Genomic DNA, 139,226 nt, shown 5'->3' with positions numbered 1-139,226 from the left:
TCTATAGTTTGCTGAAAGAGAGAACTCTGTTAAAGAAGTATTTCCCTCTCTCAGCTGTCTTTCAAACCGTGGTTCTCAGTGGAGTAAACAACATCAGGCTTGTCCATTCCTTAAGAGTGATGCTTAAAATCATGAATGTTATGATTCACGTTTCAGAATTGGGGGGTGGGGACACGATGAACATCTGTGCCGTTGAAACGTAGAATGCATTACCTGTAAGGGTCGTGGAAGCAGCATTAATCACGTCTTTCAAAAGGGCGTTGCACCGAGTAACCCACCCCACCGCCACCATCTACACAACAGCCACTCGTCTCCCCAACCCCTCAGCACCCTTCATAATCCCTGTACTACCACTTCACGTTTACACTCCACACCTCCGAACTACACTGACAGTCACTTTTACTGTGTTTTCATCTGCACAGCTGCTAGCTAGAAGACAAGAGTCACTTAGTCACTTCATCATTTTCAAAACAGACAATGCTGACTAAGTTACTTAGTTCAAGGAAGCTGACATACCAGAAAGATAATATCATTTAGCATAACAATAACTGATCTATTAATATTGGAAGGTTTATGTACTCGAAGTTAGCTTTACAGCATTAATTGTGGTTAGCTGGGAACTGTGTCTTCAAAAAGCTTTCAGATTGTGTAAAGAGAGTATCTGAGGAAACATCATGTGCATGCAAAGTCACCCAAGTGACAGAAAAATGGTTTAAATGTTGACAACAATTCAGGCTTATTAGGAATGGGATAAGGAACATTGCGAAGGATGAGAATAAACAGGGAAGTTAACTAGTCTCTGAAGATTGGGTAGTTACAGTATAATGTCCCTTTAGTAAGAGCACTCATGCTTTTTATATCTGACAGGACTTAAAGTCTTTCTTTGAGTTTAGTGCTTAGCGGTCAGCAAACCCAATATCATCACACAGCTTGAAGATTTTTTGTATCTTCATTTAAATTTCCTGATCCACCAGAGGAAGATGAGATTTACTCCTAATAAATAAAAAGGGCATACTTGATGTCTTAGAAGGCTTATAGATAAATCAATTGTCAGGGCCTGGTGGGATCTATTCCAGTGCTCAGTGGGAGGCAGGGGAAGAGATTGCTGGGGCTCGAGGTTAGATTTTTAAAGCCTCGTTGGACACAAGTGAGGCCGATATGAACTACAGTTAACATGAATTGCAGTCCAACCCATAAATCTCAGAATTCCGATAACATCTCCGAGAGCAACAGGACCAGCGGCCCTGCCAAAGACCACAACTTGAACCAGCAGTGACCTAATCCGGCAGTGACTCAAACCAGCAGCCCCTCTACAGGAAGTGACATGAACCAGCGGCCTCTCCAAGGGAAAAGACATGAACCAGCAGCTTCTCCACCTTTTGAAGAAGGGCAGCAGAGAAAAGCCTGGTAATTTGAAACCTGTGAGCGTTATATCAACAATAAGGAAGTTATTGGAGAAAATGCTGTGGGACAGGATTATTTATTATGTAGGATGACAGGGTCAATATGCCTTTGTCAAGGGCAGATCCTGTCTGACCAATCTGATCGAATTTTTGAACTGTATAGATGAGGGAAGAAACAGTGGATGTGTTTTACATGGTGCTAAATAAGGTCTTTCACAAGGGCCACATGGAAGTGCGGTCCAAATGTAATGGTCCCTGTGATTCTGGGCAATTTGAGAAGCCAATTCCACAATGGCTTCAGCAGTAGGACATAGAGTGTGATGGCAGAGCATTGTTTTGGTGATTGGATGCCTGTTACTAGTAGCATCCCAAAGGGATCAGTGCTGGGACCCCTGCTGCTACTAATATATTGTATGTGAATGATTTGGATGTGGACAAGGGAAGTATGATCACAGATGACACAAAGATTACATAGTCATGGATAGGTAGTCTTAGGCTACAGAGAGAAATTGATGTGTCAGTGAAATGGCAGGTAGCATTCGATCCAGAGGGATGGGAGGTGAAATATTCCAGGGGGACTATGACATGGGCCTTAGGGAGCATTGACGAACAGAGGGACCTTGGAAGGATATGATAATATTAGAGAGTATGAAGAAGAGATTTGCCAAGATCTCTTCTTCTTGGACCAGAGGAGGTAAAAAAAAATGAACATGCTTGTGGTATATAAAATTATGAGGGGTATTAATGGAGTAGTCTGCAGTAAGTCTTCTGTATCGGAGGACAACAAATAAAAGATCTAAGGTAAGGGGATATGAGGAGAACCTTTTTAACCCAGAGAGTGGAGAGTGCCTGGAATGCACTGCCCAAGAGTGTAGCAGAAATGGGGTTGCTGACAGCATTTAAATCTGTAGATAAGAACTTGATGACTTAAGGTATTGAGGGGTATGGACCAAGTTCTGGGCGATAGGATTAATGCAGATGAATGCCCATCGGTCATTCCGTCATGCCCAATGCTCATCGGTGATGAGCTGACTGACTTGTTTCCAGGTTGTACATCTCCCAAGCCAAATCAGGAAGTTGACAAAAGAGGAGATTAATCACAGAAATGTGATGGTTTACCACTCGAATCAAACTGAGACTGTGTAATTCCCTACAGGACCATATTGAATTGGATACAGCTTCCAACAATTTTCTGCCATCTATCAGAGAGGGGCATCAAACCTTAAAGTTAATTTCAGCAGATACAAGCTGGTTACTTTCCATTGCTCACCTCAACCACGCATAGAATGGGCTGTCACAAAGGAGAGTGGTTGCAAGGGGCAGGACAAATGCCCCAGGATCTTGTGAAAGACTCGGGTTCTTATCAGTGAGATAAACAGCAGAAGGGAGGTGGCCTGAAGACCACCTGGGTCTGCTGTAGGAGGAATGCAGGGGATGACTCAAGTTGTCTCCTTCAAATGTGGAAATCTCCACTCATTTGAGCAATGGAAAACAAATTATATCTTTACATGATATGTCAGGACAAACTAAGAATGGGCCAGGCAAGCCACTTGTCTAAATGGGTCACTGATACAGTATATTTATGGTCAATGCAGATGCAGTGCAAAGAATAATATGTTATCAGGACTTCCTGTTTAGTTACTGACAATCTGTGCTGGAGTTAAGGTAGTGAAGCTAACATGGAACTTGAGACACCACATGAAAATGCATCTCTCTATCAGTGAATCACTTAGTGTCTGTGCAGACAATGATTTTTGCCTTTGCTTTTCCCAGAGATACTGACAGTATTATACGTGGGCTTACTTCTCTCTCTCTCTCTCTCTCTCTCTCTCTCTCTCTCTCTCTCTCTCTCTCTCTCTCTCTCTCTCTCTCTCTGTTGGTCTTCACCTTGTGTCTCATTTCTAGGCTTTCATGCTGCTCTTCTAGTGGCACCTGCTGTTACTTTTAAATCTCATGTTTGTGTAGAAGGCAGTTTACAATTATGCTCTTCAGAGCTGCTGGGTGCATGCTTTGGGGTGCCCTGGACTGATACAGGCACCAGGATCTTGTTTTCAGAGAGTGTAACTTTTCCTATAACGATTATGATGATTACATGGCTTTTGTTGTGGCCAGACTGGGCAGTTATGCTTGTTCTGAAATAGCGATCTGAAGGAAGGGAAGTAAAACGTTCCCCAGGATCCATTCCTCCAGATAGTGCTGTCATGATAACTGTCTGTCTCCCTGGGGGTGAACATAACACGTGTATTTCCTAGAAATATCACATTTCTTATCAGGAATCTTCCAATGATCCACATTATGTTCTGCAGTCCGGCCCACTGGAACGTGCTGAGCAGGCCAGGGGTAAAAAACAGGAGTGGAAGAATAGCAAGCACAAGTGGTCAGTACTGATACAAACAGAAAGAAAGAGTGAGTTATCTGAATTCAGAGTATTACTTATTGAGTTCTGTAGGCTACCGCATGCACAGACGAGACATGAGATATTCCTTGAGCTTGTGGTGGTCCACATTGTCATAAAGCAGATAGAAAGATCAGAGTGAGAGTCAGATGATAAATGAACAAAACAGGCAACTGGAAGCTCAGGGTCTCCCCAGGGCTGGTAGGTGAGGAAATATTATGCACAACCGGTGACTTCATTAGGTGTATTAACATTGACGTTGGTGGGTGCATGACTGATGATGGTAAATATCAGATGAGCTTATGTGAATTGTACACTAGGATGCTATCCAGTCTGACATGTCTAGAATGACTCCCAACAGAGCAGTCCTATCAGCCCTCATTTTCCCTTCTGCAACCTATTTCTTCTCAGATGTCCAATAACTCTCCTTTAGTTCTGTTACAAGGATCTACCCCTTAATAATAATGATCAGAGACACTCAGAGAAGGACCTGTAATTACCAACAAGCACCTTTATTGTCTCAATGGAAGAGCACATGAATTTACACACCCGAATACCTGTGTGCACACCTGCTAAGTTTTTCTGACCCTCCATTAACTGTAAAGGAAAAGGAAAGGTAATACTGGGAAAGGGAGACAATGCTGGACAGGTGTTCCTCGTGGTCCCGATCTAATCTTCATGTGTCCACGGGGTCCTCCACATGTACGATGGTGTGTCTCTGGGGGTTGGAGAATTATCACTATTTTTGGAACCAGAGCCTCTGCTTTTATATTCATTCCTTACCAGTTCAAACGTTGCATTTCAGTGTTATTGTCTGTGGGCCATCTGACGGACCTATAACACCTTATTGGCCAACATCCATTTATTGCCTTTCTTTCACTAGCAACAATTGGTAACTGATGTGTATTTGTTCTAAATCAGTTCCCAAACCAGTAACCAGCTCAAATCACTCAGGGCAGACACAGACCACACCATTCACAAATCTGCATGTTATATCACACCAAAGAACACCTCACAAATAACTTCTCATTTGGAAATGGTCTGGAGTCCATCAGATTTCCTGGACATCATTGCCCCTACTCCTAAACACTGGTTCAGCCAAGCAAAACCAGTTCACAGGATGCACTGCAGTTTCACAAAATGGCAGCCTCCATTCCTGTCCTCATTCACAAGAACAAAGGAACTTGGTTTGTCTAGTTCCACTGTCCTTCATTCATTTGAATTCACTGATTTGTGGACTGTAGCTCTCTCTGGCCAACAATTCTTTTTGCCACTTATAATTTGTGTTACTTTGCTTTACTTTATTGTCACCAAACAATTGATACTAGAACGTACCATCATCACAGCAATATTTGATTCTTTATAATTTATAGTAATCAAGGAACCTAACAACAAGTCTTAAGAAAGGAAACATGGAGAATCTGATAGAAATCCACAGGGTCACAGGAAGAATGCGAAGGCTCCACATCGACAGCATGCAAAATCAGAATCAATCTGGATTTCTGGAAATGTGAGGAAGTAGTGCTATTTGATACGTTAGAATGCTACCCATGTGTCATATGCATTCAGATCTGAAGATGAATCTCTGAATATGGTCCAGAACACCAATTCAACACAATCGTGTAAAACATTATACTGTGAGAATCCCAACAGCATCCAGTGACCATGTGATTCCTGGTCTTGGAGGCTGACACCGGAACATCTTTCAAGAGCATGACCCCTCACAAGGTGGCAGGCCGCAGTGATGTACCTGGCCAGGTACTGAAAACCTGTGTCAACCGATTGACTGGAGTGTTCAATGACATTTCTAACCTCTCACTGCTGTGGTTTGAGGTTCCCACCTGCTGCAAAAGGACAGCAGCAGTCATACCAGTGCCCAAGAAGAACAGGGAGAGCTGCCTCAACCACTATCAACTGGTAGCACTCACATCTACCATAATGAAGTGCTCCTTGAGATTGATCATGACTAGAATTAATTTCTACCTCTGCAATTTGCTACATGTTGCAACAGTGAATGCAATGTAACCATGTCAATGTAACACAATGAACCCACTGCTCCAATCGGCTTATTAAATTTGCTGACGACACGACACTGATTGGGCTAATCTCAAATAATAACAAGGCAGCCTACAGAGAAGTCATCACCCTGACACAGTGGTGTCAAGAAAACAACCTCTCCTCGATTTCGCAAAAACAAAGGAGCTGGTTGTGGACTAAGGGAGGAATGGAGACAGGCTAGCCCCTATTGACATCAATGGATCTGGGGTTGAGTGGGTGAACAGCTGTAAGTTCCTTGGCATAAACATCACTGAGGATCTCACGTGGTCTGTACGTACCAGCTGTATGGTGAAAAAGGCACAACAACTCCCCTTTCACTCAGACGGCTGAAGAAGTTTGGTATGGGCCCCCAGATCCTAAGAACTTTCTATAGAGGCACAATTGAGAGCATCCTGACTGGCTGCATCACTGCCTGGTATGGGAACTGTACTTCCTTCAATTGAAGAACTCTGAAGAGAGTGGTGCAGACAGCCCAGCGCATCTGTAGATGTGAACTTCCCACTATTCAGGACATTTACAAAGATAGGTGCGTAAAAAGGGCCCGAAGGATCAGTGGGGAGCCAAGTCACCCCAACCACAAACTCTTCCAGCTGCTACCATCCGGGAAATGATACCGCAGTATAAAAGCCAAGACCAACAGGCTCCAGGACAACTTCTACCAGGCCATCAGACTGCTAAATTCATGCTGACACAACTGTATTTCTATATTATATTGACTATCCTGTTGTACATACTATTTATCTACAATAAATTGCACATTGCACATTTAGATGGAGACGTAACATGAAGATTTTTACTCCTCATCTATATGAAGGATTTAAGTAATAAAGCCAATTTAATTCAATTCACACAACACACACAAAATGCTGGTGGAACACAGCAGGCCAGCCAGCATCTATAGGGAGAAGCGCTGTCGACGTTTCGGGCTGAGACCCTTCGTCAGGACTAAGGGTCTCGGCCCGAAACGTCGACAGAGCTTCTCCCTATAGATGCTGCCTGGCCTGCTGTGTTCCACCAGCATTTTGTGTGTGTTGTTTGAATTTCCAGCATCTGCAGATTTCCTCGCGTTAATTCAATTCACTCTGCTTTGGAGCACCAAGACCACAGTGAAACATACTGTTTATTGATTACGGCTTGTACCATCCTCCCCTAAGTATTAATCCCTTTGCTTTTAAACCTGGTACTCTATATCACGCTCTGCAACTAGATCCTCATCAGGAGATCACAGTCACTCTGGATTGATGATCACATCTCCGCCTCACAGACAGTCAACACAGGCACACCTCAAGCAGTGCGCTTAGCCCACTGCTCTACTCTCTACACTCATGACTGCATGGCCAAGCACAGCTCAATTTTCAAATGATAGCATTATTTTTGGTAAAACCTCAGAAAGTGATGAGGAGGCATCTTGGAGTGAGATAGATTGGCAGGGTAAGCGGTGGCACAACAATAATCTTGCACTCAGTCAGCAAGACCAAGGAATTGACAGGAAGGAGAAGTTAGAAGAACCCCACCAGTCGTCATTGAGGGGTCAGTAGTGAAAAGGATGAGCAACTTTAAGTCCCTGGACATCAACATCTCAGAGGATTTGTGCTGATCTCACACATTGATGCAGTCATGAAGAGGGCAGGGCAGCAGCTCTATTTCATTAGGAGTTTGAGGAGATTTGAGATGTCACCAAAGACACCTGGAAATTTTTACAGATATACAGTGGAGAGCATCCTTATTGGTTACGTCAGTCTTTGGTATGGAAGCTCCAAATGCACAGGATCACAAGAGACTGGAGAGGATTGTAGAGTCAGCCAGCTCCATCACAGGCACAGCTCTCCCCACCACTGAGGACATTTTCATGAGGACCCTCACCATCCAGGACATGCTCTTTTCTCATTACTACTGTCAAAGAGGAGGTAGAGGACCTGAAGACTCACACTCAATGATTCAGGAACAGTGTCTTCCCCTCCATCTTCTGCACAGTGCATGAAATCATGAACGTCACTTCATTACTCTTTCCTTAAGTACAATTTATTTATGTTGTAATTTAAACTAACTTTATGTCTTTACACTCTATTGCTGCTGCGGTTACAGAATTTCACGTAACATAAGACACTGATAATAAACCTGATCCTGATTCTGAGTGTGAAAGTGTCCAAGCCAATTTCATTTATATCTGATCAGGAGTGTGATCTAACCTGGGTCAAATCATTTTTGTGCACAACTTGGCTGTAAAAATTTGGCACACTTTGGATAATGGATACAGTTTCCAGGATTACATTGTGTGGTAGTGGTAGGGGGTCAGAAGCATAACCACAGCATGTATCCATAATGGATAAAATACTTGCTTTAGAATTTTATTAAGTTTTTTAGTTATTTACATTTCTGTTTTTGAAGTGGGAAATGCAATGTAATAAAAATATGGCGATTCTATAACATACAGGTTATAAGTTATTGCACACTATTCCAGAGGTAATTCTGCCAATATCTCTAGAGCTTAGACAAAATTTGTCAATACAACGAATGAAAAAGCAGATATTAGTCTTTTTAAAGGCCTAAAGTTTGTGTGAGACTTTGTGGTAAGGACTGATGTGGAGGTTGGCAGGCTGACATTTGTGAAGGAATATAATGCAGTAATAACTGACAGACTTTCTTTTCCCTCAGATAACGGAAACAATTGAACCATATGTTCTGCCTTTTGTTCAACCCCTGCCTACAGCTTCTGTTTTCTGGATGGATATGGGAGTTTTCTGAACGTTGGTAAACCATGAACTGATATGAAGATGAGGATACAGTTTTAGAAAGTATGAGCAAATTACTCTGATTTTCTTTTTTGGAATTTGTTTATTGAAAGCAACTTTTCTTTTTGGTGGAGACTAAAGCGAAAGTTTTGATAAACCAAGCCACTGTTAGGTTGGATAGAGCACTTTCTTAGAACCAAAGCATGAGGGCAGGAAGAGCAGTATTCAATAAGATTTTGGTTGATCCTCCAGGTCTCTATGCCAATCTTTACTTTTATTTTCCTTTAAAAGAGCCACCATCAGCAGCAAATTTCTTAAATGCACAGGTAACAAAGTTAGTCAAAGAAACTTGAAGCCAGGTTTCCCTTGCACATTGTGGAATACTCTGACTTTAGTAAACATACAGTGAAAGAGCATCAAACTGCTTTGGTAGTGGCAGATTGAAGATCCTGGCATTGTGGTAATGTTCTCACATTGCCATGAGGGAATAGAGCTTCCACCAGCCTTCAAAACAGTTGATTTAAAGAAATCAGGCAAAAGGCAGGAAACAGCCAGGTGAGAAGACTCAGAACTTGTCATAGGATCCAACTTCATGTGTCTTTGAAGGTGTACGTCTTCCCATATGACTCTTTCCGGCATCTAAATGATGTTGTAACTTGATTTTCAAAAGTGAGAGAGAAGAGTAAAATGAAGACATTGCAAACAGTTTTTTGCCAAAATAGGTAACCATTAAGATTGGATGAGACTAGAACTAGAGGTCATAGGTTAAGGTGAAAAGTGATATGTTTAAGGAGTGCTGTGTATTTAATATTTCAGTCATATTGTAAATACATCGATTCAACATTCTTTGTGTTTACATAATGCATTGTGGGTTATATGTAAAAGTACATGAATGGCATACATTATCACGCCACCTCGCTATATGTAGGTGTCTCGTTGAAGTAAAAAACTAAACTAAGACAGGCATCTCCCAGCTCCATTGATTTTCTTTCAATTAGTTTTATGTTCTGAAGTTACAAAACATAACATTAGGGGGAACTTCTTCACTCAGAGGGTGTTGCAAGTGTGAAATGAATTGCCAATGGAAGTGGCAGATGCAGGTTTGATTGCAAAATTCAAGAGAAGCTTGGATAAATAGATGAATGAGAGGAGTATGGAGGGCTATGATCCAGATGGGACTCGGCAGAATAACAGTTCGGCATGCACTAGATGGGCCAAAGGGCCTATTATGTGCTGTGTTACTTTATGACTGAGTAATCCCTTGCCCGTCCCTAATGTTCTTTGATCCTTGTTTCTGATATGTTCAAGGATTACTACACATGCACAGCTGGTGGAAGCTCTATTCCCTCAGGGCAATGTTGAGAACAATACCACAGGTTTACAATCTGCTAATACCAAGGGAGTTTGATGCTCTTCCATGGTATATTTCCTAAAGTTGATGAACTTCCAAGCCATGAGGCTCTATTCAGTGAACTGAGTCTGAAAGAATTCCATTCGGAAACTCTATGAGCAGTTTTGGAAACAGATCTTGTTTCCCTATTGGCTCAGAACATAGAGAACTGTAGAATGTGTCAGCATTGTATCTGTCTGTCTTCTTAACAAGGGAGAATTTAGAATCGTGGAAGAGAAAGGAAAGTATTTGGGTTTCTACTAGTCTAAGGGTTGTTAATCAGCTGTCATGTTCTGTTAGTTGTCTAATGTTTAATTAACAAAATAATCAATTGCATAAGTGAAATTTGCTTGTATTTCACATGTTTTCATTTCAATTTGTATATCCATTTGAGATTTCAAGGTCAGACTGAATAAAGCCATATCTGATAACTGACCAGACTAAACAAAACTGGTCTGATGGATAAATCATTGGGAGATTATAGCAATGACAAAAAGATTTCTTCAATTTCTACTGCACAAGCCATCAGCATGAATTTTAAAGCTGGCATATCTGTAGTACATAATGGAGATCTAAAGTATATAAATTCAAGAGAATTTATCTGAACTAATGTTATGCATCAGGCTGTGACCTACACAGAGAGGCCCCCTTTATATCATGGTGCTGCAGAACAAACAATGTTGTTAAAACCTGGTTGGGATCTGTGTGCCTAACAACAGGCATGCTTGAGAACAACGTGACCTAATTTTTCCTGGCAGCAATCTAAACAAGGGTTGTGTGGGGAATAACATCATTATCTGGGTGACTGATGCAGAAGCTGACTGAGCCACACAAAGGTGATGCATGACAGTGAGTGCCTGGTCCAGCATCCAAAGTGGCTGACTGATATGGCTACCATTCTAATTGCATTCTGCTCTGGGAATTATCAATTACTTTGCTTGTTATTTATATCATTATAATTCCATTAATTAATCATTTAATGCCATTCTTTGATGGTCTAGGAATGCATTTGGGTCTGAAGATGGCTGATGAAGCTGATCTGATACTACCAGACTTCATCACCTTGTCATATATTTGCTGATGGGTGGGTAGGTTTATTAATCTAAACTGTCATACACTGTTTCACCACTTTTCAGATGACTGTAAAGTGTTATCTCAGTTCAGATTGATCTCCAGCCAAGCTACGTTGTCCCACCAACACTTTTCTCAATCTTCCTTGATGTACAATTTCTCCTCATTCCAACAATCTGCAGCATAAATTAGAAACTTCTCAACCTTCACAATTTCCCAACTCTAATCATTGGGCTGCAGTACACAGAGATTGTTTCTGGATGTATACTCCAGGCTATGGTGTTCATTGACTCATATGGGAGAGTCATCTGTACAACCCAAGTTCATGACTCAAGTCCAGTCCACCACTCCCAACTACACACTACCACCTAACAACAGTAAAGGTCCACAACAGGATCCTCAAAAATATGGACCACTTTCATACATGGATGATGAAATTGACCACTGCCAACACAGCCTCTGGCAGTCCAAGAGGAAAAAAAAGTGTTTAAAAATCAAGACTTTAAGCTTTGGTTAACTGGGCAGCAGTTCTTCTGACCACCCATTTGCTTCAGAGAGATGGATTACCTTGCCACAGGTATCTCAAAGCACTGGAGATGGTCACCAGTGCTCTGTCTTCACATTTTGAAAGGATAAACAGATAAATTCCCATATAAAAGGATAAAATTCCCATACATTGAGGCCCTAACTGCTTTCAGTCTACTCTATTGGTCATAGCATGTTGTAGATGTTTCAACTATTTGCAAAAAATGGTCTTCTGGAATAAGTACAAACCCGATTTCAGCTTTAAAGTTACAAAATTCCACTTTGGACAGATTATGTAGCAAGTTGAATTTCAGATGTAAAGGAGAGTGTACTTGCTCTTGACAGGAGTGTGGTCTCAAAGTACACTGGTAAAAGTGAGGGCAATGGCCATCAAAGGAAAACACTCTAGGAGTCATACCTTATACATATAAAGATGAAAGATGGTTATAGTTGTCAGAGTTAACCATCCCAATATTTGCATATCACTGCAGGCATTCCTCAGGGCAGTGTCCAAGGCCTAAACATCTTCAACTACTTCATCAATTACTTTCCTTCCACCTTTAGGTCAATAATCAATTCTATTTGTAACTATCAGCTATTGAAGCATCCTACCAAGCATGTACAAAGTCCCAGAATATTTCAAACACGTGCTGATGAATGGCAAGTAACATTTGTGTCACAAAATTGTCAGGTGATGATGATCTCTGATGTGAGTCCAGCCATTTATCCTTGGCACTTAATGGTATTACCATCAATGAGACCCCACAGTTTCTTAAACCTCACTGTTGATCAGAACCTCAATTGAACAAGCCACAAAAGCAGGTTAGATGTTGGTTATCATACAGTGAGCAACTCAACAACTGAAATTCCGAAGCCTTTCTAACAACTATAAAGTATAAGTCATCAGTTTGATTGAGTATTATGTATTTGCTTGGATGAGTGCAGAACCAACCATTCTGAAGAAGTTCAACGCCATCAAGGTCAACAGTGCTCATTTGACTGGCACTCCCTTCAATAAGAGTAGCTGCAGTGTGTACAAAACCCAGGCCACTCCTACAATACCTCCCCAACCTCTAACCTCTACTGTTAAGAAGATTAAGGACAACAGGTACATGGAAACTCCACCACCTGCAGGTTCCCTACAAGTTTACTATTTTTTATTTATTTAGAGATACAGCACTAAATAAATGCCCTTCCAGCCCAACGAGTGCTTGCCACCCAATTACACCCATGTGACCAATTAACCTATTAACCCTTACATTTTTGGGCTGTGGGAGGAAACCGGGCCACCCAGAGGAAGCCTTCGCTGTCACCACTCCTTACAGGCAGTGGTGGGCTGGTGCTGCATTAGTGTTATACTGACTGTTACTCTACTATACCATCCTCTTCCTTTATCAATTTGGGTTTAAATCCTGGAACTCCCTGCTAACTGAAAGAACATCTCCTCTGGCAGAACTGTTGTAGTTTAAAATGGAGCGCATCACCTCCTTCATAAGGGCAGTTGGTGCTAAATGGTTGATAAGTGCTGGTCATACCAGCCACACATCAATTACAAAAAAATATTTTCAGAAATCGAAAAGGGCTTGGGTACTGTCAACCACTGTTTCCAAAATCTCAGTAGAGCAAAAGATAAAGGGAAAGTATGAAAATTGATGATGTGGTATACTGCAATTGTAAGGTCACTAGTTTTGTAGATGGGAAATTAGTTTAAGGGTCAAGAACAGAGAGAGTTTGTACATGAGTGTTTTATCAAATGGCGAATGGTGGGTTGTAGTGTACCCCAGAGGTTAATTCTGGAACTATTCTTCTGTTGATGTACACTAATTACTTATTTGTTTGTGTGGTATATAATCATTCAAGAATGCAAGTAGCACAGATTTTGGAATCATGGAGAAGAATGATGGATTGCATGGGAGCATGGACTGCTGGATAGACAGAAAATCAGTAGATGAGATTTAGTGTAGTGAGGTGTGTACCTTGGCAGAAAGAGTCAGAAGGGACTCTTTCTGAATGGTACAGTTCTAAAAGTTGTACAGGAGTAGAGAGATGGACCTTGGTGAAATTGTGTGTTAATCCTTGAAAATGAAAGGGTATGATGAAAGGGTGGTTACTAAAGTTTACAGGATCAGATAGTTTCAGAAATAGAAGAGTGGAGTAAAGAAACAGCGAGGCAGTGTTGAATCTATGTGTTGGACCACTGTTGCATCAGTTTCTGGTTGCTACTCTTTAGGAAAGGTGCAAAATTCTTATAGATGGAGTGGAAAAAGATTTACTAGAATGGTTTGTGATGAGGATTTCCACAAAAAGATTCAAATGGAGAAGCTTAGATTTGAGTAAAATAGGTTGAATGGAGACTTCAGATCAATATAGAAGATAATGAAAATCAAAAAAAAACTAGATAACATGAAAATTGTTAGTGTTGTTGAAGAAATATTTCTTTATTTACACTGTTTTTCTTCTTTTGCATGTCAATTGTCGGTCTTTGTTTATGCAAAGTTTTAAAATAAAATTCTATTGTATTTTTTGTTCCTGTAAATGTCTGCAGGGGAATGAAGCTCAAGTTAGTATAGAGACACATATCCTTGCCTATCACCGCCCCCCCCCCCCCCCCACCGTGGCCCTCCTTTCTCCCATGGTTCAATCTCCTCTCCTATCAGATTCCTTCTTCTCCAGGTCTTCACCTATCACCTTCTAGTTAGTCCTCCTTGTCCTCCTTCCCCTCCTCCCACCTCTTTTTTCTGGCATCTTCCCCTTTCTTTCCCAGTCCTGAAGATGGGTCTCGACCCAAAACATCGATTGTTTATCCATTTCCATAGATGCTGCCAGACTTGCTGTGTTCCTTCAGCATTTTGTGTGTGTTGCTCTGCATTTCCAGCAGCTGCAGAATCTCTCGCGTTTATATACATACTTTGATAATACATTTACTTGTTTTTGGTAAAAGGAGGAGGCGTGGGTCAGGTACAGGTAGATAGGATCAAGTGAATCCCTGGAGGAGTGCAGGGTATGTAGGAGTGTATTTAAAGAGGCAATCAGAAGGGCAATATGGAGACAAGAGATAGATTTGGCATGGAAGATCAAGAAAACACCAAAAAGATTCTATAAATATATTAAGGAAAAGGGAGAGAAAAGGGACCCTCAACAAAGTGGATATCTTTGAGTGGAACAGCAGGAGATCGATAAGATCCTCAATGAATATTTCTTCTCCATTTATACTCTGGAGAAAGACATGAAGACTTCAGAACTTGAGATGGTTAATGGGGATGTCTTGGAGATCATCTGCATTACAACTGAGGAGGTTCTGGAGGCCTTAAATGTATTAAGGTAGCTAACTCTCCAGCTATATCCAAGAAAACTGTAGGAGGCTTGAGAAGAAGTTGCTGGAGCACTGGCTGATGTATATGTATAATCATTAATGACAGGTAAATTGCTGGAAGACTGGAAGGTGGCTAATGTTGTACCTTTACTTAAGAAGAGTTGCAAAAGAAAAATCTGGGAACAATAGGCTAGTAAGCCTAATATATGTGCTAGGTAAGTTACTAGAGAGGATTCTGAGAGGTAAGATCTACAAGCATTTGGAAAGGCTGGAATTTATTAGGGATGCCCCACACAGCTTTGAGTATGGAAGATCATGTCTTATGAATTTGATGCAACACATACAAAATGCTGGAGAAACTCAGCAGGTCAGGCAGCAACTTTGGAAATGAATAAACAGTTGACATTTTGGGCCAAGCTCCTTCTTCAGGACTGGGAAGGAAGCGGAAAGATGCCTGAATAAAAAGGTTGGGGGAGAGGAAGGTAGAAGGTGATTGGTGAGTCCAGGTGGGTGGGAAAAGTAAAGGGCTGGAGAAGAAGGAATCTGAAAGGAGAGGAAGGTGGACCATGGGAGAAAGGGAAGGGTAGAGGCTCCAGAGGGAGGTGATAGGCAGGTGAGGAGAAGAAGTAAGAGTCCAGAGTGAGGAATAGAAGAGGAAAGGGGGAAGGAAAAAGTACTGAGAGGAGAAATTGACGTTCATGTTATCAGGTTGGAGGCTACCTAGACAGAATAAGAGGTGTTGCTCCTCCACTCTGAGAGTGATTTCATTGTGGCAAAAGAGGAGTCCATGGATTGACATGTTGGAAAGGGAATGGGGATGGGAATTAAAATAGTTTGTCAATGGGAAGTTCTGCTTTTGGTGGATGGAGTGGAGGTGCTCATCAAAGCGGTTTCCCAATTAATATCAGGTGTCACCACATATAGGAAGCCGTATCTTGGGCACCGGATAGAATGGACGACCCCAAGAGGTTCTCAAGTGAAGTGATCCTGGGGGGTCATTAAAAGAGGTGATGGAGGAGGTGAATGGACAGCTGTAGAGTTTCTGTTGATCACAAGGATATGTGGCAGAAGGGGAATTAGTGGGGATGGATGAATGGACAAGGGAATCATGGAGGGACCAATTCCTATGGAAAGCAGAGAGTTGGGAGGGTTGGATAAAGTATTTGGTGGTAGGATCCCATTGAAGGTGGAGGAAGTTGTGGAAAATGATGTGTTATATGTGTTGTATTTGGTGGTAGCTGATGACAAGAGGAACTCTATCCCTGTTATGGTGGGAAGATGGGGTGAGCATGGATGGCTGGGAAATTGAGGAGACACAGGCGAGGCCAGTTCTAGGAAGAGATGTGGCTGAGATGAAGAAAATGATAAAAGGGACTATGTAGAACAATAGTTGATGAAATTGATGAGTTCAGCATAGGTGCATGAAGCAGTAGCAATATAATTGTCAATGTAGTGCAGGAATAGTCAGGGAGCATTACCAGGGAAAACTCAGAGTGTGGACTGTTGTACATAATAAATGAAAAGGCAGGCATAGCTGGGGCCCATGCGGTTGGCCATGGGCATTCCTCCAGAATTTTGTAGCATTGGTCTGAATTTCCAGCATCTGCTGAATCTCTTGTTCTTATGTACTTGATTGAGTTTTTGAAGAAGTAACCAAGATGAGGGCAGGGTGGTAGCATAGACTGTATGGACTTCATTAAGGCCTCTGATGAGGTTATGCATATTAGGCTGCTGTGGCAAGTCAGCTCACATGGGATCCAGGGAAAGCTAGCAGATTGGATACACAATTGGCTTGATGGTAGGAAGTAGAGCGTTCTGATGTGTTTTTTCAACAGGAGTCTAATGACCAGTGGTGTTTCCCAGGGCTAGGCACAGTGCTCTTTGTCATCAAAATCAATGACAGGGATGACAATGTACAAGGCATGTTTAGTAAATTTGCAGGTGGTGTCGTTGACAGTGAAGATTAGTTGGAATCTTATATATATTGCAAGGGTGTTGAAACCTGAATCCATCAGTGGCTACTAAAGCAAATTGCATTGGCATTTCAGAGTGAGTAAATGTCTAGTTTTGGGGACAGTAAGGGGGAATGGGACTGCTCTTTTATGAGTCAGCATAGACACAAAGGGCCAGGTAGCCTCCTTCATTGCTGTATCACTTCTTTAATGCTATTGTCAGCAGCCTGTTCTTCCACAGTCAGGAATTAGGCACGGCAGTAGATACAGGTCCTCTGTAAAGCTGTGAATTCCCCCTGTCTTGCCATTCCTTCAACCAATAGAAGTAGACCTAATCTAATCAGATTCCCATCAAGTGAGATGGTAAGTTACCCCACAGAGCACACAGATAATATATGCATAGTAAGAATGTGGGGGGTTGGGGGGAGAGAGAGTGGGGAGAGAGAGAGAATAAAAGCAGGAAACAAAGACAATGACAGAAAGGAGAACATAAAATTGAATCAGAGAATGGTAACAAGATAGTTTCAGAGAGACTTGGATAAGCATCAACATTTTGACTTGGCTTAAAGAGCTTCATACAAAATAAATGACTTTGAAGTATAATGTTATTTTGGCAAATGCCATATTACAATAGCAATATATTGATTAAGGAAGGGAGGTTTATTAGAACAAAGAGAGTATTCACTGCTCCATGTTGAGTATCCCCACAGGATCTTAAGCATCCCCTTAAATAACTGAAACAGACAACATAGCCTCAATTTAATGTTTCCTATGAAGGGCAATGCGTCATTCCTACAGTGTTGTACCATGTTGTCACACGAGATAAAGCACTCAAGGAAGAGAGGCATCATTATTTTCCAGCTATAAGCAAAGCCACAAGAGATTCACTATCATTATTTAAAAATAAATTTCTTTCCATTACCAGTATCAGAAATATCATTCAGCAATCAATTGATTGCATAAAATAGGATAATATTTGAAAACATATTTATATAAAAATATATTTTATGTTATAAAAATAATGTATTAAGTGTTGTTACTCAATGCTTACAGCAATGTAGAAGTTTTATCATTAATTTTATGGAATAAACAGACATCTACAACGTGCTACAGGGCTTCTTAGGGGATTTGAGTGAGCCATTACTGCAATAGGTGTGAACATCGGTGTACAGTATATTCATTTAGGAATTCATCTCAGTTTTTCCTTCGCCATGTCTTAAAGGTATGCTCTCTGAATTTGAAGCAAGAATGCATAATGTTCTGTTATTGGTGTTACAAATGAACAGCATCAGTACTGTATCTGTGAAACGATACCTGGTCGCTTCTCAAACATCATCTAACAGTCAGGCTTTTACTGAAGTGTCATTCTTCTTTACAACTAGCAAAAGTTGTGGAGGGGGAATGACCTCCACCGCTAGGGAGTTATACTAAGATTGGAGAGATACATAATCTGAAATGGAATAGAAATGACACAGATTTACTATATTGGCTGATCACACAGTAAATTGTTTTTATAAGTTTTGGCAGCACACTAGTTATTTTCATAGCTGGTTCAATCTCTGAAGTACAATATTTCCTGATTTGTTCTCCATATACTCCCAGATAAAGGAACAAAAATAGGGAGGGAGAATTATCATGAAGGTTTGTTTAGTATGTTTTTGATAATATAAAGGGCAGGAAATTCATTAACATCTTTATGTTCATGTTTTCATATTTTCATCAATGTTCTGTACTTAGCAGTGGATACAGAAAACAATAACAGATATATTTTACTGAAGGAAAAGGGGAAAATATAATGTTACATAGTTCTCACAAGAAAATAGAAGCAGGAATGGGATCTGTCAATCGGGTTCACTAAGTGGCAAAGCCAAGATATGCAGGAATTCTGCAGCATTTCACTGAAGAATTTGTTTCTGTGTTCCTTCATCAACCATACATGGTATAAGATAGGAATCCCATTTATATTCCTGACCTGGAATTTACCTTTTATTATTATCTTATTTCTATGTGTTCTGATCTGTTAAAAATGTTTAAAACTTTTTTTTTAGTTTTTAAACTATTTTAATAGTTGGTCTCCCAGCTTTGACAGGAGGCAAGGCACCTCTCTGTGCTCCACTCAAGCCTTTCTTATCAGAACCCATCAGGAGCAGGGCGTCATTGCTCTGTCAACATTAAGACCTGTTTGGAAACAGAATTCAGGATCAGATTTATGATCACTGACATATGATGTGAAATTTATTGCCTTGCTGCAGCAGTACAGTGGAAAGACATAAAAATCTATCAATTACAGAAACGTATAACAGTGCAAAGAAAAGGAATAACGAGATAGTGCTCGTGTACAGAGACCATTCATAAATGTAATGGGAGAAGGGAAGAAGCTATTCCTGAATCATTAAATTTGGTTCTTCAGGCTCCTGTACCTCCTTCCTAATAAGAAGAGGGCATATCCTGGGTGTTGAGGGTCCGTATTGATGAATGCTGTCTTCTTGAGGCACTGGCTCTTGATGGTGGGGTGGGTTGTGCACATGATGGAGCTGGCTGACTTGATAACCCTCTGTACCCTCTTGTGATCCTGTGCATTGGAAACTCCATACCAGTCTGTGATGCAACCAGTCACAATGCTCTCCATTATAGATCTATAGAAATTTGAGCATCTTTCAGGTGGTATAACAAACCTCCTCAAACTAATAAAGCTGAACTGTTGGTCTGCCTTCTTCATGATTGGATCAGTGTGTTGGGCCCTGACTCGGGGTGCATTGTTATCTTGTTTAGTCCTCTGCATCTGGTCCAAGTAATGCAAGGTGTAGGGGCCATGACTATCATGTCAGGATGGTGAGATAGATAATCCTCAGGCTTTGTTTTGTGTGTCAGATTCTGTTCATCTCAATCAGGAAAGTTGATACACAACTGCCTTTACTAAAGAGTCAAAATGACAATCCAAATCACTACTGAGGATTACTGACACTACAGCAAAAGCCTGGAATTTACTGAGAGGTCATTCAATTTATGTTAACTTTGCACTCTTTGTAAAGTTCAATGCTTGACAGGCAGCTCCCCTCTCCTTCCAATAGTTACTCTGGGAAATTTGGGTGCTTTATTTGCTCCAGGTTAGAACTGATAAAACTTTTAAGTGACTCAATTTAAGTGGAAAATAGAAGATGAAACAGGAAAAGCAAAGTTTCAGGTAATTTAGTTTCCCAGAGGTCCAATCAGCGTCAGGAGCAAAGCATTGCGAATTAAATAAAAGTACAGAAGGCGCGAGCAGGGCAGCCATTGTCGGAAGTAGGTCAGCAGTGAGAGTAGGAACATTAGGCTTTGACTCAAGAGGCTTCGACGAGAAGTGGCTGAGACCAAAGAAGCAGGTTAAAACATTTGTCTTAGTTGCCCATAGTACAGTACAGGCAGGATGGCAGATATGGCAGTGGAATGCTCCTCCTGTAGGATGTGGGAATTCATGGAACCTGGTGGTCTCCCTGATGACTACACCTGCAGGAAGCGCAACCAACTCCAGCTCATGAAAGACCACATTAAGGAGCTGGAGCTGGAGCTGGTGTTGATAGATATGACTTTTGAGCAGGTGGTTACACAAAGAGTGCAGAATTGAGGGAGTAGACGGGTGAACACCGAAAGAGATAAAGGAAGAAGGAAGTAAATGCAGGGTCCCCCTGTGGCGATTCCCCTCAGCAACATGTATACCCCTTTGTATACTGCTGGGGGGGGCGGGGGGTGACCTATCTGGGCAAGGCAGCTGCAGCCAGACCAATAGCACTGTGGTCAGCTCGGAAGGGAAGGGTGAAGTTAGGTGGAGCAATAGTCATAGGGGACTCGATAGCTACGGGACAGATAGGAGATTCTGTGACAGCAAAAGAGACACCAAGATAGTGTGAAACCTCCCAGGTGCTTTGGTCCAGGATGTCTCTGAGCAGTGCAGAACATTCTTGAAGGGCAGGGTAAGCAGCCAGAGTTCGTGGTACATATTAGCACCAATGACATAAGCAGGAGAGGGGTAGAGGTCCTGCGCAGTAAGTTTAGGGAGTTAAGGAGGCTGAAGAGCAGGACCTCCAAGGTGGTAATCTCTAGATTACTCCCAGTGTCACGAGCTAGTGAAGGTCAGAACAGGAAGGTGGTACAGATGAATGAGTGGCTGAGGAGATGGTGCAGGGGGCAGGGATTCAAGTTCTTGGGTCATTGGAATCTTTTTTTGGGGAAGGGGTGACCTGTACAAGTGGAACAGGTTGCAACTGAACTGGAGGGGAACCAATATCCTGGGAGGGAGGTTTCCTAGTGCTATTCAGGAGGGTTTAAACTAGATTTACAATGGGGTGGAAGCTGAAGTGAAGAGGCAGAGGGTGGTTGGCGAACAAGTAGTGACAGCTTGTAGGGAGTTTATGAGAAAGGGTAGGCAGTTGATAGAGCAAAGAAGCACACAGCCAGATGGTTTGGGATGTGTCTATTTTAATGCAAGGAGTATCATGAGCAAAAAATGAACAGAGCATGTATCAATACGTGGTCATTACAGAGACTTAATAATAATCATATAATCATATAACAATCACAGCACGGAAACAGGCCATCTCGGCCCTCCTAGTCTGTGCCGAACTCTTAATCTCACCTAGTCCCACCTACCCGCACTCAGCCCATAACCCTCCACTCCTTTCCTGTCCATATACCTATCCAATTTTACCTTAAATGACACAACTGAACTGGCCTCTACTACTTCTACAGGAAGCTCATTCCACACAGCTATCACCCTCTGAGTAAAGAAATACCCCCTCGTGTTTCCCTTAAACTTTTGCCCCCTAACTCTCAAATCATGTCCTCTCGTTTGAATCTCCCCTACTCTCAATGGAAACAGCCTATTCATGTCAACTCTATCTATCCCTCTCAAAATTTTAAATACCTTGATCAAATCCCCCCTCAACCTTCTACGCTCCAATGAATAGAGACCTAACTTGTTCAACCTTTCTCTGTAACTTAAGTGCTGAAACCCAGGTAACATCCTAGTTAATCGTCTCTGCACTCTCTCTAATTTATTGATAACTTTCCTATAATTCGGTGACCAGAACTGTACACAATATTCCAAATTTGGCCTTACCAGTGCCTTGGATGACTTGGATCCAATGACTTGGATGACTCAGAGACAGGAATGGCTGTTGAGTGTGCTTCAAAAAGGACAGAGAGGGAGGCAAAGGAGGCGGAGGTGACACACTGCTAATCAGGGATAGTATCACGGCTGCAGAAAAGGAGGAAATGACCTGGATGAGGAAGTAGAAGGGTGGCTTAGTAAGTTTGCTGATGATACAAAAGTTGGGGGTGCTGTGAATGGTCTGGAGGGTTGTTAGAGGTTACAGTGTGACATCGATAGGATGCAAAACTGGGCTGAGAACTGGCAGATGGAGTTCAACCCAGGTAAGTGTGAAGTGGTTCATTTTGGTAGGTCAAATTTGAAGACAGAATATAATATTAATGATAAGACTCTTGGCAGGGTGGAGGATCAGTGAAATCTTGGGGTCCATGTACATAGGACATTCAAAGTTACTGCGCAGGTTGACAGCGTGGTTAAGAAGGAATATGGTGTGTTGGCCTTCATCAACCATGGGATTGAGTTCAAGAGCTGTGAGGTAATTTTATAGCTATATGAGATCTTAGTTAGATCCCACTTGCAGTACTGTGTTCAGTTCTGGTCACCTCATTACAGGAAGGATGTGGATTCTATCAAGAGAGTGCAGAGGAGATTAACAAGGATGTTGCCTGGATTGGAGATCATGCCTTATAGGAATAGGGTGAGTGAACTTGACTTTTTCTCCTTGGAGTGACAGAGGATGAGAGGTGACCTGATAGAGGTGTGTAAGATGATGAGAGGCATGGATTGTGTGAATCGTCAGATGCTTTTTCCCAGAGCTGAAATGGCTAACATGAGGGGGGATAGTTTTCAGGTGCTTGGACATAAGTACAAATGGGATGTCAGAGGTAGGTTTTTCATATATAGAGTGGTGGGTGCGTGGAATACACTGAGAGCAAAGGTGGTAGAGGTGGATACAATCATGTCTTTCAAGAGCTTAGAAAAATTAGAGGGCTATGCAGTAGGGAATTCTAGGCAGCTTCTAGAGTAGGTTACATGGTCAGCACAACTTTGTGAGCTGGAGGACCTGTAATGTGCTGTAGGTTTTCTATGTAACTAATTATACAGTCTTTATTTAATAATCTGGTAAGATTTTTAATTTAATATTAATTTGTGATACGATTAGCTTTAATGAGTGTTATATATTTTCTGATGCTTGTGAAAGTTAGATATGTTACAAGCTGTCAGACATTTTCCACAGTTAAACTCCAAAGAACTTCTGGCGATTAGCCTTGACACTTCTGGCAGTTTGAAGAGTTTCACTCCGAAACATTGATAGTTCCTTTCCTCCCACAGAGCCTGTTTGACCCATTGAGTTCCTTCAGCAGATTAGGTACATAGTGTTGGAATCATAGAGTAACGCAACATAAGAACAGGCCCCGCAGTCCAATTCATCCATTCAACAATGGTGTCTTCCTCATGAACATTTATTACCTGATTGAATGGTCAACTGCTTCCTCAAATGTGAAAGTTTCCAAGGTACTAATTTGCTGATATTTATGTCTCAGCCAATATCACTCAAAATAGATTATGTCATCAAATTAACTCCTGTAGATCACTGATTACGTGTTGATTGCTTGGTGGATTTCCTATATCACAGTTGTGACTACTTTTCAAATGTAATTTATTTACTTTTTGAATGACATGAGTTCATTAAAATTATTATAAACACAAATCATTTGTACTTTCTGTTCTTAAATTACATAAGAATATTCTAAAGTGACGTAGTTCAGATTATCTCTCACCTTGCTTTATTCATCTTCAAAATTAATTGTAAGTTCTCTAATCTCCCAATTGCTTTATGAACTGATATTTGCCATGGTAATACAAGAAGAACATATTTCATGGCTAACTGTGTTTATCAATAAAAATGTTCTGCACTGGAAGTCATAAAGTTTTTCATATATACAGCACCACACTCGGTGGTCAGAAGAATCATTGCTGTCTCTGACTTTTATTTCAGGTTAAATCTAAATGTTATTTTGTTACAAGAATAAAATACAAATAGAAACAAAATGAGTTGCAGAGAACAAGACACAGTGTTAAACTTATAGTAATAATACTGTCCTCTCTCATTCATTCTCTAACCTGTCAGAGGAGAGTAACTTATTTAAACTAACAAAGATATTTCATTTGAAAGAACTTACTCCACACAGGCAGCCAGCTTCTGATGAGTTGAGTTATACATTTGGTCTTACTGGAATCGAAAATGCCTGTAACATGCTAGGTAACCTTGGCAGTACCTTCCTTGTTAAACCTAATGTCTCAGGCTTCACTGTATGTATCTCTTCTGTTGGCTGTCTAACATTTCCAACTCAGTTTGAATAGCTTTGCAAACTTTCCATGTCTGTAGGTATTCCTCTGGCATTAACTTGGTCTCATATGGTATCTGTACCCTCAGGATAGATTCTCCAAACCCACAAATAATCTCACTCCTGATAAGCCAGTACTGACCTCTACAAGACCACAAGTATTTTGTTTACAGTTTTAGCTCCAGTAAGGGAATATCAAGTTCAGAGTAAAGAACCTGTATTGGTCAAATGACAAGATTGCAATTTGCATGTAATCAATATGATGCATTTTCCATTTAGGATTTTATGATTTAGTAAAATTGTTAACTGTTATGATTAATTATACACAAACCTGTTCTGATTTATCTGCCATAGCCAGTTCAATGTACAGGATTACATTGCCTTCATTCTTGAGAGAACTGGAAATCCAGCAACATGGGCATCAATATTTACTTCATTGTATAAACAGTAACAACAATAGAACGACACTTGTACATTAATATATTATCTCATTTGTAAAGATTCATATCTGGCATTCAATATTCAAATTTAGCCAGATTCCAAATTTCATTGTTTCTAAAGCAGGTTTAAGCTACACATTTACTTCTGTAATATTATTCACCCTCGTTTGCACATGACTCAGGCATTAATCCAGAAATGATCACACTTGTGGTTTTGTTTTTCAGTTTTGCCCTGATCATCTCCCTGCAGTATTTCATTTCTAGTCCTACCCATATCATTCACCATATGTACCACAGCATCCCACTCCACATTCTTCTCCAGCCGAGTAAACACTTCTCAAATATTACCTTTATTTGTCACAAGTACATAAAAGCATACAATGAAATTCATCATTTGCATCAACAACCAACACAGTCCAAGGATGTACTGGGGCAACTCACTGAAGGCATGCTGTGTTGGTACTTCCTGCACAAAATACTGTAGCATACCCATAATTCACTAACCCTACCATAAACTTTTGGAATATGGGAGGAAACCAAAGCACCTTGCAGTCACAGTGAGCACATACAAACTCATTATAGACAGCCTGATAAATTGATTGAGTTTTTTGATGAAGTGACAAGGGTGATTGATGAAGGTAGAGTTCTGGGTGTTGTCTACAAAGATTTTATTAAGGCATTTGACAAGGTTCCTCATGGGAGCCTCATGCAGAAGATTAAGATACATGGGATCTATTGTGAATTGGCCATTTGGATTCAGAACTGCTTACCCATGGAAGACAGAGGATAGTGGTTGAAAGGACTTGTTCTAACTGTAGGTCTATAAAATGGTGTTCCACTGAGATCTATACTGGGACCCCTACCGTTTCAAAGGAGATCTGAGGAGCATGTTTTTTTTTACACAGACAGTGGCAGGTGTCAGGAATACATTGCCTGGGGGTGATGGTAGAAGCAGAAATATTAGGTACTTTGAAAAGATGTTTAGATAGGCACATGAATGTGAGGAAGTGGACATTGTGTAGGCAGAAGAGAATAGCTATTTGATTACTAATGTAATTGGTTCAGCATAACATTGAGGGTCGAAGGGGTTGTACTGTTCTATGTTAGGGCACTGGGCAGTAGTCTTTAAGGCATATTATCTTGTTTTTCTTGGGTACTGGGTTGATAATAGTCTGGTTAAATTGGGAAGAGACCACAACATGAAGCAGGGAGAAAAATGTCTGCAAACACCCTTGCCAGCTGACAGGATCTAAGGATGTGGCCAGGGCTCAATACTTTCTGTGGATTCACTCTCTGGCAATTGATCATACATCCACAGTGGTGACTGTTGGTCCAGATGCATTGGAGACTGTCAGGGTGGGTGGTGACATACACATTTCCTTCTGTTCAAAATGTGCATTGCATGTGTTACGTTGATCAGCAATGGATGTGCTGTTGGCAGTGATGCTGTTCTTTAACCCTTTATACTATGTAACTCCTGTTATTGCTGACAGCTGGACTGAGACTCGATATAACTATGCTATCCCTTATCATTTCAACATTTCTTCCCCACTTGAATGTTCTCCTGTGCTATGGTGTTATCAACAGTTTGCATGTCTTTATCCTCACCCAACAGGGAGAAAAAATCTTGTACCTATTGAACAAAACTGTCAATTGAGTCTCCTTCAGGCTCATCAGTCTCCCCAGTTTCTATTTTTTTACTAATATCCCCTAAAAAAAACACAGATGGTGCTGGTAATCATCAGCGACTTTCTGCGGGCTGCAGAATGAATCTCAGGGTTGTATATGGTGACATATATGTACTTGGATAAAAAATTTACTTCAAACTTTGAGCCTAATAAACATTCCCCTCCCCCCATTTTCCCAGTTCTCCAGTATTTCTGACAGGATTTGCTGTGAATACAGAATTCCAGTAAGATGGCGGCGCACTCGTATACGGCGGCCATTCTGAATCCAATCAAAGGTAATTTTGTTTGTCCCTTACATCTTTTTATGATCGTGAATCACTGCTGGATACTAAGTACATCAAATATTGCTGGAATGTTCCTTTAGTGAGTCGCTTAATAGCGATGGAGCTGGACTGTTGTTGAGTTGAGATAGTGTGCAGAGCAAGTGATAATTTTGGACGTTTTTATTGTGATCATAAGACCCTGTTTGACATTGGTAACGTAGAATACTGCAATTCCAATTCACTGGTTTATTGGCGAGACCCAGGGCAGCAAAGCCGTGTTCTGTCAGTAATAGGTCCTCGCTGGGGGGTCACCTGATGCAGTTGCCAAGGGAGGAGATGCTCGAGATGGGGAGGAGAGAGCAGAGTTCTCTGTGAGTGCACTGGAATCCGTACTGGGTTGGGGGTTGGTTTCTACTCTCCAGTGCTGTTGATACTACGTTTTGCATCTTGACATTGGAGGATTACTGATTTATTTGGCTATATTCAGGTACATTTGAATGATAATTAAACTTGAACTTGTTCAGTTTTAGTGACCCTACAAAAGAATGATGTTACAATGGCAAGTGGGACCAGCTTGGATGAGCATCTTGGTTGGTATGCGCCAGCTGTAAGAAAAGGCCTGCTCATAGCTGTATGATTTTGATTCCCCCTCAGCCCCAGCCCCTCAACATGCTCTTCTCCCAACACAATCTCCTCCTCTCCCCAAAACCGACACAAGCCCTCCTGCTCCCTCAACTCCTACATGCCCAGATATCAACTCCCACTCCCCAGACCCTGACCACTCCCCAGATTCATTTCATGCATCCTATCTCACTTTCCATCCTCCTCTTTCCCCTATACCCATTCCCTGGACACCAAACCACGATCCCCACACACTGGACCACTCCAATTCCCCCCTCCTCCTCCCTTCCTCCATACCCCTTCTCTTCCCTCTCCCCTTCCCCAACTACCTGAATTACCCCCTCCACCACCCCTTTGTCCCTCACATCCCACTCCCTTCTTCCACCTACTTTCTTCTTCCCTTTTTCCACCCTCCCCTACACCCTTCCCCCTCCCCACTCCCTTCTTCCACTCTCCCCACCACCTTCTTCCCCTTCCTCCCCTACCCATTCTCCCCTTCATCTGGGAGTACAGTTAGACGAGAAGCTAGACTGGACTGCCAACACAGATGCCTTGTGCAGGAAGGCACAGAGTCGACTGTACTTCCTTAGAAGGTTGGCGTCATTCAATGTCTGTAGTGAGATGCTGAAGATGTTCTATAGGTCAGTTGTGGAGAGCGCCCTCTTCTTTGTGGTGGCGTGTTGGGGAGGAAGCATTAAGAAGAGGGACGCCTCACGTCTTAATAAGCTGGTAAGGAAGGCGGGCTCTGTCGTGGGCAAAGTACTGGAGAGTTTAACATCGGTAGCTGAGTGAAGGGCGCTGAGTAGGCTACGGTCAATTATGGATAACTCTGAACATCCTCTACATAGCACCATCCAGAGACAGAGAAGCAGTTTCAGCGACAGGTTACTATCGATGCAATGCTCCTCAGACAGGATGAAGAGGTCAATACTCCCCAATGCCATTAGGCTTTACAATTCTACCGCCAGGACTTAAGAACTTTTTAAAAGCTATTATTAATGCTTTTTGAGATAGTGATTTAGATGCATATCATATTTTTTACTGAGTTAAGTATTGTATGTAATTAGTTTTGCTACAACAAGTGTATGGGACATTGGAAAAAAGTTGAATTTCCCCATGGGGATGAATAAAGTATCTATCTATCTATCTATCTCCCCACTCCCTTCTTCCCCCTCCTTCCCCTACCCACTTCTTCCACTCTCCCCACCACCTTCTTCCCCTTCATTCCCATTCCTCCCCACCCATTCTCCCCTTCATCCCCCTCCCCACTCCCTTCTTCCCCCTCCTTCCCCTACCCACTTCTTCCACTCTCCCCACCACCTTCCCCTTCATTCCCTACCCCATTCTCCCCTTCATCCCCCTCCCCATTTCCCCTATCCATCCCCCTTCCTGTCCTCCCCTTCTACCCCCCTACCCACTCCACCCTTCTACCCCATCCCCTCCCCCTTCTTCCTCCTCCCAACCCCTTCCTCACCCTTCCGTCCTTTGCCCCCTCCCTCACCCATTCTTCCTCCAACCTTTTCCACTATCCCCTTCTGCCCTTCGCCCCTTCCCCTCCTTCACTCTCCCCATTCTTCCCCTCCCTATCCTCTGCATCCACCCCTTCCCCTCTCCCACTCTCTCATTCTTCCCCTTCACCCCATACCCATTCCCCCATTCTTCCCCCTCACCCTACCCCCTTCCCTTCTCCCCTACTCCCTCTCCCCTACCCCCTCTCCCCCCCACTCTCCCCTACCCCTCTATTCCCCCTGGCCCCTCTCTCTTCTCCCCCACCCACTCCATTCTTCACCCTCCCCTGCTCCATTCTTACTCCTCCCCATCCCTTACCCCATTCCTCCACCCCTAGCCCATTCTTCCCCTACCCGCTCCCCATCTTTCCCCTTTCCCCTACCCCATTCATCCCCTTCCGCCCTGCCCCCACCCCATTCTTCTCCCTACCCACTACCCCATTCTTTCCCTTCCCCCCTTCATCCTGCCCCATTCATCCCCTTCCCACCCTGCCCTTGCCCCATTCTACCCCCTCCCACACACCTTATCCCCGCCTCCCGTTCTCCCAGCCCCTGTCTGTCCCTCGCCGGACTGCGCCTGCGCTCTGGCGGCGCCGCTCATTCACTCAGCTGCTCTCATCTCGCCGAGGTTCTGTGTGAAGGCCGTGTGCATGGCACCGTCTCCGGACTCGGGCTGTAACGCACGGGAGATATACAAATCGCCCCAAAACTCGTCCCCTCTGTTTCCAGTCATCATACTCGTGTGTTTGTGAGGTCTCTTAGGGGAGCGAAGCATCTTCCGGCTCGGAGCAGGTCAAGGATGTACCAGAGCCGGGGAGAGTGCTGTGCACAGGTCGGGGCCGCCTTGCAGTACTGAACAGACACCGAGGAGAGTTCGCTCGGCATCGGCGTGTGAAGTAGGAGGAGGGGGGAGGGAGGGTAGGGGGAGGCGCTGCTCGGTCCTGAGGGGCCGCTGAGCGGCTGCGGCCTAGTCACCGTACGTGTCCAGCCCGCCCTCACGTTCAGCCCACGGAGACCCTCCCCGCTCCGTCCCTCTCTCCCTCCCTCCCTCCCTCCGCACCACCATCACCGTCATGGCAGAGGAGCAGCAGCCGCCGCCGCCGCCGCCGGAGCGGGAGCCCCAGCCGCTGATCCGCCGTGCGGAGGGCAACGGCGCTTTGCCCAGCCTGGTGGCAGGGCTGGCGGAGTCGGAAGCGAGTGCACTGCAGCAGAAACTGAAGAACTCCATCTGGTGAGTGAGCGCAACTAAGGCCTTCTGCATAAACAAGTCCCTGCCTGCCCCTTAGCCGGATATAATAAAATATTAAACTGCAAGCAAATCTATCACTCCACATTTTGCTTCTTGTACGTTCGTGTATAGTTCTCACTTTAAAGTGTTTTTGTTCCCTACATGTTTTAATATATTTCTGGGGTTTTGAAGGAGAGGAGTGAATATTTTTAGTACTTTATTTAAAGACATTAGCATCCTGGTATTTATGTTTAAATGTGAAAGATCACGCAAGTTTTATCTTTGCATTTTTGTAAAAGCCGTTCAGGCATTATTGCTGGTATTTTTTTACACCTCCCCCAATTCAGTGTCTAAGGGCGTATAAAGGAAAATGCACCGAGATCACTTATTCGTGTAGAAATTACATTTTTATAACAATGTCCGTGTATAGAAGAAGCGGATTAATCTGGAAAATGTTAACAGATGTCTGGACACTTCTAATCGCAACAGATTAGTTATTTACAGGCAAAATATGTTTAATGGATTTGTTCTTCCAATGTTTGCTATTCAGTTAAAATGCAAGATACAAGACTGTAATCTATATTGAATGTGCTATGACCATTTATTGTGTAATTCACTGTTATCAATCATTGTTTGCCAAAAATGTGGTCACCCTATATGCTTAGTACCCTACTTGGGCTGGTATCCTTTGGGTGGAAAACTGCATCCTTTTTTCCCAAGGAAATACACAATTTTGTGTCAAATCCTTTCTTTGCTCCTCTTGGTCTGACCTCCAGCAGTCCACAAAATCAGTATTATTGCACCAATTTCCAATGCTCAGTTAATATCCATCCTTAGACTATTTAGGCCTAAAGCTGCTCCCACCTGAATCTTATCCACCTCTCCTTTTATTGGTGCTCTGACAGCTGTTTGAATATCACCTTGTGGAGGCCAGTGTCAAAGTTTCACTGATAATGCACTATGCAAATAAGATGCTCTTTAATGTTTTTGTGTAACAATAGATTATTGTAAGATTAATGTTCTCATGTTTATGATTGTGAGAACATTAATTTTACAATAATCTATTGATCTGTGATCAGTATCCAGTGTGCATGAATCCAAATTCCAGGAAAACCTGTTTCATAATTGATGGCTTAACATTTTCTATTTGGATTTTGTTTGTGAAGATGATAAGGCTGTAATCTGGCTTTTCACGGGTTTGCTTGTCAAAGCTGTTTCATCTGAACTTGAAATAAGTTTTTTCTCCAGTTCTAAGATGGGCTGCCAGATGTAGCAGACGTGAAATGGATGGTTCTTGGCCTAGGAATCATCTTGCTTGAAAATGCACCTAGTGGCTGATCATAGTAGAGCATTGCTAAATTTTGATGCTGTTTCTATTCTACCTTTCTCTTATAAAATGAACTGTTCCAAGAAAAGCTAGTTTCAAAACTTATTTTACTTGTTACTTTGTATCTTCAGCACTATGAGATATGTCTTATTCAGACTAATTACAGTACTTCAAGCCTACATATTAAATTTGTGTTAAATGTTAGTGATATTTATCTGTTCATTGTTCTTACAATGATTGTGAATAAATTAATATGCACTGGAACAATTTATGAATACCAGACTGACCATGGCTTGCCTTTTGTCTAATATTCATGGAAAGTAGAATAGGACTAATGGCAATACATTGAGAGCCATCACAGACTCGGTGGTCTGAATAGTGTTCTCCAATATTGAAAGAAAATGTTTTTATGACTCAAAATTTGCATTTTTCAGCGGTCAAATTAGAGTGGAGTATTTTTGTTTAAATGAATACAAAATCTGACATTGTGTTAAAGGATGCCATCAAATGTATTGAGATTGAAGGGAATTGGCTTGTAGTTTAGACAGCAACCTGAAATGGTGAGTAAAGAATTTCAGCACATTGTCATTAGCAAGAATTGGCATTCAACTAACTTCCTTTTGTTTAGGCTCAGTTGGTTAATAGGTTGTTTTAGAATGTCCGAATTTGCAGACAATTATCATTATGAACTAATACAAAAAAATCCAAAGGAAGTATGGCATACACAGAAATGCTATGGATGTAGCTACCAAGCATAGAGGTCTAGATTACTCTGCATATTATATGGATTTTAGATGCCTCATTTTCATGGTATTGTTTGATGGGAAAGGGCCTGTTAATAATTCCAGAGTGGAGGCTTTGAACTTGAAGGGAGATTGCCAAGCACTAGGACTTTCAAACATTGAAAGGTGATTTCTTTATATGCAAAGTGTTTAGCTGTTTGCATTATTGGGTCCCAATAATTTTGTTGTGCAATCTCATCAATTCAATTATAAGGGTTATAAAAGAAAATGGTCAAGCCAAGTGCATGATGCAATTTAAATAAGTAAGGGTGAAATTTTAAGGACGAGAAAAAGGTTGAGAAATGTTAAGCAGCTGGTATGATCCTGAGCTGTGGAGTTAAAGTCATTTGATTGCATAGTTAGGGTGGATGGAACACTTTAATCTTCTTCCTGAAATGGTAGTGATTCTTCTGAGGCGTTATCCAAACTCCAGACAAAGAATCCTCCCCCCCCCCCCCCACTTCATTGATGCTGTGGCACCATGTATAGGAGTGAAAGATTCTGGAGCTTATGAAGTCCCATTGATGGTGGGTGTGCACCTGCAACTGCAATTGCTTTTCACAGGAAGGTGATTGCCAAATATAGAGTACACAACATGCTGAGGAAATTTCAACAATTGTTGGTTGATCCAGTTTGGTACTGTACAGAGATAATCAGAACTAAGTTTGGTCATGATGGAGTTAATTGGAAAATGAGATGTAATTAATTTTTTTTTTGGTTAAGTCATTTGATTTCAAATCAGATACCCTATTTGCACATTATGATGTAGTCCTATTATTGATAACTGCAATACCTCCAAAGTGACAGGCTTACATGGGTGGTTTTTATTAACAATATGAAAGAGTGTGCAAGGTGAGATATTCTCTGTTTCTGGCCTTTATGGATTACTGATCTGAAGCCAGTTTATCATTGTTTTCTCTAAAGTAATAATTCTTACCCATTTTTATATTAATAGCATGTAGAAAAAAACTGCAGGCAAATGTGTGGTACTTTGTAAACCATCTTTACATTCAGTTGTCAATAAAGACCTTGAATATTCAAGTATAAATTACTGGAAGAAATTGGCAAATCTTTATATGCAATTATTAAGAAAAAGCTTAGCTATATATATATATATATATATATATATATAAATATTGTGATATACTAATAGAATATGGGATAAAGTCAGAGAGTGGATTTGGGGAGCATTCCAAGGTGCCAGGGCAGCAGCATTATTGATTGATGAGGAGTGTGAAGATGTCATATGATTATATATATTTTAAGTAACTTTACAACCATTGAGAATATTTGCATTGTCCCTGTTTGGTTCAGCAATATCTTTTTGATTCCAATCTCACATCCTCATTATATATGTATACAAGTGTTTTTATTTTTAAGGCAAAATACTTTCATATCTTGTTTTATAAACAATGGGTTTTAATTATGGGTACTATGAAAATAACTAAATTTGATACTGCCTTTCGTATATGTGTCTGACAATTTTTGTAAGTCCCGTGTTATGTGCCTTTAACTAGTGTACTTGTGGAGTTGTCAGTTTCATTGGTAGTCTGGTTACAGTAATCTTTGTTTTGATTTGATGTGCAAGCAGCTCCTGTTTCAACCCATAGCCTGACCTGCTTTCCCCTAGTGATTTCATTTTGTACACCTTACAACTCTCTTGACTTTGGAAATTTTATGATGTCATCCTTGCAACACAACAAATGTTTTTCTTGATTCTGATATTATGGTAATTTAAGTTGCAAACAGAACACATTTGTATCTGCTAGGATACAGTGTTTATTTTGTATGCTGACTTGGGCTCTTAGTTGCTTAAAAAGATCTGACTCTTTATGACTCCAAAAATAAACTGTTTCCTTGCAACATTGTGTGGTGTGATTTTTTAAAGAAATATATATGTGTCTCTCTTTTCTACCAAAATCCTTAAATTTGTTAATATTTTTCAGTTTTCCTTGCTTGTGGAAAGATAGGTTTCAACACCAGGTGGGATAGGTGGTTTAGATGAGACTTGGCAGAATCTAATGGAGCATGCGGAAGAGTGGCTGTGCAATAGCAGATCATCTGGGATCTCAGTGAATGGCAAGGCAGGTGTGATGGGCTGGACATAGAACATTGAAGAATACAGCACAGGAACAGGTCCTTCAGTCCGCAATGTTGTGCCAAACCCTTAAAAACTAATCCCGCCTAACTGCACAATGTCCATATTTCTCTATCTTCCTCGCATTCATGTGCCTAGCTAAATGATTCTTAAAAGTTTCCAATGTAATTGCTTCTACCACAGTATCAGGCAGTGTATTCCAGGCATCTTCCACTCTTGAGTAGAAAAAATTTATCTGTTCCATCTCTTTTGAACCTGCCCTCTCAGTTTCAATGCATGCCCTCTGGCATTAGACATTTTAACCCTGGGAGAAAGATCCTTCCTGTCTACTCTATCTCTGCCTCTAATAAATCTTTATCAGATCTTCCTTCAGCCTCTGACACTTCAAAGGAAATGACCCAAGTTCATCCAGCCTTTCAGGCAGCATCCTGGTAAATCTCTTAGAAACATAGAAAATAGGTGCAGGAGTAGGCCCTTCGGCCCTTCGAGCCTGCATCACCATTCAGTATGATCATGGCTGATCATCCAACTCAGAACCCTGTACCTGCTTTCTCTCCATACCCCCGATCCCTTTAGACACAAGGGCCATATCTAACTCCCTCTTAAATATAGCCAATGAACCGACCTCAACTGTTTCCTGTGGCAGAGAATTCCACAGATTCACCACTCTCTGTGTGAAGAAGTTTTTCCTCATCTCGGTCCTAAAAGGCTTCCCCTTTATCCTTAAACTGTGACCCCTCGTTCTGGACTTCCCCAACATCGGAAACAATCTTCCTGCATCTAGCCTGTCCAATCCCTTTAGAATTTTATACGTTTCAGTAAGATCCCCCCTCAATCTTCTAAATTCTAGTGAGTGTAAGCCTAGTCGATCCAGTCTTTCTTCATGTGAACCTCAATCTTCTGTGCCCTCTCCAAAGCCTTAACATTCTTTCTATAGTGTGGTGACCAGAAATGTATGCAGTACTCCAGATGTGGCCTGACCAGGTTTTCATAAAATTGCAACATAACCTCTGGACTTTTGTACTCAATGCCTTGACTATGAGGAGGAGGTTTTGGGGTACTTGGAGACTATTGATAAAATAAGTCAAAGTCAGCATTATTCCTGTAAAGGGAAATCTTGCCTGACAAATCTGTTAGAGCTCTTTGAGGAAGTAACAAGCAGTAACAATGGAGAGGCAGTGGATGTCATTTACTTGGATTTTCAGAAACATTTGATAAGGTGCTATACACGAGGCTGCTTAACAAGATAAAATCCTATGGCATTACAGGACAGATTCTGGCATGGATATAGGGGTGGCTGACAAGCAGGGACAGTGAGTGGGAACAAAGGGGACCTTTTCTGGTTGGCTGCCAGTGATTAGTGGTGTTCCTCAGGACCGATTCTTTCCACATTGTCAGTGATTTAGATAATGGAATTGATGGCTTTGTGGCAAAGTTCAAGGTTGATATGACTGTAGTTGGAGGGGTAGGTGTGCTGCGGAAGGAATGCGATTGCAGAAGGACTTAGACAAATTGGAAGCATGGGCAAACTAGTGGCAGGTGGAATACATTGTTGGGAAATGTATGATGATGCATTTTGGCAAAAGGAACAAAATGCAGACTATCTAAATGGGGAGAAAACTGAAACATCAGAAGTGCAAAGGGACTTGGGAGTCCTCGTAGGGGAATAGAATATCTCAGAAAGGATATCTTGTCATTGGAGAGAATCCAGCGGAGGTTCATGGGGATGATTCTGGGAATGAAGAGGTTAACATATGAGAAGCATTTGGCAGCTTTAGGCCTATATTCACTAGAATTTAGATGAATGCAGGGAGATCTCACTGAATGTTGAAAGGACTAGATAGGGTGAATATTCTTTGTCTCTGTACCTCACTAAACATGACAATAAAAACAATTTGAAAAGTTTTTCTGGGGGTATCCAGAATAAAGGCACAGCCTCAAAATTTAGGGGTGACCTTTTAGAACAGGGGTAAGGAGAAATTTGTTCAGCCAAAGAGTGTTGAATCTGTTGTAGAATGCTCTGCCACAGATAGCTGTGGAGGTCAAGACCGTGGGTATATTTAAAATGAAAATTGATAGTTTCCTGATTTGTCAGTGCATCAAAGATTATGGCGAGAAGGCAGGTGTATTGGGTTGAGTGGGAACGGTATCAGCCATGACCGAATGGCGGAGCAGACTAAATGGGCTGAATGGCCTGATTCTGCTCCTATGTCTTATGGACTAATGAAAGCAAGCGTTCCATAAGTCTTCTTAACCAACCTATCAACTTGCAGCCACTTTCATGGAGCTATGAACTTGGATCCCAAGATCTCTCTGCTCAGCAACACTTTTAAGGGTCTTGTACAGTCTCCTTGCATTTATCTGGGTTAAACTCCATCTGTCATTTTTTGCCCATATCTGCAACTGATCAATGTCATGCTACACTATTCATAACTCCACCAGTCTTGGTATCATCCACAAATTTACTAACCCACCCATCTACATTTTCATCCAGGTCATTTTTATATACATTACAAACAGCAGGGGTCCCAGCACAGATCTTTGTGGAACTCAACTGATTACAGACCTCCAGCTCGAATAAGTTCCTTCAACCACTACCCTCTGTCTTCTGGCCAGTCCTGAATCCAAACAATCAATTTGTCACTGATTCCATGCACCTGAATCTTTTGGATTAGCCTCCAGTGAAGGATTTTGTCAAGCGCCTTACCAAAATCCATGGGCACAACATCCACTGCTCTACCCTCGTAAATTTCTCTTGTCACCTTGTCATAAGACTCAATCAAGTTGGTAAGGCATGACCTTCCATGCACAAAACCTTGCTGGCTCTTCCTAATTAGGTCTTGGATTTCATCCTATCCCAAAGAATTTTCTAGAGCAGTTTCCTTACGACTGATGTGAGACTTGCCAGTCTATAGTTCCCTTTTTTCACTTTTTAAATAGAGGTACAATGTTAGCCACTTCTGATCAAAGTCCCAGCAATTTCATTTCTTGCCTGCGATAACCTGGGGTAAATCCTATCAGGCCCTGGGGACACATCCACCTTAATACTTATTAGGAGGCCTAGCACTTCCTCCTCCTTGACCTCAAAACACCCTAATATATTTATGCACTCAGCACTGAGACAGACAGATAAATAAATAAGCAGTAAATATCAATGACATGAGATGAAGAATCATTGAAAGTGAGTCCTGAACCTGGTGATATGAGTTTTTAGGCTCCTGTACCTCCTTCCTGATGGCAGCAATGAGAAAAGAGCATCGACTAGATGGTGGGGGTCCACGATAATGGTTGCTGCTTCTCTGCGACAACATTCCGTGTAAATGTGGTCAATAGTGGGGAGGGCTTTACCCATAATAGGCTGGGACATATACACGACTTTCTGTAGGATTTTTCTTTCAAAGATATTTGGTGTTTCCATACCAGGCCATGATGCAACCAGTGAATATACTGTCCATTCCACATCTACAGAAGTTTGTCAAGTTTCAGATGACATGCCAAATCTTTGAAAACTTGTAATAGCTCTTGTGTGCTGGACCCAACACAGATCCTCAGAAATGGTAATGCTGAGGATTCATTTGCACAAGGAGGTATTGAGGCCTAGGCCTTGGAGTTTATTGATATGTTTTGAGGGGGTGGTGGTTTTGAATTCCGAGCTGTGGTCAATGAAGAGCATATTGATGTATGCATCTTCACTCTCCAGATTTTCCAGCGTTGAGTGAAGAGCCAGTAAAATGGCATCTGTTGTGACAGTAGGCAAATTGGAGTGAATCTTAGTAGCTTCTCAGACAGGAGTTGACAATGTTTCATCACCAACCTCTCAAAGCACTTCATCATAGTGGATATAAGTGCTACTGGATGATAGTCATTGAGGCAGGTTACTTGGGTGCCGGTATAATTGAAGCCTACTTGAAACAGGTGGGTACCTCGTACTGCCGACGCAAGAGGTTGAACACTGCAGCCAGTTTATCAGGGTGAGTTTTTAGTTCTTGGCCTGGAATCCTGTCTCGGCCAGATGCATTGTGTGCGTTCACCCTCCAGACTGATGCTCTCACGTCGGCCTCAGATTAAAATCATTGGGTTATCAGGGGCTGTGGGAGTTTGTGAAGGTGCGTCCATGATTTGTCGCTCAAAGTGAGCATAAAAAGCACTGGGAACAAAACCTTGTCACAAATGTCGCTTCCTTTTGCTTAGTAGGAGGTGATAGCCACAGCCATTGAACATCCATCTGTGATTCCAGTTTGGTCTGGAATTGTCATGTCGCATGTGAGGTAACTTTCCAAAGGTTGTACCTGCACCTCTCGTATTTTACAAGAGGCAATTTTCCACAGGTCATCTAATTTCAGAACAAAGCCATGTACTTTTATATTTGAGACTATGGATATTAGAAGTTTGATTTTTAAGGACAGAGAATAATAAAAAAATGGAGTTAAAGCTTCATCTGTACAAGTGTTTCTGAATCAATGACCCATCAACATGACTAATAAAATCCAGAGATATTTCCAAAGATGCTGCCTGACCGTTTGAGCATTTCATCAGTTTGAAAGCCTGTTGTATTTCCGTTCTACTTACTGTCTTTAAAATGAGGCTGTTTTATTCTTTAAAAAACTGTAGGTGCTATAAATCTGACATAAAAAACAGTGCTAGAAGATGCTCAGTGAGACAGGCAACGTTTGTGGAATGAGGAATAGGTTAACCTTGAGGTCTAGGACCCACTGTTGATAACTGATTATGTTAAGCTTTTGTTTTTAACATGATAACTCCCCCCACCTTTCTTAGTAACTTTCTAATGAACTGTTTCTTGCTCTTCCTGACCGTTTAAAACCCTTCCTCTCATGGAACCCACAACAATCCGTTAGACTCTTATCCAAATTCATTAGCACATTTGAAATTGTTTTGTCTCTATGTACTTCATCCTGAATCCCAATTAACATTTTCAATTTACACCTGCGGGTCTTAAAAATCCTTGGATTTCTGTCCCTGCATTTGTTGACTCTTGTAATGTCTTTTGTATCCTCTTAAAGGCTTGTCATGTCATGTTTGTCATGTCATTTAAATTTAATATAAACGTTTACATTCCTTTTAAACCTAGTAAGAAGCCCAAGATCTCTGAGGAATTCTCTGAATTATGTTCCATAAATCTGAAATTTATTTTTTACTGTCTCTGCACCTACTTTCCCCAGTCTTGCTAGGGCAATGGTGGTGAACTCATGGCACGAGTGCCCAAGATGGTGCTCACGCATAGTATAACGATACACAAGATGCACAATTATCTCTACTGCTAAATGAATCAGCAGATGATTTTTTTACAACCCGAGAGCAGTGAGATGTTTTCACAGAAATGTCTTGCGTGGGCTTGGCGAGAGCTAGACGATTGCGAGAGCTCAGGACATTAGATGATATGTTTTGAAATCCGCACAAACCTGGTGTACACATCTGTATTTGGATAGTGAACAGTTCTAACAATATTACTCATTTTATATTTTCTTATTTGGAGATGCAGCTCAGTAATATTTAGAAATTGTTATTTTTCAATTGTCTTTTTACAAGATTAATAATTTTTGAACAGGTTTTCTAAAATCGTTTGTTTATTTCAAACCGTCTCTGTCTATTAATAGTAAAACAATGATCACTTATAAATAAGCAAAAGAACTTAAATGTCCATAATCGTTACTAATTCATTAATGATAATCTCTGCTCAAAATTACCATGACACATGAGATAATTTTTTTTAAGAAGATTATTGCCAATTTGGGCACAATCTTTTGAAAAGGTTCTCCACCCCATTGGGTTTACTCAGATTGTACACAAATGCTAGCTGGACAGCACAAGCCAGATTTCTAGTTTGTGAAGAAACTAGCTAATATTTTAGCACAAAGTAGCAACTTCGTTGTTCTTTTTGAAATGATTCAATAATACTTTCATAAAGAAACCCTCCTGTACCTATTTCAGGGTCCTCTGATAATTTGGTTGGTGCACATCTCCATGGAACATTTGCAGTGATTCTGCACATGATCGTCCCTATGTTTTACAATGAAAATATTCACATCGATTCTTATTCACAGGAAGTAGATGATACTGCTCCAAGTAAAATTTGGCGAGCTGACTTGATCTGTTGTGGTTTTTGTGAAGCACTGTTTAAAGAAGTCTAGGATTTTTAACAATAATGTTATGAATTTGCTAGTTTTTGCATTATAGTTTACTGTTGATAAAATTAATTTATATCACATTTGTCTGATGGTGGGCAGTTTTGATTGTTAAGTTGAGTTTGTGCAGAAATTAGTGGCAGGGGTTCACCCTTTCGTATATTTAGGCATTCTCACTCTATAACCAATGTTCTGGGGAATTCAGACAGGCTTAATGGCTTTCTATCATCCTTCAGCATAATTGTGTCTTGGCTATATTAGACCCTGAAATTACCACTTTGGATGTGAAGCACAATGATGGTTATTTTACAGAAAACAGCAGAGTTTGCAACATTGTATACTTGTCCATTTTCCTCTGGTTGGTATAACAAGTTTCATCATTTCCAGTGCATTTATGGTGAGAAGGATCCCAGAGTTGGAACAATTGCTTGCTATGGTTACATGGTTTATTTAAAAACAAAACTGGCAGTACAGTAAATTGTGACTGCAATTTGTGACTGCAAATTTGCAATTTGCAAATTGTGACTGCAATTGTACAATGCAATTTTGCCCAAGTTTTGAAAGAGATATTCACTTTCTAATGGATAGCTTAGGAAAATTTACAGTGTAAAATGGAAGGAAAAATTTAACAATTTTTTTTTACTATTTTCCTTGCCCTTGTCACCAGATTTTGGGGGTAGAGGTGGGGGTTGCAGAAATGCTCGTTTTCTGGTGTCCATCTGTGTAATTGTTTGGAGACCTCATACTTAAGGATGACTTTACTCTTCTCTGCAGAGTGAAGCAGATTGTGGTGAATTGCAGTATTCATTTTGTAACTGGCTTGGGATATAACCTTTCGTCCCAAAATATTGATACAGGTTAGGTCCGGAATCAACTTTCTGGTCCTTCCAGCCAATCAACCCTTATTGATTCAATAGACCCCAAGAAGATTTGCTTACATCCTGACAAAGAATATTAAGGGCCATTTGCTATAAATGCTAAAATCAATTTTGTAATGTTATTCTACAACTCCAATACCAATGAGTACATGAACAAAATACTTGGGGAGCATTTTTTCCTGTTAAGTGGCTATAAATGGAACATGGCAGGAATTTTCCCCAACTAATAGGCCTTTATTTACAACTCAGTTAATTTTTTCAGGAATAACTTTTTCCTCTTACTGCATGTTGGCTAGCCTAACAGTGGAGCAGATGTGGTCATTCTGGCATCTGTCCCTTCCTTTTCAATACTGATGAAGTTCTCAGCTGAAGTGTCAACTCTTCACTTCCCTTCCAAGGTGTTACCTCACCTGCTGAGCTCCTTTTGTGTAGGTTGCTCAACATTTCCAGGATCTGCAGAACATCTTGCATCTCAGTGGAGCAGATGTAATACTGTTGCTGATATTTAACCTTAATTATAGCATAGGAATTCATTCCTGGAAAATCACGTCATTAAGATAAATTGCATAAACCAAAAAGGCTGCGAGAAATGCATTTAGGGTACAGTGCAATTCTATGTATGGAGAATAATGCACTATTTATTAGGGTAAAAAGACTTAAATTGAAGGTGACATACTCCAAAGAGTCAATAGTATGATAGTGCAAGTTTATAAATTCTTCAGTCTGTAGGATATCATATGTAAAGTATATGAAGTTCCTAACATCTAGAGACTTCTCCTCACAACGTTTAAGGAATGTTTATGATCCATCCACCATAGGAACAACTTGTAGCCAGTTTTCCCACCATTTAGCACATTTTTGGGATGTGGGGGTAAAAAGAGAGAGGCTGGGTAAAAACCGACATGGTTGCAGGAAGAAAGTGCACGTGCCATACAAACAGCACTCAGGATCAGGATTGAACTTGAGTGTGGGAGGCTTTTCAAGAGAGGACTGACAAAGAACTTGCTTAAAAATATTTGACACAAACTTTTACTAAGTCACTAAGTCAGGTAACATCTCTCAAGAGATTTATTTTAATGATGTGATTTTCTTCTAAAATCTAATGAAAGCACATTAAGCCCTAACAAATAATTGATAATGTTAAAATCACTAAGTACGTATCTTTTTTTGCCCATGGGGCTGTGACTGGATTGAATAAATGTATTCACTATTCCTACATTGGCAATCCTTATGAGCCAGATGTTAAGCGCATCAGGCTGCTTTCTTCAGTGAGTTATTATTCCACTGCTGGTCTGGTGAGTCCCACAATGGAGTAAAGATCAGATGTAGACGCAACTGACCTCCACGTACTTTCAGATTTCATCATTTGTCTGGGCATGTGCTGAAATTTAAGACTTACTGAGGTACACATGGCTGGTGACCAATTTCCTTTGCAACTAACATTCAGGCTTTAGCCCAATGTTCCAAGTTATTGACTGTTAATTGCATCCTAAATGTTGCATATGTGATGGATTTTAAGCAAGAACAAAGGCAAGTCCGTGGTAGATTCTGAAAGTGGGAGTGATTAGAGATGATGCAAAACAAAAATAGGTGCAATGCAACATAAAAGATAGGTCACAGGAGTTGAAACTCACAATAATCATTCCTAGATTATCAGTTTTGGCTATTTGTTATGTAACAGGTAGAACTCATAATTGCGTGCACCTCTGACAGGGCCTCTTTAGCACCAAATTAAATTGCTTTGGGATAGCTAAGTGTATTTAGTATGTATTCAGATATTCTGCAAATGTTATTAGAAGTTTTTTATAAATTAGATACAAGATGTAGAGAAATTGGAATTTTATTATCTGATCTTGGTTGGGTAGCTGCACAACGTGGTTACAAGAGAAGATGAATATAGGAGGAAGAAGTGTGTGTGTGGGAGAATATGGATTTGGTCATTGGGGCTGCATGCCATATCTTGTTCAGATATAAAAGATTGCCAATGATGCACCTAAGGGGCAAGTCTCACTAAGAAAAAATATGAGAGTATGGATTGCACAGCCATATAGTCATCTCTAATTTTTCTTAGAATATGAGAAAAAGGAATAAGGGTAGGCCTTGGTGTTCTTGAGACTCTGATTTCCATGTAATGTCAGTTCAAATGATAGTTTTGTTCACCTGTTATGTAATCAGCTGTTTTCATCACACATAAGAACATAAGAAATAGGAACAAGAGTAGGTCATCTGGCCTGCTCCGCCATTCAATAAGACTATGGCTGATTTGGCTGTGGATTCATCTCCACTTACCTGCCTTCTCCCCATAACCCTTAATTCCCCTGCTATGCAAAAATCTATCCAACCTTGTCTTAAATTTATTTACTGAAGTAGCCTCCACTACTTCATTAGGCAGAGAGTTCAACAGGTTCATCACTCTGGGGGAAAAAAGCAGTTCCTCCTCATCTCCATCTTAAATCTGCTCTCCCCAAATCTTGAGGCTATGTCCCCTAGTTCTAGTCTCACCTACCAGTGGAAACAACTTTCCTGCTTCTATCTTATTTATCCTTTTCATAATTTTATGTTTCTATAAGATTTCATTCTTCAGAGTTCCAGTGAGTACAGTCCCAGGTGATTCAATCTCTCCTCATAGTCTAACCCCTTCATCTCTGGAATCAACCTGGAACCTCCTCTGCACTGCCTCCAAAGGCAGTATATCCTTCCTCAAGGAAGGGGACCAGAACTGCACACAGTACTCTAGGTGCAGCCTCACCAGTACCCTGTACAGTTGCAGCATAACCTCCTTGATCTTAAATTCACTGCCGCTAGCAATGAAGGCCAACATTCTATTTGCATTCTTGATAGCCTGCTGCACTTGCAAACCAACCTTTCGTGATTTATGCACAAGCATTCCCAAGTCCCTCTGCACAGCAGCATGCTGCAATGTTTTTTTTACCATTTAAATAATTGTTTGCTCTTTTTCCTTCCAAAGTGGATGACCTCGCTTTTACCCACATTGTACTTCATCTACCAGACCCTTGCCCACTCACTTAACGTATCTATATCTCTCTGCAGACTCTCTGTATCTTCTGCACAATTTGCTTTTCCACTCAATTGAGTATCATCAGCAAACTTAGATACACTACACTCTGTCCCTTCTTGGAGATGGTTAATGCATATTGTGAACAGTTGTAGGCCCAGCACCGATCCCTGCAGTACAGCACTCAACCACTGATTGCCAACCAGAGTAACACCTATGCATGCCAACGCTCTGCTTTCTATTAGCTAACCATGCTGATACATCACCTTCAACTCTATGCATCCTTATCCTATGAAGAAATCTTTTAAGTGGCACTCAGCCCGAAACGTTGATAGCTCATTTCAACGGATGCTGTCCGACCTGCTGAGTTCATCCAGCTTTTGTATGTGTTGATTTGACCACAGCATCTGCAGTATACTTTGTGTTTACCTTATCGAACGCCTTCTGGAAATCCAAGTACATAATGTACATCTGTTCCCCTCTATACACTGTGCTTGTTATATCCTCAAAGAACTCCAGTAAGTTTGGTCAAACAGGACCTGCCTTTGTAAATCCATGCTGCGTCTGCCTGATGGATCCATTTCTTTCCAGATGCCCCATAAAACGTTATCCAGCAAAATCAGAGAAATGATTAACTTCTGTGTTTAACTGGAATGCATCAGAAAGGTTTGAGTCTAATTCCATATTTGGATACGTATTCCATTGTATAAAATATTTTCTGAAAGCAGCTTTTAGTTATGGGAATACGAGTATTGACTGAATGGAAGATGATAGATAGATAGATACTTTATTCATCCCCATGGGGAAATTCAACTTTTTTCCAATGTCCCATACACTTGTTGTAGCAAAACTAATTACATACAATACTTAACTCAGTAAAGAATATGATATGCATCTAAATCACTATCTCAAAAAGCATTAATAATAGCTTTTAAAAAGTTCTTAAGTCCTGGCGGTAGAATTGTAAAGCCTAATGGCATTGGGGAGTATTGACCTCTTCATCCTGTCTGAGGAGCATTGCATCGATAGTAACCTGTCACTGAAACTGCTTCTCTGTCTCTGGATGGTGCTATGTAGAGGATGTTCAGAGTTATCCATAATTGACCGTAGCCTACTCAGCGCCCTTCACTCAGCTACCGATGTTAAACTCTCCAGTACTTTGCCCACGACAGAGCCCGCCTTCCTTACCAGCTTATTAAGACGTGAGGCGTCCCTCTTCTTAATGCTTCCTCCCCAACACGCCACCACAAAGAAGAGGGCGCTCTCCACAACTGACCTATAGAACATCTTCAGCATCTCACTACAGACATTGAATGACGCCAACCTTCTAAGGAAGTACAGTCGACTCTGTGCCTTCCTGCACAAGTCTAGCTTCTCGTCTAACTGTACTCCCAGATACTTGTAGGTCTTAACCTGCTCCACACATTCTCTATTAATGATCACTGGCTCCATATGAGGCCTAGATCTCCTAAAGTCCACCACCATCTCCTTGGTCTTGGTGATATTGAGACGCAGGTAGTTTGAGTTGCACCATATCACAAAGTCCTGTATCAGTTTCCTATACTCCTCCTCCTGTCCATTCCTGACACACCCCACTATGGCCGTGTCATCAGCGAACTTCTGCACATGGCAGGACTCCGAGTTATATTGGAAGTCTGATGTGTACAGGGTGAACAGGACCGGAGAGAGTACGGTTCCCTGCGGCGCCCCTGTGCTGCTTACCACCGTGTCAGACCTACAGTCTCCCAACCGCACATACTGAGGTCTATCTGTCAAGTAGTCCACTATCCAATCCACCATGTGAGAGTCTACTCCCATCTCCGTTAGTTTGTGCCTTAAGATCTTGGGCTGGATGGTGTTAAAGGCACTAGAGAAGTCAAGGAATGTAATCCTCACAGCACAACTGACCCCCTCTAGGTGAGAGAGTGATTTGTGCAGCAAATACGTGATAGCATCCTCCACTCCCACCTTCTCCTTATACGCAAACTGAAGAGGATCCTGGGCGTGCCTGGTTTGTGGCCTCAGATTCTGTATTATCAGCCGCTCCATGGTCTTCATCACGTGCGACGTCAAGGCAACAGGTCTGAAGTCATTCAACAAGAGTTGTGATAAAGGAGCAATAAGGGCAGAATTTTCTTTGTTAGAATGTGGCAACTTGGAGATTTGTGTAAGAAACTGCTTTTTAATCAAATATTGGAAGTTGTAATGGGGTTAGCTTGGATTTTACAATGATGTGTAAATGAGCTATGGCCAGAATAAAAGGGCGCATTGCAGTGGGTGTGAAGTTATGTTTCAGATACAGAACACAGCAGATTTTACATCTGTCACTCTGAACTGTTTTTTTCCCCTGGGCTGTACCAGTTATTCCTTATGTAGATTTGGGCACTGTATATCAACAAATCTTAACTTGGTTAGAGGAGGTGAAATGCAAATTGAAGAGAATGATGCTGAGGATAGTTGGGTGCAATACATGAAAGATCTTAGAGTATAAGAATTTCAGGTTCTCTCATCAGTGAAGATTTCTACGTTATTAGAATCATTTTTTAACACTGACATATGATGTGAAATGTGTAATTTTGTAGCAGCTGCACTGTACAAAGACATAAAAACTATAAATTTCAAAGAAATAGTGCAAAGAAGATAAGGAGGAACCAGGTAGTGTTCATGAGTTCATGGCCTTCAAGAACATATTGCACATACCCAAGGCAGAAGCTGCAGATGAACCAAGAGGGATAGTTTGCATTCAAAAATTAGTGATCCAAAACTACAAGAGGTCCAGATACGACCTATAAAAGGCTATTTTAATAGTAAAAATACAGTTCCAAATGAAGTTGGAGATAGAAATGTATGTCCAACAGCTCTAGGAACTTATTGCTTTTTATTCACAAGTTGAAAGGGAGGTTAAAACTACATCTGTGAATCCCTGCATCATCTGGTGACCCTGTGATATCTGTTTCTGAGGCCGTAGCCAGAACATCTTTTAGGAGGGTGAACCCTTGCAAGACGTCGGGCTCTGATGGCGTACCTTTTAGAGCACTGAAAACTTGTGCCTGTTATTCCAAGGACATCTTCAGTCTCTCATCACTGAAGTCGGACTTCCCACCTACTTCAAAAGGCCACCAATCATACCAGTGCCCAAGAAGAACAGGGTGATTGCTTTAGCAACTATCATTCAATTGTACTCACATTTACTGTGATGAAGTGCTTTGTGAGGTTGGTCATGGCTAGGTTAACTCTTGCTGAAGCAAGAAGCTGGACTGCTGCAATTTGCCTACCACTATAGTAGGTTTACAGCGGATGCAATCTCATTGGCTCTGCGCATGGTTTGGGACCATCTGGACTATGGCAGTACCTACATCAGGCTACTGCTTATTGATCACAGCTCAACATTCAACACCATCCTCTCACTACTAATCAATAAATTTCAAAACCTGGGTCTCTATCTCCCTCTGCAGCTGGATCCGTGTCTTCCTTATCAAGAGACCAGAGTCAGTGTGAATTGGACATAATGTGTCCTCACTGACAGTCAACACCGGTGCACCTCAAGGAAGGTTTCAAAGGTACATTTAATGTCAGAGAAATGTATACATCCTGAAATGCTTTTTCTTCGCAACCATCCATGAAAACAGAGGAATGCTCACAAAGAATGAATGACAGTCAAATGTTAGAACCCCAAAGTCTCCCCCCAGCTCCCCCCCATGCGTAAGCAGTAACAAAGCAAAGATCCCCCTCCCCGACCAGCAAAAGAAAGCATTGGCACCCACCACTGAGCACTCAAGCATGCAGCAAAGCAACAGCAAAGGCACAGACTTGCGGTACCCCAAAGACTACTCGTTCACCCGGTATTTGACATATCACAGGTTCTCTCTCTCTCCCCCTAATAAGAGAGAAAGAAGTGTTAAAGGCTTCACAGCGAGAGGGGAGACATACCAAACAGCTCACTGATTTTATTTTGTGATTTATTTTTTTTATTGAAGTTCATTATCAAACAAACATTTCCATAAGATGTATTTCAGACATTGTATATATATATATATATCATATAATCATGTATATCACAAATCTCCACAAAGTATTTATCTGAGGTATACACTTATAGAAAAGAGCGGAAAGAAAAAACAAGCAAAAGGAAAAAACTATGTTCAAGTAGAGAGTGATCTTTTTCTGAGCTCTGTGCCCAAAGATCTTGGGTCTCTGGGCCCACAGTCAGAGATCTACGACACATCGATTTCCATGTTTAGCCCACTGCTGTCTACACCCATGACTGTATGGCTTGGCACAGCACAAACACAATCTATACATTCGCTAATGACACAACTGTTGTTGGCAGAATCTCAGATCATAATAAGGAGGTGTACAGGTGTGAGGTTGGTTGGTTGAGTGGTGCCTCAGTAACAGTAAGACCATTGAATTGATTGGTGACTTCAGTAAAGGGAAGTCAAGGGAACACACACCTGCCCTTGTCAAGGGCTCAGCAGTAAAGAAAGGGGAAGCAGTTTCATGTTCTTGGACAGCAACATCTCTGAAGATCTATCCTGGGCCCAACATATAGATGCAATTATGAAGGCAGCAGACCAGCAGCTATATTTCATTAGGGGTTTGAGAAGATTTGCTATGTCCCCAAAAACTAGCAACTTTCTACAGTCATACCGTGAGGAGCGTTCTGACTGATTGTATCATCGTCTGGTATGTAGGGGCCACTGCAGAGGATCAGAAAAATTTACAGAAGTTTGTAACCTAAGCCAGTTCCATCATTGTCACCCGCCTTCCCACCATTGAGGACATATTCAAAGGGCAGTGCCTCAAAAAGGTGGCATCCATCATTAAGAACTCACACCACCCTGCCCTATTCTCATTACTACCATCAGAGAGGAGGTGCATGGAGGTGAAGGCGCACATTTAATGTTTTAGAAACTGCTTCTTACTCTCTGTTAAGATATTTCTGAATGAACAATGAACTTGCTATTTTTTTGCTCGGTAATTTAATTTTTTTATATATAGTTCTTATTATAATTTATGGTATATTTATGTATTAGACTGTATTACTGCAAAAACAAATTTCATGACATGCACTCAGTGGCCATTTTGTAGCAACACCTGTACGTGCTCATTAATGTAAATCGCAATCAGCAGGAACTGAATGCGTAAAAGCATGCAAACATGATCAAAAGATTCATTTGTTGTTGAGACCAAATGTCAGAATGGGAAATAAATTGTTGGTTCCAGACAGGGTGTTTTGAGTTTCTCAAAAATTGCAGATCTCCTGGGATTTTCACACACAACAATCTCTGAAGTTTACAGAGAATAATGCGAAAAACCAAAAAAAATCCAGTGAGCAGCAGTTCTGTGGGCAAAAATCCCTTGTTAATGAGAGAGGTCAGAATTGACAGGAAGGTTACATTAACTGAAATAACCGGACATTACAACAGTGGTGTGCTAAAGGGTATCCCTGAATGCATAACACATCGAACCTTGAACTGGATGGGCTATATCAGCAGAAGACCATAATCATACACTTGGAAGTACTTAATAAAGTGACTACTCTGTGTATGTCAGTGATAATAAACCTGATTCTGGTTCTGATTCATTCAGGAATCTGATGCGGAGGAAAGGTAGCTGTTCCTGAATGATTAATTGTGAGTCTTCAGGCTTCTGTTCTGTCACCATGTTGATAGTAGTAGTGAGTAAAGGATATGTCCTGGATGGTGAAGGTCCTTAAAGATGGATGCTACATTCATGAGGCACCACCTCTTGAAAATGGCCTCTGATGAGGGTACTTTTTTTTGCATGACTCTGTGTGTAACTTTAGCTCTTGACCTATTTGTCTGGAAATGGCTATGACCATGATAATTCTGTGTTAATGCAATAGTGGGTAACGCAGAATGTTTGAATGTTTTATGAAGTGTGTTGGAAACCTTCCTGCAAAGCTGTGTGTTGCTCTATGTTTCAAAGAAAAAAAGTTTGGATTTTGTTGTTGGTTTTTGTGGTAGAATAACTTATGTCCACTGTGGCTGTCTTTGTGAACAGCATTTTATTTTTCTCCAGCATTGATTGTGTTAAATGAAAACATTTTGTAGACTGCAGAGTTTATTCCGGGAATGAAAATATCCAATATTTGAATCTTCACAATCTATTATATTGGAAAAGTGTTGTTTTCCATGATTAAATCCTGGAAAGTGCCATCTTCTTTCTTTCCAGTAGAATACTTCAAAAATATTATCTTTTACATGCACATGGCTAAAATTTTCCTCAGATTTTTGCACAGGTTATCTGTTAAAACCTCAGCAAACTTATGAACTGTATTTATAACCAAACCTCAGGAACTTCAGGAATTATTTTCAAGGTGGCATAATTCATAGAGTTGTGAGAGCAGCTACATATCACAGACAGTCAAAAACCACAGCATGCTGGTAATTTTTTAAAAGACTTTAGCAGGGTTCCCAATGTTTTTTTATGCCTTAGACCCCTGCCAATAACCAAGGGGTCAGTGGAGTCCAGGTTGGGAAGCTCTGCTTTAGAGTAAGGGCAAGCAGAAAAAAATGGTGCTAAGTTCATGAAATTAATATAGCAGTTTATTTTGAACAAAAATAGAAAATGCTGCAAACACTCATCAGGTTAGGCAGCTTTTGTGGAAGGGGAAACAGTTGATGTTTTATGTCTGGGAAAGAGAGAAAACAATTTAGTTTTTGATTGAGGAAGAATGTGTAGATCAAAAGGAAAATATCTGATAGGGTGAGCACAAAGAGGTTTTTTTTTTGCCACCACAATCATGTTTCCTTATCTGGGACACGACAGATGACATAAATAGAATTTAAAAAACTGAGCCAACATGATGACTTGCAGAAATGACCACCAGTTCTGATACATAAAGGAAGGAAGACTGAGCCATCTAAATTTGGAGAATTGATACTGAGACCTGAAGGCTGCAACTTGCCTGTTGGAAGATAAGGTGTTCCGTGGGCTTTTTGTAACAGTGCTAAAGATGTCCTCGGTGGTGAGAGTCGTATCCATGATGGAGTTGGCTGAGTTTACAACCCTTTGCAGCCTCATGCGATCCTGTGCATTGAGGCCTCCACACTGCTCTTCACCATACATCTACAGAAATTTGCAAGAGTCCTTGCTGACATGCTAAATCTCTTCAAACTCTGATTGAAGTAGAACTTTTATTTCCAAGATGGCGGCGCGAAGCAGCTTGCAGTGGCCACTCCGGAGCTGATTATCTGTTAGTTGTGAAGTGGGGTGCCGTGCGCAATCATAATCGATTGAAAATGGACGTGGGAGCACGGAGGAACATCAGGGAAATCTCCAGGAAGACCTTCTTTGTTGCTGCTGCTGCTGTGAGGTCCGGGACTCTGCTGGGAAGAACGCCCCCAGTCCTCGGGGTCGCGTTGGCGGGGTGGTTTTAATACGCTCAGCAGAGGATGGTGCTGGGAGAAGCTGTGCCGGAGGGGATGGTCATCAGCTCTGAGGTTCGACGGACTCGGAGTCTGCTGCGGTCAGGTCGCTTTCAGTGTGTGCTGTGTCTGCGAGGCTGGATTCGACGGAGCTTTTGATGTGTGCTGCATCTGCGAGGCTGAGTCGGGCGGCGCCGTGGAAATCCATAGTGGGGGTATTCCCTTCTGTCGCCGGCGTGGGATGGCGAGTCTGTCAGGACCCTGGGGACTTGTGGAAACTGTGTGGTGATTTCTTTTGAACTTACAGTCCTTTAACATCTTCGGACTATTTTTACTGTGCCCATGGTCTGTTTTTTTTTAATCAATTATGCTATTGTTTGCGCTGTTGTAACTATATGTTGTAATTATGTGGTTTTGTGCAGGTCTTGTAGCTTTAGTTTTTGGTCTTGTTTGGCTGGTGGATTTGGAGCTCCTTTCCGGAGAACACGCTAAGACGGTAGCGTGATATTAATACGCAGCAACCTCTCTGGACTCTGGATTGGGGATTGCCAAACGTTATGTGGATTTTCTAGTGTAGTCTGTTTTGTCATATGCTTTTGTGATATTCTGCAGGAACGTTGTCTCAATTTTTAACTGCATTGCATTTGTGGTTTCTAAATGACAATAAACTGAATCTGAATCTGAACTGCTGGCATACCATCTTTGTGATTGTATGAATGTATTGGGCCCATGTCAGATCTTCGGAGATGTTGACACACAGGATCTTCAAGCTCTCACTCTTTCCACCGCATACCTCTCCAATGAGGACTGGTTCGTGTTCTTCTGACTTCACCACCCTGATGTCCAGAGTCAACTCATTGAGTGTGAGATTGTTGTTGTGACATCACACAACCAGCTAAGACATAGGACCAGAGTGTGGCCATTCGGCCCATCGAGTCTGCACCGCCATTCCATCATGGCTGATTTATTATCCCTCTCAATCCCATTCTCCTGCCTTCTCCCTGTGGTCTTTGCCTGACTAATCAAGAACATGGCTAGCACAAGGGGGCGTAGTTTTAAGTTGCTTGGAAATAGGCACCAAGGGGATGTCCGGGGTAAGTTTTTCACACAGAGAGTGGTGGGTGCACTGCTGGCAGTGGTGGTGGAAGTGGATACAATAGGGTCTCTTAAGAGCCTCTTAGATAGGTGCATGGAGCTTAGAAAAATAGAGGGCAATGCACTAGGGAAATTCTAGGTAGTCTCTAGATTAGGTTATATGGTCGGTGCAACATTGTAGGCCGAAGGGCCTGTTATGTGCTGTAAATTTCTAGTTTCTATGTTCTAACACTTTAAATACACTCAATAACTTGACCTCTACAGATTCACTACCCTCTGGTTAAAAGAATTCTTCCTCATCTCTGTTCTAAGTAAATGTTCCTCTGGTCCTAAAGTGACCCACTATAAAAGCATCCTCTCCACACCTATTCTATATAGGCCTTTCAATATTTGATGGGTTTCAATGAGATGTCCCTCATTCATCTAAACTCCAGCAAGTATAGGCCCAGAGCCTTCAAATGCTCCTCACACATTAACCCTTTCATTCTTGGATTCATTCTCATGAAAACTTCTCTGGACACTTTCCAGTGCCAGCACATTTTTTTTTGATAAGGGACCCAAAGCCGTTCACTATACTCCAAGTGATGTCTGATCAATGCCTTATAAAGCTTCAGCATTACATCCTTGCTCTTATATTCTGGTTGTCTTGAAATGAATGCTAACATTGCATTTGCCTTCCAACTCAACCTGCAAGTTAACCTTTAAGGAAATCTGCACATGGATTCTCGAGTCCCTTTGCACCTCTGATTTTTGAATTTTCTCCCCATTTACAAAATAGTATATGCCTTTATTCCTTCTACCAAAGTGCATGACCATACACTTCCCTACACCATATTCTATCTGCCATTGCTTTACCCTACTCAAAATCTTTTAAGTCCTCCTGCAGACTCCCTGCTTCCGCAACACTACCTGCCCCTCCACCTGTTTTGGTATTGTTCTCAAACTTGGCCACAAATTCATTAGTTCCATTGTCCAAAAGAAGTGGTCCAAACACCACTAGTCACTAGCACTAATCAGAAAAGGCCCCCTTTATTCTCACTATTGATCTCCTGCCAGTCAGCCAAGTTTCTACCCGTGCTAGTATCTTTTCTGTAATACCTTGGGCTCTTACCTTGTCAAAGGCTTTCTGAAAATCCATGTAAATAAATTCCATTAACTCTCTTTTGTCTATAGAACATAGAATGTATAAGAAAACAGCTGAGGAACAGGCCATTTGGCCCACATATTCCTGTTACTTGCTCAAAAAATTCCGATAGACTTGTCAGGCATGATTTTCCCTTAAGGAATCAATGTTCACTTTGGCCTGTTTTGTCAGGTGCTTCTAAGTACCCCAAAACCTTAGCCTTGATAATGGACTCCAGCATCTTCCGAAGCACTAAAGTTGGACCAACTGGCCTCTCACGTTTGTACACATCCCTACTATTCTATAGATTTGCTGAGAATTCCCACAGGAAAATGAATCTCAGGGTTGTATATGATGACTTATATGTACTTGGGCAGTAAAATTTACTTTGAACTTCATTGCCACCTGAGATGCTACTCACAACATTTTGTCATATCTGATTTAATAAATGGTGTTTAAACTGTGTTTAGCCACACAGTCAGTAGAGACAGTAAAGCAGTGGGCTAAGCACACATCCTTGAGGTGCCTTCAGTGAGGAGGGATGTTATCGCCAATCTATATTGACTGTGGTCCCCTGTTGAAGTTGAGGATCCAGTTGCAGAGGGAGGTATGAGGCCCTAGTTTCTGAATTTTGGTGACTAATACTGAAGGTGCTGAACTCTGAGTGTAGTTGATAAATAGCTTGACATATGTTTTGCTGTTGTCTAGGTGCTCCAGAGCAGAGAACCAGGGAGGTTGTGCCTACTGTAAAACCTGTTGTGCCGGTAAGCGAATTGCAGCGGGTCCAGATAGGAGTTAATTCTAGCCATAACCAATCTCTTGAAACACTTCATTATGGTAGATGTGAGTGCTTCCCATTGACAATCATTTGGTGAGCACAGGTTCTTTTAGTCTGGTACACTGTTGGTGTCTGATGCCTTACAAAGTTTCACCCTCTTGAAAGATGTTCTGATAGAAGCCATCAAGACAGATCACAGGTTCACCAGATATTATGTAGATTCAAGCAGGAGCAGGAATTTGCAGAGTGAGTTGGAGGCAGTTCCTTGTGAACTTTATGCGCAAGTTCTAAGAAGTGAGTTGGACCTGTTGGGACTTGTCTGTGGAATGGAAGATCACAGAGTGAGTTGGAGACAATTCCTTGTGGACTTTCTGCGCCAGTTTTAAAAAAGTAAGCTGGGCTTGTTGGGACTTGTCTGTGGAGTGGGAGATTGCTTGGGTTAATAGTAACTTAGCAAGAGCCAATAAAGTAAGCAGGATGTAAGTGGACACGAGGAAATCTGCAGATGCTGGAAATTCAAGCAACACACACAAAATGCTGGTGGAACGCAGCAGGCCAGGCAGCATCTATAGGGAGAAGTGCTGTTGACATTTTGGGCCGAGACCCTTCATCAGGACACAGGGTCTTGGCCCGAAACGTCGACAGCGCTTCTCCCTATAGATGCTGCCTGGCCTGCTGTGTTCCACCAGTGTTTTGTGTGTGTAGGATGTAAGTGGAGTAGCCATTGTGTGAGTGGGCAGTGTTAGGGTGGACAGGCTTTGGCTCAAGAGGTGCAGGCTAGAACTTAAACTTGTGTCTTTAGAGGCATAACAATTCTAGGTAGGATGGTAATTTAGGCTTTAGAATGCTCCTCCTGTGAGATGTAGGATTTCAGGGTACCTGATATTCTCCCTGATGACGATATCTGTTGGAAGTGCACCCAACTTCAGCTCAAGACTGACAAGGCCAAGGAACTGGAACAAGAGCTGGATGTACCCAGGACCATCCGGTAGGCTGAAAACTTAAATGGGACTTTCACTGAGGTGGTCAGACCCAGAGTGCAGAGTTTCATATAGTAAATAGTTGGCCACTAAGAGAAGTAAGGGAATAAGCAGTCAGTGCAGGGTTCATCTGTGGCTGTTCCCCTCAGCACCAAGTACGCTCTTCTGGTCACTGCTGGCATGGGTTTGAAGATGAGCACAGTAGCAGTAGCAAGGCCAGTGTCACCGTAGCCAGCTCTGAGGCTCAGCAGGGAAGGGTAAATCAGGCTGAGTTGTAGTGATAGGAGACTTGATAGTTCAAGGAATGGGCCGCAGATTCAGGGTGATGTGAATCAAAGAGAAGCCAGGGTGATGTGTTGCCTCCCGGGTGCTAGGGTCCAGAATGTCCCAGAGCAGCTGCAGAAGATTGTCAAGAGGAGAGTAAGTAGCCAGAGGTTGTGGTGCACATTGGCACCAATGACATTGGTAGAAAGGGGGAAGAGATCCTGTGTAGGGAGTTGGGGAAGGGGTTGAAGAGGTACCTCTAAGGTAGTAATTCCCAGTACCATGTGCGGGAATGGGATGAAAGTACAGATGAATGAATAGCTGAGGAAAAGATGCAGGGGATAAGGTTTCAGATTTCTGGATCATTAGGATCTCTTCTGTGTAAGGTATGACCTGTACAAAAAGGATGGATTACACCTGAACACAAAGGGTGGGGGGGTGCGCAATATCATTGCAGGCAGATTTACTAGAGCTGTTGGGTAGGATTTAAATTTGGCAGGGGGATGGGACCTGGATTGACAGGGATGAGGATAAGGCAGTTGTTATACAAGTAGATGCAGCATGTAATGAGATTGTGAGGGAGGACAGACAGATGATAGGGCAAAATTGCAGTCAGCAGCATAATGTGAAGTGTCACATGGGGGCAAAATCAAAAAGGGTGATGAATACAGTTCTGAGGTGTTCTATCTCAATGTACGCTGTTTAAAGAATAATGTCAATCTTGTAGCACAGCCTCAAGATACGGTGGTATGCCAGGTATGATGTAGCCATCACTGATTCGTGACTGAAAGAAGATCGAAGTTGGGAGCTTAACATCCAAGGATATAACTTGTATCAAAAAGACAGGCAAGCAGGTGGAGAACGTGGGTGGTTCTGTTGGTAAAAAAAATAAAATCAAATCCTTAGGAAGAGGTGACATAGGATCAAAAGATGTGGAGTTAAGAAGCTGCAAGGGTAAGAAAACCCTGATTGATGTTGTATACATGTCCCTGAACAGTAGACAAGATGTGGTGGAGGGAGGAGAGGATGAACAAAGTTGATTGGAAGGGGACAGTAGCAGGAATGACTGCAGAACTGCAATGACTGGAGTTTCTGGGAGCAATTCGGAAGGCACAGGATGGATACATCCCAAAGATGAAGAAGTATTGTAATGAGAGCATGAGGCACACTTGGCTGACAAAGGAAGTCTAATGCTGCGTCAAAGCAAAAGGGAGGACGTATAATATACAAAAAATTAGTTGTAAGTTAAGATTGGGAAGCTTTTAAAAAAACACCCAACAGAAGGCAACTAAAAGAACCATAAGGAAATAAAAGATGAAATATGGACATAAGCTAGCCAATTGTGTCAAAGAGGCCACCAGAAGTTTTTTTCAGGTATATGAGGAGTAAAAAAGAGATGAGAGTAGATATTGGAACACTGGAAAATGATGTTGGAGAGGTAGTAATGGGGGACAAAGAAATGGCGGGCAAGCTCAATAAATATGTTGTGTTGGTCTTCACTATCGAAGACACCAGCAGCGTGCCAGAAATTCAAGAGTATCGGGGGCAGGAGTGAGTGTAGTTGTTAATATTAAGGAGAAGGTGCTTGGAAAGCTGAGAAGTCTGAAAGTAGATGTCACCTGGACCAGATGGGCTATATCTGACAGATGGAATGTAGACGGGCTACATTCAGGGTGCTGAAAGAGGTAGTTGAAGAGATTGTGGAGGCCTTAGGAATGATCTTTCAAGAATTGCTAGATTCTGGGCCGGTTCTGAAAGAATGGAAAGCTGCAAATGTCACTTCACTCTTTAAGAAGGAAGGGAGGCAGAATAAAGAAATTTTAGTTCAAAGTAAATTTAATATCAAAGTACATATATGTCACCATATACAATCCTGAGATTCATTTTCTCATGGGCATATTCAATAATTTAATAATAGACTAATAACTATAATAGAATCAATGAAAAATTGCACCAACTTGGGTGTTCAACCAGTGCAGAAGATAACAAACTGTTGTGTAAGTACAATAAGAAAAAAATAATAAATAAATGAGCAATCACTTTCAGGATCATGAGATGAAGTGTACTTGAAAGTAGTCCATAGGTTGTGGGAGCATTCCAGTTTGGGGCAAGTGAAATTGAGTGAAGTTGTCCCCTTTGATTTAAGAGCTTGTGATTGGTTGAGGGTAATAACTATTTCTGAACCTGGTGTTATGTGTCTTAAGTGTCCTAAGTACCACCGTCCTGGTGGCAGCAGCGAGACAAAAGCGTGGCTTGGGTGCTGGAGGTCCTGATGATGGATGTTTGTTTCCTGTGACAATGTTTCATGAAGATGTGCTCAGTGGTGGGAAAAGATTTACCCATGATAGACTGGGCCACATCCACTTCTTTTTGTAGGATTTTCCGTTCAAGGGCATTGGTGTTTCCATACCAAGCTGTGGTGCAGCCTGTCAATATACTCTCCAACCACACATCTATAAAAATTTGTCGTAAGTTTCAAATGTCATGCCAAATCTTTACAAACTCCTAAGGAATTAGAGGTGCTGACATACTTTCTTTCTATTTGTACTTGTGTGCTGGGCCCTGGAAAGGTCCTTTGAAATGATAACTTTGAGGAATTTAAAGTTGCTAACCCTCTTCACCTCTGATCCTCTGATGAAATCTGGCTCAAGGATCTCTGGTTTCATCTTCCTGAATTCAACAATCAGCTCCTTTGTCTTGCTGGCATTGAATAAGAGGTTGTTGTGGTGGTAACACTCAGCCAGATTTTCTCTTTCCTATATGCTGATTTGTCACACTACCTTTGATTCAGCCTGCAACAGTAGTATTACCAGCAAACTTAAAAATGACATTGGAACTGTGCTCGGCCATGCAGTCATATGTGTAAAGTGAGTAGATTGAAGGCTAAGCATACAGCCTTGTGGTGCACCTGTGCTGATGGAGATTGTGGACATGTCAATCTGAACTGACTGGGGTCAAGTAAGGAAATCGAGGATTCAATTGCACAATGAAGTATCTACGACACGGTCTTGAAACTTTTTGAATAGTTTTGAGGGGATGACTGTATTTAATGCCAAGCTGTAGTCGATAAAGAGCATCCTGATGTATGCCTTTTTGCTGTCCAGATGTTCCAGAGTTGGGTGAAGAGCCAGTGAGATGGCATCTGCTGTTGATGTGTTGCATCGGTAGACAAATTGGAGCAAATCCAATTTACTTCTCAGGCAGGAGTTGATATGTTTCATCACCAACCTCTCAAAACACTTCATCACTGTGGATGTAAGTGCTACTGGATGATGGCCATTGAGGCAGGTTACCATGTTCTTAGGCACAGGTACAACTGAAGCCTGCTATTTAAGCAGGTAGGTACCTCAGACTGCTGAAGCAGAGGTTAAAAATCTCAGTGAACTCTCCAGCCATTTGATCAGCACAGGTTTTTAGTATTTGGTAGGTACCCCATCTGGGCTGAATGCTTTTCATGTGTTCACCCTCCTGTAACACATCAGCCTCAGATTGAAATCTCAGTTTGGGAGCTGTGGAAATTCATGTTGGTTCCTCCATGTTTTTAATAGTCAAAGCGAGCATAGAAGGCATTGAGCTCACCTGGAAGTGAAGCCCTGTTGTCACCTAAGTCTTGAATGCTATCACCTTTATAAGAGGTGATATACAAGCAGTGTCAAGCTGTAGTTGATAAAGAGTTGAGCATCCTTTGTTGATTTAAGTTTAGTCCAGAATTGCCATTTCACCCATGAGATGGCATTCCGGAGATCGTGCCTGGACCTCATGTAAATTTATTAGTGCCAGACTTAAATGCTTCTGATCTGGTCCTTGCAGATTGCATGTCTCATTGTTCGTCCAGGGCTTCTGGTTGGGGAAGACGCTGGATGATTTAGCGAGGACACACTTGTCTGCAACTATTTTTATAAAGTCTGTGACATTCATTCAGATCCACAGGTGACTCCTTCAACCCAGCCCAGTCCACCAACTCAAAGCAATCCTGTAGCTTTTCCTCTGCCTCCGGCAACCTACCCTTCGTTGTTTTAATCTCTGGAGCCTTTAACCTCTTTAACCTCTGTCTGTACATAGGTAGGAGAAGGACAGCCAAGTAATCAGATTTCTTGAAATGCGGTCTGAGCATGGAACGATAAGCATCCTTATCTTAGTATACCAGTTTTTGGTGTGATGGGACCTTTGGTGCTACAGGTTATAAATGCTGATGATAATTGGGAAGGGATTTCTTCAAATAAGCCTGGTTGAAGTCTCTGTGATTTGAAATGCATTGGATTGAACTGTTTCTTGTTTGGTGACAGCATCACGCAGTATCACAAATGCCTGATTATAGTCGGTAGTATGTAAACTCCAGTGAGGGTCACGAATGAGAGCTCCTTGGGTAAATAGACTGTGTGACATTTGATCATTTGGTATTCAAGATTGGGGGAACACTAGTTCAACAAAACCACCACATTGAAGCACCATTGAGTGTTTATATGAAACGCACATCTCCAGCTTTTGTCTTTTCTGAATCAGCAGCTTGGTCCCTCCTGTGAATCGAGAAGCCTTCCGGTCTGATCACCGTATCTGGCTTTCTGGGAGTTAGCCATGTCTCATTTAAACATGAACATAACAATCTTTTGCTTCCCTTCAATGCAGCAATCTTGCCCGGAAGTCCTCAATTTTGTTCTACAGCAACTGAACTTTTGCTAAAAAGATGCTGGGTAGAGGGAACCTCCTGCCTCTGCCTTTCAGCCTGCCTTGGAGTCCCTCATCCCACCTTGCTTCTAGCCATGGCAATGAACCTTTGGCCGTTTAAATGTACGATATATGATGGCTTGAGACTTAAGTCTGCTGAGCTCTTCAGAAGATTGCGAAATCTGTAGTTCATTAAGTCAATTTTGAAAGTACATTGCTTAAAGGGAAATTACGTTCTGCAGATTACAGTGAGAGTAATCCAAAAGAGGTATATTTAGAAGTATTGTACATTGTCCACAGAACGTTGCCAAGGTTCACGGGCACCATCTTGGGATAGACCAGTTAGCCTGACTTCAGTGGTTGGGAAGATGTTGAAGTCCATTATTAAAGATGATGTTTCAGGGTACTTGGGGGCACATAAGATTTAGAAACCACAAATGCAATGCAGTTAAAAAATGAGACAACGTTCCTTCAGAATGATATCACAAAAGCAGATGACAAAACAGACTACACCAGAAAATCCACATAACATTTGGCATTCCCCAATCCAGAGTGCAGAGAGGCTGCTGTGTATTAATATCGCACTACCGTCTTAGCGCGTTCCCCGGAAAGGAGTTCCACATCCACCAGACAAAACAAGACCAAAAACTAAAGCTACAAGACCTACACAAAACCACATAGTTACAACAGTGCAAACAATAGCATAATTGATTTAAAAAAAAACAGGCCATGGGCACAGTAAAAATAGTCCAAAGATGTTAAAGGACTATAATTTCAAAAGAAATCACCACACAGTTTCCACAAGTCCCCAGGGTCCGGACAGACTCGCCATCCCACGCCGGCGGCGGAAGAGAATAGCCCCGCTATGGATTTCCACGGCGCCGCCCAACTCAGCCTCGCAGACGCAGCACACAATGAAAGCTCCGTCGAACCCAGCCTTGCAGATGCAGCACAGACCGAAAGCGACCTGACTGCAGCGGACTCCGAGTCCATCGAACCTCCGAGCCGATGACCCGCCCCTCCGGCACAGCTTCTTCGAGCACCATCCTCTGCTGAGCGTATTAAGACGGCCCTGCCAACGGCCATCGGCAATGCGACCCCGAGGACTGGGGGCCTGTTCTTCCCAGCAGAGTCCCGGACCTCACAGCAGCAACGAAGAAGGTCTTCCTGGAGGTTTCCCGATGTTCTTCCATGCTCCCACGTCCGTTTTCAATCGATTATGATTGCGCACGGCATCCCACTTCACAAATAACAGATAATCAGCTCTGGAGTGGCCGCTGCAAGCTGCGTCGTGCCGCCATCTTGAAGTCAACATTGTTTCTTTCAGGGAAAGTCTTGCCGGAGAGATCTGTTGGAATTCTTTGAGGAAATAACAAGCAGGATAGATAAAGGAGTGTCAGTGGATATTGTCTACTTGGATTTTCTGGTGCCATGCATGAGGCTGATAAGAACCCATGAACCCGTGGTATTACAGGAAAGATACCAGCATGGATAGAGGTGGTCTGACTGGCAGGAGGCAAAGATTAGGAATAAAGAGGGCTTATTCTGGTTGGCTGCCTGTGACTTGTGGTGTTGCACAGCGGTTGTTATTGGGACTACTTTCATGTTAAGTGTCACCGATTTGGATGATGGAACTGATGGCTTTGTGGCCAAGTTTGTAGACAATACAAAGATAGGTGGAGGGAGCAGACAGAGAAAGTACGGAGTCTGCAGAAGGACTTGTCCACTTTGGGGAAAATAGGCAAAGCGGTGACAGATGAATAATAGTGTAGGGAAGTGTATGGTCATGCACTTTGATACAAGGATTAAAAGTGTGAACTATTGTTTAAACAAAATGCTTTCTAATCAGAAGTGCAAGGAGATTTGAGCGTTATGCAGGATTCCCTAAAGGTTAAATTGCAGGTTGAATCAGTGGTAGAAGGCAAATGTAATGTTAGCATTCATTTCAAGAGAGCTAGAGTAAAAGAGAAAACGTGATGCTTAGACATTACAAGGCATTGGTCAGACTGTATTTGGAGTATTATGAGCAATTGGGTCCCTTATTTAAGAAAAGATATGCTGGCATTGGAGAGGGTCCAGGGCAGTTTCAGAAGAACTATTTTGGAATAAAAGGGTTAATTTATGGGGAGTGCTTGATGGCTCTGGTTCTGTACTCACTGGAGTTTAGAAGAAAGGGGATCTCGTTGCTACATATTGAATATTGAAGGGCCTAGACAGTAGACGTGGAGAGGATGTTTTCTATAGCAGGCAAGTCTGGGTCCAGAGAGTGCAGCCTCAGAACAGAGGGACATCCATTTAGAACAGAGATGAGGTAGAATTTCTTTAGCCAGAGGGTGGTGAATCTTTGGCATTTATTGCCATAGATGGCTGTGGAGGCCTAATCATTGAGTATAAAGTGAAACTTGAAAGGTTCTTGGTTAGTCATGTTATCAAAGGTTCCGTGGAGATTGCAGGAGAATAGGGTTGAGAGGGATAATAATCAGCTGTGATGGAATGATGGAGCAGACTTGATGGACTGAGTGGCCTTATTCTGCTCCTTTGTCATATGGTTGTATAGGTCTAGCATTATTCTCCCTTTCAAACTGCGTAACATATAGTGTTGAGCTTTTCAGGGAGTGAACCATTACTTTCATTTATAATATTCAAGATTCAAATACATTTATTATCAAAGAATGTATAAACCGTACAACTTTGAGATTTGGTGGAATGAAGCATCTATGGGAAGAAGTACAGTCGACATTTCAGGCTGAGACCCTTCATCAGGACTAACTGAAAGAAAAGATAGTAAGAGATTTGAAAGTAGGAGGGGGAGGGGGAAATCCGAAATGATAGGAGAAGACAGGAGGGGGAGGCATGAAGCTAAGAGCTGGAAAGTTGATTGGCAAAATGGATACACAGCTGGAGAAGGGAAAGGATCATGGGATGGGAGGCCTAGGGGGAAAGAAAGGGGGAGGGGAGCACCAGAGGGAGAGGGAGAACAGGCAAGGAGTGATTGTGAGAGGGTCAGAGAGAAAAAAAAATAAGAGGGGGGGAGAGAGAGAGAGAGAGAGAGAGAGAGATAAGTAAATAAATAAATAAGGATGGGGGTAAGAAGGGGAGGAGGGGCATTAATGGAAATTAGAGAAATCAGTGTTCATGCCATCAGGTTGGAGGCTACCCAGACGGAATATCAGGTGGTGTTCCTCCAAACTGAGTGTGGATTCATCTTTGACAGTAGAGGAGGCCATGGATAGACATATCAGAATGGGAATGGGGTGTGGAATTAAAATGTGTGGCCACTGGGAGATCCTGCTTTTTCTGGCGTACAGAGCGTAGGTGTTCAGCGAAACGGTCTCCCAGTCTGCGTCGGGTCTCACCAATATATAAAAAGCCACACCGGGAGCACCAGACGCAGTATACCACACCAGCCGACTCGCAGGTGAAGTGTCGCCTCACCTGGAAGGACTGTCTTACAAGGTTAAGTGTCAGGTGGGAGACAGCCATGCTCAGGTTGGAGAAACAACACCCAACACCTGACATTTAGTCTGGATAGCCTCCAACCTGAAGGCATGAACATTGATTTCTCTACCTTCCGTTAATGCCCCTCCTCCCCTTCTTACCCCATCCCTTATTTATTTATTCCTCCCCCTTTTTTCTCTCTCTGCCCCTCTCACTCCTTGCCTGTTCTCCACCTCCATCTGGTGCTCCCCTCCCCCTTTCTTTTCCCCACCTGGCACTTATCCTTGTAAGCAGAACAAGTGCTACACCTGCCCTTACACTTCCTCCCTCATCACCATTCAGGGCTCCAGGCAGTCCTTCCAGGTGAGGCGACACTTCACCTGTGAGTCGGCTGGTGTGGTATACTGCGTCCGGTGCTCCCGGTGTGGCCTTTTATATATTGGTGAGACCCGATGCAGACTGGGAGACAGTTTCGTTGAACACCTACGCTCTGTACGCCAGAGAAAGCAGGATCTCCCAGTGGCCACACATTTTAATTCCACGCCCCATTCCCATTCTGATATGTCTATCCATGGCCTCCTCTACTGTCAAGATGAAGCCACACTCAGTTTGGAGGAACACCACCTGATATTCCGTCTGGGTAGCCTCCAACCTGATGGCATGAACACTGATTTCTCTAATTTCCGTTAATGCCCCTCCTCCCCTTCTTTTCCCCATCCTTATTTATTTATTTACTTCTCTCCCCCTCTCTCTCTCTTCCCCCCCTTCTCTCTTATTTGTTTCTCTCTGACTCTCACAATCACTCCTTGCCTGTTCTCCCTCTCCCTCTGGTGCTCCCCTCCCCCTTTCTTTCCCCCAGACCTCCCATCCCATGATCCTTTCCCTTCTCCAGCTGTGTATCCCTTTTGCCAATCAACTTTCCAGCTCTTAGCTTCATCCCTCCCCCTCCTGACTTCTCCTATCATTTCAGATTTCCTCCTCCCCCTCCTACTTTCAAATCTCTTACTATCTTTCCTTTCAGTTAGTCCTGACGCAGGGTCTTGGCCGAAAACGTTGACAGTACGTCTTCCTATAGATGCTGCCTGGCCTGCTGCATTCCACCAGCAATTTGTGTGTGTTGCTTGAATTTCCAGCATCTGCAGATTTCCTCGTGTTTCCAACTTAGAGATTTGCTTGCTCACAGGAAGCCACAGAGCAAGAAAACTGAAAAGAACTCAATTTAAAGAAAAAGACTAACACTCAATGTGCAAGAGGAAGAAAAAAGTGCAAGTCATGCAAACAATTGAAGTGAACAACAGCATTCTTAGCCAAAAATGAATCCTCATATCTGAACCCAAGAACAGCCCTGAGTAGGCCCAAAGTCTCGCTTATCATTTCATCATATTAGCAGCACAGAGCGCAGCAGCAGGGGCAGTTTTCATAGCCTCAGCACCATGGAGATGACCATCGCGGAGAACAAGCAAAATCAGCTCTCATCCCGACTGACACACTGTCTTTTCAGCCTCTCTGCAATGGCGTTTAAATTGACCCAATGACAGAACAGTGAAAGGCTCTGTGCCCGGAGAGAGGTGAGGATCACAGAGAACGAGCTAAATCTGCTCTTGCCTCCAGTCTGGGTTGGCATTTAAATTGTCTAAACAATGCAATGTACCTCACACTAGGACCCAGGCACTGCTGCTGCGAAAGGCTCCGGACCCAGATTTTTGTCACTCTACCCGAAGCTGCTCTCAAGCTCCTCAAATCAGTTCGGAGCCCAGAGTGATCCAACCTCACACTTGAGCCAGTTGCATGAACATTCAAATCTTCTTTGCCCGGTCCCTGACTTCTTACAGTGCCCAGAACTTGGGATGAAGGGAAGAATCAGAATGGCACATACAGAGCTGAAGGCTGGATGGAAATGGCCGCAAAAAGTGTTAACATTCTTGAGTTCTGTATGGGTGCACAAAGGAACACTGGTGCAGTTGTCAGCATACCACGAGGAAAAAAAGGTTAAAGTAGTGGCCCAATAGGACTTTGTCATGCCTCACAAAAAGACAGATGTACCTTTGGCCCATGTTGATGTCAATTGCCACACTTTGATCTAGAGTAAATGAGAAGAGTTGAACATGATGTTGTTGAATGTGAGGATAAGTTCAGCAGGTAAAGAAATGAATGTGTTGGTGGAAGCAAAGTGGATGTGCCTCTGTTCAAGGAATATGTGGAAGGTGTTCAGGCCTTCCTCTTGTGGGATGGATGTATGGAGGTATAATATGGCCATGGTGAATTTGAGCTGGTTGGGATCTGGAAACTGCCAGCCAATTGAAATGGAAATTGTCAACAACAGTTTCAAAGAAGTATATAGAAAGGGTTTGGGCCAGATGAGAAAGGATGGAGTCACGGTAGGAAATAATCAGGTTGGTGGGATGAGCATGCTGAAATAATACGTGTAACACTTACCCACAAAGGCTGGTATATGTCTAGGGGAAAAGGAGATCCAGCCACACACCAACCCTGCCTCCCGTACACGCAGGTGCTGTGAGAATCGAGTTTATGCCTCGCTCCCGCCGACAGTATCAAACCCACAACAACTACCGTTATGAAATACAATTTAAAGAGTTTACTAAAATTAAAAGAGTATTAGGCAATACTATATATATATATATATATATATATATATATATATATATATACAAGGAAAAAAAACAAAAGGCGCCAACTTATCAAAGTTCAGTCAGGGTAGTGCACTCATTGGAGCTCAACCAGCGAACGATTCGACCCCTCGTCGCTTGCCTCCGACTTCAACGTCTTCCACCTCGGACTCCCCGGTGGTCTTCCAAGTGCACGTCCACCTGCCTTGGCTCTCCCTCCCGACTGCCTTCACACCCCAAGCCCGCGCAACCCCTCCCCCAAGTTCCCAGCCTCACAAAACGCAATAACATTCCCCATTGATTAACAAATGAATACAATTACCATATCAGCCATTCTAAAGCGAAACAACGGCGAGAGAAACATTTAACAGACAAAGAAGCATTCCTACTCGTAACAAACCAAAGAAGCCCTTTTTAGTAACATACACAGGACATTGTACATACGTTTGCCCAGGTAGTTCCTGTTGTCAATCTTGGCCATGAGGTAGAAGCAGACTACCTATGCTCTGCATAGTGAAAGACAATGGCCCGAGCTTCAGTTTTGAGGTTATGGTCCAGAGAGTTGAGGATGGATCCAAAAGCTAATGTTGGCCATTGCAGAGCAGAGGTCAGTTCAGCTGATTACATCACCACCATTGTCGTTGGCAATTTGATGATTATATCAATGATAGTTCAATTGCAGTTACGTTCACTAAGGAGCAATCCGGATTATCTTCAAAAAACCTGTCGACAATTTGTTTTAACCATTTGCCAAGGTTAGCTTTACATATGAAGATAAGAAATAGTAATAGGTGTAGGCCATCTGGTCCCACCAGTCTGTTTTGCCATTCATGAATTTTATGGTTGATCTACTACCTCAAAATAATTTTGCTGAACTACTCCCATATCCCTTGATTCCTATGGTATGCTGAAATCTATTGATTACTCCTTTTAAATAACTTTAACAAATAAACCTTGACTGTACTCTAGGATAAGCATTTTTTAAATGAATGACTTTTAAGTTGTAGGTGTAACTCCTTTCTTCCATTTGCTTAATTTGCATATTTTGCATGGTCTTCAGAGATCTCTAAATAGTTATGTATCTAAATCCAAAGTCGTTTCTATATTATAAACTGATAAAATGTCATAGAAATCTCTAAGCAAAATGTCTGTATAGAGATATTACAAGTGATCTTATTTATTTTTAAATATGGTATTAATTTTCTCCACAGCAAAACTGTACAATCAAAAGTGGACTGCATTTTGGTGAGTACATTGTGAAGTATTTTACAGTTGCTGTCTATACTGACTTTTCATGCATAACATTATTTGGTTGCATGGCTTTGATGCAAGATTTTTCTATGTTATTATGTAGAAAAATGGTGTTGTGCCTGTTTTTACTTTTGAAGTAATCTCAACTAATTCAAATACAAATAACTATTTTCAAGTGCACTTGTATATATACATATGTGTGTGTGTATAGTCATTCAGGATAGAAAATGGATCAGAATATTGAGAAATCTTTGGTCTTTTTCTACTATTGAAGTGGGATTATTAACTCTGGTATAAATCTTACAATTCACTTGCAATTAGATTTGCAATCTTAATAGAAGGATGATAACCCCAACTATGCAGTGTAATTCAGTTTAATGTTGAGATAAGATTAGTGTCTTTATTTAAGATACAACTTAGATGACAAGAAAGTGCTAAGTGTATGTTCAATCTGCCTATCTTCATTTCTCATTCTTTCATTTTAAAAATGTTTCAATGCAAATAAGCAATGCACTCCTTTGCTCCCCCTCAGAAGCAATATATTCAGAAAACCCTCTAATAAACAATACATACAAAACACATTTCTTCAGGTTGAGCCTAAGATTTGTAACTAAAAAACACATGAAAAGTTATACATCTTATATCTTTGTTCTCATGCTTTCTCTCTGAATCAGAATCAGGTTTATTATCTCTGACATTTGTTTTGCAGCAGTAGTACAGTGCAATGCATAAGTTACTATAAATTGCAATAAGAATATATAAAATAAAGAAATAGTGCAAATTGAGAGGAAAATATTGAGGTGGTGTTCATAGGTTCATTAATCATTCAGAAATCTGATGGTGGAGTGGAAAAGGCTGTTTCTAAAATGTTGAGTGTGTCTGTACTTCTCATTGTGAAGAAGACATGTCCTGAATGGTGAGGGGCCTTCATGATGGATACCACCTTGAAGATGTCCTCAATGCTGGGAAGGCTATGCCCATGATGGAGCTGGCTGAGTTTACAATTCTCTGCAGCCTTTTCTGATCTTGTGCAGTGGCCCCTCCATACCAGGCATTGGTGCAGCCAGTCAGAATGATCTTCATGGTACATCTGTGGAAATTTGTCAAAGCATGCATCCTTGATGTGTGCTAGTGTTGTTTGTCAGTGAGGAAATGTTATTTCTGATCCACATTGACTCTAGCCTATCAATGAGTCAAGTGTCCATTTGCGGAGGGAGGTACAGAGGCCCAGATTTTGAAGCTTTTGATTAATACTGAGAGGATGATGGTGTTGAGCTGTAGTTAATAAACATTAGCTGTTGTTCAGGTGGTCCAAGGCAGAGTGGGGAGCCATTGAGATTACATCCACTGTAGACCTATTGGTGATAGGCACAAGACCTTGCTCAGGAAGGAGTTTATTCTAGCTATGGCCAACCTCTCAAAACACTTCATCTCATTAGATGTGAGTGCTACTGGGTAATATTCATTGAGGCTGCTCATCCTATTCTTGGGAAGTGGTATGACTGATGTCCTTTTGAAGTAGATGGGAATCTCTGACTTCAGTGAGAGATTGAAGGTGTACTTGAACATACCAGACAATTGATTGGCACAGGTTTTCAGTGCCCTGCAAGGTACACCATCAAGTCCTGATGCCTTGCAAGGGTTCACATCTTGAAGGATGGTCTGACGTTTGCCTCTATAACAGGTCACAGGATTGTCAGGTGTTGCAAGTATTTGCACAGGTATCATTTGATTCTCCCTTTCAAAGTGTACATTAAAGGTGTTCAGCTCACTGGGGAGTGAAACATCATAGCCATTTACGATGTTAGGTTTTGCCTTGTAAGAAATAATGTCCTGCAAGCCCTGCCAGAACTGACATCCATCCTATTCCATCTAACTCACTTAAATTGTTTTTTCACTCATAAGATAGCCTTCTGTAGGTCTTACCTTTACTTGTAGAGTTCTGGGTCACCGGTCCTAAATGCCACAGATTTAGCCACAGCAGACTGATTTGTGGATTTGACTATTATACCCCTGAAAATTTATAAATCTCTATAAGATCTCTCCTCAGCTTCCTGTGTTCCAGAGAGAATTAAACTCAACCTATCTAATCTCTCCTTGTAAGTAATACTTATCTACTTTTTACATAATTACTAGTGATATGATCAAGGCAAATGAATTGAGAGATAAATTGTATTACAATAATGGGCCATTGGCTTTACTGAAGTCACTTTATTAAGGTTTCTACTTGATATCAACTTCACCCTTTTAACTATGTCTGACAATGGAAATTTCTCGTGTTCCCTTAAGAGAATCTGATTACTCACTCATGCAAATAGCATAATCTTTTTTAGCATCTGCCCTACCCACCTGTTGGTAGATTGTGGGTAGAGTTGCCAGGTGATTTCATTGAACACTGATATTTAATTCAGCAAGTGATTTTTTTAAAATTGCCAAACCAACTACATTGCTGTCTTGATATTTTGTTGTGGACTAAGGCTTGAAGGCTTATGTTCAGATGTAGAGGATATGCAAAGGTGGGATGGGTAGGATTTGCTGGGGTTAGAATTATAGGTGTGTATATTGAAAAAAGGTGGAGATTATGACTCTTGTGGTTTGCTCACCGCAGCTGGATTTGATTTATAGTTATACATAACAGAAACATGCCCTTCAGCTCAGCACATCCTTGTCTACTTAGGGTATTTGTCTCGCTATCTCTTAAACATAATAACAGTAGTTGCTTCCACCTTGCCTTCCGGCAGCACATTTCAAATACCAGTCACTGTCTCAGTAAAAGAACTGGCCCCTCAGATTTCCTTTAAAATTCATTCCTCTCTCTTTAAACTTATGCCCACTTGTTATGATTCCCTTAATATGGGAAAAGAGATTTTGAAGTCTATTCTTTCTGTGCCTCTCATAATCTTTTATACATCAAGTGTGTCACCCCTCAGCCTCCTTTACTCCAGGGAAGCCTAGTTTATGGAATTTCCTCCCATAACTGAAGTTCTCTAGTCGAGGCAATATCCTGATGAATCTCCTCTGTACCTTCTCCAGTGCAGCTGGATCCTTTCTGCTAATGTGGCAACCACAACTGCATGCAATAATCCAAAAGCTGTCAAGCCAGTGTTTTGTACAGTTGTAACATGATGTCCCAATTCTGTGCCCTGACCCATGAAGGCAAGCATACCACATGACACCTTCACTATGTGAGTGCTGTGTATCTCTGTTACCACTTTCAGGGAACAATTGAGTTGGACTTCTGGGTATCTTGTGCATATCAGAGGAGGTGTTAGAATGGAATGAAAAATAGCTGTCTCAGAGAATGGGTCCTTTTCATAGACTGGAAGGTGGTAACGATGGCAGGAATCAACAAGAAGTTGTTTACTATTTACATTACATTCCTTCTAGTTTATTAAAGTTTTCAAATTTGCAGATAAATACAAAAATAAGCAAAAGGATGTTGTGATAAGGGTGTTGCTGTTATTTTGCAGCTCGATTATAGATTGAGTGAGTGGGCACGTGGAGGTTAATGTAGTGTGAGGTCATGCACTTCGGTAACAGAAATCAAAAGACAGATTATTATGTAATTAGATTTAGAATGCAAGGGAGTGAAGTACAAAGGACCTAATTGTTTGAATTCATGAATCAGAAAAAGCTAGCAGGCGGGTCCAACAAAGAAGGCATATGGCATTTTAGCCTTCGATGCAATGAAAGCTAAAAATAGGAATATTTTTTAAAAATTATACAGAGTGTTAATAAGGCTTTATCTTGAATACTGTGTACAATTTTAGTCCCCTAACCGGAAAAAATGGTATTATGAAGGAGACTCACCTGCCTCCTGAGGTGAGAGGGTGTTCTACAAAGGAAGAATAAATGGTTTAGGCCTTTGGGCTTATATTCCTTGGTGTTTACAAAAATGATAGGTGACCTTATTTATTAAGCTAGCCAATTAAAAGTGATTATCTGGGTTTTTACCGTACTGCTTTTAATGGTATCAGCTACATGCAGATTGGCTGCTGTGTTTCATAAACTACAGCAGTGACCTCACATTTTTAAGAATGATTTCATTGGTTGTAGATGGCTTTGAGACATCTGGAGATTATGAAATACATTATATAAATTACAGTTTTTTCCCTCTTTGTTTTGTGATTAGATATGTTTCATTTTTAAACAATGTTTCATAGTTCATTCAAACAAAGACTTGGGTAAATAAAGTAAGAATAGGCAGCTATTTCAGTATGAGTGGACATTTTAAGCAGATTACCTATGGTAGAGATTAATTTGTTAAACTGAATGAATGGTTATTCATGAAGTTAATGGAGAAGATATTTCAAAATGGTAGCCTTATAGAAGTTCATCATCTGTACTTTTGTTTGTAACGTAGAGTTCAAAAGCACATTTTCTGCAATAGCATTGTATTGTGGAAAATAATGTAATTGGCATCTTGTACAAGTAACTTTGCTCTATCTTTTTTAATCAAAGGTTACTTTCTCTGTTTTTGTCTTGTCCTTTTTTATTCTACCTTATTTATTTTCTTTTTCCTCCTAATATTCTGCTGTTGAATTTTACACTCCACTCCTAGTAGTTGACTTCTACAGTATACTATACTTAAGCTGCTGGTATTGTTATATTTGAAGGCTTCAATGTTCACTGAATTTCACTTGTGCCTCATAGGTTCCTAGTTTAAGTATGGATGTTAAAGAGTGGATATCAGGTTGCGAGTGTCTGGAGCCTATCTCTCAGATGTGATAGCAGTGATAAAGTTCATGGCTTAAGTTTTAGTTTCTTATTTGTTTGTCCTAGATTTAATGGTGTTGGGGATACAGTATGAGATGGAGTGCAGAACTGTTACCTAAAAGACCAAAAATACTTCAGAACTTTTTATTGTTTTCCTTTTAAGTTCTTTTCACATTTTTTAGCCCTGTCTATATGTTTTTCCAAAAACAAGTCCTTCCCTATTTTTTCAGTGTAGGCATCACTGGCACAGGCTTCACAGTAGTGAATTTAAAGAGCAAACATGAGGAAATCTGCAGATGCTGGAAATTCAAACAACAACACACACAAAATGCTGGTGGAACACAGCAGGCCAGGCAGCATCTATAAGGAGAAGCACTGTTGACGTTTCGGGCCGAGACCCTTCATCAGGACTAACTGAAAGGAAAGATAGTAAGAGATTTGAAAGTAGTGGGGGGAGGGGGAAATGCGAAATGATAGAAGATCGGAGGGGGTGGGATGAAGCTAAGAGCTGGAAAGGTGATTGGCAAAAGTGATACAGAGCTGGAGAAGAGAAAGGATCATGGGATGGGAGGCCTCGGGAGAAAGAAAAGGAGAGGGGGGGAAGCACCAGAGGGAGATGGAGAACAGGCAAACAACTAAATATGTCAGGGATGGGGTAAGAAGGGGAGGAGGGGCATTAACGGAAGTTAGAGAAGTCAATGTTCATGCCATCAGGTTGGAGGCTACCCAGCCGGTATATAAGGTGTTGTTCCTCCAACCTGAGTGTGGCTTCATCTTGACAGTAGAGGAGGCCATGGATAGGTGGACTGAGGCGGATCTGGCGGACCGAGCGTAGGTGTTCAGCGAAATGGTCTCCCAGTCTGGGTCGGGTCTCACCAATATATAAAAGGCCACACCGGGAGCACTGGACGCAGTATACCACACCAGCCGACTCACAGGTGAAGTGTCGCCTCACCTGGAAGAACTGTCTGGCGCCCTGAATGGTGGCTCGGTCTGCCAGAGAAGGCAGGATCTCCCAGTGGCCACACATTTTAATTCCACGTCCCATTCCCATTCTGATATGTCTATCCATGGCCTCCTCTCCTCAAGATGAAGCCACACTCAGGTTGGAGGAACAACACCTTATATACCGACTGGGTAGCCTCCAACCTGATGGCATGAACATTGACTTCTCTAACTTCCGTTAATGCCCCTTCTCCCCTTCTTACCCCATCCCTGACATATTTAGTTGTTTGTTTTTTTCTCTTTCCCTCTGGTGCTCCCCCTCTCTCCCGAAGCCTCCTGCCCCATGATCCTTTCCCTTCTCCAGCTCTGTGTCACTTTCACCAATCACCTTTCCAGCTCTCAGCTTCATCCCATCCCCTCCGGTCTTCTCCTATCATTTCGCATTTCCCCCTCCCCCCACTGCTTTCAAATCTCTTAGTACCTTTCCCTTCAGTTAGTCCTGACGAAGAGTCTCGGCCCGAAACGTCAACAGTGCTTCTCCTTATAGATGCTGCCTGGCCTGCTGTGTTCCACCAGCATTTTGTGTGTGTTGTTTCATCCCTATTTTTGTCATTTTCTTTGAAATTTGTTTTTGTTGACACTGACTCACCATATCCAACTGGGATATGTGCATCTCCCAGATGCTTTACAAATTACATGACTCTGGTCTTTGACAAATGTAATACTGGAATTTAATCATATAATTTAAGCATCAGTACAGGAACATTTGATGAGCAGGATCTGCTAATGGTAGAGATGAATTTGAGTAAATTCTAAGGGTTTTGAATGTAGAATTAACAATGATAAAATACAGAATTCTTAGCTTTATAAATAAAGTACAAAATCAAGAATGTTGCATTGAACATTTTGTTTAGCTCTAGGCACTGTATTTCAGAAATGTTGGATTTGGAAATGGTACAGACAAAATTTTATCAGCATTGAACTGAAGCTATTGCCCCTGGTTGTTTCCTTTTAGACCAAAGAAATTCATGTGCTAGGGTGAAGGGATAATGTAATTTTGAAACACCTCAATAACAAAGTAGACAGATTGAAGAGGAACAATTTCCATTGACAAGGAGTGTTGGTAACCAGAATACACATATTTATGATGTTTGGTAATAGAAGCTGGGAAATGAGGGGCCCGGGTAAGAGAGGGGGTGGAATTATATTATGAGTAGTGATTTGGGATGCACTGTTTTCAGAGAGGGAGATGCCACAATATCACATTGTTCATTTTTGGCTTGGTGTTTTCCAATGAAGCTGTGATGACACCAGTTTAATGTAACACTCAGATTGGAAGTGAAAGATTTGCACTTCACTTGTCCCTGCGGCTTACTTTCTAAATGATATTTGAACGTACAACCAATCTTCATTTTTGCTTTTAGCAAGAAGTGATGAAGTTTACAGATCTAGAAAAACTCTACCTCTACCTTCAGTTGCCTTCTGGTCCCAGCAATGGAAACAAAAGGTAAAGCCAACGTGGATATTCTGTTGCTCTTTATTTGGGTTTTCAAGGAACTACATGTTTATAATAATTAATAATTGTAATTAATTGTGTTAAGCAGCGACAAATGTACCAAGTTAATTAAACTTAAAGAGAAATACATGATTTTGTTATAAACATGACAGCATGAAGTTCTGAAGTACCAGTCAAAAGTAGTACACCATTGAATGATTTTGTTTTGTGACAAGTAAATGTCACATGGGAACAAAAGGTAAAGCCAACATGGATATTCTATTGCTCTTTATTTAGCTTTTCAAGGAGCTACATGTTTATAAATAGTAACTAATTGTGGAAAAAATCAGCAGCAACAAATGCTATCAAGTTAATTAAACACAAAGAAAAATAAATGATTTTGTTATAAACATGACAGCATGAACTTTTGAAATACCAGTCAAAAGTAGTACACCATTTAATCATTTTGTTTTGTTTGACAACTAAATGTCACATGGTCCAAGGCATGTTGGAATAGTACCTTAGAAGCTTAATTTTAGCAGTCTATATTTATCAAGTTATTTTGCTGGATCTACAAGCGAATGACTTAACCTTTTAGTGCTCTGCTCATTAGGGAAGAAGCTTGTTTGTGGAGTTTCATGCTAGATGTTAATTTTGCAGTCTATCTTTGAACATTTTTGAAGTTTGTACACTGAGCCATTTTTTCCAGACAAAGGGGAATTCAGCATGATACCATAGGTTGAAGCACCCTTGATATCATTAATTAATAGAAGATTCACTCTAAGTTTCTAATCTTGTTGCAGCAGGAAGAAAGGGAAATTATATCAGTTGGGAAGCCTTCATGATCTGAGAGTTTGCTTGAAAATAGTATTGAAAATTTTAGAGTTGCTTCCTTTTTGTGGTGCCAGACAGTTCAGGAGATCAACTTGATGGAAGAAAATGTTCATTCTCCTCTTGTGCTATTTGCCCAGGTGACAATGTGCATGAGGGGTAATGGGCAGAGGCACGTCCTCCTCTTTTACTCTACACCTCGTCACCATGTCGACTTTCTATCAGTTAGCCTGTTGAGCAATTTTATCGTAAGCAGTTCATTGCTGGCTTCCTTTTACAAATAATGGAGCTGTAAGTGGCAGTTTGGAAGCCTGTTAGCTTGATTCATTTGTTAGCTTGATTATTTTAAATGGCAAGATACTTCCAGTTTGCTGTCCTCCTGTAGATCTGGCTTGGCTCCAGATGGTAGCTAGAATTGAAATGTATAAGGTGTTTGTCTAAAATAATCATCAATAATCAAATTTTAGTGGGATTTGTTATATATTTTCCATAATACAACACATCCCAATAAAAGTGAGAGGGTTTGATAGGAGGCGTTTTACTACGGGAACAAGAATACCATGGAGCTAGAGGTAATAAATAAATGACCATCGCAATTAATCTACAAGACAACTCAGGAACTATTATTTAATGCAATTTAGAATGTGAAACTTGCCATATCAAGGTGTCACTGAGGCAAATAATATTGCATTTGAGGAGGAACCCAGATATATTTGAGGGAGTATGAATGAGAGATACATTATGTTAGCTGAAGAAAGGCTGTATGAGGTTCAAAACAAATTAATTTGGTCAATTAGTCTATTTCTCTGAGCTGGACAGTTACATACATGGCAGTAAAGCTGATTGCATATTTTTACTCAGATATGAAGTAAGCTTTACTGTAGATACACCAGATTTATTATATCAATTATCAAAGTTTTCATTGCAGCTGGAAATTGCTGATTGAAATTATATGACGGAAAATTGCCTAATTAATTTATTCATTAGTTAACATCGCAAATTACAAACGGATAAATTTAATAGTAATCCTTTGAGTAATTATTCATTAAAACAAGAAAACCTCCACTGTATAGCTTGTTTAATTTTCATGTGACCAGTTAATGTTTCTCATTGTTTGCAGCAATCCGAACTCTTTGTCATCCAGTCGCACCCAACAAATGCATGCATGTAACTGGATCCGAAATCACTTGGAGGACCATCCAGATACTTCACTGCCCAAGCAAGAAGTTTATGATGAATACAAGTAGGTATTGCATTAGAAATCCTGAATAATCATGAAAATTATATAGCTACAAGCATAATCTAAGCCTGAGTTTTAAATTTTAAATGATTTTATGTGTTTTGTTTTTGCAGTATATGCCATTTTGGCTCAATATAAATGTTCCAACTTTTTAAATAGATCTTGTTTGTAGAAAAAATCTAAATTGAGGGTAGGTTGGATATTTTGGAAGTTAACCTGTGCCAATTTGAACTTCCACCTTCTTCTTCAACCTTTATTTCTCTCTGACACTATATTCTTTAACATAACTGATCGGAGCCATAACAGCCTATATTCCTCTTTCTTCCTTTTTGGCGAATATAATTTATTTGTTAATCTAATCATGGTTATGAAAATAGCAATTCAGATGGTATGGAACTGTTGTATTTTGTCACTCAAAAACATAAAACCAATTGAAAGGAAAACATGGAGAGTCCATAATGTGTGTCCAACTGTTTTTTTTAACTTAAATCGAGGTACATGCATATGCTGTCGCAGCATAATAGTATGTCATTCATATACTTAGAACATATAACCATAGTAAATTAGTTAAACAAAGAATGTTTATCAAACAACATATTTACGATATTACTTAAATATTACTGATATATTAAATACATAACACTCCTCCCTTCGCTTTGAATTCTAACTCAATATACAGTGCGTTTCAGCTCCCACAAATATTTTAACATTTTACGATCTCACTTTCTAAGTTTACAATATATTGAAGAATGATTTTCTGAGCTAATCTACAAAGCATTGGGTATCGTGACAAATCAAAAGAAAAATTCCAAGATCTGTTAGCAATTAACTAAAAATTAAAAACCAGCATTGTGAGGCTGAAACAGTATTCTTTGTAATTACTACATTAACTTTCCTCAGGTGAAATAGACAGTATTACCATACCATCTCACCCAATTTGTACAAAGTTGGAGGATCACCTGATTTCAATGAATTCATAAGAATAAATACCCCCTCTCTCTGTAAGGTCCAACAGCATGGTAGATGTTCAACAGACCAGATCAAAATGAAGAAAAAAGAGCATTCAAAGTAAGTCAGGGAAATGATAACAGAGAAGCACAAATCTGGGGAAGGGTCAAGACCATCTCAATGACACTGAACATATCTTGGCGCTCAATGCAGTCTACTGTGAAAAAGTGGAAAAAATATAAAACAACAGCCACACTGTCTAGGTCAGGCTGTCCTTCCAAACTTAGTAACTGGAGAAGCATGGCACTTGTAAGAAAGGCTACCGTAATGCTGAGTTACCCTGAGTGAGCTGCAGAAGTCGGTGGCTGCAACTGGAGTTGAAGTTCAAGGCTCCACAATTTCTAAGGCCTTGCACAAAAAGAGTATTTATGGAAGAGTGGCAAGGAAGAAGCACTGACAAAATGAAAAGCATCTCCTTGCCAGTAAAGACTTTGTAAAGTGTCACTCAGAAGAGACTGTAAAGTTGTGGAAGAAGATCTTGTGGTCGGATGGGGATGCTTTTCAGCAGCAGGGACTGGAAATCTGGTCAGGGTTGATGGGAAAATGAATGCTGCTATAAACACAGAGATCCTGGATAAAAATCTGCTTGCCTCTGCCAGAAATCTTAAACTGGGGATGAATTTCGTCTTTCAGCAGGACAACAACCCAGAACATGCTGCCAGAGCAACCATGAAGTGGTTTCAAATGAAGAAAATTGATGTCCTTGAGTTGTCCAGTCAGAGTCCTGACCTTAACACGATGGATCGCGCATTTTTGGCAAGACCTCAAGATTGCTGTCCATTGCCACTCCCCAATGAAATTGGCACAGCTCGAGCAATTTTGCCAAGAGGAATGAGCAAATATTTCTCAATCATTAAAAGACTGCTGGCTATAATTGCTGTGAGAGATGGTTCACCTAAGTGCTGAGCAAAGGGGGGGGGGGTTGAATACTTTTGAACTGCTGATTCACAAATAAAAATTATCAGTGAAATTGATCAAAAATCCCTGGTTGTAATACTCATTTATGTGAGCAAAGTGTTGCGGGCTGAATATTTAGGCATTGTAGAATGCATCTCAATTTATATAGATCCACTGTATATGTATTACACTAATAATACTATTATACTATATAGACATCCAAAATGCAGTAAATTTTAAATTATCCCATTCAGGCCTAAAGATTTAATCGCTGTAGAGGATTTCTTACTCTTGTGGGATAACATCTTTCCTGACAAGGAAGGTCAGAATGCTTGGCAGGTGAGACTTGTGGCTGTGAAAATAATGTCAGGTTTTGGAGCCTCCTCCCTGATGGTTGTAGGAGTTGACCGAGACTGCAGGTAGTGGCTCTGACTGCTCCAGGCCCCATTCTTCATCTTTTCTCAGCTTTTCTTTCTGGATCTACTTCAATCTTTGCTTCTCTTCTGGTCCTGGCTACTTCTCTCTTTATTCTGTTTTTTTCTCCCTACTTTCCTTCTATGTTTCACGCCTTTCTCTATCTTGCTCCCATTCCTTCTATCTACCTCCTTTTCAACTTTTTGTTTTCCCTTTCATTATCTTTTTCTTCTTTCTAGTACGTGCATCTTGAGATTGGGAAGGTGCATTTAGTTCGCTGGAGTACTCTCTTATTAATCCTTCTATTTCTCCCAGTACGATCTGATCTTTCTTGGTTTCCTCATCCACAACATAATCTAACGAATCCTCAGGTTTTCATATCTCCATTGACTCATTTCTTTTTGGCCTTCCATTCATCCAGTTCAGCTTTTGTCTTTGTATCTACTTTTACAAACAGCTTTTTGTCTCCCACTCGAAGTTCATGCAATAATCTTAATGCATGCAGAATAGATTCTGGGTCGTCTTCTCGCAAAAGCTGAATGCTTGCAATTTTCCTGAAGCTCCTTGAATTCTCTTCCTGCTTAGAACCAAGCCACATTTTGCAAGTAAACGCCCAATTAACATATCAGAATCTTTCTTGGATATGCTGCCTACAAAAGCTGTTGTGGTTGGACCACTGTTTTCATCATTTTTGCGATTCCCGTGAGCAGCATGGTTCTCCCGGTATCGGTTCCTGGCAGTACCTTTCTTAATTCAGTTTCAGTTGACTCTATTTCAGGGGATGTGGCATGCAAATACTGGATGGATCTCTAATCAAGTTGTAGTTGTTTCAGTCAATTATGCTATGCAATGCTGATCTTTCTGCATTTACCATATACAAGTCCAATGTGGCTTGTAGGTTGTTGTATTTTACTGTTTCAAATGGCATTCCTTCATGAGTTATCTTCCTTTTTAAAAAATCTTTTTATTAGTTTTCAAACAAGCATAAGAAGAAAAACATCGAGTACAGAGAGCTTGAGAGTGCATAATTGATAGGCTAGAATACAAATACAAGCAATTAATAATCCACATATAATAGCCTCCCAAACTCATAGTATGTTACAAAAAATGGAGAAATGAGAACCCCCCCCCCCCAAAAAAAAAACAAAAAAAACTAACCTAACTGACATGGGCTATTGTATCATATCAAGTATACACAGTAGTGTCAGTAACTCCACACCTCTATCCAGATAATTAAAGATGATAAGAAAAAGGTTTGGGAAAGGTCAGTTTAACTCATGAAAATGTTGGATAAATGGTCTCCAGGTTTCTTCAAATTTAACCGAGGGGTCAAAAATGACACTAATAATTTTTTCTAAACTCAAACAAGAAATAGTTTGGGAAAACCATTGAAATGTAGTTGGAGGATTAATTTCTTCCAGTTCAATAGGATAGATCTTGTAGCCATTAATGTGACAAATGCAATCATCCGCTGGGCTGAGAGGGATAAATGACTGTTATCCACCATTGGTCAGCCAAAAATTGCAGTAATAGGATGAGGTTGCAATTTGATATTCAAAACTGTTGAAATAATGCCAAAAATATCTTTCCAGTAATTTTGCAAACAATGGCAAGACCAAAACATGTGAGTCAATGAGGCAACTTCAGAGTGACATCTGTCACAGATTGGATTAACATGAGAATAAAATCAAGCAAGTTTGTCCTTGGACATATGAGCCCTATGTACAACCTTGAATTGTTTTAGGGCATGTTTGGCACATATAGAAGAGGAGTTAACTAACTGTAGAATTTTCTCCCACTGCTTTGTAGGTAAAAGACAATGAAGTTCTTTTTCCCATTCCTTCTTAATTTTATGTGACATCCCTGGTTGTATTTTCATGATCATATTATAAATGACGGCTACTAAACCCTTCTGACAAGGATTCAGAGCTAGAATTTTTTTCCATAATATCAATTGAGCATAAATTCGGAAAGGATTGTAACATATTATTCAAAAAATTTCTAATTTGTAAGTTTCTAAAAAAATGGGTTTTAGGCAAATTATATTTATTGGACAACTGTTCAAAGGCCATAAAGCTATTATCTAAAAATTAATCACAAAAACATGTTATACCTCTGGCTTTCCATAGCACAAAGGCTTGGTCCATAAAAGAGGGCTGAAAAAAAAAGTTAGCTATAATAGGGCTTGATAAGATGAACTTATTCAAGCCAAAAAATTTACAAAATTGAAACCATATTTGTAATGTATATTTAACTATAGGGTTAGTTATTTGTTTATTCAATTTAGATAAAACAAAGGGAAGCGAAGATCCTAAAATAGAAAACAATGAAAAGTCTTGTACAGATTTACACTCCAAATTTACCCGTTGTCGGCTTTGAAATGTCACCGATTCCTGTGTCCAAAATATTAAATATCGGATATTAACTGCCCAATAGTAAAGTCTTAGGTTTGGCAAAGCCAAACCACCTTCCTTCTTAGGCTTCTGTAAGTATTTTTTACTTTAATCTAGGATTTTTATTCTGCCACACATATGAGGATATTTTGGAATCAATAATATCAAAAAAAAGATTTAGGAATAAAAATTGGTAGTGCTTGAAATAAATATAAAAATTTAGGTAAAACTATCATCTTGATAGCATTGATTTGACCAACCAATGACAAAGATAATGGGGACCATCTAGTAATAAGATGCTTGATTTGGTCAATTAAAGGTAAAAAGTTAACTTTAAATAAATCCTTATGTTTCTTGGTGATTTTAATACCCAAATAAGTAAAATTATCTGTAACAACTTTAAATAGTAGATGTTTATAGATTGGAACTTGCATATTTAATGGGAATAATTCACTCTTATTAAAATTCAGTTTATAGCCAGAAAAGCTACTAAACTAAGCAAGCAAAGATAAAATAACAGGAATAGATTTCTCAGGATCAGAGATGTATAGTAACAAATCATCAGCATATAATGATAGCTTACATGTCCCTTCCCTGTGGGTAATACCAAAAATATTAGGTGAGTCACGAATAGCAATGGCTAAGGGTTCCAAAGCAATATCAAATAGTAGAGGACTTGAAGGACAGCCTTGCCTCGTGCCACGAAACAGCTGGAAAAAGGGAGATCTTTGATTATTGGTAAGAACCGAAGCCAAAGGCTTATAATATATTAATTTAATCCATGATATAAATGTCGGGCTGAAATTAAAATTCTGCAATGTATTAAATAAATATGGCCATTCAACTCTGTCAAACGCTTTTTCAGCATCTAAGGAAATGACACATTCTGGGATTTTAGATGAAGGAGTGTAAGCTGTATTAATTAATTTTCTAATGTTAAAAGATGAATAATGATTTTTAATAAATCTGGTCTTGTCCTCAGAAATAATTTGAGGTAATATATATTCCAATCTGGTGGCCAAAATTTTGGTAAAAATCTTGGAATCCATATTCAGCAAAGATATAGGTCGATATGATGCACATTCAACAAGTGCATCTAATGATACACAATCCTCGGCTGTTAATTTTGGGGTATTCAGTTTCCGTAAAAATTCATCCATTATGGAAGAATCATCAGAAAATTCTGATTGATATAGAGAGTTATAAAAGTCTTGAAAGGCTTTATTTCTTTATGATCAATAGTCAAAGTGCCATCTCGTTTACGAATCTTAATGATCTTCCGTTTAACCAAAGCAGTTTTCAGTTACAGAGTAAGTCTTAACAATTTCTTTAATTTTATCAACCAACATAGGTATTTAGTGTTAATTTGTTTTCTGACTCCAGCAGAGTATGAAATAATTTGTCCACGGATAAATGCTTTAAAAGTGTCCCATAATATTCCACTAGAAATCTCTTCTGTAAAGTTTGTTGAAAAAAAACAAATCAATTTGTTTTTTAATAAAGTTGAGAAAGTCTGAGTCCTGAAGTAGAGTTGAACCACCATGGTTTAACAGTTGAGGATGAATCCATTGTCTTAATAGATAGTTTCAAAGATGCATGATCAGAGATAGTAATAGAGTCATAGTTACAGTCACTAACGGCTGTAAGTAAATGATGATCAATAAAGAAATAGTCAATTCTTGAGTAATTATGATAAACATGAGAGAAATATGAAAATTCTTTATCCTTGGGGTGTAAAAATTGCCATATCTCAGAGATTCCAGAATCAACCATAAAGGAGTTAATGAGAGAGACCAATTTATTCGGAAGAACCTGAGTGGACTTAGATCTGTCCATCGAGGGATTTAAACAACAGTTAAAATCCCCACCCATTATCAACATATACCCATTTAAATTAGGGAAGGATGTAAATAAACACTTAAAAAATTCAGGACAGTCAATATTTGGAGCATAAACATTAACTAATACAACTTTTTGGTTAAAAAGTAAACCAGTAAGGAGCAAAAATTTACCTTGTGGGTCTGAAATTGTTCATAATGTATAAAAGAGGTTGAGGAGTCTATAAAAATAGAAACGCCTCTTACTTTAGCTTGAGAATTCCAATGATACTGTTGGCCTTCCAAAACCTTAAAAATCGTTGACTATCCTCCTTCGTCACATGAGTCTCTTGTGCAAAGATAATATTAGCATTCATTCTGTGGAATACTTTAAATATTTTTTTCTGTTTAATCGGATGATTTAAACCATTTGTATTCCAAGAAACAAAGTTAATAATCATCCATATTGCTAATATTTATCGTAGTGAACGCACAAGGTTAAACAGAAGATAAACTCATGAACCCGGAAGAGGAGAGCAGGTTCAAAGAGGAACCGGAAGTTACGACACCGCAGACATTTTGGTAGTTTCAAGTCAGCCCATGAAGGAAAAACTAAGCGAAAAGCAAAAGAGACCCCCCCCCCCCCCCACCCACGGAAACCCAAGAAAAAAACAGAGAGAGGCGAGCAGGCAAACTAACACTAATTTTACCCCCATCTCTCAAGATGGCAGCTCAGAAAAAAAGTGAAAAAACAGACACAAAAATATTCAAAAAAAAGTAAAGGGTTAGTAAAACAGGGATAAAACTATAAAGTTAATATTATTTTAAAAAAGAGACAAGATTAAGAAAGAAGAAAAAAAGTACTAAACAGTCAAAACCTAAAACAGGATAGCGTTATACTAATATTTCTAAAGAAGACCATCAGTCTTGTTCAGACATACCCGAATGGATATGACATGTCCAAGAACTGAGGTCTTATGGGAAGAAGAAACGACATCTTGGAAAGAGAAAGTTCAAAAAAAGACTGAATACTTCAGCATAAAAGATATAAGGCAAAAATGTATACAAACTTAAAGACATTTAATTAGTAGCTTTCAAAATCAAAAGAATAATAATTTAAAAAATCTCGAAATAAACCAAAACCAGACCTTTACCTGAAAATGTAAAAAAATACACAACAGTCATCACATAAGGATCTTCAAATTATGAAAGGTCCGAATCTATAGGCTAATTATTAGCTTAAAAGAAAAATCCAAAACAATAAAAAGCCATTAAAAATAATCAACTCGTAGTAGAAAGGTGCTGTTCCTCGAGAAATCTTTGGGCATCAGCTGGAGATTTAAACAGCCGACGAGAATCATTGGGAAGAATGACTCTCAGTTGCGCTGGAAATAACAGCACTTGTTTGTAGCCTTTCTGTTAGAATTCTGACATAACCAGTTTAAAAGCCTTTCTTTCCCCCAGAACTTCAGGACTATAGTCTTCCAGAATACGAAACTTGAAATCTTGAAAGTTGATCATACCCTTCTGTTGGGCAGCTCGAATCAGGCGATCTTTAATATGAGCATAGTGAAGCTGGAGAATTACTGGCCGTGGTTTCTCACCTGGAGCTGGTTTTAAGCGTGAAATGCGACGTGCACAGTCGATTACTGGAGGGGTATCCAGAACATCTGATCCGAAGACATCCATTAAGAATTTAGAGGAAAATTCAACCGGATCACCCTTCTTAACATTTTCCGGGAGCCCGATTATCCGTAGGTTCTGTCTTCGAGATCAATAAGTTTGGATTTATAACATTCCAACACTTGAGAAGTCGAAGACAGCTTTTGTTCCAAAGTTTCAATTTTATGATCTCTCTGGCGGGCGGCTTCTTCAAGAGCTGAAATTCTTGCTTCTTGTTGTTGAATTTCTGATTTAAGTGATTGAAGACTTACGTCGACTGTCTATAAAGTTTCATCAAGCAGAGAAAACTTTGGGCTGAGTTTTTTCTCCAGTCTCTCATCCATAAGTTTCCCGATTGCATCCAAAGTTAACGGTTCTTTAGCCAGTTTCGCTTCTTTATTTTCTCGTGATTTCCCAGCCATTTTGACAAGTTGAAAAATAATTCAAAAAGTCGAAAAGTATTTCTTAAATATCAACCCCTTTAGTGTAGGTATAAATAGGTTAGTTAGGGGGTGATTGCAGGTAAAAAGAGTAAAACGATTGGAGGGAAGCCTAATACAGCCTCACCCCATGAGCGCCATCTTGAGAGCTCAGATGAGTTATCTTTTCTCAGTATATGTTCTTGGTTAGATATCTGCAGGCTTCAGTTCAGTATCTTTGAAATGCCATTCAGACTCATTTTGTGGAATGACTGAAACAGCCAAACCTGTCTCAGTTCTACTTTAATTAATTTGCTGGTCACTTCTGGCGTAAGTCCTAATTCTTGTTTCATGAAGAAGGTGGCACCAGCAAACAACGTGACCAAGGGTGACATCCTCCAGACAGTTCATGAAACTATTTCTTTCACTTATTTTACATCTTTTTCTTTCAAATGTGGTGGAGCCTGTGATATACATTTAGATAGTGTGTTTTCAGACCATTTGAGTGATCTGGAGCTTTGCTGTCTCTGAGAGGGGTCCGTGAGACTGAGAAGCTTGGAGACGGAGCATGAGCCCATTATCGAGGCAAGTAGGTGTTCAGCGTCATCTACCAACCTCTTGCTTGCGGCTCCTGAAGGAAGGTCCCTGTGTTCGATGCTGTCGGAAGATGGTGCCAGAGTTCTGAGTCTTGGGCAAGGTTTAATCAATGTGGATTGGACTCTGTAGTTCACGTTATGATGTGTTTCTGATTTCTGGTCACTTCGCTTTTTGTTGCTATTTTGGGCAATTTTACCTGCAGATAACAAACTGAACTGAAATGAATGTACCTGGACTATTTTCCAATTTTTGTTTTATCTTCTGTGTTTTTGCTTTTCTGTTGTCATTTATGTGATTTCTTTCATGTGGGAGGGGAGTGGATTGATGTTTTTCTTTGAAGGGTTTCCATGGTTTTCTTTGTTTTGTGGCTGTCTGTGAGGAAGACAACTTTCAGGGTTGCATACTGCATACATACTTTGATAATAAATGTATTTTGAGTCTTTGGACATAGTTTTCACTTGGTAAATCTCGAGGCTAACTGGTCCTATGTCACTTGCATCAGGTTTCACATCAACAGCATGTAGATTAGTGCTCTTTCTGAAACTACTGTTTGAATTTTTAACTTTTTCTCTTCCCTGTGCAGTCCATTCTTGTCTGCCTGACATGCTTTTAGAATGCGTCCTACACTGTTGCTTCTTCTGTAAGTTTTGCCTTTAAATCGGTATTAGTCTGGTGTATGTGAGCCCCTACTACAACAGTAACATAACTTGGTTGGCCAGGCAGGTTTCTGTTTAGACATTACAGTTTTGTTCACACATACTTTCATCCTCACTGCAACCTAGTTGCATCTCTGGCTGTTGTTTACATTGATACAGCTATTTCAATTGCTCTATTAAATGTGAATAGTGCCTCAGTTAGGAGCTGTTTTTGAATGCTTTCTTGTAAGATTTTACAAACTAAACAATCTCCCAGTGCATCATTTACCCTTTCATTGAACTGACAATGCTCAGAAAATCTCTTCAATTCAGCCACATAAGCTGAAATGGACTGTCCTTCCTTTTGATTTCGCTTATGAAACCTAAAGCTTTCTGCACTCAACACTGGTCTCAGTACTAAGTATTCATGCATTACTTTCATGATATCAGCAAAGTGTGGCGACCCACTTCCAAGCGCACTCGAACCGGCTCACAAATAGCCAGCGCGCCGGCATAAAGGCCAGTCCCAAAAGGGCGCCGGGTCTGCTTCACCAACAAAGGGAAAAGCTCGCGCGGGACTGTGAGTACATGCCCCTTACAGCATCCGCGCGCGGGACAGGACTGTGAATACGTGCCCCCTACAGCGTCCGCACCTGGGGAGGGCGGGATCAGGGAGGCTTTAAAGCGAGGCCGCGAAGTTCGAATAAAATCTTCTTTAACTGCAGTTTACCAACTCCGTGTCATTATTTCAGCGTTGCGTGTAGCACACCGCTACAATTGGTGACCCCGACGGTCCAAACGATATTTGGACCAGAGATGAACGACGCTGCATCTGTTCATGCGGTTTCGTTGAAACTGCCAAGCTTCTGGACGCTGCGACCTCACCTGTGGTTCCAGCAAGCAGAAGCTCAATTCCACGTTCGGCAGATAACCTGGGAGGACACACGTTACTACTATGTGGTGAGCTCCCTCGACCAGGACACAGCGACCCAGGTTAAGGAGTTCGTACAGTCTCCCCCAGCGGACGGCAAATACACGGAATTCAAAACCCTGCTCATAAGGACTTTCGGACTCTCACGGCACGAGCGAGCTGCCCGCTTACTGCACCTGGATGGTTTGGGGGACAGACCTCCATCGGCTTTAATGAATGAGATGTTGTCTCTGGCCGGCGAACTCAAGCCCTGCCTCATGTTTGAGCAGGCATTCCTGGAGCAGCTGCCCAAGGACATACGCCTGCTGCTGTCCGACGCGGATTTCAGCGACCCCCAGAAGGTGGCAGCCCGGGCAGACGCTGTGGAACGCCAAGAAGGTAAGTGGGGCGTCCGTTGCACAGATCACCAGGCCACGCTCCCAGCAGCAAACCAGACCAGGCCCGGCCACAGAGCCCGCTAACCCCAGAGGCAGGGGTGAGGAGCCCAACGAACAATGGTGCTCCTACCACCAGCGGTGGGGCGCAGAAGCCCGCCGCTGTTGCCCGCCCTGCAAGTTCCCGGGAAACGCCAGGGCCAGCCGCCACTGACGGCTACGGCAGCTGGCCATCGGGATAGCCTCCTGTATGTGTGGGACAAGAGGTCGGGACGCCGTTTTTTGGTCGACACCAGTGCCAAGATCAGTGTCTTACCTCTGACAAGTTACGACACCCGCAACAGGGCACCGGGTCCCACCCTGAGGGCTGTGAACGGCAGCACGGTAAGGACCTACGGCACCCGTACAGTGCAGCTACAGTTCGGCTCCAGCCGGTTCACGTGGGAATTCACTCTGGCCGCCGTAGCCCAACCGCTTCTGGGTGCGGATTTTTTGCGGTTTCACAGCCTGCTGGTCGACCTGCTGAGGCAGAAACTGGTCCACGCCGAGACCTTTCAGACATTCTCCCTGGGTGTAGCCCAGTTGCCAGCCCCTCACCTCGACTCCATCACGCTGTCCGGCAACGACTTCACCAGGGTCCTGGCGGATTTTCCATCGGTTCTGGCACCGCAGTTCATGGCAGCCATGCCCCGACACGGCGTACAGCACCACATCCTGACCCAGGGACCACACCTCCACGCCCGCGCTCGGCGGCTTCCCCCGGACAAGCTCCGACTGGTGAAGGAGGAGTTCAAGAGGATGGAGGAATTGGGGATCATACGGCGATCCGACAGCCCATGGGCCTCCCCCCTGCACAAGGTGCCCAAAGCGACAGGGGGCTGGAGACCATGCGGCGACTACCCCAGGCTGAACGAGGCTACAACACCGGACTGCTACCCTGTGCCGCACATTCAGGACTTTGCAGCAAACCTGCACGGCGCACAGATCTCCTCCAAGGTAGACCTCGTCCGAGGATACCATCAAATCCTGATGCATCCGGACGACGTCCCCAAAACGGCATTCATCACCCCGTTCGGCCTTTTCGAGTTCGTCCGCATGCCGTTCGGCCTGAAGAATGCCGCACAGACGTTCCAGCGGTTAATGGACGCGGTGGGACGCGACCTGGACTTCGCTTTCATCTATTTGGACGACATCCTCATAGCCAGCAGCAGTCGTCAGGAGCATCTGTCCCACCTCCGTCGACTCTACGCCCGACTGAGTGAATACTGTCTAACAATCAACCGGGCCAAATGCCAGTTCAGGCTCGACACCATCGACTTCCTGGGCCACAGGATTACTAAAGACGGGGCAACCCCTCTGCACGCTAAGGTAGACGCAGTCCGCCATTTTTCCCGACCCACCACAATCAAAGGCCTTCAGGAATTCGTGGGTATGGTAAATTTCTACCACTGCTTCCTCCCTTCAGCTGCCGGAATCACGCGCCCCCTGTTCGCCCTGATGTCGGGTCCGGGCAAGGACGTTACCTGGGATGAGGAGTCCGCCGCCGCTTTCATTAAAACGAAAGAAGCCTTGGCAAACGCCGCGATGCTAGTGCACCCCAGAATGGACGTCCCTACTGCCCTCACAGTGGACGCATCTAACACGGCAGTTGGTGGGGTACTGGAGCAACTCATCGCGGGTCGCTGGCAACCCCTGGCGTTTTTCAGCAAACACCTGCGACCACCCGAGCTCAAATACAGTGCTTTCGACCGGGAACTGTTGGCGCTATACCTGGCAATCCGGCATTTCAGGTACTTCTTAGAAGGTAGGCCCTTCACCGCGTTCACGGACCACAAGCCGCTTACCTTTACGTTCACGAAGGTGTCCGACCCCTGGTCGTCCCGCCAGCAGCGCCATCTGTCCTACATCTCTGAATACACGACGGATGTCCAGCATGTCTCGGGTAAGGACAATGTTGTGGCGGACGCGCTCTCTTGCCCTAACATTCATGCCCTTTCCCAAGGGGTAGACTTTGAGGCGCTGGCAGAGGCGCAGCAGGCAGACAAGGAGATCCCTAGTTACAGAACCGCAGTCTCCGGTTTGCAGCTCTAGGACCTCCCCGTAGGCCCAGGTGAGAGGACCCTACTCTGTGACGTCGCCACCGGCCAGCCCCGTCCCGTTGTCCTGGAAAACTGGCGGCGACGTGTTTTCGACTCCATTCATAACTTGGCGCACCCCTCCATCAGGACAACCGTCCAGATGGTCTCCAGCAGGTTCGTTTGGCACGGACTCCGCAAGCAGGTCAGTGAATGGGCCAAAACGTGCATGCACTGCCAGATGGCCAAGGTGCAGCGGCACACCAAAGCCCTGCCGCAGCAGTTCCACCCCACCCACCGGCGTTTCGACCACATTCATGTGGATATCATGAGCCCCCTGCCAGTGTCGCACGGAGCGCGGCACCTCCTCACTATCATGGACCGGTTCACAAGATGGCCAGAGGTGGTCTCGCTCACCGACACCACCTCCGAATCTTGCGCCCGGGCACTGATCACCACCTGGGAGTCCCGCTTTGGTGTACCGGCACACATTACCTCTGACAGAGGCGCCCAGTTCACCTCCAGCCTGTGGTCAACTATGGCCAGCCTTTTGGGGACACAGCTGCACCACCCAACTGCCTACCACCTACAGTCGAATGGCCTGGTGGAGCGTTTCCACCGTCACCTAAAGTCAGCTCTCATGGCCCGCCTGCGAGGAGCTAACTGGGTGGACGAGCTTCCCTGGGTCCTACTCGGCATCCGCATGGCGCCCAAAGACGATCTGCACACCTCGTTGGCCGAGATGGTGTACGGCGCACCCCTGGTCGTCCCCGGGGAGTTCATACCAGCCCCAAGGGGGCACGAGGAAGAACCCGCAGCAGTCCTGGGCAGACTATGCGAGCGGCTCAGCAACCTGGCCCCCATACCCACTTCGCAGCATGGGCAGAACCCGACCTGCGTACCCAAAGACCTGCAGAACTGTAAGTTTGTGTTTGTACGAAGGGGCGGGCATCGGCCACTGCTGCAACGGCCCTACGAGGGGCCGTTTACGGTGCTCAGGAACAACGGGTCCACGTTCGTGCTGGACGTTGGGGGGAGAGAGGAGGTTTTCACGGTGGACCGACTCAAACCAGCCCATGTGGACGTGGCGCAACCGGTCGAGTTCCTGGCACCGCGGCGCAGGGGCCGACCTCCCAAACAGGGTCCGGCCCAGACTGTGGACATTGAGGGGTGTATCGCCGGTTCTGGGGGGGGTGGGGGGGGTTATGTGGCGACCCACTTCCTAGCGCACTCGAACCGGCTCACAAATAGCCAGCGCGCCGGCATAAAGGCCAGTCCCAAAAGGCGCCGGGTCTGCTTCACCAACAAAGGGAAAAGCTCGCGCGGGACTGTGAGTACGTGCCCCTACAGCATCTGCGCGCGGGACAGGACTGTGAATACGTGCCCCTTACAGCATCCGCGCCCGAGGAGGGCGGGATCAGGGAGGCTTTAAAGCGAGGCCGCGAAGTTCGAATAAAATCTTCTTTAACTGCAGTTTACCGACTCCGTGTCGTTATTTCAGCGCTGCGTGTAGCACGCCACTACAAAAGCTTATTTTAGCTGGTGTGGTTGGAGCAGTTAAACTCCTAAGCAAACTGGATGCCTTTCAATCCAATGCACTCAATTGGCTATTTCATTTGCTTCAAAATACTGCTCAATCTGTTCAGTGCACAAGAACCAATTATCTGTTGTGTAATCAAACATTTCAATCTTTCTGAAGGAGCCAGCTGTTTTCCTTTTTTTATGATTATTATTACCCGATACTCAGTTTATGAACCCATGAATTTTGTCTGTTTCCTACCTTTTTTAAAACTCAATTGCCTTTCCATTTGCAAGGAACACATGCAGCTCCAAAGAAAAAAAAATAACATGCTACACTTTTGTTTAAACTCAACCATTTTTTGCTGTACTTTTTAAAAGTTTGAACGTTTTGCTTCATTTTAACAGTCGTCACAGGTTCATTTTTTAAATACCTCATCACTACCTGTTATGTTTTGTAACTCCAAAACATAAAACTAATTGAAAGGAAACACGGAAATTCCATAATGCATGTGTAACTGCATTTTTAAAAAACTTTGGCGAGATGTGTATATATGACATGATGACATATGCCATTCAGATAAAACATACGTATAACGATAATGAATTATTTAAACGAAGAATGCTCTATGAAATACTATACTTACCATAATCTTTGAATATTACTGCTATATTAAATACATAACATAGAATAATGATTTGACCTAGTTTTGTTTTCCTTTGTTACATTTAAATTTTGACTACTAGCAGCAATTAGACGTTATTAAAAGGAGGACCAAATTTTTAGCATTTCAGATCTTCTGTTCATAGAACGTTTGTGTAAAGATGTGAGGAATTATGAAATAATTTGTGTATATCTTAAAAAGAATGCAATATCCCAGGATACAACTGCATAATTTGTAAAAGGGATGTTTTACAATTAACAAGATTTAGCAATAACATACTGAGCCAGATTGGCCTGACCTTCCCTTCATGGAACCACAGCTTACAGACTATCCAAGACTACACCTATCCCAACTAGCCAAATCTTCTTGGCCCACTAGATGCCAGAATCTGGCAACATGGTCCAGGTAGTGATTCAGCCTCTGGCACTTCCAAAGCCTGAAATTGGGGAAGAAAATTAAAAGCATTTTGAAAATGATTGTGCTTAACTGCAAACACAAAGTCAAGTAAAGGAGTCAGAGTTACTCCACATGGAACAGACCCTTCAGCCCAACTTGTCCACACTGACTAAGATCAAAGTTGAAAGTAAATTTATAATCAAAGTACATATATGTCACTCACTGTATGCAATCTTGAGATTCATGTTGTGGGCATTCACAGTAAATACAAAATACACAATAGAATCAATGACAGGTGCCCTCCAATAAGATGGACAAGCAATCAATGTGCAAATTACAACAAACTGCAAATACACAAACAACTAATAATAATAATAAATAGGCAATAAATATCAAGAATGTGAGATGAAGAGTCCTTGAAAATGAGTCCATAGATTGTGAGGACAGTTCATTGACGGGGCAAGTGAAGTTGACCCCTCTGGTTCAGGAGCCTGATGGTTGAGGGGTAGTAACTGTTCCTGAACCTGGTGGTGTGGGTCCTGATCCTCCTGTACCACCTTGCTGATGGCAGCAGTGAGGAGAGAGCACAACCTGGGTTGTACTGGAAGATATTCATTGAGTAAGGATGCTTATGTAAGCCAGTTGTATTTGCCTGCTTTTGCCCAATATCACTCTGAACTCTTCTATCCAAATGTTATTTAAACACTTTTAAATGATACGCTGTGTGTGGAAAAACTGCCCCTAAGAAATCCTTTAAAACATCCCTTTGATGTTTACTTTGGACCTCCTTTTTTAGACTTGCCTAACTTGGGTAAACAATTGTGTCCTTCTACCGTACCTCTGTGCCTCATGATTTTATAATGTTACCCCTTAGCCTCCTTTTGATCCAGGAAAATGGTCCTGACCTATCTAGTCTTGTAACTCGAGCCTCAAACTCAGGTCATCAACATAAAACATTTTTTTTCCACAAGTACTGATGACCTGTTAAATATATCTAGCATTTTCTGCTTTTATTTCAGATTTCCAGCAATCATAGCTTTTCTTTCTATTAAAATTGGGCTGTTTGTTAGGACAGTCGATTCCGGGATAATTGGGTTATCAGTTAATCCAGACAGCTGCTTATTTGGTGCAACTCTTAAAGAACAAAACCAAATAGCAAAAATTAGTTTATTTGGGACACTGTGGCACTTAATTGGGCAAGAGAATGTTGTCAAATAGTTTCTAACTGGCGTCAGTTGTGTGAGCATATGTGGTCGTAAAACACTGTACCATGCTCAGACTGAACAGCTTTTAAATAGTGTCAATTGTGTGTGTTCATCTTCAAAAAGTAGTAATTCCTGTCGCTAATAGTGAGAATTAAGCAGTAAGACAATTTAGAACTCTCTTGCTCAGTGCGGTTTCAGGCATTCAGGCTTGGAGGTGTCAGAAATAGCTCGGAGTAAAAATGAAGCGATTTCACTACTTCAAGTTAGGAACTACAGAGAATTGGAAGGTACTGACAATCTTGAATATTACATTGAAAATGAAGATTTGGAGGATGCAGTCACTGAAAGCATTTTATGAAGGCAGTCCATTATCTGTACTAGGTGTTTGCGTTGATTTTGTTCATTTATAGTCAATCAAAGAACATGGGAGTGTACACTGGATGAATTCCTCTGTACTAATAAACAGCTTGACAGTATTGTAGTGGTATTGATAGGGTTCTAATTTGTTACTCAGTTAAACATAGTTTGTCTTTTTTATATATATATATATATATATATATATATATATATACACCTTTGTAACCATTTCCATGAAACTTTAGTGAATTGCAGCAGCGGTTTAATTGGACCAAAATGTACTGGTCCTAATGTGTCCCAATTAACTAGAATCCACTGCATTTAAACAGGGCGGGTGTGTCTGTGTCTGAAAGTAGATGAATTCATTAAAGGTTATCTGTCCACTTACAGCAGTGTTTTGTGAAATTATTTAAATAATTAGTAGAGTATAAAATTTAGAATGTAGAAGGTAACAGTTGTGGAAAAAAAGTACTCCTTGCGCCATAACACTGCCGATCATGGCTCTTCAAGTATTGTTTAAATTTAATTAGTTTAATTAAATTTAATTAAATTAAATTTAATTTAAATTAATTTAATGTTAAAATTGTACAAGGCATTGGTAAGGCCAAATTTGGAATATTGTGTACAGTTCTGGTCACCGAATTATAGGAAAGATATCAATAAATTAGAGAGAGTGCAGAGACAATTAACTAGGATGTTACCTGGGTTTCAGCACTTAAGTTACAGAGAAAGGTTGAACAAGTTAGGTCTCTATTCATTGGAGCGTAGAAGGTTGAGGGGGGATTTGATCAAGGTATTTAAAATTTTGAGGGATAGATAGAGTTGACGTGAATAGGCTGTTTCCATTGAGAGTAGGGGAGATTCAAACGAGAGGACGTGATTTGAGAGTTAGGGGGCAAAAGTTTAAGGGAAACACGAGGGGGTATTTCTTTACTCAGAGAGTGATAGCTGTGTGGAATGAGCTTCCTGTAGAAGTAGTAGAGGGCAGTTCAGTTGTGTCATTTAAGGTAAAATTGGATAGGTATATGGACAGGAAAGGAGTGGAGGGTTATGAGCTGAGTGCGGGTAGGTGGGACTAGGTGAGATTAAGAGTTTGGCACGGACTAGGAGGGCTGGAATGGCCTATTTCCGTGCTGTGATTGTTATATGGTTAATTAGATTTTATCAGTTCCACCCTTTCAGCACCCTACCACACACTGCGTGATGAATAAACTCTTCATTTCCCCTCTCCTCCCTCTGCCAGCTGCCTTAAATCTGCACTCTGACTTTTTGACCAAACTGATAGAACCATAGAACATTGCAGCACAGAATCAGGCCTTTTGGCCCTTCTTGGCTGTGCCGAACCATTTTTCTGCCTAGTCCCACTGACCTGCACCTGGCTCATATCCCTCCATACACATCTCATCTATGTTCCTGTCCAAGTTTTTCTTAAATGTCAAAAGTGAGCCTGCATTTACCACTTCATCTGGCAGCTCATTCCACACTCCCACCACTCTCTGTGTGAAGAAGCCCCCCCCCCCAATGTTCCCTTTAAATTTTTCCTCCTTCACCCTTAACCCATGTCCTCTGTTTTTTTTCTCCCCTAGCCTCAGTGGAAAAAGCCTGCTTGCTTTCACTCTATCTATACCCATCATAATTTTATATACCTCTATCAAATCTCCCCTTGTTCTTCTACACTCCAGGGAATAAAGTCCTAACCTATTCAACCTTTCTCAGTAACTCAGTTTCTCAAGTCCTGACAACATCCTTGTAAACCTTCTCTGCATTCTTTCAACCTTATTAATATCCTTCCTGTAATTTGGTGAGCAAAACTGCACACAATACTCCAAATTTGGCCTCACCAATGCCTTGTACAACCTCACCATAACATCCCAACTCTTACACTCAATACTTTGATTTCTAAAGGCCAATGTACCAAAAGCTCTCTTTACTACACTGTCTACCTGTGACGCCACTTTTAGGGAATTTTGTATCTGTATTCCTAGATCCCTCTGTTCTACTGCATTCTTCAGTGCAGTACCATTTACCTTGTATGTTCTACCTTCGTTTTTCCTTCCAAAGTGCAATACTTCACACTTGTCTGTATTAAACTCCATCTGCCATTTTTTCGAACTGGTCCAGATCCCTCTGCAAGCTTTGAAAACCTTCCTCACTGTCCACTATACCTCCAATCTTTGGATCATCAGCAAATTTGCTGATCCAATTTACCACATTACCATCCAGATCATTGATATAGATGACAAAGAACAATGTACAAAGCCATGTTGACTCTCCCTAATAAGTCCTTGTCTATCTAAATACTTGTAGATCCTATCTCTTAGTACTCCTTCCAATAATTTACCTACTACTGACGTCAAACTTACCGGCCTTTATATTCCCAGATGAAGAAAGTATTTGGCTGATAAACTGAGGAAGCTCTTTGCTGCAGATGAGGGGGTGATTTTGGGGTCTGAGAGTTTTATTTATTTTCTTTTTCATGCTGGTTGGGGGGGGGAGTTAATGTTTATTCTTTCATCACCCATGGTCTTTCTGTATTAAATGACTATCTGGAGTAGACAAATATCAGCATAGTATTTTACATGCATACTTTAACAATAACATGAAACTTTGAAGTAGGTAATTCCTACTATTCTCTCCAAGCCATTTATTTTATAATGTCCTGCCTTCAGCCTCATTTTCAATGAAAATAACCTCTGCCACTCTGTCTTTTAGTCCCTACTGCAATTATCCACTAAAGGCACAGTCTTCAAATATCTCTGTTCCCTCTCTTGTATCATCATATTTGTTCTGTAATGTGGTCTTTGATTGATATATATATATTTAAACAGCGGCAACAGTACCTGACTAATTGATAATAGTTGTAAAAACTTTTGTGGAAGGTCTTTTGATAACCACTTGCACTCTACTGGAGAACATTGCAATGAATGGTTTCAATAAGGACTTTATTAATGACAATATTTGCAGGCATTCTTTTGATGTGATAACTCTTGAGGTTTAAAATTTTTGGTCATTAAACATAGGAAAGACTTGTCCAGAATTGCCTGAAGCACAACTATAAATTGTTCAAATGAAATGGTTCCAGCTGCATTGTATCTGCTAAGTAGCATTGTAACTGATTGGCTGCAAGTTATTTAGCAAATTTATTTAGAGTTTTTGTTGTACAAAGAGCCATTGCTGTTTCTATTCATGAAAGAATCCTAGAATGTCAGTGTTTGTTCAGTCTAGTCTGGTATTTGGTTATAATAACAATGATACCAGAGCTCACGGCAGCAATTTGAACTTAAACAGTTAATTTTGCTCAGATTTCAATGGGGAGAATCTAGGTGATGATGGCTTTATTTGACCCACTAGATCCTGTTTGGAGTACAACGCAAGTACAAGAACACAATTTCAGTTTTGGCGAATGGCTTAGTTTGTAAAACTGAAATTTTATTTGTCACCTTGCATCAAAGGTGGTGATGAATCAGCAGATAGGAGGGAGACTGGACATCTGGCTGATAGGTACCATAACAATGACCTCTTCTTGCTCAACGTCAGCAAGACCAAGGAGCTGGCACTTGATTTCAGGAGGAGGAAACTGGAGTCCATGAGTCAGTCATCATCAGGTGGTCAGAAGTGGAGAGGGCCAGCAACTTCAAATTCCTCGATGCTCTCATTTCATAGGGTCTGTCCTGAACCCAGCACGTCAGCGCAATTACAAAGAAAGTTTCCTTAGAAGTTGGTGAAGATTTGTCATGACATCTAAAATTTTGACAAACTTCTTTTGATGTGTAGTGGAGAGCATATTGACTTCTGGTCTGGACCTGGTATGGAAAAACTAATGCACTTGAATAGAAAATACTACCACAAGCAGTAGATACAGCCCTCCTGATTACTGAGCATGTCTACATGGAGCACTGTTGCAGGAAGCCAGCATCCATCATCAAGGATCCCTACTATCCAGGTCATGCTCTTTTCTCATTGCTGCCATCAAGCAGAAGGTACAAGAGCCTCAGGACTCCTACACCTCAACTATCAGAATCTTGAACCAGAGGGGATAACTTCACTCACCCCATCACTGAACCGTTCCCACTGAACTGGACTCACTTTCAAGGACTTTTCATCTCAGATTCTCTATATTCGCAACTTTTTTTTTCCTTTTTATTTATTTGTTTATTATTTTCTCTTTTGTATTTGCACAGTTAGTTGACTTTTGCACATTGGTTGTTTGTCCTGTTGGGTGTGGTCTTTCATTGATTCTGTTCTGATTCTTGGATTTACTATGCATGCCTGCAAGAGAATGTCAGGGTTGTATTTGGTGACATGTATATACTTCGTTAATAAATTTACTTTCGGTAGAACAAAAATCCTAGACTAGGCAAAAAATATTTACAGAAGCCTAAGAAGGAGGGCGGCTTGGCTCTACCAAACTTAAGATTTTCCTATTGGGCAGTTAACATACGGTATTTAATATTCTGGACGCAAGAATTGACTACAGCTGCTTGCCCACAATGGGTAAATTTGGAATGTAAATCTGTGCAAGATTTTTCATTGATCTCAGTCTTAGGATCTTCACTTCCTTTTTCATTAGTTAAAATGAATAAACAGATAACTAATCCCATAGTCAAGTATACATTACGAATTTGGTTTCAATTTCGTAAATTTTTTGGCTTGAATAAGTTTATGCTGTCATGTCCTATAGTGTCTAACTATTTCTTTCGGCCTTCAGCTATAGATCAAGCTTTTTTATTATGGAAAACAAAAGGTATAACATGTTTTCGTGATCTGTTTTTGGATGATAACATTATGTCCTTTGAACAGCTATCTAATAAATATAATTTACCTAAAACCCATTTTTTTTAGATATTTGCAAGTCAGAAATTTTCTGTATAATGAGTTAAAGTCTTTTTCAAAAGAATGTCCATTGGACATTACAGAAAGAATTTTAGCCCTCAATCCTTGTCAAAAGGGTTTAGTAGCTATCATTTATAATATGATTATGAGTGTACAGCCAGATGTATCAGAAAAAATTAAGAAGGAATGGCAAGAAGAATTGCATTGTCCTATATCTACTGAGCAATGGGAAAAAATTTTGTCATTGGTAAATTCGTCCTCTATTTGTGCTAAACATGCTCTAATACAATTTAAGGTTGTACATAGAGCTCATATGTCTAAAGATAAACTTGCTCGATTTTATTCTTATGTTAGTTCAACTTGTGACAGATGTCATTCTGATGTTGCTTCATTGACTCATATGTTTTGGTCTTGTCCTTGTTTACAAAATTATTGGAAAGATATTTTTAATATCATTTCAAGAGTTTTAAATATCAATGTCCAACCGCATCCTTTTACTGCAATTTTTGGTTTACCAATGATAGATAATAATCGTCTATCCGCTTCATCTCAACGACTGATTGCATTTGTTACATTAATGGCTAGAAGATCTATTTTATTGAATTGGAAAGAAATTAACCTGCCAACTGTATTTCAGTGGTTTTCTCAAACTATTTCTTGTTTGAGTTTAGAAAAAATTAGAAGTGTGGTTTTTGATTCTTCAGTTAAATTTGACGAAACTTGGAGACCATTTACTCAACATTTTCATATGAGTTAAATGGTCTGATCCTAAACCTTACTGTTATTATCCTTAAGTATTTGGATGGAGGTTCGGAGTTATCGGCACTACTGTATGTATTTAACATTATGCAATTGCCCATGTTGGTTAGTTTTTTTTTAAGTTCTCTTAGTTTTTTTGGGGGGGTTTTTTTCTCTCTTTTTTGATTCTTTTATATTAATACTATGAGTTTGGGAGGCTTTATATATTGATTATTACATATCTGATTGTCTGTTTAAACTATTAATTATGTACTCTCAAACGTTTTGTATTCATATCTCATGTTTTTCTTAAAATTAATAAAAAGATTTAAAAAGAAAGAATAAATTTACTTTCAACTTTGCATTTCTTTCACTGATAAGAGTTTGAGTATTTGTCTTCACAAATATAGAAAGACCTGTTGTGTTTTTCAGAAATCTTTGTTTTAGATGGAGTCATAGAAAATTTACAAAACAAGCAGAGGTTATAGAGCCTGATTTTGAATATCTGCATTTTTTTTGCTTTCATATTGAGTATTTGTTCATGTTGTTCTTCCACAAAGGAACTAAAGTTCCATAAATGTGTTGTTATGTGGAACTGGAATTTAAAGACTCCTTAATTTCATTAGGCAGAATTCACCCAGACTGTTGAGGGTTTAGTTTGCCATGTATGTCACATGTTACACTAAGTTATTACATTTTGGGGGCAGGGTTTTTTCGTGTGTGTGTGTATGTAATTTCATCAACTTGTCTTACTTTGATAATTGATTGTAAATTAAAACATAAAATATTCCCAACTGATATATATTGTCATAACCCCCAAATACCGGTAGAAGGGTGTTTGATAACTATGATGGTCATCAAAAGCATTTAAATATATATGTTAAATACAATTTTAAAAGGCCCATTTATTGAGGCAAATGGAATTTGAAATTATATGTATTCATATAATTATCATAACTGCCCACATTATGTTCCTGATTTTAAATTTTTTTCCGTTGTCTTTCTGTTTATGTATTCTTGGTTGAGAGAATAAAGGCTATCACATGTTAATCTGTTCTCTTAACATCGTTCAACTGCTGTCATTAGAGAATATGATAATTAATGTGTTGGTTGCACATGCAAATTGGTTAATAACCTACATAGATTAATAATTGGATGCAACATATCATGGTCTTAGATGACGCAAACACGAGGAAATCTGCAGATGCTGGAAATTCAAGCAACACACACAAAATGCTGGTGGAACGCAGCAGGCCAGGCAGCATCTATAGGAAGAAGTACAGTCGACGTTTCGGGCCGAGACCCTTCGTCAGGACTAACTGAAAGGAAAGATAGTAAGAGATTTGAAAGTAGGAGGGGGAGGGGGAAATCTGAAACGATAGGAGAAAACAGGAGGGGGAGGGGTGAAGCTAAGAGCTGGAAAGGTGATTGGCAAAAGGGATACAGAGCTGGAGAAGGGAAAGGATCATGGGATGGGAGGCCTAGGGAGGAAGAAATGGGGAGGGGAGCATCAGAGGGAGATGGAGAACAGGCAAAGTGTGATTGTGAGATGGTCTTGGATGACACGTTTTAGCAGTTCATTGGCTATTAAATGCTTGAGGATATTTCATGTACACAAAATGTACAACGATAAAATATCTATAATTTGGTATGCTCGGAACTTGGTTGTAACTCTCGTGCTTGGAACTAACATTATTCTCACTATTGAATGGTTGTTCCTATTAATAATCAAAGCATTTTTGAATTTCCTTTTTAGATATTATACTCTTAAAATAAATTTCACTGTGAATCCAGTGAGTTTAAAGGGAGCTTTATACTCCCTTGGGACACTGGGACACTGGTCAGTTTAGGGAGAATGTGGGATCTGGGCCCAGCAGGGTTAGAATGTACTGTAGCATCTTTATCTGGTGATGCCAAGCAAACAAGATTTCCAAATGTTCAAATAGTGAACTATGAATTTTTTTTGTATGAACTTCAAGTTTATTCTTACCCATTGAAGAATTAATGGTTGGAATTCAGATATGGGCATTTAACAAGACATTGCCTAGAGGCAGAATGTAATGTTATTTAAAATGTGTTAAATGTGGTGTTTGGATGTTGGTAAAATTTTGGCTGTTTGAGAGCTGAAGTTTTGTTCTAAAGAAGAATGAAGTAGGCTGCATTGACCAGCTTTTCTCCATGGTTACCCTTGTTTTATCCTATCAGAGATATCTCCCCTCTCTGACCTTCTCTGCTTCTTTTGCCTCCTTCAGCCTGGAAACATGAATTGTCTCTCTTCCTGCAGATGCTGCTCACCTGATGACTGCAGTCGGCCCTCCTTATCCGCAGATTCCGCATGCGTGAATTCAACCAACCGCGAAAACCCGGAAGTGCTCTTCCAGCACTTGTTGTACGAGCATGTACAGACTTTTTTCCTTATCATTATTCCCTAAACAATGCAGTATAACAACCATTTTACATAGCATTTACATTGTCTTAGGTATTATAAGTAATCTAGAGATGATTTAAAGTATACGGGATGATGTGAGTGGATTATCGTGGATCAGGATTGAAAAAAATTGTAAGTTCTCTTACTAAGAACAGGTACAGGTACATCTGGTATTAGCGTCAGTTAGTCAAACATTTGTCTTGGTATATAGTATATATTTTACCTTGCCAGGTTCAGGAACGGAAGTTCTCAAGACTCGGGACGAGTGCGCTCTCCACCGTGCCGGGTTGATGTGGAGGATCAAAAACCCAAAACCCCCAAACCCAATAATTAAACCACTGAGTTGCTTAATAATAATTGTAGCTTTCATCGGGGCAGAGCCTTTCTCACTTTATCCTTTAAAATTGTTCCGATCGTTGACCAACTATAGCCTAACGCTTTTCCAATGACCAATGGCGTTTCACCTCTTTCCCATCGCTTTATTATTTCCACTTTATTTTCAATTGTGATCGTGATTATTTTTGTGAACAGAAACACTGCACATTCAGAGCTGTGGTGCCGGATCCTAATATCCACTGCATTGAGACAGGTTAAATAAGGTCTGGGGTTCCGCTGGGTCCTAAGATCCACCGCATTAAGACAGGTTGAATAAGGGACTTTAGCATCCGCGAATTTTGGTATCCTTGGGGGGGTCCTGGAACCAATCCCTCGTGGATAAAGAGGGCCGACTATTTTTCTAGCATTTCTTGTTTTCATTTTGTATTATTTTTGTGCTATTTTTAATCTGCAGTTCCTTTGATGTTTACTTAGACTGTAATTAAGACTAAGTTATCAAACGTGTGTACATTTCACCCTTTGTATATACTGAACATTCACATCGTTCTATAATTGATAATAAAGTACAAACTAGTAACAAGACATCAATTATATTATTCTGAAGTCTTCTGCTTTCCTTTCTAATCCTGAAAAAGAGTCTCAGCTCGAAGAGTCAAATGTTGATTTGTTTCCGTAGGTGCTACCTGACTTGCGGAGTTACTTCAGCATTTTGTGTGTTGCTCTGGATTTCCAGCATCTGCAGAATCTCTTGTGTTTATTAATTTATAGCCACATTAGATTTGGGTAAGCCAAAGCAGATTGCAGTATAATAAAAGGCTGATAATCCAACACTCTTGAGACCTTTTGGTAGTGTTGTACAAGCAGACTTTCTGGAGTATTGGGTGTCACTGCTATTATATTCAAGCACACTTTTATTTCACTTCTTCAACATGTAGTGTAATTTTTCCAGTGAAACCAGCTAGGTGAAAGACAGGAAAAGTATGTGCACTGCAGACTCCGATTCTGGCTGTTTGAATTGGTTTTGTTGTGAATGATGGATAATCAGCACCAATCAAACTTGCATTGCTTTACTTTGTGTTTTGCTTCTCATAATTGTTAGATGTATTATGAATAAGTGAGCCTAAGTTTACCAAATTGTGTGACTCTATGGTACTTTAGTACTGAACTCCATTTTATTTTTTCCTGTAAAATTAATAAATTAAAGATATTGTAAACTAGCTTTTAAGAATTTCATTACACTTCTAGTAAATCTGACCTTTAAATTTGGAGATGACAATGTGTTAGTATGAATTATGTTACATTTTTACATTATTTCATCATTGAGGACTTTTTTTAAACATTCTAACTTTCTTACATGGTTTGCATTTAAGAAATGTTCAAGTGGTGTTTCAAATCGGTTAACTTTTCTATTTCTCATTCACATGCTCGTGAATCAGTCTTAATACTGATCATTTTCATAAGAAAAATCATGAAATTAATAATTTTCCCTGCAAGATCACTAGCTTTTAATTTAAGTAATGTTTTGATATTTTTCTGCACTTGATGGTACAATATGCAGTAAATCTTGGGAAAATACGAATTATAATGCAATAAATGATATTTAAATTTGACAACTGCTTGAATTAATGGGGTAGATGTGGATTTTGTATTAAAATTGAGTGGGCAAAATCTTAAGTTAAACGAAACTAAACACCTGTCACTTCAATATTTCTGCAGTTATCTCTTGTTAAAGTGCTTAATTTATGCATTAAATGCTTGATATGTTACAGACTTTCATTTTCCTTTATTTAAAAGGAAGGCAGTAAATGCCAGAAGTCAGTCAGTTTTTTTTGTTCTAACTTTTGAATGCAGTAGTACAAATGAAGAAAATTTGGTGTGGCTGTTTGAACTGTAATGAGGCAGCAACTAATATCAGCAAATTTCATTTGTTAGATCTCATGCTTTGCAGTTGGAGCTGAAGTCCACTGTTGTATTCTGGAAGCAAATTCAGTCCCTTCTGCCTTAACGACACATTGCTTTTGGTGAACTATTTCCAAAACTACCTAAAGCAAAATGTAACCTATTAAAAACAATTGCTTGGTCCTTTTGATGCAAGAGGTCTGTTTTCATTTTAATGTTTTTTTTTAGACTGAATTACATTTCATTCTGGTGGTGTGTTTCAGTGTGTTTATATTATTTGCTATGGTTGCTTATGAATTAATGAGCATGGCTTATCACAATGGGTTATCAGCTTGGCTGAGCCTTTTTTTTTTAAAAAAAGGAAACGACAATTCATGAGTCTGTTATTGACCTCTTGGTTGATTTTGCCTGAGCTACACAGAGTAGTAGCAACTACTGAAGAGGAGAAGTTGTTTAATATCTGAAAGAGTAGGAAAGCAGGTTCTAAAATTGTACTGTAACAAAATAATCCTTTTTTGTTTTCCAGAGGTTATTGCGACAATCTTGGATATAACTCTTTAAGTGCAGCTGATTTTGGGAAGATCATGAAGAATGTCTTTCCAAACATGAAGGCCCGGCGTCTCGGCACAAGAGGCAAATCTAAATATCCTTTATTGTTGCTTTGACGTTTGAAAGTGCATTGTTCATTTTGATTTGCAATGTCTTCATATAGATAAACTTTTATAAAGTAAAGTCACTTTTGAATTATTTTTATCACAAATAGCACCTACAATAAAATTCATCTAGGATTAAACTTTGATATTGGAGTATTTTACTTGTAGTTTTGTTAAATGCAGATCATTTATCGAAACATTTTTTTCTTTCAAATCAGTTGTACATCAGATATAAGCTGTTTTAAATGTAGGTGCCTATTTCCTACCATGTTAATATAAAATTTAATGTGTACTAAATTTGCAAATGAAGTTTGTAGACCATAGGACACTACAGCATAGTACGGTACAAAAATGTTGTGCTAACCTTTTAACTTGTTCTAGGATTAATTTATCCTGTCCCTCTACATTTTTTTGTCATCCATGTGCCTTTCTTAGAGCATCTTAAATGCCTCTAATGTATCTGCCTTTAGCACTTACCCTGCACTCATCACTCCCTGTGTTAAGGACTCTGACATTTTTCCTCCAGTCACCTTAAAATTTTGGGCCCCCCCCCCCCCCCCCCCAGCGGTATTAGCCATTTCCACCCTGGGAAAAAAGAAATTACTTGATAGAGATGTACTTAAATTAATTCTAACTTTAGGAATTGATTCTTTCACACACGATGTGTCATAATAGGTTACGCATGGGGTAATGGGAGCTAGCAGGAGCACAGATATCCCTGCTACCTCAAATGATTATTAAGTAATGTGAGTATGTGCATGTGTGTATCTGTTTCAGTGCCTCCTCAAAACCAGTTAGTTTTAATTGGGTTTTGGCATCCATAGTTGCAGCTTTGAAAAACTAATCTACACTAAATTCCTGCAGGTAACCTCACCAGCCTTGGAACAGTGAGGTTACATCTTGTGTGCAAAATGGACAAGAAGAGCACAATGATGCAAAATGCTTTCTCAATACAATATGTAAAATTTAAGAGGTTTGATTTAGCGATCCACTCTTTGAATTCGACTAATTGTTATTAACAAAATTTTATCATTGAATATGGTATCCTTGCCAGGTTTCTATATCCATTTACAGTTATGTAAGGGGGTTAGTACTGTAGGCTTAGCATTTATATCTGAAGATGAATATCAGTGTTGTATTGGACAATAAAATGAGCCTTTGAATTGCAATTGCTACTCAAATTCACTCCAGGATTGTGTCATATCAAAATCCTGTCTGATCAGAGTTTTATGAAATGAACTTAAGAAATTTTGGCACAGTTCTTAATATGTTGCTACTTCTTTATTAAAGGTTAGTAAGCCATTTGTGGAAAACAGATTACCGTTCTTTTGATACTGATATTGGAAAAATTTAACATCATGCATTTGCATTTAAATTGGGTATGTCTGAAGGTGAGGCACAAAATTAGATTCTTAAATGGCAGGAGAGTTGAAGCACTTTGATTGGGATTCATAAATATACAGTTGCAAGAAAAGGTTTGTGAACCCTTTGCAATTACCTGGTTTTCTGCATTAATTACTCATAAAATGTGGTCTAATCTTCATCTAAGTCACAATAATAGACAAGCATAATCTGCCTAAACTAATAACATACAAACAATTGTACTTTTCATGTCTTTATTGAACACATTGTTTCAATGTCCAGGCTGGAAAATGTATATGAACCCTTGTATTTAATAACTGATAGAACCTCCTTTAGCAGCAATAACCTCCGCCAAATGTTTCTTGCTTCTGCTGATCAGACTTGCACAACAGCAAGGAGGAATTTTAAACTATTCCTTCATGCAAAACTGTTTCAGTTCATCTGTATTTCTGTGATACCTTGAATGAATAGCCTCTTCAGGCTATGCCACACCATCTCAATTGGGTTAATGTCTGCAGTCTGACATGGTCATTCCAAAACACATATTTTCTTCTTTTTAAACCATTCTGTTGTGATTTACTCTTGTGTTTCAGACAATTGTCTCATTGCATCATCCAACTTCTATTAAGTTTGAGATGACAAACTGCTACCCTGACATCCTCCTGTAAAATGTCTTGATACAGTTTTGAATTCATTGCAATGATTGCAAGTTGTCCAGGCCCTGAGGCGGCAAAGCAGCCACAGACCATGAATCATCTTCCACCATGCTTCAATGTTAGGATGAGGTTTTGGTGTTGGTGTGCAATAGCCTTTTTCCTTCAAACATAGTGAGTATTTCTGTCAAAAAGTTCAACTTTTGTCTCATCTGTCCACAGAACATTGTCCCAGAAGCATTGTGGAACATCCAGGTGGTCTTTTGCAAACTTGAGACAAGTAGCAGTGTTTTTTTTTGGAGAGCAGTGGTTTCTTCCATGGTGAATACTATTCTTCCATGAATACTATTCTTGTTCAAAGTTTTTCTTATAGTAGACACATGAGCAGAGACTTCAGCAAGTTCTAGAGATTTCTGTCGGTCTTTGCTGTTACCCTTGGGTTCTTCACATCCTTCAGCATTATACATTGTGCTCTATGTGTGATCTTTGCAGGATGCTCATTCCTCGGGAGAGTAGCAACAGTTTCTTCCATTTGTAGACAATTTCTCTTACTGTGTGCTGATGAATGCTCAGATCTTGAGCTTTGTAGTCTTTTCCAGCTTCATTCATCCCTACCATTCTTCTTCTAAGGTCCTTGTTTTGATTGAGACATAGTGCACATAAACAGATCTTGAAGAGCAGGCTCTGTCAGTAACCTGACTTTGCGTTATCGAGCAGGATAACTCCACAGTCCACGCCTTTAATCTCATCTCATTGATTGGAACACATGACTCCAAATACCTTTTATAGAAGGCATTACCTCAGAGGTTCACATATTTTGTTGAACCTAGACTGCTTGTTTAAATGGTATAGTTAGTTTTGCCAAGAAGTACAATTGTTTGTGTGTTGTTAGTGTAACACCCAGGTTAAGATGTTTACTGCTATGTTGTAGTTATTTCATTTTAGCAGTTCTGTAAGAGCAGTATGTTATGCTTTTAGCATTGTTTCAGTTTTAAGCTAAAGATGACGGGCTATGTTTTTCAACTTAGGAATGTTGTGTCAGCCAATCATGATGGTGGAATTGGGAGAAGGTACTAGAGCATGCTGGGAGGAGAGGTTTTAATGACAAGTCAGTGGTGTGGGTCGAGGTCTTTTTGGCAGGAGCTGGGAGATGATGGGAGGGAAGATGGCTGAGGATGCCATTCCTGTTGCATAAAGTGCTTTGTGCAGATGAATGGCTTCAAGGAGGAAGGACCAATACTCTCGTGGGGCAGATTGTTTGTTCAAGATGAATTTTGAGTAACATTCGGAAAGTGGTCCAATCACAAACGAGAAAATCTGCAGATGCTGGATATCCAAGCAAAACACACAAATTGCTGGAGGAATTCAACAGGGCATGAGCATCTATAGAAAAATGTTCAGTGGACGATTCGGGCCAACGCCCTTCAGCAAGACAGTTGAAGGGTTTCAGCTCAAAACGTTAACTACTTTTTTCTGTGGATGCTGCCTGCCCTGCTGAGTTCCTCCAACACTTTGTGTGTGTTATTCAGAAAGTGGTGTGTGTTTTCATGTAGACCGTGAGTCCAATGTGTGAGCTAAAGACAACTTCAAGATAAATTCCAACCTCTGTGCACATTTGGACTGGATTAACTGTAATGGATCCTTTTTAATTTTTTCCCTTACTAACTTCAATAAAGCTGAAATTTTTAAATATGCTTTCTTTATAATTGTATGCAGTATACAGTCTGTTATTTCTTGCTGACAGGTAATTGCAAATGGGCAATATTTACACAGTATTCACTCAGTTTGTGTTGCGGTTGGTCGAAACATCATCCTGGTTCCCCCGGTCTGGCGGAGCCCAAGTCGTATCAAACCTAGACATACAGAGTTTGAGAAAGGTGGTTTTCTCACCACTGAGTCCATTGCTTTGCTAGCGAGGGGCTAACCAGCCATGTTTCTAGAGGGGCCCTATAAAAAGGGGTTTCATTAGTTTAGGCAGATTGTATTTGTCTATTATTGTGACTTAGATGAAGATCAGACCACATTTTATGAATAATTAATGCAGAAAACCAGGCAATTGCAAAGGGTTCACAAACATTTTCTTGCAGCTATAGCCTAAGTTTTTGAGAAAATGATCAAATACACTATTTCACGTTCCGGTAACTTAGAGAGAGGCATGGTTACATATTCTTTTCTTTTAGTTTATAAAGTTACAAAATCTTGATTTTAAAAAAAATTCTCTTTGAAGATGTATAATAAGTCTCCAAGTTAACATCTTGTGTGGGTGTGTAAAGAATTGATATAGTTTAGGAAAGGTTACATGGACAACATTTCTAACATGGTTATTATGTGAACTTTCTCATAGACATGAAAGTTGATGAGCTTATAGTTTATGTATTTTTAAAATTTGAATCCTGCAAGCTGTTTATTTATAAAATAAACAAAACTAGCCTTAACTACTTGAAACATATTGCTATAGTGGTCTGAGGAAAAAGGCTTTTGTTCACATGCCATCACTACCAAGCCTGGATTTTCACAAAACTTCTGAAGGGGTAAGGAACTCCTTTGACCATAACCATAACTATGCCTCTTTCACTGTTGGAAAGAGTGTTGTGTGTGAACTTCCATTTTCCATTTTACCATCTGAAGGTCATGTTTGTATCCACCATTAACACATTCCTCATTCACATTTGATTTTCTCCAGATTTGTCTGCCACGTTCTCTTTCTTCCAATATTCCCAATATTCCCAATATTCTCATGGCACAGACTTGTATCATCCATCTTAACCAGCCTCCACGTAGCTGTAAGTTGCCTTAATTACAAGCATAATCCAAGCTTGATGATATATGCACGAGAACTCCTGCAAATTATATTTTTAGTGAAGTCTTATTGTTAGTATAGTGTATGTTTTGATCTTTGAAGACTTTTATTTACCTGGACTGAACATTGGGGAAGCATTTTTCCCATTCTGTTAGACTTGCCCGTATTTCAAGAGGTATGTTAGTTGATGAAACAGAAATGCAAGAGAGCAAAGCACTTTGTACGAACTTCAAAGATAACTGTTTTCATTTTGAGATTCTTAATCTAACAAAGGCATCTCAGTGGCACTTCTTGGAAGCAAGTAGTTTTTGTTTTCCTAAATGACCTCCATTGCATCTTGTGTTGCCTTTTCAAATCCCTCATTGCATCAAATAATGATCCGGCACAGAAGAAAGGGATTCAAGACCTGGACACCATGGTTTCTCTGCAAAGCTTGCCACAGAAAAGCTTAGTGGTTAGGTTTTCCTCGTAAATCATGAAGCCTCTCAATGGTAACCATCCTTCATTGAATTTAGTGTTATACATTGATTATAACTGCAGTTTGAACCAGAGCTGTGCTCATCTGACTTTTAGGTGCTTTTCTAAAGCCACTTCGGTTATTCCTCTGAATAGGGTTACCTGCACCTGGTTCCTTTTTTACCTTTTGGCCTGAAGCCAGAGGATATTCAGTAATTTCTTTTTCCACTTATGCACCATTAACTTAAAGTTTCCATATACTAGTTTGCCCCCCTTTTCACTTCCTTTGCCAACCAAACATTTAGTGACAGGTTCCATTTTCTTTCTTTCGTTGATTTGTTGCATTGTTTATCCAACTTTCACTGAATGAACCACATTTTTCTTAACCTGGAGATTTTGAAGGGCAAAATCCTTGCTCTGTACTTTGCCAACTTTGCTACATAATTTACTAATTTCATCCCTTGCCTTGACAACCTTGTTAAATCGACCTAGATTGTTCACAAGCTTGGTGTTTAAACCCTGAGGTGTTCATCCAGCCACATAACTATAACTATTCCATCACCAAGAATAAATACTCAGTCTTCTGTAATGTCCCTAACACTATTACCTGCTGAAACCCTCCCATACACTTGTCAAATGCTCCTGCGGCTATAATATTTTACTCTCACGTACATTTGTCCCCATCCAAAACTCCAACCTATTTCAACATGGTCCAAGTCCTATTTTCCCATCACCCCTGTGGTTACCAGACATGTATTGGCATCATTTTTAATTTCTGACCTTTCATTCAAATCATTCATCGCCATATTCATTTGATCCTTGTGTCAAGGTATTACATTCCTATTTGTGGCACCTTACATATCAGCAATATCTGTAATAGTCCCACCTCAATAGAAAAATGTTGAGAGACAATGATACCCTGACATTGTTTTAAGATGCCATCACCAACGACCATCAAATGGAAGAGAAATGGGAGGGACCTAATACTTTCTTCAAAGGTTTTTAAGTCAATAACCTTTGTTTGAGCTCTATGATTCTAAACTCTGAAATTCCTTACTGAAAACTTCTGTCTCTCCATGCCTCTGCTCTGATATGATGGCCCTTGAAGCATGTAAAGCACAGTAGTAAAAGTGGAAGAAAAGCAAATGGAATATAATGTGAGATGTTCTCACCCCATCTTCCCACTGCAGTATATCTTGATCTTACTTACCAATACATGAACCTCTCTATCCAGCACTCCTTTCCCTTCCCACACTCTCCACTTTCTGCAGGGTTCGCTCTCTTGTCAACTCAACTCCGTCCTGGCACTTATCCCTGCAAGCAAGACAACTGCTACACCTGTCCTTATACCTCACCACCCTACCCTCACCACCATTCAGGACCCAAACAGTCCATCCAGGTGAGGTGAAACGTCACCCGCGAGTCTGTCGGGGTCATCTACTGTATGTGGTGCTTCTGTTGCAGCCTCCTTTACATCGGTTAGACCCGACGTATTTGGAGGGTCATTGCATTGTGCGCCTTCACGGCGTCTGCCACAAAAAGTGGGATTTCCTGATGGCCATCCATTTCCATTAACTTCCCATTCACATTCTAACATGTTTGTCCATGGCTTCCTCTGCTTCTATGATGGGGCCACAGATTGTTCTGTACAAGAAATAGCTGGAGACATATTTTGCTTGATAGATTCTACTTAAATGCAAATTTATCTTACAGAGGAAGGAAATTAGATTTTGAATATTAAATCCAAGGTGAATAGTTGGAACCAAAATTTTTCATGTCAAATGATTTTCAAAATAGGAAATTACATCTAACACAACTGTGAGATTTATTTTAGATTCAGATTACTGTAGAGTCATTCATAGAACCTTGCATCACAGAATAGGCTCTTCAACTGAACTGGTGTATGCTGACCAAGATTCCCATCTAAACTAGTTCCATTTGGCCCAATTCCTATCCATGTACCTACCCAAATTCCTGTTAACTGTGCCTTCCTCAACCACTTCATCTGGCTGCTAATTCCATAAACTGACTGCTGTAATTAGAATGTTGTCACTTGGGTTTGTATTAAATCTATTACTTTAAATCTCTGGCATCTAAGTTTTAGACTCTCCTGCCTTAAGAAAAAGACTGCATTCACTCAACCTTATTTATATATAGACCTTTAAAATCACCCCTCATTCTCCTATACTGCAGTGAATAAAGTCCCATTATATTGCTGGTGTAATGTTATTTGTTTAGGAAATGAGGTGAAAGTAATTTAGACTTTGCATAATAATGTGTGTCAAATGGTATATTGGATTCTTCATATAGGATAAGTTTTGAGTCATCTTTTCAGGTAGGCTAATATTTGTTGACTCCCTTCCTCCAGATTATCATTTAGTACCATTTCTTTGCTTCCCAAAGCCTTCATGTTGTCAGAACTGATGTGAAATGCCATCTTAACTGTCTTCACCCTGTTAACCACCAACCAGTTAGCTGGTATTTGCACATGTAATAAAGTAAGGAAAAAAAATCAAGTGATTAAGCTTGTTTGCTGAAGGAAATTTGGATGTATGTGTTTTTAGGGAAAGCATGGGCTACCACTTCTTGCTTATGCATTTAAATAAATGTTCTCTATTTGGCATTTTGCACTGCAAACTTCTGTAGTCTGTGTAATTTAGCACTTAGAATTGGATATGTCTATCCCAAGATTAAATGTAGGTTGTACTTTTTTTTGAGGGAGTATTTTTTTACATACTGAACAGTTTACATTAAATTATTTGTTACTAGTTCAGCCTTGACCTCAATTTTATTTCTAACTTGTTTAAGTAGTTGAACTTGTGTCACTAGATTGAACAAATCTCAAATAGTTTTTGTAAGAGTCTAGTCCAAGCAGTAGTCCTAATTTTTTTTTAGAGTAAGTACATTTTTTATTATGCTAACAATTACAGTTTAATGTTTGATTGTATTGTTTTCTAGTCTGAAGGAATAGACTGTGCAGGCCACTTACAAAGTATTGATGAAGAGGTCAGATCTGCGGCTTGCAGTCTAGTGTGTGAGTGGGCCCAGAAAGTATTAATCCGCAAATTCGATTCTGTGGTCGATCTAGCTCGCTTCCTTGTTACCAGCCACTATATTGGCACTAAATCCATGGCTGCATTGTCTGTGATGGCCGGTGCACCATCAGGTAAGTAACCACATGTGTAAAATATTTCTTCAGCTTTTCTCCATTTAAGTATCTTAAAATATATTACTGTGGTTTACCATTTGATGAATTAGGGTGGATAAAGTAAGCAGGTTCCTTGCATTATGACTCCAAGGAGTTCAAGTATATAATCTGGGCCTTTGTGAGAAGTTGCTCTTCTCCTTTCCCACTATGTACATGGTGCTGATTTATGATTGTCTGTAAAAGGTCGGTGCATTCTTCACCTCATTAATAGCTGCCTTGACTTAGCTACTTTAACACAAGAATAGTCCAATGAATCCATCAAATCCACCTTAGCTACCACACAGCAAAATCTTAAGATTTATTCCTGTCCTCCTTGTTTCTCTATGGCCCTGCAATTCAGTCACACCTATCCACCCACTCACCTTTGACTCTTTATTTTGCCAGTTGCCCATATTAAGACATAATTTGCAGTTGCCACACTCCTACCAATCCATCTTTGAGAGAAAACTGGAGAACAGAGTGGAAAGCCCAACTCCTTGATCACAGGGGGAATGTGTGAGGTCATCAGGACTGAACTCCCCAGTCTTTGTCGCTGTAAGGTAGCAGCGCTACCTGCTGAGCCACTGTGCTGCTTGCAGTATGGTTACAAAATTCCTAAACGGTTTACAACAGAGAACGACTCATGTCTACAGTCTGATCCGGCAGAGTATCTTCAGAGCATCTGGGAGATCAGTTAGTATAAGAAAACCAGGCTGTCAACCAACCATACTCAAGAATTTTCATATAGTTATTTATACATTAATTTACATGTAGGGAACAAAATTAAGATTGAGAAGAAAAAAATGGGATTAACGAAAGTAAAGTATGTTAAATACTAATTTATAAAATTTCAAGTAGGATTTTTTTTTAAGAAACAGGACTCAATGCTTTGTAAAATTAAAATTCCAGGCCTCAAGATTATTTGGAAATGATTATCAGCAATGTTCATTCACTCACTGTATAAATACTAACATTTCTGACATATTTCACAGAGAACTGATGGTATTTGCACCTTTGTATGTCTTTAATTCCATCAGTAGGGGCTGCTGCTGCACATTCTGTATTTTAATGCAACTCCAGTATAGTTGATAACCAGGAGTAGAATTGTTTTCTAAAATGGAGAGTACGTACATATAGTTTGAACCAAAAAATGCACACCTATCTTAACTATTTAAGAAGCCTAACATCAGTGGTTGAGCTGATGTTGGAATCCATTATTTAGGATGAGTTTTTGGGTTTCTTGGAAGCATATGAGAAGTTAGGCCAAAGTCAGTATAGTTTCCTTAAGGGAAAATCTTGCTTAACAAATTTGTTAGAATTCTGTGAGGAAATAATAGACAAAGAAGAGTCAGTGGATGTTGTTTACTTGGATTTTCAGAAGGCCTTTGACAAGGTGCCACACATGAGGTTGCTAAACAAGCTAAGAGGCCATGGTATTACAGGAGATATACTAGCATGGATTGAAGATTAGAGACTGGGAGGAGGCATAAAGTCCAAATAAGGGAGGCCTTCTTTGGTTGGCTGCCATTAACTAGTGGTCAGCATTGGGACTACTTTCATGTTATGTGTCAATGATTTGGATAACGGAATTGATGGTTTTTGGACAATACAAAGATGAGTGGAGGAGCAGATAGTGTTGATGAAGAAGGGAGTTTGTAGAATGACAAAACAGATTAGAAGAATTAGCAAAGAAGTGCAGATGGAATACAATGTAGGGAAGTGTATGGTAATGCTCTTTGGTAGAAGTAATAAAGGTGTAGACTATTTTCTGAACAAGAAACAAATTCAGAAATTAGAGGGACTTAGGAGTCTTGGTGCAGGATTCCCTAAAGGCTAACTTGCAAGTTGAGTCAGTAAGGAAGGCAAATGCAAAGTTAGCATTCATTTTGAGAGGACTAGAATATAAAAGCAAAGGTGTAATACCGAGGCTTTATAAAGCATTGGTCTGACTGCAGTTTAATGGCTCTGGGACTGTGCTCATTTGAGTTTAGAAAGATTGGGGGGATGGGAATGATCTAATTGAAACCCATCGAATCTTGAAAAGCCTAAATAAAGTGCAGTTGGGACAGATGTTTCCTGAAATGGGGGAGTCTAGGACCAGAGGGCACAGCCTCAGAAAACAAGGACATCCCTTTAGAACAGAGTTGAGGAGGAATTTCTTTATCCAGAGGGCAGTGAATCTGTGGAATTAATTGCCACAGTTGGTTGTGGAGGCCAAGTCATTGGGTATATTTAAAGTGGAGGTTGATGGTTCTTGTGATTAGTAAAGGTATCAAAGATTATGGAGAGAAGGCAGGAGAATGGGGTTGAGGGGTGTAATAAATCAGCCATGATGTAATGGCAGAGCAAACTCAATAGGCTGAATGGCCAATTCTGCTCCTATGGCTTATGATCTTATTTAGATGTTTTTATTTTATATTGGTTACATTTTCTCTTAAATATACACCTGGTTTCTGCTTCAGATATTTATCTCCTTAAAAGTAAAGTTCAGGTTGAATGTGTGTAGATCTTTCTCGACAGGAGATTTCCTCAATTTGACCTACTTAAAAAGAGACTTGCAATGTTCAAAAGGTATCAGCCTGGAATTTGCTAGAAAGAGGGTCAGACCTTGTATGATGGAATGTCATCACTTAGTGGGTGAGACTCTATCTGTGAAATAGCTGGAAAGGAAATGTTGACTAACTGCAAAGCTGTAACCCCAGGTTTAGGCAGTTCTCAGAAACTTGTAATAGTAATCTGACATTTGGAGATTTTCAAGCACTTAAAAATGAATTGAATTAACTTAAAAATGAAAGTGAGTCTAACTCACAAGATAATTTTTAAAAATAAAACTTCCAATTATTTGCTCTTTGACTCCATACTATCCTCTCCATAGAACTGAGTAGCTTGCTGTGACAGCAGCTATACTTCATTAGGAGTTTGAAGAGATTTGGTATGTCAGCAAATACACTCAAAAACTTCTATAGATATACCGTGGAAAGCATTCCGACAGGCTGTATCACTGTCTGGTGGGGGGGAGGGGGGCTACTGCACAGGACCGAAAGAAGCTGCAGAGGGTTGTAAGTTTAGTCGGTTCCATCTTGCGCACTAACCTACAAAGTACTCAGGATATCTTCAGATGTCTCAGAAAGGCAGCGTCCATTATTAAGGACCTCCAGCACCCAGGGCATGTCTTTTTCTCACTGTTACCATCAGGTAGGAGGTACAGAAGCCTGAAGGCACACACTCAGCAATTCAGGAACAGCTTCTTCCCCTCTGTTGCTGGCTGGTGGCATAGTGGCATCAGCGCCGGACTTTGGAGCAAAGGCTCCCGAGTTCGAATCCTGCCGGCTCCCTTGCATACTTTCCATCCATGCTGAGTCGATCTAGCAACTCGACCTCGTAAAAATAAGAAAGCCTGCTAAGAAAATGCCATCAAGACAGTGTCCCAGTGTGTCCTCTCGGAGTTATGGGCCTTCTTCTTCTTCTTCTTCTCCTCCTCCTCCTCCTCCTCGTCCTCCTCCTCTCCCCACCCCCCCCAGTCATCGGTGTCTGAAATGGACATTGAGCCCTTGGACACTACCTCACTTTTTTTTAATACATAGTAATTCTGTTTTTATTGCACGATTTTTAATCTATTCAATGCAAGTATACTATAAATGATTTATTTATTGTTATTTTATGGGATTTTTCTATATTATGTATTGCATTGAACTGCTGCTGCTAAGTTAGCAAATTTCATGGGTGAGCGAATAGACTTTGGGATACTGTAAGTCTGTCTTTGCTGTTGCTTTACTACATGCTTGAGTGCTCAGTGGTAGGTGCCAGTGCTTTTTTTTGCTGGTGGGGAGAGGGGGGAATCGTTGCTTGCTGCCACTTACACACGGGAGGGAGGGGAGCTGGGGGAGACTTTGGGGTTCTAACATTTAACTGTCATTCATTCTTTGGGGGCACTCCTCTGTTTTTGTGGATGGTTGTGAAGAAAAAGCATTTCAGGATGTATATTGTATACATTTCTCTGACATTAAATGTATCTTTGAAACATGCAGGTGGAACCTGATTATGATTCCAATGAAACCCAGGCAATTTACAGCTAGTTCACATTCTATCTCTAAACTTAGAACCCAATGTTGGCATGCAAATTGTAATTTGCTGGTCAAGTTCTGGCACAAGTTCCATATTCTTGTTGAAACCCCAAGCCTCCTGTCAGCTATTTCCCAGTAAATCTTAAAATGTATCACTAAAAGCCATTTTCAGTATGTTTATCAAACTGACATCTACCTGACACCTTTTACTAACAGTTTGACAAGTTTTATGAGGACTTAGACCATAAGACATAGGGGAAGAATTAGGCCATTCAGCCGATATAGTCTACTCTGCCATTTCATCATGGCTGATCCCAGATCCCATTGAACCCCGTACACCTGCCCTTTCACCGTACCTCTTGTTGACCCGACCAAACTGGAATCTATCAACTTCTGCTTTGAATATACCCACGGACTTGACCTCCACTGCGGTCTGTGGGGGGGCATTCCACAGATTCAACACCCTTTGGCTAAAAAAAATTCCTCCTTCTGTTCTAAAAGGTTCCCCCTCAATTTTCAGGCTGTGCCATCTAGTTCTGGATATCCCCACCAGAGGAAACATCCTCTTTGCCTTATCTAGTCCTTCAACATTCAGTAGTTTTCAATGAGATCCTCCTGCGTTCTTCTAAATTTCAGTGAGTGCAGGCCAAAGCTGCTAAAAGCTCCTCGTATGTTAACCCCTTCATTCCGGGAATCATCCTCATGAGCCTCCTCTGGACTCTCTCCAATGATAATACATCCCTTCTGAGATAAGGGGGCCCTAAACCGTTAATGATCTCCAAGTGCGGCCTGACTAGTGTCTTGTAAAGCTTCAGCATTACCCCTTGTTTTATGTTCTGTTTCTCTTGAAACAAATGCCAACATTACATTTGCCTTCTTTCCCACAGGCTCAACCTTTTTGGAGTCTTGCACAAGGACTCCCCAAGTCCCTTTGCACCTCGGGCATATGAATTTTCTCCTCTTTTAGATAATAGTCTGCACTAATGTTCCTTTTACAAAAATGCATTATCATGCATTTCCCAACTCTGTATTCCGTCTGCCACTTTGTTGCCCATTCTTCCAATTTGTCAAGTCCTTCTGCAATGGCATTGCTTCCTCAGCACCACCTATCCCTCCACCTATCTTTGTATCATCCACAAACTTTGCCATAAAGCCATCAATTCCATTGTCTAAATCTTTCACAATGTGAAAAGTAGCGGTTCCAATACTGACCCCTGAGGAACACCACTAGTCACTGGCAGCCAACCAAGAAAGACCCCCTTTATTCCCACTCCCCTTGCCTCCAGTCTGTCAGCCATGCCAGTATATTTCCTGTAACACTAAAAAACTTTATCTTGCTGAGTAGCCTCATGTGAGGCACCTTATCAAATGCTTATTGAAAATCCAAGTAAAAGACATCCACTGCCTCTCCTTTGTCCACCCTGCTTGTTGATTCCTCGAAGAATTCAAACAGATATGTCGGGCAAGATTTCCCTTTACAGGAACCATGCTGATTTTGACTTATTTTATCATTAGACTCCAAGTACCCTGAAACTCGTCCTTAATAATGGACTCCAAAACTTTCCCAGCCACTGAGGTTAGGCTAACTGGACTATAATTTCCTCTATTTTGTCTTCCTCCCTGAAAGAGTGGAGTGACATTTGCAATTTTCCAGTCCTCCAGGACCATGCCAGAATCAAGTGATTCTTGAAAGATGGTGACCAATGCATCTGTTATCTCTCCAGCCAGCTCCTTCAGGACTCTGGGATGTAGTCCATCTGGTCCAGGTGACTTATCCACCTTAAGACCTTTGAGTTTGCCTAGCACTTTTCCTTTGTAATAACAATGGCAATCACATCTGCTTCCTTGACACTCATGGACCTCTGGTGTACAGCTAGTGTCTTCCACAGTAAAGTCTGAAGCAAAGTACTTATTAAGTTTTTCTACCATTTCTTTGTTCCCCCATTACTACCTCACCAGTATCCTGCTTTATATTATTGGCTAGTTTGCCCTCATATTTCATCTTTTCCCACCTTCTGGCTTTTTTAGTTGCTTTTTTTTTTTGGATTTTAAAAGCTCCCCAATCATCCAACTTCTCACGCACTTTTGCTGCCTTACATGCCCTTTCCTTGACTTTTATACAGTCCTTAACTTCCCTTGTCAACCACGGTTGTCTAGCCCTGCCATTTGAGAACTGAGAACAACAATCCCATGCCCTGTGAATGATTCCCAGAAACTTCAGCCACCTCTGTTCTGCTGTCATCCCTACCAGTATCCTCCCCAATCCACCTGGGCAAGCCCCGCTGTTGTGCCTCTGTAATTCCCTTTATTCCATTGCGATACTGAGAGATGCCTTTCCCTCTCATATTGTAATATGAATTCAGTTATATTATGATCACTGCCACTTAAGACTTCCCCCTCACCTCAAGCACAGGAAAGGTTCAGCAGATTGATTTCTGGGATGGCAGGATGGTCACGTGATGTGTTGACTGGACATGTTAAAGGGTCTAATCCCGAAATGTCAACTGTACTTTTTTCCATTGATGCTGCCTGGCCTGCTGATTTTCTCATGTTTGATAATTGTTTTTAATATCTCACTCACTGCTAAGTTGCCCTGTGCATTTATGGCATTATTGAAAACTAAGGCACAGGATCCAATTTAGAGCTGATCTCAAGATCCATGTCATGGTACTTACGTGTTCATTATGGAATTATTTGCAAGAAGAGAACTCCCTGCAGGTTAGAATATATTGGCTTGGTATGCAGTGCAGTTGCCTCTCAGCACCAGTGAGCCAGGTTCAGCTCTGACTTCCAGCAGAGTTTGCATGCTCTTCCTGTAGCCATGTGTTCTCTTCCACATCCCAGAGGAATGCTGATTGTAAGGTGAATTAGCTATTGTAACTGAAATGGGTGTTAGAAAAAACAGGGAGTTGATGTGATCATTGATTTGAGAATGGGTTACAGGGGAGAATAGTGGAGGATGAGACTGCTCTAAGAGCTACTTCAGACTTTTTTTTAAAACTTTTTTTATTGTTTTCAAATAGTTACAGAATAAATGTGCATGAAAAAAAGTGTTACCCAGCCCCCCTCCCCTTAACCCCTCCCCCCTAACATCCCTATTAAAAAAATAAGAAAGAAAAAAAAAGGGAATGCCTGGATGTTGGAAGATCCCCACATGCTCCACGGAGTTCTCATTTTTTTTAATATATGTTAAAATTCTTTTTCTTTTTACTGGCCCATTAAGCCCATTAACATTAAAACTTAAAAAATTTAGTAGATTAGTCATTATTTTTTTTTATTATATTACTCCAATCTATAATAATACCTAATCTTTCCACTTTCGTGGTATCCTGGGAAATCTTTATAAAAATCTCCATGTTGCTATGTGTGTCCCCATCCAGGCAAAAAGATAGAAAAAAATTAAAATATAAAGGAAAAAAAAATACCCCCCTACTAATGTTGTGGAAAAAAGACACAACATTACCCCCCTCTGCTGTACGGGTCATGGCAACCGCCATGATTACACACGTGAATCCCGCAGTAACCGATCCACAGCCTCCCAGCCCCCCCGCAACATAAAAAAGTATATGTATAAGAAGAGAATAAAAAATACTATTCTCATTTAGTATTTCTAAAATTTTGCTTTTCTCTTCTATAATATCCATAAATGTCCATCACTTCTGTTCCTTGGGTCTATCTTCATCGTTAATCCATTACGTTTGGAAGCCTCTATGTGTAATTAGTGAATAGATGGAAGTTCTTGTACAAACTCCTCCGCTTTTCGATAATCGGAAAAAAAATTTTTTCCCTCCTCCAAAAAAATTATCAGTGTTGCTGGATGACGCATTGTAAATTTATAACCCTTTTCCCATAAGGCTTTTTTCGCTGGGTTAAATTCCTTCTTTCTCTTCAACAGGTTGTAACTTATATCAGGATAAAAAAGAATTGGTTTCCCTGCTATCATCAGTGGCCCGTTTCTATTTTTGGCACTTTGGGCAGCGGCCTTCAGGATCTTTTCTTTGTCTTGGTATCGTAAGCATTTTATCAAAATTGATCGTGGGTTTTGATCAGCTCGAGGTCTTGACCTTAAAGATCTATGCACCCTTTCAATCTCAATTGGAGTTTCTCTTTCCATTTCCAATTTTTCAGGAATCCATTTTTGAAAAAAATTTATTGGATCTTCTCCTTCTATATCTTCTTTAAGTCCAACAATTTTAATATTATTTCGTCTACTGAGATTTTCAAGCTTATCAATTTTTTCCATAAATTGTTTTCTTTCTGATGTCCAAGCAGTATTTTCCTTTTCCATTTTGTCCATTCTTTCAACCATGTCTTCCGTTGTAGTTTCCAAGTCCGTAATTTTTTCCATTTTTTCCTGTCTCTTTGTCATTTTATCAAGCATAATCTCCATATTGGTCATTTTTTTTCGAGTATTTTTTGATTATTTTTAATTACTTTTAATGTGTCTAATTTACGCATTATTTGCCTCAAAGTCTTTTCTATATTTCTAGAAGGACTTTTACCTCTTTCTTCATCTGATCCTTCCGAGAGATTTGACTCTCCCTCCGATCGCTATCACTTTCAGTTGCAGTGGTAGCTGGGCTTTGTAGTTCTTGTTGCTCCCGTTTGCGCATGCTCCATCCTTCACGTTTGCGCAGTTCACGATGGTTTTTTCCTTTGGAAGTGGCCAGTGTTGCCACAGTCTCCTGTTCCGTATCGCCGGTGATATAATGTACCTGAGACCGCGGTTCCTCGGTAGACGTGGGCCTTGTTCTTGTTCCAACTTGCGTAGTCTTCCCGGTAGATAGATAGATAGATACTTTATTCATCCCCATGGGGAAATTCAACATTTTTTCCAATGTCCCATACACTTGTTGTAGCAAAACTAATTACATACAATACTTAACTCAGTAAAAATATGATATGCATCTAAATCACTCTCTCAAAAAGCATTAATAATAGCTTTTAAAAAGTTCTTAAGTAGTTTACTTAAATACATTAAATACAATCAACCCCGGCACTTTAACATATCTTATTCCTGGCGGTTGAATTGTAAAGCCTAATGGCATTGGGGAGTATTGACCTCTTCATCCTGTCTGAGGAGCATTGCATCGATAGCAACCTGTCGTTGAAACTGCTTCTCTGTCTCTGGATGGTGCTATGTAGAGGATGTTCAGGGTTTTCCATAATTGACCGTAGCCTACTCAGCACCCTTCGCTCAGCTACCGATGTTATACTCTCCAGTACTTTGCCCACGACAGAGCCCGCCTTCCTTACCAGCTTATTAAGACGTGAGGCGTCCCTCTTCTTAATGCTGCCACCACAAAGAAGAGGGCGCTCTCCACAACTGACCTATAGAACATCTTCAGCATCTCACTACAGACATTGAATGACGCCAACCTTCTAAGGAAGTACAGTCGACTCTGTGCCTTCCTGCACAAGGCATCTGTGTTGGCAGTCCAGTCTAGCTTCTCGTCTAACTGTACTCCCAGATACTTGTAGGTCTTAACCTGCTCCACGCATTCTCCATTAATGATCACTGGCTCCATATGAGGCCTAGATCTCCTAAAGTCCACCAGTTTTTCTTCATCTTCCTTCCTTGAGGCATAGCTTGACACAGTCCGGAGTCGTTTATAAGTAACTTTTAGAAAGTATTGACTAACTTTTCTTCATTTAAACATTAATTTATTAACTTTTTACGGGAGAGCTGGGTCCCTGCGTCTCGATCCTACGTCATCACATGATGTCCCCCAGCTACTTCAGACTTGATGGGCCAAATGGCTTCTAATATAGCAAGAAATTTTGTTTTGACAACTCTGCAAAAATGTTGATGTTATTCTACTCTAGAGGGGATATTGAGATTTCAATGTTTAGCTGATGCTCTTTAGTCTGTATAGGCAAGAATGTTGCTGATGGACTACAGAATATATTATTTGATGTTGATGAGTTGCAAAAGTTGGACAGTTCCCCATTGCTGGCACTGACCTTCTAATTGACCAGCTTGGAGCTGGTTTGTTACATCTTATTAAAATAACTTGATGAGTCAAATTGCACTTGAATATTTTGCCTGTAAAAGGGTGCAGATATAAGAAGTAATTAATAACTGCAGCAGGCAAAAACATGTTGTTCTGGTTCCTAGATTATTAATTATCCTGGATAATTATTGAATTTAATATTCAGAAGCCTATGCTTTTATTTCCTGACAATTGCTTATTTAAAAAATAGCAAGGTAGATTAATGTGTTTCTCCATAGAACTGGTACTTCAGCTGAGTTGCAGAAAAGATTGGAGACACACAAATGTGCAGCATTTTTTAAGATTCAAGATTGTTTAATGTCATTTCCAGTACACAGGTGTAAAGGTAAACAAAATAATTGTTACTCTGCAGCACCAAAAGGAACACAAAAAAACACAACAAGATAAAGAACAAAATAATCTTAAAAACACAATAAATATAAATATATTAGATTGCTTATATACATTGATTGTAAATATATAAAGTGAAGCTAGGCACAGGAGTGTCTGTACATAAGGTGACTGACAGGAAATGATAAAGTGGTGGTTGGGGGTGTGGAAGGTGGATTGGTGGGTGGAGGTGTTGATCGGGCTTACTACTTGGGAAAGTAACTGTTTTTGAGTCTGGTGATCCTGGTATGCATACTACATAGCCTCCTCCCTGATGGGAGTGGGACAGACAGAATGGGTGGGATCCTTCATGATGTTACTGACCGTTTTTCAACACCTTTTTTATGTGTATATCTTTGGTGGGCCTTTTGACTGCCCATTGTAGAGCCTCCCTCTCCAGTGCAGTACAGTTTCCATGCCATGCAGTGATACAGCATGTTACTACGCATCTATAGAAGGATGTGAGTATAGATGTGCATAGTCCAGCTCTCTTCAGAATGCTGGGGTGTTGCTGAGCTTTCCTGATTGTGCAGCATGTGTTCGGGACCCATGAGAGGATATATGAGATGTGTACTCTCAGGAGTCTGAAACTGCTTGAACTTTCCACCACTGTGTCAATTTTCACCAATCATTACATCAGATTTCAAGTCAGAGGACAAAAGATGGAGTTGAAAGCTTAGATGGTAAAATGACAATCATGAAAAATATACAAATAAACAGTTATCCAAATCAGAAACCACACATTTCAGAACTGCATATCCTCATTGATTATGTTTGGCTGACTTATTGAACATCTGCTTCTCTGTTCATAACTTTTTTTGTTACAGGAGGGAAACAACCATCTGCTTTTGTGCCTATGGCTGAAAGCAATGCTTTTCAGCCCCAGGTGAAGACTTTGCTTTCACCATCAATAGATGCCAAACAACAATTACAGCGTAAAATTCAACAAAATACGTTAAAGAAACAGCAAGAACAGAAACTACAGTCTCCACTTCCAGGCGAACAAGTGAAGAAGATAGAGGGCCCGGCTGTTGGAGGAGTAGCTAGCATTGCCAATGGAAGCCCTGCTTTGCTTTCACCACAACCTACCATTGGCATAGTGGTGGCAACGGTACCCAGTCCTATCCAAGTAAGTTACTCATAGTTCATCTTTAAGATTGTGGCACGTGCCCAAGTGGTTAAGGCGGTGGACTAGCGATCTGATGGTCGTGAGTTCGAGCCCCAGCTGAAAATGGGTACCAGCAAAATGCTGGAGGTTAACCTCGCGATAGACTGGCATCCTATCCCGGGGAGAGTCTTGTACTCTCAGTTGCTTCACGCCACGGAAACCGGCATAAGCACTGGCCTGATGAGCTTATAAGGCCTGGGACAGACTTTAACTTTTAACTTAACATCTTTAAGATTGAAAAGTCAAGAATAATGAAGTGAAGGGTTTTGGAATGTTATGGTGGTAACGGATAGGATTGTGGGGAGGAATCAAAGATCTAAAATAGAAATGTATTATGTCTGTTTTCAATTGCAAAGTGACAAATAAGTACTTGTGATAACTGGTAGTTTAATTGCTTCAGCACTGTAGATCCAGTTTCAAAATCACAGTTTGACTAAAATTTCCTCAGTACTACTGGAAGTGGTCTGATGCAGCTTGATTTCCTTGGCTGCTGTTTCCCTGTGTCATTTGTACATAGTGACATATCTTTCCAGAGAACAATCATGAACAACGGGAGGTATTGGGAGAAAAAACTCTTCCGTTAAAATACAGTGCATATAAAAAGTAATCCCCCCCCCCCCCCCCCCCCCTCAGGTCTTATAGTTTCACAGCGTAGAATCACAGAGGATTTAATTTGGCTTTTTTGACATTGTTCAACAGAAAAAGACTCTTTTGTGTCAAAATGAAAACAGATCTCTACAAAGTGATCTAAATTAATTCCAAATATAAAACACACCCTTTAATATGACACACCAAATCATCACTAGTGCAGCCAACTGGTTTTAGAAGTCACATGATTAGTTAAATGGAGATCTCTTGGAGACCTGTGTGCCGTCAAGGTGCTTCAATTGATCGTAGTAAAATTATACCTGTATCTGGAAGATCCAACTTATAGTGAATCAGTTTCCTGGCAAAAACTACACTATGACAATAAAAGAACACTTTAAGCAACTCAGTGAAAAGGTTATTGAAAAGCAAAAGTCAGGAGATGGATACAAGAAAATTTCCAAGTTACTAAATCTCCCATTAAATCAATCATCAAGAATATGGTACACCTGTAATCTGCCTAGAGCAGGTTGTCCTCAAAAACTGAGTGACCATGCAAGAAGGGGACTGGTGAGAGCGGCCACCAAGAGACCTATGAGAAATCTGGAGAGTTACAAGCTTCAGTGGTTGAGATGGGAGAGACTACACATACAACAACTGTTGCCCGGGTGCTTCACCAGTCACAGCTATATGGGAGAGTGGCAAAGAGAAAGCCACTATTGGGGAAAAAAAACTCATGAAATCTCAGCTAGAGTTGCCAGAAGGCATGTGGGAGGCTGAGGTCAGCCGGAAGAAGGTTCTATGGTCTGATGAAACCAAAATTGAGCTTTTTGGCCATCAGTGCACATCATCAAAAACACACCAATCCCTACTGTGAAGCATGGTGGTGGCTGCATCATGCTGTGGGGTTGCTTCACTGCAGCAAGCCCTGGAAGGCTGGTGAAGGTAGAAGGTAAAATGAATTAATTAAAGTACAGGGAAATCCTGGAGGAAAACCTGATGCAGTCTGCAAGAGAACTGTGACTTGGCAGAAGATTTGTTTTCCAGCAAGACAGTGACCTGAAGCATAAAGCCAAATGGCTTAAAAACAACAAAGTTAATGTCCTGGAGTGGCCAAGTCAGAGTCCAGACCTCAAACTGATTGAGAATTTGTGGCTGGTCGTGAAAAGGGCTGTTCACTTACGATCCCCATGCAATCTGACAGCTTGAGAAGTTTTGTAAAGAAGAATGGGGGAAAATTGCAATGTCCAGCTGTGCAAAGCTGATAGAGACCTATCCACACAGACTGAAGGCTGTAATTGCTGCTAAATACTGACTTGAAGGGGTGAATACTTATGCAATCAATGATTTTGTGTTTTATATTTGTAATTAATTCAGATCACTTTGTAGAGGTCTGTTTTCACTTTGGCATGAAAAAGTCTTTTTCTGTTGATCAGTGTCTTAAAAAGCCAATTTAAATCCACTGCAATTCAGTGTGGTAAAACAATAAAATGTGAAAACTTCCAAGGGGGGTGAATACTTTTTACAGGCACTGAAATTTCATAATCCACTTTAATCCATTCCCCCTTCTTGTCTATGGAATTACCTTTTTTTTCCAGATTTGGATCCTAATTTCACACTTGGGCTTGTCACTCTCAGACTAAGTATGAAAGTCTGTGATGCCATGATCTCTTTCCAAAGGATCCTTACCACAAGATTACTAAGTTATTCTCATCTTATTATTCATAATTAGATATAAAGCAGTTATTCCCTGTTTGGTCCGCAAGGTACTGCTGTAGTAAATTCATGTATTCCATGGATTTGTCCAGTGGCCAATCTATCTGAAAACTTGAGTCACAGTTGTTTATGGTTACTGCATTACTTTGGTAGAAGTCTCCTTTATTTCTTGTTTGATAACATGTCCAGCAATGTTGTCGGTGTGTTTGTGTAGTACAGGTCTTGATTCACACAAAGAATTTTGTACTAATTGGCATGGATTAATGCTTCATTGTACCACCTTCAATGTTTGAGTGTATGCTGTACATGTCCTGTTAATCGGAATTCTATTCTGTGTGACTATTCTTTTAATGGCTACCATTATGGGTGGTAGTTTTTATTCAAGAAATTCAAAGTCACATGTCCACATTAAAATCATCTCTAGTTTGGTAACTTAACTAAAGTGTTACCATTTCCTTGTGTTACACTCTACCCATAATATAGGCTATGCAATTTCAGCTTGAGTTCATCGTGCAAGTTAGTAAAGTTATCAATAATGGGTGTTTTTTGTGTCACCAAAGGAGATCTGTGCATGTGGTTTTATTAAGATACTTGAACAATTAAGCATGCAATGCTTTTAACTTTTGAAACAAATTATGAAGGAAGTAAAATGCTTGGGTTAGTTGGATTTTTTTCTCTTCACCATATTATTGCTGTGTAATATAGAAAAAGCATGGAAATTCATTTCCCTTTTAATACATGCAAGGAAAACCTTTGGCTTTAATTTTTTAAACATAGTTTTTTTATAACTGTTATGGTTTTTTTTAGATGCAGAGAAGCCGACAGATGATGACATCACCAAGTCCACTGGGTCCATCAGAGAGCAAGGTCCTTCCTCTGAATGTTCAAGTTGTTGCTCAACATATGCAATCAGTCAAACAGCAGCAGAAGACTATACAGAATATCCCTGCAAGCCCACATAATGATCGCTCAAGACCTCGATATCATCAAATCTTGCCTAAGCCAACCTCCACCAACACGCTTACTCTCACGTCTCCAACTAGGGTACTTTTGGCTAGTAGTAGTCCAATTAAAACCGTTATGTCTGGAACGTCCCATGCAAGCTCTTTGAATATGGTAAAGATGACAACAATATCTCTCCCTTCCAATACTGGTGCATCCCCCAAGTCTACGTCATCAGTGAGTAATAGTAGTGGAACAACAGAAAAAGTAAAATCTGCATCAGCTGTGAGAGTTGGGTCAACTTCTCTTTCTGCAGTTGGATCCAGAACAAGTAGTATAACAACGACACCTACTGCCGAAGTCATCAAATCTGAACAGGAAGCAATATCAAATGATGAAAAGCAGCTTCAGTGCCAAGATCAATCAAGAAACTTGAAGGATCCTAGAAGAGTTGCTGGTTCTTCTCCATCTGGGCAAAAAAGTAATAGTGAAGGTGCAGCAAAAGTGAAGATGTCAAATGGGAAAATATCTACTGAAAAGGCAGCTAAAGTCTGTAATGGTCAAAAAACTGAAGGAAAAAAAAGCAAAAATGAAGGCAAGTTTGTACCCAATGAAAACCTGGCTCTTTCAGTAGCAGGAAATAACCAAAATGCTTTTGTTGTTTCTTCTACTTCAGCTTTGACAAACACCATCACTATTTCCAAATCCAATGCTGATATTGCCAGGTCTCATAAAGACAATGGGATGTGCCCAAAAAGTCCAAGGAAACGGTCTCCTTCAAATTCTGTGTCTGAACCACTGGTGCCCCCTGTGAAAAAAGCACTGGTTTTAGAACCTACTTTGGATAATGCAGAACATCAGAAGCCCTGCCCTGCTACTCCAGCAATGACACCTCCAAAACCCTCTGCAGGTGTACTAGTGAAAAATGAGAAAACACCAGCAATGGTTCAGACACCTAGTAAAATTACTGTTAAACTGAATACAACAGGGATAACTCGTATATTAGCCAACCCTACATCTGATACTCAAGTGTTCACCCTGGATTGCATTCGGACTTCTACAGAAGAAACGTCCACTTTTCAGGAAAATAAGACTGAGGACTTGGAAAGGAGCTTGTTGACATTACAGGCAAACAACTCAAGTACAAAGCTGACAATTGATAATACTGACATCCAGCTTATCAAGAAGAATCACCAATGCTTTTTAACTGATGCAGAAAGGCAGCCAGCATTAAATGCTAGTGTAATAGGGAATTCAGGGACTGTTGATTTTCAAGAATCTGCATGGGAGCCAGCACAATGTAATGGGTTGGATCAGCAGTTGTATGATCAACAAATGCACGTTCAAAACCAGCTTGAAAATTCTACTTTGGTTCAGCTGCAAGGACAAAATCAAATACAATTGTCAAACCAGATACCCCTCCCAGATAATTTGATGGATCTCACTGCTTCAAGTTCACAAACCAATGAGAACTACCTTCGGTTTGATGATGACCTCACACAGGACAGTATTGTAGAAGAGTTAGTGTTATTTGAAGAGCAAATGTCCCTGAATGTTGATTATGGATCTGGGTTGGGATTTCCTGCTCATGGTCATTCTGCAGGAAGTCAGAATACACTAATGTCATCCCATCAAACCAGTCAGTTCTATCATCCAATCCACAGCAGTGGCACTCCAACCCCAACTCCCACTCCAACGCCAACTCCAACACCTAATCCAACACCTACATCAGAAATGATTGGCTCTCAAACGTGTTCCAGTCCTAGCTCCAGGATGGCTCAAACTACTCCAGTTGATAGTGCTCTTGGCAGCAGCAGACATACACCGATTGGAACACCTCATTCAAACTGTAGTAGTAGTGTGCCCCCAAGCCCTGTTGAGTGCCGGAACCCTTTTGCTTTTACTCCAATAAGCTCCAGCCTGGCCTACCAGGATGCCAGTATAATTTCTAGCAGCCCTGTTAAACCGATGCAAAGACCAATGGCCACTCACCCAGACAAGACAAAAATCGAATGGATGAATAATGGATACAACACTGGAATAAGCAGTTCAGCATCATCGACCAATGCTGTTGGTATTCTTCCTAGTTATCAGAAGCTTACGGAGGATCACTTTAGAAAACCACATGCCTTTGCAGTTCCTGGACAGACAATGCAGTCATATCACCATAACGCTGTGCAGTTACAGTCCAGGCATCATGACACTCATTTGGGCCGCGTTACTCCAGTTTCACCCATACCACACCAAGCAACTTCAGTGGCTAATGGCAATAAGCAGGAGGGATTTGCAGTTCCAGCACCTCTTGACAACAAAGGAATGCATTCATTGATCAATAATTTTAGGTGTCGCAGTGTCAGTCCTGCTGTTCGTCAACGTAATCTTAGTGGAAGCACAGTTGGTCCACTGATAAATCTGCCAAGAACAAGTTTGGCATCTTTTGGAAGCCCAGTGACACCTGAGGTACACAACACATTTGTTAATAATATTTCAGATGATAGTGCCAACAGCATTGCTCAACGAAGCCAATCTGTCCCTTTGTCTGTGATGATGCAGACTACTTTCCCATCTTCCCAGAAACAAACTAACACTAAAAAGATTACAAATGTGTTGTTAAGTAAACTTGATTCCGAAGGTGATGATGCAGTGAGAGGCTTGGGAATAAACAACTTGCCCTCCAATTATACAGCAAGAATGAATCTTACTCAAATATTAGAGACAACAGCTTCTTTTGGTAGTGCCAACCAGCAACCAATGATTAACCCAAGCTCTTCTGTCTTTGAATTCCAAAAGCCCAGTTATGTAGCAAAACACATCAATAATGATCAGATGGGTTATATTTCTGAAGATAATCAAGCACAAACAGAATCCAGAGTGCAATCATTGGACTTCAACAGTACAGTCAAAGATTTTTTGGCTGAAGATAGCCTGCAGCCAAACCAGCAAGTGGTTGGTCAAGTATCATCAGATCTAAATGTTGCTTCTGATTTCTCCAGTGATCTCAGGTTACCTGCAGAGCTTTCGGGCAGCATAAATGATCTGAGCACTTTAGACACAAATCTGCTGTTTGACCCAAGTAAACAACAGGGGCAAGATGTTGATACGACACTGGGGGAACTAAATGATGATGCAGTATTCCAGCAGATTTGTAATGAGTCCATGAATCCCATGCAGTCTTCAGGTTTTGACTGGATGGAAAATAAAGATCACCCTACAGTTGAAATGTTGGGTTAAATCAAAGAGTACTGTTAAATATATAGCACACATTTCATTTTCTGAGTCATTATATTTGGCCTAATAGATGTGCCTGCCTTAAGAAAAAAACATTTGTTCCTAAACAAGTGTATTCCAGGAGGAAAAAAAACAACTATTTTCCATATTTAAGTTCTATTAACCTTGTGTCCATAATTTCATTTTAAGTGCCAGCATTTGACATAATTCTGCATGGTTTATTGCAAGTGCATGTATATATGTACCATCCATTTATGGAATTAGGTATACTTACAAGCTAGGCTGCTATCAATAGATAGATTGCTACAGTAAACTCTAAATGCAGTAGAGCCTCTGAACTCAACAGCACTAGATAAATAATGGTAAGAAGAGATCCTACTCAATTCAGGTGTATTAGTCTGGACTTCAACCATTTGAGTTATTTGTCTATAATTTGAGCCCATCATCATTTTCTAAGGTGCAGCATAATTTATCTTTACTGCTTCATTGTGGCTTTTCTTTAAAACTAGTCACTGTGAGTGTTGGTTGCACATTAAAATGATGAATTTTCTGTAACAAGCAGCAATATATATAGATCCATTGTTGTCTCAACCACATTTGCTAATATTCTTTTGCCCAGTATTTCTCATTGGAATCATATAGAACTAGGCATTACAAACAGTACTAAAAAACCCTCTAATATCAGTAGGAAGTATGAGATACAATCCTTATTCATGCTATTATTCAAACTATCTGGCATTGTACTCTAAATCTGATGCCTGAAGGTGTCTATAAAGGATAAAATAATAGCAGAGTCTTAAACAGCAAACCGATTGCAGAATTATCTAGCAAATTGTATACAATTTGTATACATCATACTGTCAGCAGTATGATGTTTGCCTTTTAAAATAAAGGCATTCAGCACCTCCATAATTTTGGTAAAGTCTGCATATTAGTATATTGTGCAGATATTTACTCCCTTGAGACATTTTTATCATATAGTCTTCATGTTGAATACATGCTGTGTAAGCAGGTTAACAACAATGTCAATGAAGTGCACGCAAGAATTAAACATGAACTAGGTTAGATAGATTTTGTATTCTTTGTATTATTCCTAAAGGGTATACTGTATTTGGAGGGAAAATTGGTAGCTACCTCCTGATGGTAAAACAATTAATAGTGGTAGTTATTTAAGAACAAGGTGTCTACATAATTCAAATTTTACTAGGTTGATTTAAGATGGTTCCCTATAGAAAATAAGATATGAAAATATCCAGAAGTACCTTCCTTTTGTCCCAAATATGGCATACCAACAGACATTTTGGGCAATCCACTACAGGCAAAAGAAACAAGTTGGAAAATGGGAGGGTGCTGATTCAAAAACTTCCTAAATGAATTATATTTCTTCAACTTTGATTAATTTTTAATCTAATAGGATTGGTTTTTAACTGACCCCTATTGCAACTTCCTTGTCCTTTTATTTACTAATAGGGGCCATTCTTTTAAAGACTATACACCTTTCCAAGTTGCATTTAACCACTAAACGATGTGATCTGGAAGCAAACTTAAATAGATTCCGCTTTTTATTTTGTTTTGGCCATTCACACCAAATAAAAGGCTAGTAACTTTTGGCAGGCTTTTCTTATATAGCTTATCATCAGAACACAGAAGGGAGGGACAAATTTTGATTTAAATAAGGAGTAAACTGGCTCATGCAATGTGATGGCTTGGTTTATTGTAGGTAATGCAACTCATTGAAGAGTTTGGAACTTCTTATCTGGAATTTTTAAAAGCAACCTGGGTGAAAATAATGTAATCAAGAAAACATTTCAGATAGAAGTGTGAAACAATATAGAAATTGGTTTTGTGGATTGCTCTTTTAGTTAGCTGGTACAGGTACAATTGGCATAATGGTCTCAGCTGATGTAAAATGTGGTTCTCTTGGGTGTATTTGAATTAATTTCAGATTCCCTGAATTATGTGCAGGGTATCACTGACTCCCACTGGAGAACTGAATATTTTTCACCAACAAAATTGAAAATGGCTGTTTCAGCACAAATACTATGAACCCAAAGTTTACTTGATTCCTACAAATTAGTGATACATCCCAATTAAGTTCACTCATCCACAATTTACGTACCTGTGACCACTAGAGGGTGCAACCTTTTATGCTGACTTAACTTTTCAAGTTTATGTTCCAAGTAAAGCCTTCCAAGATAATTATGAATTCTAGGAAATGCAATTATAATTCCAAAATCAATGATGTTAAAGATGGCTTAAACTACTGAATTGTGTCTCTTTTGACTGTTGAGAGTAACCATATTGATAGTCTGACATAATATCTATGTTGTCACTGGAATTTGTCTGTTTACTTCATCATCAAAGTACAGTTATAATAGTATTGTCACAAACTGTTATTGCTTTATTTACCCCATTTTTAGTAACGGAATTGTCTGATGATCTACAGGTTATATTCTTCATTTAAACTAACCCTCTTGAATATATTGATACTCATTCAAGTTGCAGAGTTAATTTGTTGATCATGAAACATATGCCTGTGGATGTCAGAAATATTAACCAGTGTATAAATATCATACCTCTAGTGCATTTCAAACCTCCATTTTAAAAGCTTGGGCAGCTAGTTTGCAAGGATAGGTGTATTGCAGCAAAGGAGTCTTTGTCTTGTGGGAATTAATGATATTATAAGTGGGTAAAGCACATTGCAATTCTAGCTTTGAAGCTTTTTCTTAATCTATATGGATGGAATCAAGAAGTAAACTGCCCCTTTTAATAAGTTACAGGGTCTGGCAGTGCAGCAGTTATGGATCAGCTGCCAGGTTTCTTGACTATTGATTCACAGATGTGAGCTTTAATTCCATCACAGTAGCTGGGAACTTATATTCAATAACAAAATAAATAGACAATAGGTGCAGGAGTAGGCCATTTGGCCCTTCAAGCCAGCACCACTCAATGAGATCATGGCTGATCATCCACAATCAGTACCCCGTTCCTGCCTTCTCCCCATATCCCTTGACTCTGCTATCTTTAAGAGCTCTATCTAACTCTTTCTTGAAAGCATCCAGAGAATTGGCCTCCACTGCCTTCTGAGGCAGAACATTCCATAGATCCACCACTTTGTGGGTGAAAAAGTTTTTCCTGATCTCCATTCTAAATGGCCTACCCCTTATTCTTAAACTGTGGCCTCTGGTTTTGGACTCCCCCAACATCAGGAACATGTTTCCTGCCTCTAGCGTGTCCAATCCCTTAATAATCTTATATGTTTCAAATCAAAGTTGGTTTCAGGAACAGTAACCTTGAGACTGCTGAGTTAACATTAAAAACTTGTTTGGTTTACTAATGGCCTTCAAATTAACACAGCAACATGTAACTTTTGCATCATTAAAAGTTAGCAATCTAAATTGTCTGCATCCCAAGGACAAATAGAAGTAATTTAAATGTCAGAAGCAATGAAAGAAATGTAAAAATCGTCTTTGTTTCCTATTATGCTGCATCATTTTGCCTTCTGTATTCCCAGATATACTTCTCCAGCCAAGTCAGGCAAAACACTTCTCATGCTAACTGGAAAGTATTGAGAAGAGAATCTGGAGTTCAATCTCCAGCCAGTTTTCTCATGATGTAGAACCTGAAATACCTTGCATTTAACCATTCACTGGTGTACTTCTGAAGGGGTGGACCTTAAATGTATTTTTGCTGTCATTTCATCTTTAAAATAATGGATTGAAAAAGAATGAATTGCTATTGTATACACAATTTGTGGAAACTACTTATTCTTGTTCTCAACAAATCAGCAGATTTTCTTTGCATTACCTTCTCAATATTTCTATTCTGTCTGTGCTGCTCAAAATTCCCAGGTAGTCAATATTTCAATGTCTTAAAATCATATTTGTATTTTATACTGTTTATTTAAATTTATTTTTGTAAGTTTTTGTCCCTTCCCTTATCCTCTTTTCTGTCAGGTGTACAGTCAACCTGTGGGCCTTAGTTGTTCATATCCCAATATTACATTACTATTTTAAGTGGGCCAGTTAATTTGCCTTGAGGGTCAAAAAATGTTTTGTGGGGTGGCCAATAAATGCATCAAATGTGTATACAATAAAATCACAGTTCTAGAATTTTAAATTTCATCAATGTATATAAAAAATTATCTGTCAAAATGCCTGTACCGTATCCAAATGATACTACTTTGATATTTAAACAGAATTGTTGGTTGATGTTCAACAGAAACAATTAACTAAAATAATGAACAAATTTATTTAAATATGCTGGTGCCATTTAACCAAAATTTTCAGACTCTAGTTTCATGAATTTCTATAAGGAAAAACTATTGATGATTTTTAATATAAAGAAATATACAAAACTAGTAACCAAGGGCAACCATGTTAAATTAAATGTATTTTCTGTAAAGTTTTGCATCTCAGGATGAGAATATTTTTTACATTGTGTTGTAAAGAAAGAAAATCAGACTTCTCGTGAATATAGAGGAAAAAAACTTACAGGGACTGAGGTATTTCTCGTTTAACAATGGGAAATCTTTCTTAGAAGTCAGTGGTTAAAGTACTTAAAATGGCCAGTGCATCAATGGATTTGATGTTGAACTCTCTTGAACAGAAATTAATAAGGAAGTCCTTTGATGAAAAAAATAATGAAGATGATCATTGGACTTTGAAAATGATGAGCTTAGCCAGTTGGAGGGAGGGCTTCAGATATAGCAGTGTTTTATTTTAATTCTGTCCAATATTTTCAGACAATAGTGTTTTCTAGAGCATTCTAAAAGTGGCCTGCGTGTGTGGTTTAACAAGTGGGTGAACTGAAAAGCTCATGAAAACGTTTGACATTTTTCATTCATATATCTGTCTCTTTTCTATAATTATTTTTATGATTGCTTTTAATAAATGCACTTAATAGTAGTCTCTCAAGTTTGATCCTTTGGATTTGTTATTTTAATTCTGACGTAGTACTTGTCACATTGTTCTGGAGATTCTGGACCATTGGCCCAGAAACAATCAACAGAACACAGATAGACTTAGTCTAGCTGAAACAGCACTGAACTTAACATTGCATAGTTTGCAGCAAAAGATACATGCATAGATTTGCACCTCAAATATAATTGGAGATGCTTTTAATATAGGTATGTTATCAATTTGGAGCTTAGTGGACATTTGCACTAGATATCTAAAGGGAGCTTCTGGCCTGGCACATCTCTTAGTACAAATGGTAATTGTTACGCAAAGTAAGTTTTCATTGGAATTGATTTTAGAAAGTGTGTTCATATACAAGGTGAAATGTCATTGTGAAATGACATTTTGATTGTTTTATGTAGCAATGTATATTGATCTCAATGAGATAATTGTTTTACTTAATTCTCTTGTAGGAGAATATTAAAACGAAAATTTAAAGTTCAATTTTTCTTCACCATGTTAATAAATGATCACAAGTGTGCATGTATGTTATTGAATTATATTGTACAGTGCTAGTTATATTCCAGTAACCACTTTTTGCTGATATAGATCTGGATCTTTAATGACCAGGATCCTCAATTAACATATAACAAGTTACGTACCTTTTCTGAAGTTTACTGATTCATCTTGGAAATGTTGAATATGTTATCAATTTTGTTCCGTTGATTTGGGGAATTAATATTTGGTAAACTATTGTGGAAGAAGATGCTACAGTAATTTGCTATACATATATTTTTGCAAAATAAATTGCCATTCATGTGAGCTGATTGAAAATTTGGTTTCAGCAACCATAATTGATACACATCAAGTGAAACTACAAACAATGAATCCCAACTCCTTATGACATCACAACGTAATGCTGGCCTGTACCACAATTTTTATTTAGTGTAGAATTTTTTTAATGGTATTTGTGTGTGGAACTGCTGAAAAATAAAATCAGTAGTGCAATAATGTTGAAATAGCATTTCAGATTAGCTTTTTTTTTCTTATTGATGAAAGCGCTCACAGATATTGTTGAAGTTTTGTAAATGGTTTCAAAAGCCAATAAAAAAAACCATTTTGTACCACATTCTGATCTGGAAAATGTCCTTGTGTGCTTTCTATTTTAACAGCAGTCAATTACCCTCATGGATAACTCCACTGGAAGCACTGTTTTGCATTTAGATGTGTACTTGATCACCAGAGACAGCAACTAAAGAACTGATAACCCAGTGTTAGGTTACTATGTTTTCAGTCCAAAGATATTACTGCTTTGATTATTTCTTTTTCAAATGAACACACAATACTTTTTTATTCTGAAGTTCAAAACAGTTCAAAATAAAAATTCAGAGTACTTACATGTCACTACATACAACCCTGAGATTCATTTTCTGTGGCATAGTTAGCAGATCTATAGAACAGTAACTGCAAACAGTATCAATGGTCAACAAACTGCACAAAGGTGGATATAAGTAAATACTAATAACTAATTAGCATTAAAATACAAGGTAAGAGTCCTCAAGTGAATGTAGTTATCCCCTTTTGTTCAAAAGCCTGATGGTTGAGGGGTAGTAACTTCTTGAACCTGGAGGTGCATGGCCTGGGTGGTGAGGGTCTTTGATGATGGGTGCTGCTTTTCTATGGAAACATTTCATTTAGATGTGCTCAATGGTTGGGAGGGTTTTACCCGTGGCCAAATCCACTGCCTTTTGTAGGATTTTTCTGATTGATGGCATTAGTGTTCCCATACCAGGCTGTAATGCAGCATGTCAGTACACTTTCCACCATACATCTATAAGATATGGGAGCAGAATTTGGCCATTTGGCCCATTGCGCTTTTGTCCAATTTTCCTCTCAACTCTAATCTCCTATCTTCTCCCTGTATCCCTTCATGCCCTGACCAATCAAGAATCTATCATCCTATTCCTTAAATATACATAAAGACATGGCCTCCACTGCTGCCTGTGGCAAAGAATTCCACAGGTTCACCAGTCTCTGGTTAAAAAAATACCTCCTCATTTCTAAAAAGATGCCCCACTACTCTGAGGTGGTGTCCTCTGGTCTTAGACTCTGCCACCATAGGAAACATCCTCTCCACATCCACTATCAAGACCTTTCAGCATTGGATAGGTTTCAATGAGGTTACCCTTCATTCTTCTGAATTCTAGTGAATACATGCCCAGAGCCATCAATTGCTCTTCATATGACAAGCTATTCAATTCTGGAATCATTTTCATGAACCTTCTTTGAACCCAGTGTCAGCACATCCTTCCTTAAGATAAGGGGCCCAGACCTGCTCACAGTACTCCCAAGTGAATATTCACCAGTGCTTTATAAAGTCTCAACATTTTACCTTTGCTTTTATATTCTAGTCCTCTTTAAATGAAT

The 139,226-nt window shown here is 40.5% G+C and overlaps 1 protein-coding gene across 3 annotated transcripts; it reads left to right on the top strand.

Annotated features, from left to right (window-relative positions):
* Window positions 1-29,395: 29,395 nt before the first annotated feature.
* On the top strand, window positions 29,396-137,926 carry LOC140718763 (DNA-binding protein RFX7-like). Of its 3 annotated transcripts, XR_012096783.1 has the most exons (10): window positions 29,396-30,024; window positions 67,841-67,874; window positions 74,966-75,048; window positions 76,988-77,110; window positions 105,231-105,351; window positions 109,823-109,903; window positions 113,587-113,794; window positions 125,090-125,391; window positions 128,539-135,433; window positions 135,505-137,926. XR_012096783.1 is itself a non-coding variant. In XM_073032882.1 (9 exons), the coding sequence occupies exons 1-9, from the start codon at window positions 29,867-29,869 to the stop codon at window positions 131,902-131,904; spliced, it is 4,476 nt and encodes a 1,491-aa protein (XP_072888983.1). In that variant the 5' UTR covers window positions 29,396-29,866; the 3' UTR covers window positions 131,905-137,926. The 3 variants fall into 3 exon arrangements, 2 of the variants coding, with proteins under 2 accessions (XP_072888983.1, XP_072888984.1); XM_073032882.1 differs by having other exon boundaries at window positions 128,539-137,926; XM_073032883.1 differs by lacking the exon at window positions 29,396-30,024 and adding an exon at window positions 69,919-69,979 and having other exon boundaries at window positions 128,539-137,926.
* Window positions 137,927-139,226: the final 1,300 nt, after the last annotated feature.

The sequence above is a fragment of the Hemitrygon akajei genome, chromosome 30 (assembly GCF_048418815.1).
Source record: "Hemitrygon akajei chromosome 30, sHemAka1.3, whole genome shotgun sequence".
Classification (NCBI taxonomy): Eukaryota; Metazoa; Chordata; class Chondrichthyes; order Myliobatiformes; family Dasyatidae; genus Hemitrygon; species Hemitrygon akajei.
Note: the sequence above shows the minus strand (reverse complement) of the source record. Positions and strands in the feature narration are given on the sequence as shown.

What these genes read in the sequence shown, in the direction of transcription:
- LOC140718763 (XM_073032882.1), top strand. Translation starts at nt 29,867, where the DNA reads ATGGCAGAGGAGCAGCAGCCGCCGCCGCCGCCGCCGGAGCGGGAGCCC. An exon ending in CCCAGCAATGGAAACAAAAG is followed by an intron (nt 75,049 to 76,987) that starts GTAAAGCCAACG and finishes CATTGTTTGCAG; the next exon opens with CAATCCGAACTCTTTGTCAT. An exon ending in CGGTACCCAGTCCTATCCAA is followed by an intron (nt 125,392 to 128,538) that starts GTAAGTTACTCA and finishes GGTTTTTTTTAG; the next exon opens with ATGCAGAGAAGCCGACAGAT.